Source organism: Python bivittatus, unplaced genomic scaffold, assembly GCF_059951505.1.
Source record: "Python bivittatus isolate LINGU-HERP-01145 unplaced genomic scaffold, Pbiv_v1 ctg000020_np1212, whole genome shotgun sequence".
NCBI classification, from domain to species: domain Eukaryota; kingdom Metazoa; phylum Chordata; class Lepidosauria; order Squamata; family Pythonidae; genus Python; species Python bivittatus.
The window spans coordinates 13,568,955-13,671,216 of record NW_028277030.1 but is presented as its reverse complement, the minus strand read 5'-3'; the positions used below and the strand labels follow the sequence as shown (position 1 = coordinate 13,671,216).

At 38.6% G+C, this 102,262-nt stretch overlaps 1 protein-coding gene across 1 annotated transcript; it reads left to right on the top strand.

Annotated features, from left to right (window-relative positions):
- Positions 1–524: 524 nt before the first annotated feature.
- SLX4IP (SLX4 interacting protein) lies at positions 525–93,211 on the top strand. The gene is made up of 9 exons (XM_088134559.1): positions 525–555; positions 11,345–11,417; positions 15,150–15,197; positions 56,496–56,573; positions 57,063–57,186; positions 67,188–67,262; positions 74,044–74,132; positions 87,846–87,943; positions 92,017–93,211. Exons 1-9 carry the CDS (start codon positions 551–553, stop codon positions 92,111–92,113), a joined length of 687 nt encoding a protein of 228 aa, XP_087990685.1. The 5' UTR covers positions 525–550; the 3' UTR covers positions 92,114–93,211.
- The last annotated feature ends 9,051 nt before the right edge of the window (positions 93,212–102,262 follow it).

Here is a 102,262-nt window from a genome sequence, read left to right as displayed (position 1 = left end):
TAGCCTGTATTCGTTATGTATGAATCAGGCCTTCGTATCAAGTTATAATAGGACTGGTTTGTTTTGGCATGTTGTAGGAACACAGCCACGGTTATTCAGAGTTTAACGCAGGAGCGGGCTCTCTTTCTGTAGCCAAGGCATCCTTAGTATTTTTGGGGTGCTAGCTAACAATAAACCCCTCAAGTTTTTCTATTGAAAACAGTATTTTTCAGCATATTAAGTAAGACATTATTTTGAGCCACAACACCCTTGCCTAAGATAGATAGATAGATAACTCTTGCATATTATCTTCTCCTAAGTCATACTTCAGCCCCGACACGCGATTCTACGCAGTTTGAACAGCCATTTTTTTGGTACGTCTGAAAGAACACACAGTACACGCGACCTGCTTTCCCCTGACGTATCAGAAAGATTCGAAGGCTGGAAAATACCGTATAAAGGCTATTGGCTGTCTCCCGTCACGTGATATGGATGAGCCAATCCACGCTTCCGGATGTCTCCTTTTCAAATTTTTTTAAATCACATCTCAAGGTGCGGCGCACGCTTTTGAATGAGGTAAGCCGCGGTTGCAGAGCGGTGTGGACTCTTAAAGCCTCTGCTCGGAGATTTGGGAATCGCCCGCCAATTTAGTATTGGGCTGCTGCTAGGAAGCATCAGGAGAGGCAGAGTTTTTTTTCTGTTGCAACGGAATTTCCTAGTTATTTTGGAAAACTTAATGTGGTAGAAGTAGTAGGGCTGATAGGCGATCATGGAGAAAGCGCGATCTCGCTAGCTGCGTGAGTCTGATCCCTTCTGCTCCTCCGAAAGTAAAACAGAGGAATAAGTTATTGACTACGAAAGCACCTTAAATTTTAAACGTTGTGACTGCTATCTATGCTAAGAAAGAAGGGCGTTGTAAACACTGTTCCATTATTGAAATTGGCTGTATTGTGTATGCGTGTGCGGGCATGCATATATACCTTTTCTTCGTCTTTGTCTTGAAACCTTGTTCTAAAAGCCACTTGGATCTTTTCCTGTTTGAAATCTTGGAAATAATTTTTTTCTGCTTCAGTTCCCACAATGGGCACAGCAAGAGGGCCTTGTTAAAGTGCCATCCATCTGTCCCTGAGCTAGTAGAAATGTATGCTGCCATAAAATTGGCAGCCCCAATTCCTGAGCCCTATCTTGCCACCGTAATGCAGTCATCATGGCAGTAATACTTTTTGGAAAAAAACATCTAATTCTTTGAAAAGAACATTAAGGAAAGAAAAACAGGTCAAGGTGTCTCTCGAGGGATTCAGGCATTAAGTGAGCAGGTGTTTCTGTGGAAATCAGGTGCCTTACAGTCTCGCTCTTGTGGCCCAAACCAGAATGGCTGTGGAGGGGAGCACTGCCACAGGGCAGTTGCCAGAGATTAGAGGAGAGGGGGCATGCCTGCAGCAGGCTAACATGACCAATGGGAGATGGGCAGATTCAACTCTTGCCATCCATGCTGTCATGAAACATGCTGGAACGTATCTTCTGCAAAACTTGTGCTGGGACAAAGAGGAAAGTACCCTTAAGGATGACTTGAAGCTGCCTCCACGGTGGACTGGAAGTGAGACAAAGGCATTAGGAAAACATGGCATTAAAAAAAAATGCTTGTGCTGTGGTTGGAGGACATAAGGAGCTCAGTGTGTCTTATCTCTTCCCATAGCCCCTCAGATGCCCTTTCACATAAGTCTATTGAATCTGTTTACGTTGATATTTTATTCTGCCTGCATGTATTCCATGTTGAAACTTGTTAGCATATCTACTCTCTTTAATTTTCTATTTTTAACCTAATATGTATTAGACGGCAAGAATTCATGGTCAGTTCTACAGTTTGTACCTGGAAGTATCCTGACTGCCTGGATACACTTCACCTTTTGTTTCCTATGATATAATCAATCTGAAACTATTGTGCTTCCAGTAATGGCCATGTGAAGAGTCTGCATTTATGTCCCTTGAATTACGTGTTGGCAATAAACTGAGAATTCTCTTCATACAACTCTATTGACCTATGTTCTGCATTATTGCATTTACTTGGTCCAAATGTTCCTGTATGGTAATTTCACATTCCTCCATTTCTCCAACTATTGCGTTCTAGTTGCCCATTAATAGTACTATTTCCAGTCTTGATGTGGCACTTCACACTTCATCAAGTTGCCATTGAATGGGCAGTGTCTTCCATACTGCATCTGTAATAATTGCAAAATACCTATGTGACACTGATGTTCACTAAATAGCCACTACTTCTAATAGGTACATTCCCATCATGTATTAAGTTAATAATGTTTTTTGAGAATATTCTTTTGTATGGCCTGATCCTGAAAAATATAACTTGTAATCATAAAATGGTCATTCTAAGTCACCTAATTTCCCCTACTCGTAAACCTTACAATTCAGTATGTAAAGTATTGTCAGTTATACTTTGACAATTTTAAGTTTACTTATAGACCTAAGTTTAATTTTAGTTTAGTTTAGAGGCATGCTTGAAATGGAGAATGTGTTTTGTTCTGTGCATGGATCATCTCGGTTGTTCCAAGTTTCAGCCAAGGCAAATTTCAGACTGGTTTTATGAGGTGAGTGGGGCAAAGCTGATATACCTTACTCTTCTGTATTCTCCTCTTTCATGTGGCCTGTGCATCAGTCCAACTATACACCACCTTTCTTACCCATGACTGCACTTGAATTCAAGCATGGCATACTGTCTACTTCCCCCAACTCTTCCCTTGATCTTCGTTTCCTTTTAGTTTGCTTAGCCACCACTGTGTGCTACTGCCAATGGCTTTCCCACTCTCTTACCATCTTCCACCCTGGAATATCTGTGCCTGGCACAGGTGTGCCCTGGGTCTGCTCAGAGCACCTAAACCTGGCTATTTCATGCACATCTTATGTCTTCCCAGTCCAATTCTGTCCTTGTAGTATCATGCCTGAGTCAACCTGTACAATCAATTTGCTTTTAATAGCTACTTTACTAATCTTTTGATAGGGCTTTTATGATTTCTGAGTCATGGAAATTTTAATGGAAATTTTAAGCAGATATTTAAACTTCCCTTGAAATGTTTTGTAAAAAATTAACATAGAAGTTGTGTTCAGGATGGTATATTTGAGCTACTTGTATTCTATTCTACTATTCTCATATGGAAATGAGTGGTAACTTAACCTGGTAACAGATTGCTTTCTAAAAATGCACAAAGAACAGTCAACGAATAAAGTATTTATGGTCATGGAGTTGATTTGTGCAAGGAGGAGAGGGACCAGGTATAAATGCAAGGGACAGAAAGAAATGAAAGATTAGAACACACTCCTGAAATACTAGAGACCTGACTGGTTTCTCGTCCTGAAACCTATCCTCTGTTGCCTAAAACTCAAATCATGGCAGTAAGCTGTGAAAAAGCTTTCATTTGGCAATATTTCAGTGAAATTCTTATGTATGAGTCTAAGACAGGCTAAAACACACAAAATGGTGCACCAAAGAAATGTAAGGCCTGGTTACCTGAATGAAGCATCATTATAAGAGTTGGTCCTGCTTTGAAGATACTGAAGGGGACATGTTAATAACTATTTTTGTGTCATCATATTCTTTGTTTCTTATGGGCTGCCTGTTTTCTTTGGTGAAAACTTTGGGCTTTTTAAGTTAGTACTGGAATTCTCCCGTTTGAACAAAAATACTGTTGCTATTACATTATGGTAGTTTAATACAGTTAACAGATGGATGTTTCTTTTACTATTTATTGATTGAATAGCTTACTTAACTCCTAAACAACTGTAGCGTACTGCTAAACTTTTATCAGTAACTGTACTAAATAATATTAAATGAGCAGTCTCTCTCCCTCCCTCTCTCTCTCATTGCACGATGGGTTTAATTTGCTTAGGTGGATTCACACTCAAAATACAAGATTCTGTCCATGTTTATTATCATCAGTGTCTTTTATTTCAGGGTTGTATCATAGTGTTTCAGCTACACTGTGTATATCAGAAAGAGAGTATATTTCTCATAACCTCAAAAAGAGTCTCCTTAATGTAGAAATATGTGGAGAAAACTTAATAATAAAAAGCAGCAAATAACACCAGGAAGTAATTTCGGGGGGGGGGGGGAATTGCCCAATTTCTTTATGTAACATGTTTCTATGTTGAGAATATATACTTCATCAACACAGTGGTTGTTGAGCCAGACTTAGATTGGACAATACCGTAGAGCAATCTGGCAGAGCAATTGTTGGATAAAGCATATAAGGAAGAAATTGAGAATTGTGCAGATGTTCTAGAGGGGGAAATTGTTATCTTGTGTCTTGATGGGTAGCACATATCCACAGTGTTTCCATCATATGTCCTTATGTATTAACAGAAGAAGGGAGTGGCTTTCTTCCTGAGGAACTGTCTTGTCCCGGTTATATCAGCCTGTCCCACCCATCCAGCAGGAAGGGCATGTTACAGACCCCGTCAGCTAAAGAATTTCAACTGGTGGGGTCTGGGAGGAGAGCCTTTTTTGCCATTGCCCCTGCCCTGTGTAATATCTTGCCCCCTGAGGTGAGATTGGCCCCCACTCTTCTGGCCTTCCAGAAGAGCATTAAGACCTGGCTCTGCCGACTAGCTTGGGGATCCAGTGGGGGTTCACGGTACTGGGGGTGGTTGGTGACTTGAGGATGTCCTCTCCGTCTTGTAACTTTGCTTCTGTAAGTTTTTCACTGTTTTTATGGCTTTTATTTGTGAGCCGCCTAGAGTCACTTACATAGTGAGATGGGGGGTGTATAGATTTGATATATAAATAAATAAATAAATAAAATTGATAAATCAGGAAATGCACTTGTTAAATATGTCCAAGGAGTAGTAGTAAACATTAAATGTCTGGGATGCAGCTTTCTCATTTATAATGCTGCAAGTCTATTCAGGATAATAAACTGAAAAGAAATGATGAAGTCCATAGTATACAGTTGCAGTGTTCATTTAGTGAACTTTCTTGCTGAAAACTTTACTGCTCCACAAAAAAAGACTGATGTTGTAAACATTGCCAAGTACTTTTGCAATAACTACTTTGTAGTAGCTACTCCAAAGGGGGGAAAAAAGGACTTTATTAACTTTCCCACATGAAACACATTTATGGATTCTTGGAGCACTATATCAAGAACTCCAATATCAGTTTATGGAAAAATCATGAAGGTATAGATGGAATTCAATTTACTGGAGATAAAGGGAGACAAGAAACATTTGCTTACTTTCCTCAAGTCTATTCTTGGGGCCATGAATAAAGAGCAGTGAAATAATTATTTCCGATGCTGTTGAAGCTTGGACAGAACTGAGTGTCACCTTGAAAAAAAGAAACAGGCAATGACAGAGTTACATTACAGGTACTAAAAAATGGAGTGAGTCATGCTCATTTTCTTACCACTATTCTTAGGGCTTAATATCAGGTTTAATTCTTAGCTACTGACGTAGCTGGAATTACCTGCTTTTTGATTTTTAAAAATGTTTTAAAACAGTTAATTTAGAAATGCATATTTTACTACATCTATGTTGATTGTTTGTTGTGGAAGGCTGGCCAGAAAAAATAAGATAATGTGATTTTAAATCAAATCCACCTAGCTTTATTCATTGGATACCTGAATGTGTTTCAATAGATATTCCCAAGGTATTTCATATAAATTTATCTGCATGGGCTCACATGCAGGCGTCTATAAATGAACATACATGTGCATATAATTTCAGGGCAGCGTGATGGCTAAGGTGCTGGACTAGGAAGACTCCTCCCTCAGGTATGGTCGCTCACTAGATGACTTTCAGCCAGTCACCTTCTCTGCCCAACCTACCTCCCAGGGTTGATGTAGGGAAAAATAGGAGGGGATGCTAGGTGTGCTGCGTTGAGCTCCTGAAAGATGGCAGGCTATAAAACAAAATTACACATGCAGTGCTAAATACCTCATGTAGCTACTGGTTCAGCTTATGAAGATGCACCCCCTTCTTGATTATTGAAGTACTTTACATCTGTTGAACTGGACTTTTTAAAAAATTGGCAAAAAAAAAATTATCTATTGCCGTGACCAGAAAATCTTAGTATCTTGGGGCACTTTGGTCAGGAGCGTTCCAGCCTATCTTGAAGGGTGTCAGGAGAGTCAATGCAAATGGTGGCTTTGATGTCTTCCATTAAGCTGTCAATGGGAGGGGATATTTGTGACTGTTTAGAGGCAAGCTACAAGTAGCTGGCTAAACTTCCATTTTGTGAAAGAGGATCTTTTGGAAAAAGTCTCACTTAAAGCTGTGCAGTATTGTATCTGAGAGACCAAACCCTAAATTTGAAAAGATCTTTTGCCCACTCTTCCAATTTTACTTTATTTATTTCAGCCTCAGTCCGACATGTAGAGTATGAGAAAAATTCTTCTCATCTTGCTGGAAATTAACACGGTTACAAGAAGCTAATGGATGCAAAGCAGATTTTGCACTCCAAATTCATGCAGAATATTATTTAAGGAAATCTGCAAATGGAGAAGAAATCAGGAAAGAATAAAAACAAAATATGCGCTCAAAAAGGGAGAGGAAGAGACTCCTTCATCGGAATTGGAGAACAATTATTTTACAGAAGAAATTCAGTTTGCTAAAATCTTTGCAGGAATAATTCAGTCAAACACTAGAGGTTGCTGTTGTGTTACGAGGACAACTAAAATGGGAAGGTTTTCTTATATAGTAATTAGAGGTCAAACTATACAACACTGAAAAGGGGAGGCTGGATACAGATAATCAAATCTCAGATTAATAAACTGAGGAATGCAAAAATGTCACATTCTTATAGGTAGCCTCTTTGCTATCCTTTTCCCATGAAACAGACCAAGAAGGATCCATTCCATAAGGACTGGAACTAACTTTTATTGTTTCTAAACAAAATGGGATTCAGGAGCTTAAACAGTGACTTCATATTCTGGATGGTTTAGAATGTATAACCATGGTTTCCTGGTTTAGAGAAAATGCAGGCCTTGGGTAATTGAAGCAAGCCAAAGGAAGCAGGAAGCACTTCCATGTGCTTACAGAAGATTAGTGCATATCTTGATTTTATTTATTTATTTATTTATTTATTTATTTATTTATCTGTCATATTTATATAGCTGCCTATCTCACAAGCAAGTGACTCTGGGTGGCGTACAACAGAGTTAAAAACAATATATGCATATTAATATAAAAAAGCTCAAAATTGTAAAAAGCACAAAACTAAAACAGAATAAAAAAGATTGGGTGAAGAGTAGGTGTTAATTACACAGGAGCCATCTCAATATTTCTCCAGTCCCTTGGGTCCCCAGGCCTGCTGACACAACCAAGTCTTGAGGGACCTCTGGAAAATTAAAAGGGATGAGGTCAACCTCACTTAGGTGGGAAGGATGTTCCATAAAGCAGGGGCCACAGCAGAGAAGGCCCACTGCCTAGGACCCACCAAATGAAGCTCCCTAGCTGACATGACCCACAGTGTGCCCTCTCTGCTGGATCTGGTGGGATGGATAGATGTAATCAGGGAGAGGCGGTCCCTCAAATAACCTGGTCCCATGCCATATAGGGCTTTAAAGGTTAAAACCAGCACCTTGAATTGGACTTGGAAACAGATTGGTAACGTGTATTGTGCTAGAGATGTATATACAGTGGGGCAAAAAAATATTTAGTCAGCCACCAATTGTGTAAGTTCTCCCACTTAAAAAGATGAGAGAGGCCTGTAATTTTCATTATAGGTATACCTCAACTATGAGAGACAAATGGGAAAAAAAATCCAGAAAATCACATTGTCTGATTTTTAAAGAATTTATTTGCAAATCATGGTGGAAAATAAGTATTTGGTCAATATCAAAAGTTCATCTCAATACTTTGTTATATATCCTTTGTTGGCAATGACAGAGGTCAAACGTTTTCTGTAAGTCTTCACAAGGTTTTCACACACTGTTGCTGGTATTTTGGCCCATTCCTCCATGCAGATCTCCTCTAGAGCAGTGATGTTTTGGGGCTGTCGCTGGGCAACACGGACTTTCAACTCCCTCCAAAGGTTTTCCATGGGGTTGAGATCTGGAGACTGGCTAGGCCACTCCAGGACCTTGAAATGCTCCTTACGAAGCCACTCCTTCGTTGCCCGGGCGGTGTGTTTGGGATCATTGTCATGCTGAAAGACCCAGCCACGTTTCATCTTCAATGCCCTTGCTGATGGAAGGAGGTGTTCACTCAAAATCTCACGATACATGGCCCCATTCATTCTTTCCTTTACACGGATCAGTCGTCCTGGTCCCTTTGCAGAAAAACAGCCCCAAAGCATGATGTTTCCACCCCCATGCTTCACAGTAGGTATGGTGTTCTCTGGATGCAACTCAGCATTCTCTCTCCTCCAAACACGACAAGTTGAGTTTAGACCAAAACGTTCTACTTTGGTTTCATCTGACCATATGACATTCTCCCAATCCTCTTCTGGATCATCCAAATGCTCTCTAGCAAACTTCAGACGGGTCCAGACATGTACTGGCTTAAGCAGGGGGACACGTCTGGCACTGCAGGATTTGAGTCCCTGGCAGCATAGTGTGTTACTGATGGTAGCCTTTGTTACTTTGGTCCCAGCTCTCTGCAGGTCATTCACTAGGTCCCCCCGTGTGGTTCTGGGATTTTTGCTCACCGTTCTTGTGATCATTTTGACCCCACGGGGTGAGATCTTGCATGGAGCCCCAGATCGAGGGAGATTATCAGTGGTCTTGTATGTCTTCCATTTTCTAATTATTGCTCCCACAGTTGATTTCTTCACACCAAGCTGCTTGCCTATTGCAGATTCAGTCTTCCTAGCCTGGTGCAGGTCTACAATTTTGTTTCTGGTGTCCTTCAACAGCTCTTTGGTCTTGGCCATAGTGGAGTTTGGAGTGTGACTGTTTGAGGTTGTGGACAGGTGTCTTTTATACTGATAACAAGGTCAAACAGGTGCCATTACTACAGGTAACGAGTGGAGGACAGAGGAGCCTCTTAAAGAAGTAGTTACAGGTCTGTGAGAGCCAGACATCTTGCTTGTTTATAGGTGACCAAATACTTATTTTCCACCATGATTTGCAAATAAATTCTTTAAAAATCAGACAATGTGATTTTCTGGATTTTTTTTCTCATTTTGTCTCTCATAGTTGAGGTATACCTATGATGAAAATTACAGGCCTCTCTCATCTTTTTAAGTGGGAGAACTTGCACAACTGGTGGCTGACTAAATACTTTTTTGCCCCACTGTAACTGCCCATGCTGCTGCATTCTGCACCAGCTGAAGCTTCCAGATAATCTTCAAGGGGAGCCCCATGGAGAACGCATTACAGTAGTCCAACCGGGAGGTTACTAGGACATGAGTGACTGTGAGTAGAGCCCCCCGATCTAGGAACGGGTGCAACTGACACACAATATGAAGTTGTTAAAGTGAAAGTTTGGTCAATGGAATGTAGCCAACTTTAATCCCACCAAATGCTACTTTTTGTGTGCCCTTTGTTATATTTAATTATTCATCCAATGATAATGTTATGTACATTGTAGAGATGCCACTAAGGATGAGCTTGCCCATTGACTTGTGTTCTACACAGAGTTTCTGTTAAAAAGAAAGTATAGGAGAAAAGAAGTGATTTACAAATAAGTAATAAGTAGAATCGGTAATAAAATGTGAAGTGTGAAGTGCTCCTGTTTAAGCTGTACTCTTCCGAGATATATTATTTCCTCTGTCCCTAATTTTTCTTTTCTTTTTGACTTAAATTGTATTTTCTTTTTTTATTTTCCACCTATAAAAATCCTTTATATTTCCTTAACGCCAGGAATTCTTCAGACCTGGGATCCCTGTTTCACTTATGTAAGGAACCACACTTGGAAAATAAATTTGCTGTTTATAGCGTATTTAATATATAAACATATCTGGAGGGCACCAGATGAATGCTGATGAGTCACGTTATCTCAAATGTATCCGAACAATTCAACTTGAAAACCTGACAATGATCTGTCCAATTCAACCTATATGTTGTTTTATAGCTGTCAGATGGAAAATTATATTGTGTCTTGAAGTATGGATGCAATGTTTTTCCTGTCCCTAAATAAAGATAAAAATTCTACATGTGGGGAAAATAGTCTGGATCTCAGTGAGGTGGTCAACCTTTATCTGCACTGTAGAGCTGAATGCTTGCACATGTGAATTCTTAGGAACTGAATGCTTCTCTGTGAAGAGAAAATGAGTGCATGTATAGAAAACAAGCATCCAGGAGAAAAGGTTATTGCGGCCTCACCTTTTCTAGTTTTCTATATGCAGAGGTTTGCATTATTTAATTTATTTTGGTCTAGGTTTTTATCTACCCAAAGCCCTCCTGCGTTAATCCTACTCAGACAAACCACTTGTGCTGATCTGCTCCTGACCTTGAGCCTGTCCTCACAGCATCGTTGTGTGCCGCGGGAACATCTATTTTGTATGGTATGTCTGTTGGTGCCTAGGTTGAGGGTTGGTCATTGTGACTCTGTTCGTGGGTTAGGAGAATGAATTAGTACTTTGCTGGAGCTTAGCTCTTTTGACATAGTACAGAAAATTAAGCCCTTAGGTGACAGCGTTCTGCCTGGTTCTCCTTAACGGTTGAAGGCAGAAGGAGGAAGAAATTTGTGCCATATTACTTTATGTCTGTAATTCAAAGGAATTCCTGCTGTCTCTTGGGCAAAAGGGCTTAACTGCCAGTGTGGTATAAAATTCATAATTCTGCTAACACTGGGATCTTCGTCATGGCATCCAGGGTACCAATGTACCTGGAGAAACCCTTTCTTGGTGCCCACCAGACTCCCTGCCCAATCTGACTTTTTGCATTAAATTAAGAAGCTAGTTTGTTTCCTATCAGAGCAAAATGTCAGCCTCCTTTATTTCCAAGAATGTTTCTGGACCCGAAATGAGCCCTATAAACTTTTGTAGAAAAGGAAAAGGAGGGGTTGCTGCATTCAGTATCCTCAGGAAAAGAAAGAGAAGCAGGGATCATCCTTCAATATTTCAGGATAGCAGTTAACATTCTGTAAATTAGTGCTTTGTAACTGCTTTATATCCCCTAAGATAGCCATTGCATGAATGGGCAAGTCCCCAGTAGCTTTTTGTGAGGGTTACATCTCCTAGCCTAAAAATTGGAGGCCTCTGTAATAAGTTTTTGCTGTAGCAAAAAGCAAAGTGATGTTGCATGACCTCATGAAGTTTGATTTAGGTAATTTTTCCCATTTTCTGTGACAAAGTATTCCTGAATACTGGTTGGCAAGAAATTCTCAAGTATTCAGGCATCTTAATTCTCCAGCTTGGCAATTAACAATCTTGTGCTTTTTCTTTTAACAGTTCCTTTTTTTTTTTTTTTTAAAGTGACTTCTACAGGGTCATCCAGCTGCTGTTAGAATCTGAACTGAAAAGTCTCCAGTTTTTGTCCTGCTGGCAGGTAAGAATTGAAGGAGGAAATGTTTAATTCTGCTAGACAAACTGACAAACGCCATACGTGCTGGTAAATATGGTTGTGCAGAAACCGCCATTAGGTCAAAATGAGAAAGACACATACACAACAAGACTTAGAATGAAGAAATAATTTGAAGAACCTATATAAGGTACAGGGTGAAGTAAAAACTGATAAATGTTCCAGAAGGTTGTAGTACGCAGGTGTAATGGAATGCAGGAATGCATTAAGGTTTACCAAACTCTTTGTTTGGTGTGCGTTCCTACTTTGGAGTGGCCCCTGCTTAGCTGACCACAATAAACTCCTCTTTTTGGAAACTGCCTGGCTTGGAGTGCTTTCTTCGGAGGAATCCGAACCAAAGTTTTCATGCCACAGAATGTTTTCATGTACTTTGTGGATCTATAACCAGATTTGTGATACTTATTGACATACTTATGTACAGGTAGTCCTCACTTAATGACCATTTATTTAGTGACCATTTGTTTAGTGACTGTTCGAAGTTACGGCAGAGCTAAAAACTTACGACAGGTCCTCATGCTTATGACTGTCTCAGTGTGCCCTGTGGTCACGTGATCGTGATCTGGGTGGTTGGCAACCAGTTTGGGCTTACGACAGTTGCAGTATCACATAATTGCCATTTGCGACCTTCCCAGCCGGCTTCTGGCAAGCAAAATCAATGGGGAAACAACATAATCCACTTAACAACCGTTGTGATTTGCTTAACGACCACTGCAAAAATGTTGTAAAATCAGGTGCGATCATGTGATGCCTCACTTAATGACCACCCCATTTAACAATGAATTTTCCGGTTCCTATTGTGGTTGTTAAGTGAGGACTATCTGTACATTTAGTTCTTCATAACATTTGAAACATGTTAAGAGAAGACAGTGTTGCAAAAGATTTCTGAATCCTGTCTGTTGCCTCTGCAGTTCATTCCCCCTACGCCCTGCGATCTTTGTCCTTGGTCAGAAAACATGGCATAGTAAATTATGACTTGGTTCGATTACCACTGAAAATGACTCATGGCTGGAAGAATAGAGTCCAGAATTTGCTCTCCTACAAAGTAAGAGGTGTATAGGAGAATTAGGCCTGTGATTCAGACAGCTTTAGGAATAAATCTTCTGTTTGAAAGCACTTTAAGCACAGGTACCCTTTGCTTTAAAATAGGTTATGATTTAAAGTTCCACAGTCATGTTTTAAATTATGAACCTGCTGTTCCTGCTCTTTGATCCAAATCTTTGTATCAGATCTTAGTAATCATTTTATAGTCCTAGATTTAGCTCTTGCTCCTGGAGGCCTACATGCAATTGCTTCAAAGTCTATCTAGACCTGTGAATAATTCTGCCTAAATCTTTGGTAGGACACCATTTATAAAGGTGTTCTTTGCATGGTCATTCCATTTCAGGTTGTACCTTTCCATTGTGCAGGGGAAAAAAATTCAAACATATTTGTGTGTATGTACACAGACCCAGAGTGTTAGTTTCTATAGGGGGAGGTGTCCTTTTTTTTTTTTTTTTTTAAGTCTAAATTCTGCCACAGTAGTTCGTCACTGTTGGGTCCCCTTTTGGCTCTTTCCTTTGCTCTTTATTCCAGAGTTTATCTCCACAAGCTTTTATCCTGTCCTGTTTGGTTTTGAATTCTGGAAACATTTGCTTTTAATTACACAGTCCTCACCCTTCCGTCAGACAGTTAAGCAATGAATGCAAAGATAAGTAATAAAGAATCTGCTGTATTTTTCCCAGGAATTGAGGAATGTAGAAAGCATTTTGGTTTCTCTGATGAATGGCCTGTGTGTGTGTGTGTGTGTGTGTGTGTGTGTGTGTGTGTTTTCCTCCCCTGGTCTTAAGCATGATTCTGGGCAGTGTCTGGGGACCTCCAAGGAAAGATAAAAAAATTATGCAGTAGATGGTACAGGATAGAGTATTTGAATCTAGCATTGGTTTCTCTGTCAGCAGGGGGAAAAGGGCCTCACTGTAATACTGTGCATTAAAATAAAGACTTCCTTGAGTCAAATTTGACTCCTGCTAATTGCCTTGATACGTCCATGTAATTCTCTTGGCAGTAATATGGAGGAAATGGACTATTGCCTTTTTCTCAGATGTTTTTTCAACATTTTGGTCTAGCCCGGGCAGGTGAGTTAAGCGGACAGGGGAGAACTGTAACAGTCACATGACACCTATATTGTGGGTGTTGCGTTGCTTGAAGAGAAGGTGGCATTAGGTGTGTCAGATGTACCTGTAAGTTCTATGAGGTAGTCCAGACAAGAAGCACAACCAGGAGTACTAGCTCTATCTTAATTGCAAGGTTACATTAAGAGAATCTTGCAAGTCTAAAAGTCTTTCTCCCTTCCTCTCCTTTTACTCTCTAGAAAACTAGGGAGAGTCCCTTCTGAAATGTTTCCCCTGTTCTTACTCTTTCTGTGGGCTGAGACATCTTTTACATGCCGGTTATCCAATCTGCAGCTCTCCCTCCTGTCTTCCAAGGTCATTCCCACATACCATTACAGGACTTCACTATCAAGTCAGCTGCTGGTCCCTCCTCCATCCATTTCGAGGGAGGGTCCAAAGATGGAAGCATGTCTAAAGTGTTAAACTGTTCTCATGATCCTCAGTCCTTACTGTGAATAGGAGAGTACCCAAATAGAAGTTGGTACCAATCTGAAACTCCCTGCCTTTTTCCCTCCTACAATTTGAGCTTCTTGGCTTCAGTATACACTTGACAATCATAGAATCAAACAGATGGAATGGTAGATTTAAATCATAAATAATCAAACAACATAAATCATAAATAATCATAAAAATAATAAAAATAAAAAAGCATGAATAATCTAACAATAGTAAACCAGTCTTGAAACGTTGCAAACTGTAACATTATTTGCAATGCTCTCTTTTAAACAGAAGTTTTGATCAGAAGTGTTCTTTAGGTATAGGTAGTAATATTTTTCTTTGTTTAATTCTTTCTTAAATAGAACAGTGTACTAGGATATAGCAAAACACTTTCCTTAAATGGATTGTAATATAGAAACATCAATACTTTAATTATACCTTGTAAATATAATAGTTAAAAAGTGTGCATTTCTCTAATTCCAAACTTTCAACTATTTGTAATAGTTTATCTTTAATATATCTCATTATATATAATCTGTTCTTGACTTAGTTTATATTGGCACTGATATAGCCTTTTTAACAGACGGTTTATGATGGTGAGGCAAATAGGACCCAACTAGGAAGGTTATGACAATAAATATGCACTCTCAGTAGAAAAATCTTACACCTTTGTCTTACTATATATTTCTTTTAGGAAGACCTAAGTAACACGTAGGATCTTTGGATGAAATTGCCATTGCTGACAGTTTTGGATCTAGACATCTGAAGTTGCCATGTTTGGGAAATACTACTGTGGTGTTTCTCCCCTTGTCCTAATAAGTAATTATATGTCTATTTGACAGCAAATGCTAAAGATGTGCTATTTTCTATACCAATAATTGCAAAAAATGAATTGATCTGGGGAAATGTTTTAAAACCCCAAGCAAACTAGTTAAACATATTACATCTATTCTGTGCCTATCTGTAGTTCTGTTGTAAGCTACAAAGTGAAGAGAAACCAAATGATATATATTCATAAGCATGCTTCTCACATTTGAGCATTATGGTATGTGGGGTTCAGTGTCCTTAATTATCACAGGTTTCCTAAAGTGATACTTCTTTTATTTATCTTAAGATTTCATCAGCAGAGGCTACCATGACTTTGGACAAATTGGTTATCAAGGTAAGCTGATTATTGATGTAGACAGAAAACCAATGCATGAGAACTTCCTGTTGGATTTTATGGGAATAAATCTTGTTGCTTTAACAGGAGATTTTTTTGCTTACATTGAAATGCACTTCTGTCTGATTCTAATATGTATCCCTTTGGTGTCAGGTTAGCATAACAAATGACAGTCCAGCCCGCTAATTATATGGCTATCTAAGATGGAGTGGGTATGTATAAATTCAAGGAAAGGCTTATGACTGAAACTTATCATAAAAACAAACTATGTTTGTGACCAGCCAAAGAATAAAATTTATCGTGCTGACTGTTCAGTCAGCTATTGGTAAAATATATTAATGGACTGGATCCAAACAACCATGAGTGGAGATATGATAGGCAGTAAAACTGTTCTGCAAACTATTCTACAAAGACTTCGTGCTGAGTGCTGAAATAATCTCAACCTATTCTCAATTTTAAATGGATAAGAAGCTTATTTTTATTTGATAAAACAAATGGTAGAGGCCTTGAGGTTTGACAAAAAAATCATGTAGTGTTATAAATGATTGTTTCTATAACAGTTTATATACTTCTGCTTCTTTCTCGTGTTTAGATAGGAAAGAAAAAATCCTTTGATTCCAATGTCACTCTTTTTTTTTTTTTTTTGCATTGTTCTTGCTGAAAATATAAAAGAAGTCTTGCATGTACGGGTAGTGCTCGGTTAGCAACCACTTGTTCAGCAACCGTTCGAAGTTATGATGGGGCTGAACAAGTGATACTTACAACTGTAAGTATCCAGCTGTCCCAGCACCCCCACGGTCACGTGATCACAATCTGGGTACCTGGCAACCAGCTCGCACTTACAACGGTTGCAGCATCATGTGGTCGCCATTTGTGACTTTCCCTCCTGGCTTCCCACAAGCAAAGTCAGTGGGGAAGCCAGAAGGGAAGGTCGCAAGTCACTCTAGTTATTTGCTCACACTTCTGTGGCTTTTTTCCCCTGAAGAGCCTGGCTACGCAGGAGGGTAAGCAGGTGGCTACTCGCAGCACCCCCCTGCTTACGGCAGCCACCTGCTTACTCTCTCATACCCTCACATCCTGGCTCTGCAGCACTTGCACTGTACTGGCCACCCGCGCATTCTCCTGCACCCTCCTTCACCTGGCAATGGCCACTTACCTGCCCGCTGGCGAGCTGCCTAGGATTTGCAACTTCCTGCCAGCTTCTCCATTGGCTTTGGTTGTTGGAAGTTGGCAGGAAGTTGCAAGGAAGTCCTCGCTTAACGACCTGTGATCCTTGCTTAACAACGGCAATGAAGAGTGCCGTGATTGCCATTGCTGAGTGGATCAGTCATGTGATGTTGTGCTTTATGACTGCATTGCTTAGCGACAGAAATTCTTGTCCCAATTGCTGTCGTAACCTGAGGACTACCTGTATTGATTCAGAGATGTCCATAGAAGCCTGAGGTTTTGTCAGAATGACTAAAAGTGCATTGTCACATCATGATACAAGCTCCACCATTTACACTGAGTACGCGCAACAGTGTGACACATGTGCAGAAGAGTGCTTTTTAACATTTGACCTCCTCTTGCTCACCCTGTGGAGGCTCAAGAGTTGAACATGCCTTTCAGCATGTGAAAGGCATTTTTGCTTGTAGCTGAATGTTTTGTCATTTTCAAGTAATGTTTTTGCAAGCAAAAATATCCTGTGAAAAGATAGTAATTAAGTTTAGGTATTTGAATAAAATCTCTGTGCTCCTTGTGCAGTTTTCCCATGTCAGCTGTGTAAATCTTTCAGAGAACACTTGATTTTTATTGTCTTGGGAGTAATTGCACAATGGGTGGTCAATTTGTATTACTTTACTAAAGGCTGTATGCAATTCTTCATGTTTCCTTTTGCAGCTTTTAAAGAGAGAGCAGATATTATTATCTTAACCCTTTTGTTGGACTTTCAGAGTTAAATATTAAACTTCATATTTATGCTGTTCAGACATACTGTAGCCCTGATGCTCGAAGAAGCATGCAACTGACTTTGAGTATTAATACTTTCTGCCATTATGTGACTTTACTAAATGTTAAGTAAGTCCTGAGGGCATCCAGCCCCATTGTGCTTACAGTATTAAGAAGGCAAGTACTTGGGAGCACTGAGTTTCCTATGAGTATGGTGCTTTTCATTTACCCCTTGCTGACTACAGCTTACCTTTTCCTCACAACTGATATTGGTATTATAAGATTATTGTAGTATGGAAATTCTTGGATTTTGAACTTCCAAAGTGGTTTATTTCAGAATAGTTCCACTGTGTTTAGTGGAGTAGCTGTAGTTAGTGGCTTGAAGCATTTAACTTAAATATTACATGCAATTAAGTCATTGGAAGATAGGGGGTGGAGCAATTCAATCGGCATTTATATTTCCTCACTTGAATGCATTTAAAACTTTTGCAATGATGACAGGTACTCCCAAAAATGTAGTCATGTTTATCACAGGAGCAAGATAACAAATGCTTGGCTGTGAGACCAATAATTTATTATTACATGAATTTTTTAGATGATAATCTAGTTCCAGGTCCCAGACTGATGAAGATTCAGGAGGCTGAAGCAACTGGAAGCTTATCACTCAGAAGATCCGCCTCTTTGCTGCTTCACAGGGAGGCTATAGAAAGAAAATCAGAAAGTTTCCACCTTGATGTACTTGGGGATATATTGGTTCTAAATGGAAAATTGTTCAATTGCTGGTAATTGAACAATTGCTGGTAATCCCATCTCAATACATCTTGCTAAAGAAAACTCTGTAAGAGTTGTGCTTGGAAAAAAAATAACTTTTTGGTTTTAGGCAGCTCCCAAAGAATTTTCAGAACTTCACGTATACAGTACATTCTTAAACTCTTAACCTCTAGCAATTTCCATCCCCTTCTGTACTTTTGAATCCGCAACACCGAATAACTTCTTCCCAGCTCACTGAAAATGGTGTCATATGCCACTAACTGTAATTTAAACTATGAGATGAGCTTATCCACATTAAATGATAATTAACAATTGCTCCTCAAGACTTTTTCTCCATGGTTAACAAGTGTCTCTGGGTCACTAGTTAGAATGAGTAAAGCCTTGCCTGCATGGTACTGAAACTGTGGGCTTTTACCAGCACTCTCAATAGAAAGGTATGACAGTCTAGTCATCTTCTGTCAACATTCAGTATTATTCATCGGCTGCTACCTTAATTTCCACCAAGGACCACATCTGGTCGGGGTAGACAGCTGTTGCTATTTTAGATCCCCAGCAGAGCAGAGCTAATTTTATGACAGAGCTCCAAACCATGTTGTGGCCTGCAGACCACTGACTCATACACAATAAGGCCAACTCATGTGATGAGAGGAATGGTGTAAGAAGGAATGTTAGACTGATGAATGGAGTCCTGATTTCTTAGGAGGCTTGTGACTACCCATTCTGTACTGAGAGTCCAGAAGTTGTTACAGTTGTTGATTAGCAAGCTTGTGTGGACTTGTAGTACAGTGTAGAAATTCAGACATTGATAGACTTAACATCTCAATTTATTTAGGCAGTTTTACTGCAGGATAGTTTAAGCAGAACAGTGACTTCCAAAGGCAGGTTTATTTAGTATACCCTCAGTATGGCTTCCACAAAATGTGATTTATTTAAAAATACAGATAATATAATTCTGCTTTTTATTTAATGAAAACATATCCATAAACATTTTACAGAGAATCATAGTTTCATCATTTGGTATCTCTGAATACCTCCATCCTTACTGATATGGATTCCATATATTGTGCTAAAATTCTGTGTTTATTTGAAAACAACCCCTTTTAATCAGAATGGGATTTATGTATGTATACACATGCATGGAGTTGCCCTATGATTCACTAGATTATACAAAACAGAGTGTCAGTTTTTCTTCTGTTCGCCCATGGAGAAAAGTCAACATTTTCTAGATATGCATGGTCTGGCTGTGGTTCCACTTCCCTCCCTCCCAATGAAGTCATGTTTGGTTGAATCTTGATATTTCACTTTCAAAACTTTTTATGAAGGATTTCTTCTTTGAATACTTTAGAATTGCCAAAATAGTTGAGGGAATGTGGGTATATCAAATAGGTTTCAAATTATAAATCAGTGCTAGTTTGATTGATAATATGCTTGATTTCAAACTGAAATTCAGATTTTGTTTTCTGTGCAAATCATGGATTCTGCTCCGTAATATATTATCTAACATGTTTTCACTCAGAACTGTTTGTAAGGCTCTGGAAAATTCGTCTATTTACGTCTCAGCGGTTTCAAATGTATATTAGGAAGAGAAGATCATCTACGGTCTTAATAGCTTTGCTTCACTAGAGCACATGTATCTTATTAGAAGGTCCCAGAGGATTTCAAAACACTTTCCTGATGCTGTAATGCAATATTTTCTGTAGAGGGAGTAGTTGATCTACATTTGAGCTATAATCTCCAAACCTCGGGTTGAAAATTAATACTACATTCAACAAGGAAAGTTTTACTTTTTTTCTCTCTCTGAAAGGCTGAATTCAAGCATTTCAGTGGCTCCTTGGATGGAATGCGATGCAAAGAGAAGGATGGTACAAAGTAGGCAACATGTAGTGGTTACGGTGATGGATTTGGGGCAGGGAGACCCAGATTGCTAGCCTACCCTCAGCCATCTTGGACCAGTCACTCTCTCTCAGCCCAATCTACTTTACAGGATGGTTGTTGTGAAGAAAGAGAGGAGGAGGGAGTGCCATGCATCCCAGCTTAAGCTCCTGAAGAAAAATTGGGATAGAAATCTAATAACTAAATAAACCCTGTTCAGTTGAATATGAGCCCTCTGAAATGAAGAAATGTATGTTCAAAGGTGAGACTGGTATTATTACCCATGCTGGTCCTTTGTTGTACAGTGGTACCTCTAGTTACAAACTTAATCCGTTCCATGACTCTGGTTGCAACTCGAGTTGGTCTCAAGTCGAGGTAAAGTTTCCCATAAGGTTCAATGTAAATACGGTTAATCCGTTCTGCCCTCCGAATTTGGTCGCACCATGAGGCAAATTTCCCCATAAGGTTCAATGTAAATACGGCTAATCCGCCCTCCGAATTTGGTCGCACCCCGAGGTAAATTTCCCCCATAAGGTTCAATGTAAATATGGCTAAACAGTTCTGAAACATATGCATTTTATTTTTAAACCTCAAAAACCTTCCAAACACCACAAAAACCTTCCAGACGCCACAAAACACACCATAAGCCTCACCGAACGTCTCCTTGCTACCACGATCTCGCCCACAGGAAGCCGCGACTGCGTGGCAGCAGGGAAAATGGTGCGAATCCGGTTCGTAAGTAGAGGCAGAGTTTGCAAGTAGAGGTAAATTTTTGGGGCCGGAGCTGGTCGTATCTTGAAAAATTCGTAAGGAGGGGCGTTCGTAAGTAGAGGTACCACTGTACTACTAAAATGCTGTAAATATAGATTAGCCCTGATTGGGAATGCCTAAAAGAGTAATGTTCTATTTTAGAAAACATACATGTTAACATCTATCAACGGTTTTTAAAAAAACAACAGTGTTGGAATAATATAGATTGAAGCTGCAATCTTGTATGTGCTTATTCCAGAATAAGCACTGTTGAATCCAGTGGGACTCTTCTGGGTTCATTAGATTGGCCTGGGGCTCCCATAGCAAGATGGGGAATGTAAAATAGACATTTTAATCTGGAATAGCCCTGGCCTCTTTTTTTTTTCCCCCTGGAGAAACAATTTTGTTTATTTCAGGGGATCACTAAATTTCATTTTAAAGCTGCATAGACCTCTTATGATGACTTGTTCTTAGCCTCATCAGTAAATGACCTTACAGTTGTGTGTGAGTCTTTGAGGTTGTTCAGCTAGGGTCTTTGGGGCCCCCTGTTAAAGATCATGTCATTTCCTCTGCCTCCCCCTCCCTTCAGTTTCTCCTCTGGTAGGTGTCCCCACCTGCTTAAGTCTTTGTGCTGTTGTCAAAAGAGGGCTGTGTGCAGCTGATGAGGCTTTCCTGCTCTCTGCTGCCCCCTTGAGGAAATGACACTGGCAGTCTCCCTTCCCGCCCCCTTCCACCCTAATAAACAAACTCTTGCTTAAGCGGAGAAGGCGCTCTTGCGATCTCTGATGAAAATGATAGCAGTAATTAAAATCTGAAATATTAAATGCTCTCCCACAAAAACAAGTTTTTGAGTTCTCTGCACTTCCTTAAGGCATTCTCTTGAAGGCTTTAAAGTCGACTCCTAATAAAACTCGGATCATTTCCCCATTTCCCACTTGTTCCCCTGAGAAATTCTTCCCTTGCCAGGCAGTGTGTTTTTTCTGTCTTTTGGAGTCCTATCAGTGAGCTTGGCCCTCTGTTAAGCCAGGATGCATGCAAACTGTAGAAGATTATAGCCTGGCTCCTTTAAAATACCAAGCTAAGTGCATCCTTTTCCTGTTGTCCTATTATATTTTCCTTTCTCCTTTCAAGTTTGATTGTATTAGTTTTTCTGTCATATGTATTTTGATCACTTAGCTGCCAAAATCCAGTTTTGTCTTTCTGGCGGGTAACTTGAGCTGATATCTAACATGCTTAAAACTCCTTACAGTTAATGATTTTTTCAGGTTTGTCTGATTTGAACTGGGCCTTCTGAATTGTGAAGAAAATAGCTTTTTCTAACATGTGTACATTAGTTTGGGGGCAGTTGGGAGATTTCCAGAATTTTGAAAGACATATTGTCTCTTTCATAACTGGTTAGTGAAGGCACTTATTTACCTGAAGGGAACTGGTCAGGTTGCTTCAGGTTGCTCTTCAGCTCATTTTTTTCTCTTTTCTGGACAGATCAGCCCTCTTTAAAACAAGGGAACCACCTTTTTTACATTCTGAGATGTATGGGGGTTGGTGCTTGACTTTGTAGCATGCTAGTGTCTGTCTGTCTGTCTACCTACCCACCCACCCAACCAGTTATTAGTTTATTAAAATAAATAGTCACCTGGGCAAGGGAGACTGCTGGACACTGTGGAAATGTCTTTGAGGCCCCTGCTGCCAAAAGGCATCGGGTTACATATCTTGCTTTAGTTTAGTTTGGCTTCCCTTTAATCCTTGAGGGGAGAGATTCCCAGGATCCAAAGATTTAAAGCCGCCTATGAAATTTGGTTGCTTTTTCCAGTTTGTAACTTGTAACTGTTCATGGGAGGATGGACAAGATGGCTAAAGGGTCACTTCCACTGAGAAATACAGCTGAGATTAAACAAGTCTCCCTGTAAACAGTCCCCATATATCTGGTTCATGGCTGCTAATCTAAAATCTTTAGGCCTTGGTTAAATTATGCTATTGGCAAGCCTGCTTTGAAAAATTTGACTCTAGGCCTCCAAGTGCTCTTTTTTTCTCTCAAGAAGAAGAAAAAGGGAATGACCCCCATGAAGTCTTCCCCCATCAGTGACAGCAGTTGAAAGTCTCTATGCTAGATGGTGATCCCCTAGAGAAGAATAGCAGAAGAGATGGACTCATCTTCTGTATGGTTGAGGAACACTTTAAGTGTCATCTTGCTGTGTAAGAACTATGTTTGTGTAGATGGCTCTTATGTGGCTGAGGTAAATGTTTAAAAATGTCTGACCATATGAATATGGACCAATTGCTTATATCCTGGCTATCAAATCAGTACTCTGTTAGGAAGTGAGTGTATTGAGTGTGTGTGTGTGTGTGTGTGTGTGAGGGAGACTGATTTTTTGGAAGCAGCCTTTGGTGAAGGTGTTTTATCAAGGTTTTATTTAAGCCCCCAAAGTACTGGATTATGTCTGTATTGAAATAGGGAGCTGGAAAAAGAAAATCTTGTGCTAAAGCAGATTTATTCTCTTTAAAAAGAATTGGGTTAATAAAATGGCAGCCATTGGAGAAAAATCATTCAGGAGTCAGGCGGTGCCTAAATCATCATCATCATCAAACAACATCTGCCTGTCCCAGGTCCTTGAGAAGGACTCAATAGATGGGTAAAAATGCCAAATCCAGTCTAAACATTTGGCTGACTATGCGACCAACAATAATAATAATTCATGTTTGTTTTATGTAATAATAGCTATATGAAAAAATGTCTTCTTTCATTAAATGATGTTTTAAAAATAGCTTATAGTTAAAATAAATCTTGCATTGAATACATCAGAAGGAAGTCACACTAGCCCAACTTTCATATGAAGCTGAGCTACATCATAGTTTAGAGTCATAAGCATAAATCCTTCACGTGTCTATTTTCCCCAACTTTCCATCTCTGCATGCCTGTGAGAAGCAAATGAGAAGATTTTGCTTTCATTTTCAACAAACTGTGGCTTGTCATTATTTTTTAATTAGGGCCAACTCTGGTTAATGTTGCCTGTGCATTATTTTAAAGAAGCATAAGAAATGGGAAAGTACTGGAACTGGAAAGCTGTAATCTATTGAAATTCGTGTGGCTTGCTATTAATATTATTAAGGTCATAAAATAACTTTTGTGTATTTGGAAATTTTGTCCCTTTCATTTTATATTGTATAAAGATCTAAACTAATAACCTTGGGTTGTTTTGAAAAACCATAGTTAACCCAAAGTTTATCCCAGTTCAAACCTTTAGTTAGCTGAAAATGCAAGTGATTTCTTTGTAGCTGTATCACTTCATGAAAGTCATGAAAGAAATTGACACTAATGGGAGAAAATCACACCCAGCTTGCAGTTTCTTCATGTGGACTTCCTTTCTGTTATTAATATTTTCTCCTGACTGATTTCCTACATACATGGGTTAGCTACATTAATTCATTTGTGTAGAGAGGAAGTGGATTTGGTTTTACTTCTGTAAGAATCATGATGTTCTTTCACATCATTAACAAAAATTCTTAGGCGAAACATGACTGTGCAAAAAGATTTTCAGGCTTCATTTCCACATTTGATGTTGTCTTATATAGCAAGCATTGTGATTCATGACTTATGGGGAAGCCTCTTTGTAATGCTGAGTAATGATCAGCTGACTCTTAACAGTCATGAGTTCATTCTATATTTTACTTCATTATTATTAGTTTAACTAAAGCCATCAGAGGTCTAATTCAGTCTTTCCCAACCTGGGGACTTTGAGATGTATTGAACTACAACTTGCAGTGTTCCATTGTGGGTAGGAATTCCAGGAGCTGTGGTCCTGCACAGTTCGAAGGCCCTGGGCTGGGGAAGGAAAGCCTGTTATGCAATCGCTGTTGTATAAGCCACTTCATTGTGATAGATTACTCAGCTGCACTTGCCTATTAAAAATAAATTAAGGAACTGAAAATCTATCTGAAAGGAAGGCGTAGCACATGTACTCTGGAAATGTCTTTGGAGTTTGTTCGGCTGAATGCTTCTGCTGCAAATGGTATAATTCCTGATGCTGCATGAAATCAAATAAAGCCACCTAGATGGTTTATGGATACGTTTGACGCCTTCTGTATATTTGTTGGCATGCCACATGAACTGTAAATGGAAATGAAACTTGCCTTCTTTCTTTTGCAGAGTGTTCTAGGTTTCTGTGAAACTTGCCAGACCTCTGTGTCTAGCTGTCACTTCTCAAGACGTGTTTTTTCTTTTTCAGTTATTGAGAAGTAGCCCTCCCCCAAACGTTCCTGATTATCGAAATAGTTCTTGCCTGGTACAACATGAGTCTCACTGATCAGACTGAAGTTCCTGAAGATGAGCTCGTCCTTGTGCATCTTTTATTTAGAGAGCTCAGAGCTTAGAAAACTCCATTAAGTTCAGCAGGACTTTCTCTCAGTGTTCCCTGCAGAGGGCCCTCATCAGTTAGTACTGTATTCTTTGTAGGACACCCACTTGTTAGCCTAGTTTTCTGTTTCTAATCCAGCGGATGGCACTCTCTTTTGAACGCAAGACATCATGGCCAGGTGTTCACCCCAAACACCAGTCAGATCTTGCAAAGTCTTGTGTCATATTGCTGTAGTCTTGTGAGATTTCTGTAACGTCATAAAAGTTCTCTTAAAATTTCACCTTTGTTGCACAAGTTTGTCAAGATTCGTGCTTTGATTTAACTTTTTTTTTTTAGGATATGGGAATATATTTGGGGGTCTGGTAAATTCTCTGACCCCCTACAGTATCATGTTGCTAAGCTTTATTCTAAGCTTGTTTCATAAAACAGATTGCTATTATGAGTTAAAATTTATCACTAAGTTCAATCAAGCGTATATAGAAGTGTCTGTCTTACCTAATAGGTGATGTTTAGAGTCATGATACCTGTTTATTGAACAGATTTCACTGGTCTGTGGTCACATATTTATTTAATTATTTGAGCCTAGATAGCATCACTGAAGCAATGAGCATGAAACTGAGCAAACTCAGGAAGGCAGTGAAGGACAGGAGGGCCTGGTGCGATATGGTTCATGGGGTCACGAAGAGTCGGACAAGACTTAACGACTGAACAACAACTTCCCATGCCATTCCAATAGCTTGACTGTTCCATAATTATTCCATTTAATTATGAATGGGCTTGTATAGCAAACAACCTACCCCTTTAAGTTGCATCACAGAGACATTCAGTAGCCAAAAGAGGAAAGATGAACAGTTGTCATAGGTGCAAGGAGACAAAGGGTGGCTTCAAGCAAAGAGGTACAGTGTTTACTTCATTAAATCTTCATAAATCGGGAAGGGACTAGCAGAAAAACACTAAGTGGAATGTAAGTAAGGTGGGTGCTCTGATCTGTCCACCGTAGGAACTAGTGCCTGTGTGAATCAAGCTGCTGCTAGCTAATACCAACTTGAATAGCTTGTCATATTTGAGTTCTCTGGGGAGACGCACATATCATACAGATCTTTACAGTTTCTTTGCTTATTTATTTAATACATTTATATGGTCACTCATCTCATATACACAACTCTGGGCAGCTAACAATTAAAAGTGAAATAAAAACAGAATAAAAACTAGCAAAATTTAAAAAGCAAGAATAAATAGCATAAAATAGCAGCTGAGAATACTCATAACATCCCACAGTTAAATTAACTATGAAACGGGTTCACCCATACGTATTATCAGGGCCCCAGGCTAGATAGCAAAGCCAGGTTTTTAATGTCTTGCAAAAGGTCAGCAGGGTTGGGGCAATTTACAATAATCAAAATTTACAATTTCCAATTACAAAAATCTTTACAATTTCCTCGTTATTCAATACAACTATAAATGCAAGAGGAAAGACCTGCAGGAGAAGAAAGTGCAGTTAAAATATTTTGTTCCTGTTTTTTTTTTTTTTAAACTTTCACTTCCCGAATTAAATGCCAAATACTTCTGATCTTTAAACAGGCTAACTTTTTTTACAGTAGTGGGATCATTCATTCAGTGGTACTTCACTCTGCCAATTGCACAATTGGGGGGAGGAGACCTGACTGTTCCCTCCCTCTGCAGCCTCTGCTCCATCTCCCAACTTTTAGAGCAGATTTGGGCAGGGAACACACAGGAGATGTGAAGGAGGGTCTAGAAAGATGATTTATTTTTGAAAAATGGGAAATTTCAATTAATTCAAAATGGAGGTCCGAGAATCATGATTGAGGGAGCCAGCTCTTCCTTAGCTATACTGGTTTCCAATCTGTTTCCTGATCCAATTCAATGTTGGTAATTATTTCAAATGCCCAGAATTTTCTTTTGAGAGCTAAACGAATGATCTGAAGGGCTATACTGCATATTCCCAGGAGGCCCAGTTGAAACCAACAGTGGGCAGGAGCTGAATGAAAAGCGAGTGGGGCCCCTCTTTTTTCTGGCACCACATTTTTCTAATCATGTCCCTTCTTTTTTCCTCTCTTTCTGCTTCACCCTGACTTTCTCTTTTCCTGTGGATCTCACCCAGCAGGCTGCCAGAGATCTGACCTGATTTCTTGCCAATCATTTTTGTAATTAGGTTGAGGGCTACATGCAATCATTAGGGAATGGATCGCCCATCCCTTTCCTAAATAGGTTAGGATCAGAGGATCTCAGAGTACGTCTTCATCCAGGCTGCTTGTTGTGAGCCTGAGATTAATTGGACAAGTGGCAGCCAGAGAGATGCTTCTGTCAGCTGTGGTGTCGTCTGTCTTGGGTTCTTCCCAGGGAGGCTTGCCCAAAGCTGACATTGTTATGTCTGGGCCACCAGGCAAAGTTAGTCGAGCAGTTTGATGACATTCCTAATTTTTTCAACGTATTTTTACATGGATTACTTTTGGCAAAGTTTATTTTACAGATGTTACCTTTTTTGCTGCTGCTGCTACTGCATAGGCTCTAATTACATTTGCAAAGGGAATCTGTCCTTTTGTCAATAAAGTTATACATTCTGTCTGCAGTGTGGACTTGCTATGTAGCATTTTATTGAGTAGTTAAGTTTACACAAAGTTGTAGTAGGCAGTAGTAGCAAAACAGAGAAACTGGGTGTTCTGGATATCATAATCTAAGATTTCTGGACATTTGGGAATGGTTCTGCTGAATGGTTCTGTTTTTATTCAGCAAGCAAGCCGCTGCAATTTATTATTATTATGGTTGGTCACACAGTCAACCAGATGTTTAGACTGGATTTGGCATTTTTATCTATCTGTTGAGTCCTTCCCAAGGACCTGGGATAAGCAGATGTTGTTTGATGATGTTTAATGTATCGTCGCAGGATGTAAACTGTTCCAAGTAAAACGGCTTTTTGCAATTGACTGATGGTGATTTTGTCAGTGCTGATGGTCTTCAAGTGGTGCTCCAGATGTTTTGGGATTGCACCCAAGGCATCTATTACTGTTGGTACTATCTTTGCTTTCTTTTGCCACAGTCGTTCTACTTCTATTTGCAGGTCTTTATATTTTGTGATTTTTTCCAGTTCTTCCTTTCTTTTTATTACTACTACTACTACTACTACTACTACTATATACAGGCTTAGAAGTCTGTTCCCTTTAGCCCACAGAAGAACTCCATAAAAAGCATGGGGGACTCTAGTTTCTGTTGCTATAGCAACGGGAATTTTATGCTAGTTAATTTGAATACAGTGAGACAGTGTGTGTACATATAGTGTGTATGGTATACAAAAATGCACACACATACTCGAGAGAGTTTTCTTACAGGCTTTTCCACATAAGAAACATGTTCACCCTTTATTCTTCCCTGTATTGAATTATTTAACAATTAGCTGTATCTTAATGATGACTTTGGAAATACTGTTTCATACTGCAACATGAAACCTTTTAATATTCAAGGATTTTTAATGGGATTTCTTGTGACAAATGGCTTGCTAAGTGGGATAAAATAAATCATTCCTTTAAAAAACATTAATCTTCATGCCTGTGTACAAAAATGGATCTTGCTTCTATGTAAGGTGGAAGCATTTTCAGAAGAAGAGTTTGTATAGAATGGTGGCTTTCAGTTGTAGAAAGGCCTCTGAGCAAAGTGGACATCCCAGTTTCAAAGATCCCTTCTATTCCTGGCATTCTGCTCAACACCACCCATGTAGACTAGAGTACCATCTGGAATAGTATGGGAAATGGCGACAGCTGCAGGGAAGGACAGGAAGTTGTAACTAGGTTTAGTAGCCAAGCTTTGCTGTCTAGCAGCTATTTGGAAAGGCCTAATGGTCACAGTTTCAGTGGGCCTTCCTTTAATCAAGTGTGTTTAGGATTGCATTTTTAAATGGATGTTTACCACAATTATGTAGTTAATAAATACATTCCTTTCAAGTAAGCACCTTTTGGGCCAGCACAGTGACAGCGTCTAATTTCTACGAACTGGATAATTAAAAAAAAAAATCAGTATGGTTTTCAGGGTGGCAGAAGAATGTTGCATTTTTACCTTGGTTCTCCATGGGATGCAGTGAAATGCAGTAGATTTTGGAACGATCTATGATCCCCTGTTCTTGAACAATGTAAATGTATGCAGGATCTCTTCCAAAGTCATCTTATGTTAGCTGGTTTGATTTGTAGTGATGAAATGTACCAGAAACCTTGCATTTTGCAACATATCCATGCTAGGTTTATGTCTGAGTACGTGTGTGTGTGTGTGTGTGTGTGTGTACTTAAGTATATATAGCCAAACTGAATACATATTTTCCTGTTTGTTCTTGCTCCATCTTGCTGGGTGGCAAAAAGTCTGGGAAAGTAAATGGGAAGAGGGCCCAAAATGAAAGAGCTAAGAGACTGGAGGCCCCCTTTTTAGAAAGGGAGGGAATGGAGTGTGTGTGACTATAGTGCACAGAATGAACTGGGGAGGAAAAACAGATTAGGCAGGATGTTTGTGGGTGGGAGGGTAGCATTGTTCTCCATATCACAATTTGAGAAAATAACCAAATTTCCCAACAGTTTTCCATTGAGTATAGTATTTGACTTTAATATATACAAACAGGGTTATATGTTTGCTTGGGTGCTGGACATTCTTGTCCTTTGAAAATCAGATAAGAGTTAACCACAGAATTTTGGTTATTCTTCCATTCTGGCAGACTGAATTAGTTTCTCTTAAAGGAACAAAGAAAAGAAGAAAAAGGCATAATATCACAGGGATCTAATTCTAGGGTAATTTAACATGCTTTCCTCAGTCAAGTGTTGTTAACAATCTATATCATGGCGATTTTCTTAGATGCCATCTGTAAATGACATACTTATTTGAAAAGTACCCAAAACGTTTACAGAAATCTGCTCTTAGGCCAGGGGACAGATTTAAAATCTTCCAGTAACATATATTTATTCAACAATATCTTTGTACGAATGCAGATGCTTGTTTTCAGGCATAAATATCTCAAATAAATATTTAGTCTTTGGGGTGCTTTGAGGTTACAGGAAAAGTTTGAACAGTGTCTGTAACCAGAAGGACTGGGCAAGCCTTCACTGGTATTGCAGAGGGTTCCTTGGGAATACATTTCTTACATTTGCTGTTTCCCAGGCTTACTCAAAATGATACTTTCTTTGAAAAACAGAGTTTGAAAAGGGACACATTTTATTTATTAATGAATTACTGCAGAATGATTCCAATAGAAAAGAATATATGTAGCTCAGGGTTGAACTGTGGTGCCCTTGGTGCTCTCTGAGCTTGGTTATTTGATTGCAGACGTTTCATTACCTGACTAGGTAACATCATCAGTGCTAGTGAGGGTGGGGTTTGCTCCCTGTTTATATATAGTAGCTTGCTCTGCCAGTGTTGGTGGGGATGTGGTTTTTCTCCTTGGTAGTTCCTTGATTAGGGTATTGTTTTCAGCTTGAAAGAAGTAGACTGCCTATACAACACCTTCCAACAAAATGGATACCTACACAACTTTATCAAAAAGTGCCTGACTACTCAACCCACTACAGCACAACCAACACAACCTATGAAAAGGATAACACTGCCATACATCAAAAAATCTCAGAAACAATCAACAGCGTCTCCATAGCACACAAACCATCTGAAGTCCTCCAAAACTTTTTAAGTAAACCAAAAACCCAGTAGCCCAGGAAGAAAAAACAGGAGTCATTTACAACATACACGTTAAGGACTGTAACAGCCACTATGTAGGACAGACAGGCAGGAGACTGGCAGAGTGCATCCATGAACACCAACTAGCAATCAGAAGACATGATGAAAACTCGTTAATCTCACAAGACATGGATAGATTCGACCATAGTTTCAACTCAGAATCTGAGCATCCTAGACCAAACTAAATCCAAAAATGCTAGGGAATTCCTGGAAGCTTGGGATTCAGACAAACCAAATCAGCCATCAGTAGACACATAGAGATAAACCACATTTACACACCATTCAAAAGAGACAATAAAAAAGCCAAGAAGGAAACAAAAAGACCAGAACACATCCTCTCCAGCAGCCAATACCCAAATAATCAGGGATTAACACCAAACAAACAACCAAGCAGAAAACAATGCCCTAATCAAAGAACTACGAAGGAGAAAAACCACATCCCCACCAACACTGGCAGAGCAAGCTACTATATATAAACAGGGAGCAAACCCCACCCTCACTAGCACTGATGATGTTACCTAGTCGGGTAATGAAACGTCTGCAATCAAACAACCAAGCTCAGAGAACACCGAGGACTCTGCAGAATGATTAGCAAAGAAAGTGTATCATATGCACAGGATGCTTAATTTGAAGACTTGAAGGATCATGACTACAATGGCTTGCTGGTGAATATGGCTTTTATTCCGTTGAGCATTTAAAAACACATTTCTACTGAAAGCCAACATTCAAAGCTGGGGGTAAATTGGAAAAATAGATCATATTTCTGTTTTACTCAATGATTGCAAAAAGGAGTTTCAATTTCTTTTTGAACTAGCCCATTTTACTATTTTTTTATGGCAATGTAATTGCCTTAAGCTCCAGCAGCACAATTCACATCAGCTAATTTTGTCCTAGAAAGTAGCTGCCATTATCCACTTGATATGTGTCTCCATCCCACTTAAAAGTCTCAGCAATTTTTTTTTTTGTCTCCCACAATCTAGCTAGAGTTCAAAGATCCTCAGAGAAAGTTCTTTTCTAGCATTTGTTACTTAGTGATTGGTTCTATAATGGTGATAATTGTTTCATGTAGCATAAGTTCTATCTCTTACTTGCTTTTTGTGGACAACAGAAGAGCATCTTAGCTTGACTTCTGTCATCATTAAATCATCCAACTGTTTGTTAGATTTCCTGTCTGTTCTAGCCTCATTTATCTTCGATTGAATCATTTTTATTCACCAACTCTCTGCGTGTGTGTTTAGAACATGCATTAAATCGTATCTTGAGAATTTTTATAATCAAATTGTGGCCTCACTTGTAAGTAAAATGATTTCCATGCTGCTTCTCTTATTCTTGAGGTTATGCTGCAAAGTAGACCACACGCCAATAGCCAAGTCTCTAGCCACTTAAGCATGTAAACAGTCTGGCTTCTTACGAAGTGGAAAAAATTCTTGTGCAGTGTTTTTAATATGATCAGCATGTTAAAGTCCTGTGTGCAACTATGTCAGCTTTGTTTGGCGTAATCTTCACTTTTGTAGCCTCCCCATAATGTGGAACTAAATTGTTTACTTGTGCAGATTTTATGTAGCAATTAGTTTCTGGGGTGACTTAAGTATATTCATATTTTTCTATCAACTGCGTTTTAAGCAGAGGAAGCTGCACACTTTTGGAATTGATGTTACTAGAGGCATATGTTGCAAGGATCCATTTTATGAACAGTTGTAACTCTCTTTCCTCATTGTCATAAGGCAATTGGCAAATTTAAATTGTCTTTTGACTTCATTTTGGTTTTGTCTGTTTCTGGTTGTCATCTTCTCCTCATCTTCCTTATGTTGGGAATGCCTTCTTAGAATTCTACTTTTCATTCTAGATATGCACAGCCACATTTTCATTTGAGTCAAACAGATGAGCTTCAGTATATGCTTTCTACAAAGTCTTGTTGCTACTAGTTTGATACTACATTTGTTCTTCTGGTTTTCTTTTTGAGCCCAAATGACATTTCATACCATGCTGTAAATACTGGAAAGCATCTAGCTGACCACTCTTGGGAATTGATTGCTGTGACAATGCGGACCCTATTTCTGGAGTGCCCTTCTTATGTCTATAGTTGCACATCAGGAGCACACGTAAACAGGCCACAAGGTGAAAGGTGCTTGGGTTTTGTATTTATTCTCCAACTTCTTTGGTCATTCCTAATGGTTACAACTGTTGTCAGTTGGAATGAGAATGGTCAGTGGCCAAAGATTATGGGAATTGTAGGCCAAAACATAAGAAAGGGATCCTATTGGACAAATAATCTCATTAAGATAATTTTCCTGCTTCCTACAACCTAGGAAAGAGATGGGCTTCACTTAGTACAGTGGTACCTCTGGTCACGAACTTAATTCGTTCCGTGACTCTGGTCGCGACCCAAATCAAATTTTCCCATAAGGTTCAATGTAAATACGGTTAATCCATTCTGACCCCTACGAGTTTGGTCGCCAACCGATTTTGGTCGCGTCCCGAATCGAATTTTCCCATAAGGTTCAATGTAAATACAGTTAATCCGTTCTGAACCATATGTATTTTTTTTAAAACCATAAAAATATGAAACAAAGTACAGTACAGTACAGTATGAAGAGAGAGAACACTGACCTTGCTTGAGGTGACTTCTGGCGTGGAGGACAGGAAGGCGGGTGGGGAGGTGGTTATTGTTTGGAGGGAGAGTCCCCCTCCCTACAGGAAGCCACGACCATGTGTCACAGCGGGGAAAATGGCCGCAGATCCTGTTCATCACCCGATGCGGAGTTTGCGAACGGAAGCAAAATTTTGCGAACAGTGCTGTTCGTGACCCGAATTGTTTTTTTTTTTTATAAATTTTTTATTTTTTACAACAAACACAAACAAACAATAACATAAAAAGCATAAAAAAAAACCATCTTCCATTTTAAACCGTGTGTCAGCCAGTTACCAATCATTTGTGCCATCCTTTCATAATCTTCACTCATCATTTATATAAAATCTCATGTCATCTATCTAACACATATTTATATATTTATCAATTATCAATTATTATTCATTTATTACTAGTCTATAACACCAGCTTTCATAATAGGATTTATATCATTTTTATCCATTGATTATATATATATATATATATATGGTAATTTATATCAGTTTGTCAAGTTTCTATTATATAATTTGCTGATCTATTACATTACTATATCTTTTCATCCAACCATTGATAAAACAAATCCCATATCATATAGAATTGTTTATCTTCTTGCTCTCTAATTTCAAATGTTAATTTACTCATCTCTGCACATTCCATAATTTTCTTAATGACTTCCTCCTGCATAGGTACTTTTTCATTTTTCCAATTTTTAGCAAATACAATTCTAGCCGCTGTCAGAACATTTACAATCAAATATTTCAGTTCTTTACTATATGTTTCAGGTATAATTCCTAATAGGAATATCTCTGGTTTAAAGTCTATATGTTGTTTTATCATTTTTTCCAACCATGTGTGGATTTTAATCCAATATCTTTTAGCTTCCGGGCATGTCCACCACATATGGTAATATGTACCGGGCTTCTGATGACACTTCCAACATTTATCAGACTTGTTCTTGTACATTCTCGCAATCCTTGCTGGAGGTAAATGCCACCTATAAGACATCTTATACAGATTTTCTTTATATGCAGTTGACATTGTCATTTTATAGTTTTGAGACCATAATTTTTGCCACTTCTCTAAATCAATTCCGTATCCAAAATTTTTCCCCCATGCGTGACCCGAATTGTTCATGAACAGAAGCGTTTGTGACCCGAGGTACCACTGTATCTTCGTTTTGCACTACACCTTTAAATGTCCAGCTAGGTGGCAGCATGATCTCTTAGCTGATTTCAGAAAGCTAAGCAGGGTCAGGCATAGTTAATAGGAGTATGCAATGCTTAGACGGAATTTGGAAGAAGGGTTTCAAAATGCATGGGAGGATGTACACAGCAACTTGTCAAAGCAGCTTTGTCTGTTTCTAGCATGGTGTGGCTACAGGGGAAGAAGCCTGCAGCCGCCGCTGTGCAATCTGGAAAAAGAAGCTGTTTTAATGAATTGCAGAAGTGCTGCCTGCATTCACATACTCCTGGGTTCCAAAGTATCTCTTCTGATTCAAATATGAACCCTTACAATTAGTACTGGATGGGAGACCATCAAAAAAGCCCACTTATTTCTTTCTATTTTGAATTTTAAAAAATCAGCTTCTTGTTTTGAATTTAAAAAGATAATTAACTGAGGTCTACTTTTTGTATCAGGCAATTTTTTTAAGGTAAGCTAATAATGATTTAAAAAAATAGTGATTAAAAAAGAGATGCAGGACATTAACTCTATCAAGTTATTTCAGTAATCAAGATAGCATGCAGATAGATAGATTAAAGCAAGCTTTTATTTCCAGATAAGTCTATTTGAAAAAATGGTGTTTTCATATTTCTCTGCGACTGAGAATATGTTCTGCTGACATGATAGTGTAAGTTCAGTGTTAGAAAATCAGCATGATACATGGTGAACAAAAAGGTTCAAGGCAGTTAAATATGAATGCAAAAAGGTATAGGATTATATTAAACAGAAAATTAAAAGTTAAATAAATTGTCAGTGTTAAGATGTCATATCCCTATTGGACAGTATGCAAATAGAGGAATATGAGATGGGAGAAGAATCTTCTCTTGAATTTGGGGGATTTTCCTTCTGAAGTCCAAGCAGCTGAATGTGATGTTAATATACAATTAAGTGCTGAGCAATAATTCTGTTTTTTCTTACTGCTTTCCATGCTGTAAGAATGGGCTTCTGACAGTGGGAATATTGGAAGAGATTAATCAAAGCAGAAGGACACTTGGGACCAAGCTTGATGTAGACCAGAGCTGGATTTCAGCAAGTAGGAGGAAGAAAAGTAATCTCTAAAAGTTAATGTGCCAGCAATTATTCACTGATTGTATAAACCTGGGTTTCTATTTTTTCCAATGAATTCTAGGCTTGCTAGAGAGATTTTTTTAAAAAAAGAATTGACAGCAGAATATCATTGCTTTTGTTGACATTTTAAAACAGGATGAGAAGATTGTTCTTTACTGAAAGCCCGTGTTCTCTACTTAAAACACACATACTTTATAGAAAGACAGGAAGGAAAATTCCTGCTGTTGGGAAGGCTCATTGATCCAGCCAAGGCTTCCTTATTTACTTATTTGCTGGATTTATAACCCACCTTTTGTAGAGGAGCTCTAGGTGATAGGTAAACTGCTCCGTCCTCCTGTGTTTCCCCATAACAACCTTGTGACTGAGGGAAGAATAGAACCTGGGTCTCTGAACTCCTCTGTACCACTACATTATGCTGGCTTTCACTCTTCCTTGATTACCAAAGAGAGGGGGGTGATTTCCAGCAGTGCCTTTTCCCTGGAGTCCTACCTTTCATAGTTTTCCGAATAGTGACCCCACACTCCGAAACCGTCTTGGGAGTGTATGGCACTTTTATTTCCCAAGTTTCAGTAAAATGCCAATAAGAAGACTTGAGATGAGATTTCTGATGAATAGCAGATGTAGTTTGATCAAGACACAGCTGGGTGACCCCAATCAACACATTAACAAGAGATGTTGATGGAACCACACCTCACAAAACAAACATCAGAGGCTTTATAGACATTTAAATCTGTAATCAGATAGTACATCCCCTCATACCCATACAAGGGATTTTTGGGACGGTCTGAGCAAGTGAAAGGTGGTTCTTAGGAAGGTAAACTTAACTGTAACTTTTTCTTCTGGTTACCAAGGGAATGGCATACAAGATTCTTCTTATCTCTCTCTAGAATGCAGGGCCTCACAACTGTTGCAAAAAGCTTGGTACAACAAACAGCTTGTACTTGGCTAATTGCTTATTCAAAGACAATCGGGCATTCAGCAAAGAAATAAGGGGGGAAGAAACCAGTGCTCTTTACAAAACAAAAGCAAGTTAACCCTTTAGAAATAAAATAAAGTGCACTGTTACAGGTATGGTTATACATTATGTGAAGCATATATATATATATAAAATTGTGTATATATAGATTATAAAATTGTGTATCAAAATAATGCCCTTCAGGAGCAACAGTATTGGGGTGTGTGAGAGAAAGTTTAAAATTTCTCTCGTTTTGTTGATGGGGGTCTCTTCCTAGAGCAAGGAAACTTTTATCAGCTGAGGAGACACCAGTTGGATACCACCCAACTCCTGAAGTATTTAAAATTTCATTTCTTTCTTTCATGCTTTCTCTTTTGAGATTTACTAAAAACATGGGCTTCCGGGTGAAAACATGGCAGACTAGCACGTCTCCGTGAAACAGTGGGGATGACGCAGAGACAAAGGCCGACAGCCGGGCAATATACCTGAGCTGTGTTCTATGTTCTATGGTTTTTATATTTTTAAAGCTGCACTGGGGTGGCATTTAATTTCGTTGTACAAGTAGTATAATGACAATAAAGATTTCTATTCTATTCTATTCTATTCTATTCTATTCTATTCTATTCTATTCTATTCTATTCTATTCTATTCTATTCTAACGGAGCTTCTCCAGACAAAGAGAAGCCCTGAGATCACCCACATGAGCTCCAGGGGGGCAGCTCCCCACGAGGAAGCCCATAGGGTCTGGAGAGACTCTGCCGGCCACCTGTGAGTAGAGTGCCGGGAGCTGCAGGAGAAGACTTCGCACAAAACTCTGTAAAGGACACCGGGTCTGCCAGTTCTAATTTCTAAACCACATTTAAATGGAGCAAATTTAAAGTATAAAGAAATCTTTAGAGCAGCAGGGCACCTAATGCTACCTGGGTGAGGGTACCTTCAATCTGGGAAAGACTAAAGTAAAAAGGAAGGAACCTGTTACAAAGGTTTGAAAAGAATTAAATGCAAAAAGCTTATCAGGATTTTGGAGTAAGAAAGTTAAAAAACGGACTAAAGGGACAGTTAAATTTGGAATATTGCCTCATTTAAAGTATTTTTTTGAATTAAATAAAGAGATAATATATAGCTCCGTGGGAAAGAAGAATGTTTAAATTTGTTAAGGGAGCTGATTGGCTGATTGGGTTAAATAAGGAGATAAGTAGGAAAAAAAAGGGAAACAAAGTTCTGAGAGGACCATGTGATTACAGAAGTACGGATTGCTGAAAGGGACTAAAGTGTTACGGGAGGAAAAAATCCTCTCTTTTATTTAATTTTTGTTTTTTACTCACCTTTTATGGATTACAAATTTGAAATAAAGAAAAAAATGGTTATTACTAAACGGAGTGAAAATATAAAAGGGAGGATTGTTGGACCACTCCAGAAGAATGGATTTGTTTATGATGATAAATTCATAGAAGAGGATACTATTTCATCAGCCAGCAAGACTATTATATGTGTATAAAATGGAGACATATTGTACCCACAATGGAAGATAAAATAACAAGTACTTTTGCAGAATACTGAACCTTTTATGGACTTTTTGCTGAAAATGGAAAGAGCTAAAATGGTGATTTTTAGACTGGATGATTGGAAAAGTGTTGGATAAGGGGACAAAAGGATTATGGTTTATGTTTAAGAGGGAGGAGGGATAATAATTTTGATTGTAACTGCTGTAATGAAGGTCGGAAGTCACTTCTTTAATTATCTCTTTTTTCTTTCTTTTCCTTTTACTGTATTGTTTCCTGCACTTTTTCTTTTCTTATGCTTTTCTTCTTTCCTTCTTTTATATATATTTTTTATTTTTCTTTTATTCAAGTAAAATTTCTCAATAAAAATTATTTTTAAAAAAAGAGATGTACTAAAACAGTATTAAGGTGATTACTTCAGGATATTTAATATGGCAGATTTAGAAAAGGGGGTAACATGGAAGCAATGATTCTTGGAAGGACTGCTCCTCAAAACAGTCTGCATGACTTGACTAGAATATTCTTGCTGTGGTTGTAGTTGAAAATGTAGTATTTTACTCTGTAACTTTAGCTGCATAATGATAAATGTTTACTGGTTAGATTTATATCTCACTTTTCTTTCAGGAGCTCAGGGCAGTGTAGATACCACCCTCTCTCTTCCTATATTTCCCCACAACAACCGCCCTATATGACATTTTTTTTTTTTTTGTCTGCGCTCAGTCATTGCTGACCCTGCAGTGACTGCTTGGACGAGTCCTTGCAGTTTTCAAGGCAACTGTTTTCGGAAGTGGTTAGCCAGAGCCTCCTTCCTAGGGCAGAGCCCAGCTGGCGAGCGCAGGAGGCGGGGTTTCCGTTGCTTCGCGCCCTTTTTCGGGCGCGCGCGGTTTTTCGCGCTTACCGGCAACTGCTCCCAACTCCTTTTGCAAGGCACCGCCAGCATTTTTCCTCCCACCGGAGTGAGAGTACCCATTTATCTACTCACGTGAGTTTTCGAACTGTTGGGTTGACAGGAACTGGGGAGGAAACAGGAGCTCACCCTGTTTAACGCGAAGGCTGGACTCGAACCGCCGAAGCGTCAGCCATTTCTGGCCGGCAACTTTCAGCGTCATTAAGCCGCTGCGCCACCGCGTCCCCATATGACATATGCATGATGGAAAAACTGAAATAGTCATCCTTTTAATGACATGTATATTTAACTGAGCAAACTCAGGGAGGCAGTGAAGGACAGGAAGGCCTGGCGCGATATGGTTCATGGGGTCACGAAGAGTCGGACACGACTTAACGACTGAACAACAACAACAACAACATATTTGGCATAATTCTTACATTATTCTTTGCTATTCTAAAGCATGACAAGTAAATTTCATTTTCTGAAATGCAGGTTTCCTATTTGCTTTCCTTTCCTACCATTATTTCCTTACAATATCCTTTCCAGGTCTGGGCGTCCTCCAGATGTGTGGACTTCAGTTCTCAGAATTTTCCAACTGACATGACAGCTCCTACAGGTCCTATGAGTGGAAACCAACCCCCTAGATTGTGACAAGGTTAGGGAAGATTGCTTTACAATATGCAAAGCCTCACAGTGGTTCATGGAGAATAGAAATACTAAATGATGTAATCAGTCCAGTGTGGTGAATCTGTCATTATTTTATTTTTATTTATTTTTATTTATTTAATTTGTCCCTGCCCATCTCCCCACAATGGGGGACTCTGGGCGGCTTACAACATACTAAAAAACATGAATACAGTTAAAAGTTATAAAACCAAACATTAAAAAGATAAGAAAGCTAAGAAATCCAAGAGGCCACTGGGGCCACAGCATACCACTAAGGGGCCAGCCAACCCCAATTCTGATTTCTTCCCTCCCTGCCCCAGGCCAGATAGCAGAGCCATGTCTTTAAGTCCCTCCGAAAGGCCTGGAGTGAGGGGGCCTGCCTCACCTCCGGGGGCAAGATGTTCCAAAGGGCAGGGGCCACAGCAGAGAAGGCCCGCCTTCTGGACCCCGCTAATCGGAGTTCTTTTATCGCGGGGATCCGAAGCATGCCCTCTCTGTGAGATCGGGTGGGACGGGTAGAGATCGTGGAGGCGAGGCGGTCCTTCAGGTAGCCTGGCCCCATGCCACATCTCATTACCACCTTTGTACAATTGGTATCTTTGTTATTATCAATACCTGAGCCTTCATGCAACTTATTTAGTCACCAGAGCCAGTACAATGGTGATAGACTTTAATTCAGAGGTGTTCTGGGCTGTGGGAAAGCATTTCCTCTTGGATAAAGCAGCCTTAGTGAACTTCTGATTTCCCCAGTCACTAAAACAAGAATAAACAAGAATATATGTAGCCCCCCTCACATTCTCCAGCATTCCCCAGAATCATGCAGCTGAAATTCAGTGGCAAAATGCCAACTTTGGGTGATATTTTGGAGGGAGATATTTTGGAGCAAAATAAAGACTTAAAAGAGAGCTGAAACTTCCCCTAGGCTTAAAGCACATAGATTTCCTTAAACAAAACCAAACCAGGGTTCCTGTCGAATGCAAAACCAGGACAAACTATATTGTCATCTACAATGGTTTTACCCATATTTCCACTGTGACTCTTGGGGTAGCGGGTGGGGAACCTTCCAAGATATAAATTGTCTCTGGCTGAAAAAGTTTACAGAAAATAACTTGAAATTCCAGTGAATAACTTGATCCTGAGCAGCAGCTTTGGGGAAGCAAAGCAATGGGCTGGAGGGACGGTGGGTGTCTGGAAAACCTCATTGCTCAGGCAGAGTTCTACTTCTGTATGTCTGGATCCAACCTATTTCATTTATTATAGGATGGGACAGCTTGGGAAAGGTCTGCATAGTTTCTGTTTAGTTGAAGACCAGGGATGTGGATAAGACCATGTAACGCTTGAATGATAGAAGGGTTTAAACAGAAAACTCGGGAGAAGTGATCTTCTAATTCCTCTGTATTTTGCATTGGAAGAAGCTTTCTGTTCCATGAATTTTTGCAAAGATTTTCCGTGTTTCACTGGTGTAGCTTTGGTTGGATGTATTTATGTCACAAAGGAAATCTGATTTTTCATGAATAAATTAGTTCATGAAAAGTGAAAGGAGGCATTGTGCAGGTTTGTTTGTTTTTTGTTATTTAACTGAAAACTGATAATCATCATTTGAATCAATGTAATATTTCTCAGATCTTTGTGTGCCTTACTCTTCCTAATTACTGCCCATTACCACAGCTGCTTAATGTTATAATCATTAACTGTGGGAAATACTTTCCATCTAGTAACACAATCCAGTAGAAATTAAAAATAAGGCTTTGAAGTATTAAACTTGTAAGGGCAAGTTTGGAAATGCATTTCTCTATACTTGCTCTGGCAGTATGTTTGGAAATAGTAGCTTTTGGTCAGTAATATTACTATAAATGGAAAATGTGAATTCTTGAAAACAGTTTGTGGAACAGAAATTTGGGAAAATTCAGTGTGGTATTTTTGGAATAGAGCAGGTTAAAGGTATAAATGGCTTGGACCATAGCAGATTCACTGCTGTTCCAATATCCCACCTTCTTCCATCATAGATTGTACCATGCAGCTTTTTCTGCATGGATTCTGAAGATACTTCTTATGAAGTACACTGTACTTCTTTGTTAATATGAAACATGTGGGTGTTGCATCATTTATAAAGGGCATCTATCTATGTCAATTGCATCACTTCCTCTGTATGCATAGGTGTCTAATCACTAGTTCATCCAGCTGTGTTGTCTACAGCAGGGGTCAGGAACAGAGTGTGTACAGGTGCCAGGCCTCCATCATATATCTGCACCAGATCCACCTCTCTCTCTCTCTCTTGCACACACACATACACACACACACACATTTATTTGAAAGAAAAAAGTTGGGTTTTTTTGAAGAAAATTTGATAAGTGGTCTTATGGAGAGATTGTAGAAATATCACGAGAGTTTGCAGTATTAAGAGATTCTGTTTTGTTGAGTGGGTTGCCAATCCCTAGTCTAACACTGATAGATGCTGGGTCTCCAGAGTTTCAGTTTCTCAACCTTAATCAAAGATGCCAGAGATTCTCTAATTTTTTCCATGTGAAGTGTATATTCTGTCTCTGAACAAAGTACCTCCCTTTAAAACTATACGTTCATGTATGTGGAGGTGTTTGCTGTTCTTGTACATTTGAAAGAAATGTGCTATAATTCATAAATGTACATACCCTTAGATTCTGATGTTATGAATATGAACTTGGAATTGGCATCCAGATACGAAATACCTTTCAGTGAAATAAGTGAATCCTGATTGTAATAGAGGTGATTTGGAATTTGAAGATCCTTATATGTATTCACTAGCTTCTAATTTCTCTTCAATTGGCTATGGCCCATACCATTAAATTTTATATATTCTTGAATTAAACTTATTATTTAGATTTATTTCAGTGTGGTTTGGGCTTAATTCTATGATCGTAATTGACTTGATCATTTAGATAAAAACCTTAGGCTGAAAGTATAGAAAGGAGAATGGAGCCTTTAAATTCACATACGTTCTTCATAAGGTCTTCTGATAAGATTGATCATACTGAATTGGACTTCCAGGATAAGAATCACAGGTTACTGTCCTCTAGGGATTTTTGACTACCATGGACTAACATGGTTTTCCTCCTACAATGTTTTCCATTAGTATCTGTATGCATGTATGTTTAGAGAGTGGATGATATTTGAAGACTCTTGCTTGTGTTTCATGAACTGTGGTGTTGATATCTACTGTGTTGTCCAATGTTGGCCTGAAAAGCCTGACAGAGAGCAAGGATGGTGCAGAGGTTAAAGTGTTGGACTGCTACCAGTGAGGCCCAGGTTCAAGTCAAGCCTCAGCCTTGGAAACTCACTGGCGATTTTGGGCCAGTACCTTCTTTTCCACCCAACCCATTTTATAGGGTTGTCAGGGAAAATGGGAGGAGAGAGTACTTTATATGCTACCTTGAGCAACCTGAATGAAAGGAGGAATAGAAATCTAATAAATAAATGAAACATGTAAAGTCAGTTTAGGGTGGCAGAGCTAAAATTATTGAATTGGTTTATGGGATAAAGTGAAGCCCAGTCTTAACAAGACAGAAATATTGATGAAATTGTCTGGATGTGAATAAGCAGGCAAGCCCTCACCCACATTTACTAATCTGTCTAGGCTCCAAAGTGTCAGCTACAAACCTAGAGAGACTGAATATACAAAATTCTTAAACAAGATCTTCCCAAATGTGATAAGTCCCTGCTTGTATAACATTTCCCCCAACTGCTCTATATTCAGGTGAGTTATTGGGAGTTGGGAATAATGGTGGTGGTGATGCTGCTGCTGCTGCTGATCATCATCATCATCATCATCCTTTGTCTTTGAAAAGGTAGAACTCCAAGGAAAAAGCAGCAAGAAGTCGCTGGATGAAAGGCTGGAACTCCATTTGGCCTCATGTTTAAGCTTGGAATTTCCAGATTAATTTCTTGTTTCAGATAATTTACATTCTGTGTATATGCTCAGTTCTTTTGCAATTTATACCAAATGACTTTATATCAGAGGACTTTCTACTAGGACCAAATCAATATAATATTGTTCTGTACAGTTTTTCGTAGCTTTAAATCTCTATCTGTGATTTGGAACAACTCTGTAATGTTACCTTCTCCAGTAATTGTGTTTTGCATGGGACTACCTAAAGTTAAAAAGGAAATTTTACATTTTCTTTTTTCAGGCAATAATGTTAAATTACAATATTTACTCCTGATTTCACTCTCCAAAGTTGGGAGGGGTACTGTTTTCCTTAGCCATGGAAGTCAAAGCTACGAGGGCCAGAAGGTGGTGCTATAGAATCTACTTCATCGTTTCTTCTTGACTCTCAAGAAACGCTGAAGGAAAGTCCTATCTCATGCATCCATGTCAAGGGAGAAGATGCCAGGTGAAGGCATCTGTGATAGGCAATGGCAGCAGTAACATCAAGGCAGGAAGGCAGGCCAGACTATTGGAAAATGAGAGAACTTCTGGGAGAGGAGAGTTGAGATTTCCCACCTTTCACCATATGGGCTTAGACCTGTCTCCATGCAGGAAATTAACCTATTCTGGGGTGAGTTTTATTTCCTCCTAAAAAAACAACTTTGCAGGTAGGGATACTTGGTAGACTTAGCCTTTCCATCCTTTCTACTTAGTAGTCCTCTTTCCCCTTCTATTTTTTAGGTTGTTATGTTTCATTTTTTATTTTTAATTTACAGTATGCAGTTGTAAACTGCTAAGTATCCTCTAAATGAAGTACCCCACTGAATGATGGGACATCATTTTTTATAAGCTAAATAAATACAGGTAGTCCTCAACATACAACCACAATTGGGACTGGAACTTCGATTGCTCAGCAATGTGGTCGTTAAGTGAGTCATGCCTGATTTTATGACCTTTTTTGCCATGGTCGTTAAGCGAATCACATAGTTAAGTGAATCCAGCTTTCCACATTGACTTTGCTTGTCAGACGTCCCCTGGGAACAGTCGCAAATGGCAATCACATGACAGCGGGATGCTGTAACCATCATAAATACATGCCAGTTGCCAAACACCTGAATTTTGATCACATGGCCGTGGGGATGCTGTGATGGTCGTAAGTGTGAGGACTGGTCCATAAGTCACTTTTTTCAGCATAACTTTGAACGGTCATTAAACAAATGGTCGTAAGTTGAGGACTACTTGTAACTTTATTTCCTATTCTTTCTCAAATATAAATTCTTATGAATTCTACTTTGTATGCCTTGATGGCAGTATGTATAGCAGGTATGATAAACTAAAAAAAAAAAAAAGACTTCAGCAAGAGAGAATGTGAATCAAATCCATAAATTCAAATACTATAATGTTACAAGTTCATGCCTGGTAATCAACACATCTTTTAATGTGCTGAAACATTCTGGCACAGGGATTTAACATCTGCAGATGTTTTTGTGCTTGGAATATGGTGTGCATATGACTTAATGAGTTGATTGCTGCGGTAGGTAACATCTTAAAATAATGGGAAAAGTAAGAAGTAATAAGGCAAATAGGATGCTCTCCTCCCTTCTTTCAATCCAGTTGGGAAGTTTTCTTTTCTTTTCTTTTTTTAATGGATTCATGGCAAGTTCTGAAAAGCTGCTTCCAGTTGGACAATCCCTTAGTGGCACAGCTGAAAAGTAAACTTCTCCTCCTTCCCAGCTTTCTGCATTTACCAGATTGTGTGCATAAAGATGCCTCAGGACATTAACTCTTTCCACACTCATCTGAGAAATACGAATATCTCCTGTTACTCTTCCATTCAGTGTTACATTGCCTGAATGTAGGTTTGAAAGCTTTTCTTAGGCTGTGTGTGACTGAGCTGAGTTCTTAAGTCAATAATGCACGTCAGAAGTGACAACCTGAGAAACTCTTTGGTCAAATGAATTATTTTATTTTATTAAGAATTCATTGTGCTGTGCTGTATCACTAAAATAGTTCATTGCTGAATTCTTGTGCTTTATAACTAATTTATCTTTAAGAATGTTTAAATCTCTCATTTGCAGCATGGAGGCTCTTAAGATGGATATGTGTATGTTTGTGTGTGTATGTGTACGTGTACGTGTATATATACACATACAGTACATATACATACGATATATGTGTATACACATACACATTCATATGCATACACACACACACACACACACACACACATATATATGCCACTCTTGCATTTCATTGTTTATAGTGAGTCTGTGAAACTTGGTTAAAGTAAGTTTGATAGTTTTCCTTTGGACTATGAATTTGTATGTGGGTGACCTGTTTTGTGTTTGTAAAGAAGAATGACAGCATGTGAAAAGTGTTTGATAGACAGTTGAACAAAGGAAAGACTATCTGTTCCTCAGCTACTCTTGTGCAGCATAAAGATGGATTTTTGAGGTGGTTGTTGAGAGAGGTATGTGGTCATTGGACATGATTATTTGTCTTTTGCCTGATGGAATGAAGTTTCAGAAGAGTATCTGGGGCCTTTCTCAAACAGTGCATTGTTAGTTTAGATGTGAAAAACAAGCTGCTTCCTAAGTAATGATGAGTATGTTTTAAGAGCTTTTCTACGTTTGTACATTGCAATTATATAAACTGTTTAGGCAGGCTATCCTTTATTGTTATTTTGTTTATCAGTTTAAATAAGATAAGTATATGATGTAAGGTTTTTAATTTAACTATTTGGGTTGCAATTCATTGTATACTAATCTGGAGTAAGTCACAGAAGTACATTATGGCTTACTTCTTGAGCTGTCAGTTATGTACCTAGTAGCATGATGGGACCACCTTCCTGCAAAGTTGTCCCTGCAGAGTAGTACTGAACATTGTTACAGAAACTTGTAGCATTCATGTAATAAATACCAGTTTTGAGTTAGGTAAATCCAACATTGACAGGATAATAATATGGATGTTTACGTATAACTCATCTCTGCTGCGTCTGTGGGACATGGCCTTCTACCATCCCTGGTTTAGGCAATGTTTCTCTTCCATCTTCTTATGATAATTCTCTTCTATTACTTTACCAGATGTATAACACAATTTTTTAATTTGTTCGTTGTATTTTAAACAAATAATTAGGCTTCTCAAGCAACTGAGCAGATTTAGTGATTCACTGTAGTGAAGCAACAGTTGACAAAGAGAAGATCTCTTTCTGGTTGCTGCAAGTTATTTTTACTTGCCACAGGCAACCGCCCTGTTTCTTTTGGTCTCCGGGAACCTCAGCAACTAGGAAGCTGTCAGGTATATAATGCATTTCCAGTTCAAGATGCTATCACCAGATGTATCTTAGTTATGTTTGGAGAAAGCTTTGCATTTCATCAGTTTTTGGCATGAAGAAGAAGGAAAGAGTGCTCTGCCAGCAACAGACAGACTGAAAATTCCCAACAATTAAACTAGTGAGATGATTCTTAGTTATGAAACATAGCAATTCACAGTCTGAAGACATTGCTGGCTTTGTTGTGAATAATGAATAACTGAAATTGGGGAAGAGGTACAATAACACAGTGGGGCAACAATGTAGGGTGTGTAATTCCAATTCTTCATTTATAGCAAGACTGATGACATCATATACACTGCCAGGGCTAGAGACGTAATATCTGTGGACATTCTGAAGCCATGCTGGAAAGAAAAACTCTTTTCCTCCTGCAGAAAATATGGAATTTAGGGGAGGAATTGAAATATATGCAGTATACATTTTCCTAAGAACCTTTTACCAACCTCAGGTCAATTTGCTACTTTAAGAACAAAAGTATGTATCATGTATACCTTGATTTATTCATAACATTATCATACTTAGTATAGTTATTAAATGTGAAAGTATAATTTAGCAACTAATTATGAATGGAAATGACTTTAGTTTTTAAAATGCTATTACTGTTAAGTTGTAGAACCCTTAAAAATCTGTGATTTTAAAATTTTTATCAAATCGACAGGTTGAAAAAAATAAAGTTGAGCCTATCAGCATGATAATAAGACTTATGTGTCTTAGACAGTTTTAAAAAAAGCCGTGGAAGCAAGGAAAAGCAAGAACACATCTTGCGTAAAAGTTCTGTCTTTATATGTTGTTGATTCAATCGATTTTCCATGTTATCACCTCTATCTGCAGTTTCTGTTTCTGAGACTGGGACATAATTTTTGTCCTGATAAACCTCTGATTCTGAGGAATTTCTGAGGAACTCTAGAGCTCTGATACAGTAGATAAAAGTGTTCTGTCATAAGCTGTTAAGAAACTAATATGGGAAGAAAGAATACCACTTTTATTTTATTGCAAGGTATTTTCATTATTTTAGGGGGACGCGGTGGCGCAGGGGCTTAATGACGCCGAAAGTTGCCAGCCAGAAATGGTCGACGCTTCGGCGGTTCGAGTCCAGCCTTCGCGTTAAACAGGGTGAGCTCCTGTTTCCTCCCCAGTTCCTGTCAACCCAACAGTTCGAAAACTTACGTGAGTAGATAAATGGGGACTCTCACTCCGGTGGGAGGAAAAATGCTGGCGGCGCCTTGCAAAAAAGGAGTTGGGAGCAGTTGCTGGTAAGCGCGAAAAACCGTGCGCGCCCAAAAAGGGTGCGAAGCAACGGAAACCCCGCCTCCTGCGCTCGCCAGCTGGGCTCTGCCCTAGGAAGGAGGCTCTGGCAAACCACTTCCGAAAACAGTTGCCTTGAAAACTGCAAGGACTCGTCCAAGCAGTCACTGCAGGGTCAGCAATGACTGAGCGCAGACAAAAAAAAAAAAAATTCATTATTTAAAAAAAAATTTCATTAAAAAAAACCCTTTCATTTTGTCAGAGAGAGGAAGGTCTGGAGGAAGACATGTGTGTGTGTGTGTGGGGGGGGAATCCTCTCCCCTACCTACACTGATCTTTCTCATTTCTAGTAGGGGAAAATTTGTTTCAGTACAGGGGGAATTCAAAGACCAAAGAGGCCTGGGATTCCTTTATCAGGAGAAAGAAAAAAGGATAAGGACTTTCCCAAGATCACACAGAGAATTTTGTAGCTAATCAGAGATGTGAACCCCTCTCACCTATGTACTATAGATACACAGATCCATCTGTAATGTATGCATGCAAGCCCAGATGCACCCACACCAACAGAGGTATGTGTTTATACACCAACGGAGCTTTTGCATTTGGGGCTTTTCCTTAATAGGGTTGTGGGGGTGGTCTCCATGAATTCCTGCACCTCCCATTTTCCTGCTGAGCTACTGGGTGGATTATGTTTTATGAACTTTCCCAGTCTTTGCGAGAGCCAAGGCAGTTGGCCAGGCGTTTCCTTGCATTGGTATGAAAAGCCTCCCAGCGAAAGTCATGCTGCCTTGTGGGGCAGTCAGGGCAGGTGCCAGTCCTCTTGTGCTGCTTGGCATTCAGCCGGATGCATTTGAAAAGGAGTCTCTCCAGTTCCTTGGCCGCAAAGGGGATTCCCTCCCTGCACCAAGCAGAGGATTGAAAAATAGTTGTACATCAAGTCTCAATGAAAAAAGTGGATTTTCCCCCAGGACACAACAGTGTGGAAGCAGCAGTTCTGCAACCTTGCTGTCTGTTGGTGGTCTTGTGGTATAATTAGCTCTGCAGTCATGAGGTTTAAAATGTATTATTAAAAAATAAAACAAGTACTAAACGTCCTTAATAAAGACTGAGAAGTCTTATAAAAGTATCCTTTCAGTTACCTGTTGTACAATAATGACAGAGAGCAGTAGGGCTTCGAAGATTGATTTCTGCAGTTTTTTCAGTTTTCATTATGTTTTAGGAATTAACTGGCAATTTTTTACTTCTACATATATGCTTAACTTGTATTTTTCTTTCTGTTAATATCTAACCAGACTGAAGAGGGTAAAACAGCTGGTTGCTAAGGTAACTAAAATTCCCCTTATGTGGGAATTTGTGGCCAGGCATCATGAGAGCAGAACTTTAGAAGGAAAAGCTGGATGTAGTCTATTGATTTTTTTACTGGAAACTCTCCAAAAGAGACCCCATTAATATAATGATTTTTTTTATTGGAAACTCTCCAAAAGAGACCCCATTAAAACAACTAAATTGGTTTCTTTAGGAAATAGCCAAAGTAAACCTTTCAAAGAAGTAAGCTTGCTTTTGACCAGTGTGAAAATCTCCAGATAAACAAAATATTCAGTTTGTTGTACAGTTATTGCCTATATTGAAATGTGTGTGGAGGTGAGTATTACTGTGTACTGAGCACACAGCTATCTCTGGTTAAAATGCTCATGTCACCAATAGGGTTTTTTCTTCCTTCCCAAATATTATCAGGATCTTGGGTGGTGAATTAAAAGTTAATTTCCACTCCCTGCATGCTGAGGTAACGATGAAAACTATCTCTAATCTTATATTAAGTTGATACTGAAAGGAAGTGGAGGAGATAAGAGTAGAACCTGAAAGAGGGAAATTCTTCAAAACTTATTATTTCCAGTCAAACTTATCTGTAGGCCTCATACATGCATTTTTAGAAAGCAAGAAATTTGGCTTTAGTGACATGGTGTGGGCTGCTTGTCACAAAATCGTAGCTTTAAGGGCTGTGAGTGGATCTCTGGAAGTTGTCTCCTCTAGCACTCTGCCAGCGTGGGTTTCCTTATGACAGCTTCTCTGACAGATGGCCATCCAATCTCTGTTTAAACACTTCCAGCAAAAAAAACAAAAAACCCAACCAAGGCAATCTGTTTCATTGCTGAACACCTCTTACCATTAAGAATTTCTTCCTGATGTCCTACCGGAATCTACTTCCTTGTAATTTAAACCTGTTTATTGTTCTGTCTTCTGAAACAGCTAAATAATTCTGCCCCATCTTCTACACTGCAATCCTTCAGTTATTTGAAGACTTCACCTTGCTAAACATACCCAACGCCTCCAACCTTTCTTTTCCCAACCTCTTATTTTGATTGCTGTCCTCTGGATATGCTCCAAGCTGTCGATGTCCTTCCTAAAATTCAGTCCCCAGAATTGGATTTAGTATTTTGGCTGCAGTTTGACTAGCACAGAATAAAGGAACAATTATTTCTTTTGAGGCCTGAATCCTGATATAGCCTCTGTTTGCTATTCCCCCTATCTTTGTGTCATCTGCAGATTTGACAATCCTATTTTCTAACCCCTCATCCAAGTGATTTATAAATATGTTGAACAGCAGAGTGCCTATAACGGAGCCCTGCAGTGCACCACTCGACACTTCTCTCCAGCTTCACATGGAGCCATTGATATATACTTGTTGGATACAGTTGTTCAACTAGCTCTGTATTCATCTCGTTATAACATAATCATGCCCACATTTTGTCATCTTCTCTGCTAGAATTGAATGGGTGACTTTACCGAATGCTTTGCTGAAGTTGCAAGTCTTTTACATCCCTCCTGGTCAATTAAACTGGTCATTCAATCAAAACAGGAGATCAGGTTGGTTGGCCATGATTTAATTTTGAGAAATATGTGGTCACTTCATCCCAACTTTCTCAGTTCTTTTACCTCTTCGGTTCCCTTTTGGTTGAGATCAGATCTGGAAAAGCTGGTCTTCTTTTCTTCAGCCTTCTGGAATTTGAAATGGTCAACAGGATCACTCTGGAAATTTTGGACCTTATAGTCTTGGCCATGTTGTTTTTCCAACAGATGTCTAAGTAATTAAAATCACCTATTGTTTCTGTCTCCCCTCCCTGAAAGTTTTGTAATCTGTCCCAGATGGGCATTCTCCAAATTTTCTTCCTGGCCTGGCAGTCTATAACGCAGTTCCATGATAATATATTTGTTTTTCCCCTTCTTTGTATTCTTACCCAAATACTCTTGACTGGACTCTCATGCTCAAATTGCTGGATCTCAATATATGTATGCATTTCCTTCATATATAAAGGTACTTTTCCTTCCCTTTTATCTGGCTGGCTTTTTAAAAATAAAAAAATCAGTCACAGTTTGTCATTGGAAAAAAAGAATGTGTAGTACAGACTACTGTAGGTACCTTTTGACAGGTGCCAGTGCAATCTCAGTCCTAGCCTAGCCTTGTTGGCCCAAGTCACAGTTTAGTTTACATTGGCCTAGATTAGTTATTGATCCTTGCTATATGCATAGTGTAGAATTAATTAATTAGATTCATTTAAGAATACTTACTTGAAAACTAGAAATACTGTATCATTGTCAGGAATGCATTTCTACAAATGAGTCATTGTGACATCAGATTTCTAGGTTTCTGTGTTAATAGAAATAATTCACTGAAAGAATAGAATGCTTTGATGTGTTTATCAAAAGCCTGCTTTCTGCTTTCTTCCAGCGAATTAACAGATGGCTGCAGGACCTCTCTTCTTCTTCTTCTTCTTTTGATCTGAGATAAAGTATTCATGAAAAGTTGATGGCAACTCATTGCCTCAACTGATAGCATTAAATATTCTGAGATCATTTCAAAATGTACTTCATTATAGCATGTGCCTTGAGAAAAACCCTAGCATATTCTGTCTGATAAGTGCAGGAAAATGTATTCCAGTTCAGAACCACAAACCCCTTTCTAACTCCATCCCATCTTTCCATTTCTTCCTCACAGACAGGATTCTGTGCCCAGGGAGCATGCTGAATCCTCATTGGCTTGAACCAGTCCAGTAATGTGTTTCTTCTTCTAAATCTGTTTTGCCAACTTCCTTCATGATTCTTCTCGCCAATATGCTCTGCCAGTTTAGAACTATCTTTTGAAGAACTGAGGTCAATAAGAGCAGGTAGGGGCAGGTAGGGTCTTTCACAGTAATATCAGATCTGATCTGAAATCTCATGTGCCAAATTGATGAGAGAAGAACAGAACAGAACATTACTGGGCAGAAGGGAGGTAAAATGCAGATTCAATGGGTTGTTTATTTAATTATGAATTAATAAACTGCTTCAGTCAAGGCGACTATAAATGGTGTAGGGAAGCAACAACCATAGCCAGTGCAATATAGGAATTATGTAATAGGAGAAACACAATATATTATTACGGTAAACAAATGCCATTAATATTATAAAATGTAGGCTGACCAATGCTTTGTTATTTATTAAGAAAAACCATTTCACCATTACATAGATTTGGAGAAGATTTAGGGATTTTTAAAAAATGTATATTTTTATTTTATAAGCTAAGCAAGCTTAATAGTCAAGGCATTGAAATGCTTCTTTGAATACTCTCATTACTTTTTACATTTGAAGTATTTAAACATTTGAAGTATTTAAACTGTTCTTCGGTTATTAGTTCTACTAATGGCTGCTAAATTTATATTTTTTTGTTCTCAAATGATCTGACTCTGGGCTTTCTTATATATAATATTCATTTATGAATCTTGGTCCTTCCAGAGAGAATCCAGCATAATTTATACTTTTGTCCTTGACTTTTATTATCATTACAAATGTTGTTTCAAATGAAATTGTCATCCTCGTATTTGAAAAGAAATGAAGTATTTGAAGGAACCAAATCTAGTCTTGGAAACAGGACTTTCCTGTCATTATCTTGAGTTGTTGTATTTTTGTATATGTCCTTGAAAAGTGAGGCATGTTTAATATATCAGGATTAGGCTTCTTTGCAGTTCTCTATCTACTTGTAGAAGTTTGATGCACTTTCCCAATAACCAGAGAAGTGCCTTCCAGTCAGAGAGTCTCATTATCTGACACTCAAAGTCTTTTCATTGTTGCAGTCATCCCCATACAGTTTCCTTGCTACCAATACAGTGGTACCTCTAGTTACGAACTTAATCCGTTCCGTGACTCTGGTTGCAACTCGAGTTGGTCTCAAGTCGAGGTAAAGTTTCCCATAAGGTTCAATGTAAATACGATTAATCCGTTCCGCCCTCCGAATTTGGTCGCACCACGAGGCAAATTTCCCCATAAGGTTCAATGTAAATACGGCTAAACAGTTCTGAAACATATGCATTTTATTTTTAAACCTCAAAAACCTTCCAAACGCCACAAAAACCTTCCAAACGCCACAAAACACACCACAAGCCTCACCGAACGTCTCCTTGCTACCGCGATCTCGCCCACAGGAAGCCGCAACTGCGTGGCAGCAGGGAAAATGGCCGCGAATCCGGTTCGTAAGTAGAGGTGGAGTTCACATGTCGAGGTAAATTTTTGGGGCCGGAGCTGGTCATATCTTGAAAAATTCGTAAGGAGGGGCGTTCATAACTAGAGGTACCACTGTATAGAAGGGGTTTGCCATTGAATTCATTTGGGTTTCATTTTCAGTTTTAATGGGTTATCTTTTTCACATCCATAGAGTCCCAACTGCCCTCATACTTGTAATCTTACCACCAAGGGTAACCCTACCAGATATTGTTGCTCACGCTGGTGGTGTTCTCAGGCGTATTGGAGCTATAGAATCCTCCCACTATATCAACATGTGAAATGAACAAAAAGTGTATTTTTCTAACTTCTGGACAGTTTTTTAGGCATGTAGTCTGATACGGTATTACTTAGTTCTTTTAACTGATATGTCTTAGATACACTATGCTTACGAATATGGAATCTAGTACTTCACAAAACTAGACACATTATGCTGTGTCTAATATGCTTGTGAATTAAGTGTCTAGTACTGTATCAGGTTTGAGGCATAAGGCAAGCATGCTGTTTTGCACTGATCTAATTCCTGTGGGAGAATTTAGTTTGGTTGAGCATAAGCCATTATATTCTGAACTCTTTATGTTTCCCGTAGCCTTTGGCAGGATTATACATAGCTTCTTGGTCTTATTATTTCTCTTTTTCATTTTATATTTGTTAAAGTTCTGTATTGATGTCCATAACACTATTAGATCATTTTGTTAAATAAAGAAGTTCCATAGTCATAAAGGATACCCATTACACCTTGCAATGTTAATAACCCTTGTCCATCCTTGGACTCCAGATCCTTATAGTCTTCCCAGTTTGCTTAGTTTAGCATAGTTAAACACATTCAAATTCACTCTCCATAAGTCCCAGTAAGCATAGCCAATAGCCATGCTGGCTATAGGAGCTGAAATCCAGCCCTTGGAGAGCACTGAGAAACCTGATTTGGAAGGTGACATAATTTGACATAACTAGAGGAAACATGTCCATTACCCTTGTTTTGTAGGAGGTTTTTAAAAAAAAAATATGATAGGGGTTAAAATATAAAGCAGGTAAGCTGAGCAGTACCTAAGAATTGTTTTGAATTCAGTCAAGTTATAAGGATGAGAAAAATATCCTGTTTACTGCTGACTGATCATTGCAGTCTTAAAATAATAAAACATGTACTAGAGCAAAACAGTTTGGGAGACTGAATAAATGCAAGGTTGGCCATCTCATCTATTACAGGAATAATTATTAAAACCTGGCTTTTATTTTTATTACAGTGGTATATTAATGTAATATTTCTTAGATTTATTTAAACTGTGAAGAGTATAGATATGTGTGACAAACTGCAAATAAATAGTATATACAGTATAAAAGGCTTGTCATCCAAGTTTTGTACTTTCTTTCCATTACTGAATTTATGGGTCATACATACATTTTCCTGAGAAATCATAGGTTGCAAAAAAGTCAAATTGCATCCATTATCATTGTGAAATCAACTGAGTATGTTTTGACACCTGTCTTTAGGAGATTTCCCACTTGTGTCATTTTGAACTATAATAGCAATCCCTGTCAATTCACAATTCCTTGAACTTTTGAACTAGTATTATCTTACTCACTCATCAGAATAAAAAATCTTCCAATAGCAAACACCACTAAGTTACTGAAATGAAACTTTTTGCCAAGAACCTGACCTTAGCCTTAAACCTTATAAGTGGAATAGTGGTCTGTACTTTGAAATCAGAAAGGAAATGTCTTTTTGATGCTCCCTCATGGATAAAAACTTTCAGTTGAAGCACAGTCAACCTACCAAAATCCGTATGCTTATGAAACTTTGGAGATGGGGAATTTCTTTCATGGCGAGTTACTCCAACCAACTCACTGTGCAGAGACAGTTGACACAGGACTTGATTTAAAGTTGTTGCACCAACTTTGGGACCTCAAGATTAGTTTAACTCATATGAATTAATCAGAAGTAAATAAATGCTATTACTTCTGATGGAAATAAGATATGGGCTGTGGCAGTTGATGGGGAATGGTCACAGTTAAATATGAGGCCATGAGCAATGACTGAGGCAAGAGAGATCAAGTGGCCTTACACTGTTGGAGACTCAGGAAAGTAATGGAGGCACGAGGTCTGCAAAGACTATTACAGAGAATAGCTGCCAGTTGGGCTCATATGAATCAGTGTGCCTAGCCCACATCTTGGCAGTCAACAGGTATAAAGCTACCACCACAGAATGCCAACCTGCAACGTTTTTAATGTCCTCTTTTCATTCTGTTACTGTTCAGTGATGGCCAAAATTTACTAGCAAACTGCCTCATGAGCCCTTGCTGAAAGTGAATGCTCGTACTGCTTTAGAAACCTTTAGAACAACTGATTTTTGTTACAATGCGATCTACAAATCTCTGTTTTGAATATTGTTCCAAATACAAATAATCAGATGAATGAATCACTTGTATCTTATAAGTTGATAAAAGGCAAACCCAATCTATTTTAACGGAATGAAATAGCTTCGTAGGACAGCTTACAATGCTGGATGAAAGTTTTTTAACAGAAAAAAATTATTAGTACACTAACTGTTTGTTTATTTATTGTTGCATTTACATCCCATCTTTTTGAATTTGCAAATATTCAAGCTAGCTTACAATAATAAATACAAAATATAAAACTTAAGAATAATCCCTGTGCCATTAAAATGAAAAAATAATTAAATGCACTTTCATTAAATAAATATGGCATTAATTAGGCTAATTATTTTATTGCTGAAGTTTATTCAAGACATTTACTATACTGATGATGACTTGAGCTCAGATTTTTAAGAAATATGGTTCTGTTGACATCTGAGTGGGCAGATGTGCTAATAGTATATCCTAGGGTATTGTCAATTATATATAAAACCTGTGAAAAATAGGGACTATAATATCTAGGCTTGTTGATAGTGTATAATTTAATTGTCAATTTCTTTTTATTTCTCTGACATCTCCAAATATTATCCCAAGTGTGGAAACTTTGCAGTCTTGGTAGATTTCCATATTGCGCCGCAGGACCGTATGTGGTTTTCTGATCATCAGAGAGAGGTAAAGCCTAATCATTCCTACTTTCAAAAACACATAAAGAAATAGAAGTTCATGATTTTATAGATCAACTTCAACTGTATGACTGTAGAACTAATTTTTATTGTTGCAAGGAAGAAGCATATACTTGTTTATTTTCTTTATTTCTACTTCTCCCTTCCCCCTGATCTGTGTATGTTACAGTGGCCCTTAGCACAGAGAGGTGGAAAAAGAAAATTTGATCTTTAAATTTGGTCTATGGCAAAACAAGGGTATCTTATTTAGAAAACAAATTATATTCTCTTTCCATTTAAAAAAACATTACTAAGCAACTTATTTGTCAATAATAATATACTTTAAAGATAAAATAAACTCCATTGATTTTTGGTGTAGGATTGCAATGGTTTTTAAGTTGCAAACCGTAAGTTTTCTAAGAGTATATTATTATATGCAATAAATAGAAAAATCATTCACTTTATATTTAAACTCACCTTAAGACAAATTATCTCCCAGGAAGTCTGCCTTCTGCTGAAAGATGCAGTTGAATCAAGAGTAAAACAGTACTTGAGAGCACGTAAATTGCATGGCCGGTGCAAGCCAACAGAATATGGAAAAGCTAATCCTCTGTCTTTAAGAGGTAGGAGCTGTTTATTAAAAGTAAATAAATCATCATTTTTATTTACAGTGGCATTTACTTAATCTGTTGATTACTGCTGCATGGTTTTCTATCAAACAGGCACATTGTATATTGTGGAAGTAACCTAATTCAATAAGAAACGTTCGTGCTTCTAATATGTGGATGATGATTTAATCATAGAATCAGGTTTCTTATTAACTCAGATTCTTACTCATAGTTCAAGATTTTAAAAAAGCACATACAGACTGAATGGACACCTTAGCTGCCTAAAAAAGGAAATGAGAAATAAATGATCTCTGATCAGTTGGTAACCATTAATAACTTAATTGGTTTATGGATGGCAGAAGACCAGATCCCAAATAGTTAGCCTTTGCCTCATATACTCCTTGTCTCAAACTATAAACTTCCTGAGGACTCAGAGGACTCCAGAACACATGAAAGCTGTAGCCAGAAAAGGTTATTAAAGCATTTGGCTGCCTAAACAATACAAGAGCGAGCGATAGAATGTATGGGCAGGTGAATTTAACCCATAAAGTGCCAGTGGCCTACTATTAACCAGTATCTTTGATTGGATTCCAGTTATTCCTGCTTATGGAGCTCATACCTTCCAAATTAGTTCTTCCCCAGCTGCTGGGTTATTGTGTCTGAATAGACCACTGCCTGTTCCCATGTGGACTTGCCTAATCTTTAAATTCAGCTGTCCCTAGGAAAGAAAGTTTGGCTGGCAAACATGGAAGGCAGAGCCTTTTTGGTCATAGCCTTCCATCTGTGGAACTGTCATTCAGAAGAGATATAGTTTGTATTTTTAGCTGCCCCCTAAATACATATTTCAGTTCCAGCTGCTTTTAGCTGAACGGTTGTTTTCATTGTCTGCAGCAGTTCTGCCTTTAAAAACAGCTAACTAAAATTTGGATGCACTTTTATTTGTTTTCTCCTTTGCATTACAAAAACACATTCGTATTGACACTTTTCAAAGTGACTTGTTTATATCTTCTATGCTGCCGTGAGAGAAGATTGTATTCCGAATACAATAACTCTCCTAAAGAAATAAAAATACCACACAGAATAAAATGAGATCAGAGAATATTTTGGTTTGATCACATGGGCGGAAAAAGTCCATGCTGAGTTTCTGTAGTTAGAATAGAGATGGAAATTTGAGAGAACAGACAAGCTACCACTTGCTCCTCCTTTGTACCACCTATCCTGGATGAAAGAAAGATGTAAATCTTTTTCCCCAATCCAGATGCTAGAAAGATGTGCTAAAGCAACGTGTTGTTTATATTCAGGGAAAGAGAGCTGAGCAGCTGTGAGCAAGCTGTGTCTTTCTGCTCAGATGTTGGGAAGTAACACAGTGAAAATATACTGGCAATACAAACACGTACGCTATTCAGAATATAAGTCCCAGTTAGATCAGTATTAACTGACAAGCATGTTATAAAAGACTGCATCCTGTGAGTTTGTGTGTGTGTGTGAGGATAGAGTTTTACTTGCAGGTACTTGCAGTTATTGTTATATTATTTAACCTAGTTGAAAACAAGACTTCAAGGTTGTACGGAGCAGTTAAAAGTTAACCATATATTTTAATCTTTGCATATTAATCTTTCTCCTGTGTTGTGGTCAGATATAATCTGTGAAAGGAAGCTCCTCTGGATTTCTCACTAGGGCATTAAAACTCCCTAGGCCTTTAAAGTGAAGCAAGTCTGAACATTTTCTAGCATCAGGACTTAAAAAGCAAAAGAAATGGCCCATCATGGTAATAGGGAAGGATTTTTTTAATTAAAAATAATTACAAAAGTGGCGACATTGGAAGTATAATTTCCTTACTTTTAAACTTTTGATTTGATGTTTAATAACACAAAGTGCTCCCTTTTCCCTAAATAAAATTTAACTGCAAACAGTAGAATAAGGTTTCTATCAGCCCCACTAAGTAGAACAGACCAGGAAATCAACTCCATAGGATGACTAAAACTACTTTTACAGAGATTGACTATAACAGAATCTTGCAAGTCTGATTGTGCTGCCCATCCTCCCCTTTCTTATACTTCAGTGAATTAGGGAGGCATCTCCCTGAACCATTTCCGAATGTAATCTTCTTGTGGACTTAAAAAAAAAATGCTTCAGCATCTTTTGCTTAGGCAGCAGAGCCTGCGTATCTCTGTCAGGGTTATCTTCCTTAATGCTGTATAGTTTCATTTTAGATTTCTGGAGGCTACCTAGTAACTTGTTTGTTAAAATTATGCTTGAGGATCTTTTGTAAGACAGGAAAGCCTTGAAAAAATGGGAATTTTTTTCTAACTAGTGGATTTCATACTAATATTAATTCAATTTATATGGCTGCCTAGTGATTCTGGATGGCTAACAACAGATAAAAAAAACAATAACCACAAAATAAAATATCTAACCAAGATAAACACTAAGCAGTGCCAGTTAACATAATCATCTCATGGGCTGTAACTGACAATCCAACCCCATGCCTGAGCAGACAACCTCATCATCAGATCCTTGTGAAAGACCAACAGGGTCAGGGCCAATCTAATCTCTGTGGGGATGATGTCCTAAAGAACAAGCACCATGACAGAAAGGACTAGTTTCATGTGTCCAGCAAGTCAGCATTCCTTAATTGATGGGACCTACAGCATAACTCTCCTGCTGGATCTGATGGGTTGGATAAAAGTGACTGGGAAGATATGGCCCCACAAATTATTCAGCCCTATGCCATGAAGGGCTTCATAGACAGCTGTGCTCAGATTCTTTTGATTGTGTGTAAGGATCCATCCCCTTTCATAGATCATTATCTTGTAATGGACGAAGGACTTGTGCATCCTACTGATGCTGAGTAATCTCAGTGCATTGGGCGTATACTGTTCTTAGAAGGGACGTCCAAGACAGGCAGTGTCAGGCTTGTGTGGTAGTTCAGGCAAGAAGCATACCCAGAAGTACTAGCTCTAACTTTATTATAAGGTTACATTAACAGAATCTTGTAAGCCTGAAAGTACATTTCTCCCCCTCACCTTTACAGTCCAAAAAACTAGGGAATGTCACCTCTGAGACATTTGCCATGTCTATGTTCCTTCTGAGGATGCAGCTGCTGCTTGTCTGACCATTGTCTAGTCTGCTGCTCTTCCTCCTGTCTCCCAGGGTCATTCCCACATTCCTCTACAGGTAGGTTATAGATGAGGGATCAGTCTAAATTGGATCTACAAAAAAGGAAACAACAACTTCTTCCAGTATTCTTCTAAGAAAACTAAGTGAATATTCACAACCAGGACAGTAGAAACATGATACTGAAAGATGGCAGCCTAGATTGGAAGCTAGAAGAATTGCTAAAGGCAGGTACAAGTAGCACTGGAGCTTACAATGTGGCTAGAGTGAACAAAAGAGTGTCCACTTGCTGATGCAGAAGCAAAAGCAAAACTTGATGCTGCAAAGATATCTATGTAATTAATGCATGGAATGTCAGAACCATAAACCAAGATATACTTAATGTTATCAGAACATAAATGTCCAGACTGAAATTGATATTCTGGGAATCAGTGAACTGCAGTGGAGTGAAATTCACATCAGAGGAGTATCAGATTGTATAGTGGACAAGAAAATCACAGAAGGAATGGAGTGGCAATAATTTTTAATAAAATGGTATCAAAGTCAGGCCTGGAACATGACCCCCAAAATGAAAGAATTATTTCACTTTGAATCCAAGGCAAGCAATCAGTATTATGAAAATCCAAGTCTGTGTTCCAACAACAGATGTGGAGGAAGCAGAGGTTGACCAGTTCTGCGGTGATTTATAATACCTTGTAAATGCAACCCCCAACAAGACATCTTACCAGTTATGGGAGACTAGAATGCTGCAGTTGGAAATAAATAATGGGATAATGTGGATAAAATGAAGCAGGAGACAGATAGTTTTACTAAGAAAGGTCATTGATTGTAACACATTCTTCCAACAACCTAAAAGATGATTCTACAAATGGATATCACCTGAAAGAACAACAGCAAAGTCAACTAGACCATATCCTGAAAGCAAAGATGGAGAAGGTCTGTTTGGTAATAAAAGAAAGATAGGCTTCTGACTGCAGCTTACAAACTCCTTGCAAAATTACAACTAAAGAACATGAATAGAATCATCAAACCAACCTGATACGATTTCAGCAATATTCCATGTGATTATGCAGTCAAGAAAAGAATAGATTTAATGGATTAGACTTGATAAAGTGCTTCAAGAACTCTGACACCGTTAAAGAGGAAGTCATCAAAAATATCCAAAAATGTAAAAAGCAAAAGAAAGTGAAATGGCTGTCTGCTGATATGTTTAAATAGCCAAAGAAAAGGGGAAAACAAAAAGTAATATAGACAGAAGAAAATTTGCCCAACTAAATCCTGACTTCCAGAGAAGAACAAGCAGGAGTCATATCTAAATAAGCAATGCAAAGGAACTGAGATAACAGGCAGATGGGAAGGACACCAGATTTGTTTTAGAAGACTACAGAAATCAGGGGAAACCTGTATTCAACCATAAAACAATAGAACAATAGAAGAGAAAGATAGTAAAGGTCTATGTTTATTGGAGAAAGAAGAGATGGTCAACAGTTCACCCCAGGAAAGTGAAGAAAGGGCTGCTCTAACATTTCTCTGAGGCTTAGCCTTTGCCTCTTCTGCCTGCCCTCAGGGCCCACAGAGTTCGGAGGGAGTGGCTGCCTCTGCCAAATTGCTTCATGCTATTAGCAGTGTCTTCATATTAAGAAGGATATTAGTGCTCTATAATAATAATTTCATAGGGATAAAATGTCTAAATATTTTACAACTTAATAATTTTAAACTCAGCTGACTGAATTTACTGGTGAATGCCATGCCCTGAAGCTTCTCTGTTTCTTCTTATTCTCCCTAAACCTGTTCTTGTTTAATAGATTTTTGTTATCTGTGTTTCTCTCTCTATGTTTCCAGTTAAAGATGAACTGATGATGGGCAACACATGGGAGGAGGAATCCTCTGATAAAGTTGGCTTAAGAGTTTCTGTAATCAAGGGTTCCCCAACCTGGTGTCCTCCAGATATCCTGTACTACAACTCGCATACTTAATAAGGTCATTGACCTTGCTGGCTGGGGATGATGAGGGCACCAGATTGAGGAACACTTGTCTGAGCTATCCTACAGGCAATGTTTACCATTCAGAAGCTATTCTTCATGATAATAAACTTCACTCTCTTTTTGTTATATATGGCACAATTCTAAATGGGATTCTTTGAGTGTTTGGTAAGTTCTGGAATTTTTACAAGGGCTAGCAGACTAAATTTAGATGAAAGCTCTTTTCTGTAGCTTCAAGCTTGGTGTTGAAATATTGAGTGAAAAAAAGATAATTAGGGGATTAAATGTAATTTAAAGCATGAAAATGTAGACTATTGACTAGCAACACTAAAATATTAATGCTTGTGTGGCCTATATATTTTATGGTTTAAAGAGTGAGAGAGATTAGACAGTCACATAAATCACTGAGTTCTTTCAATATATTTTCTTTAAAAAAAACTTTTATTGAGAGCTTTTCAATCCCTGCAGCACATAAAAAGAATAAATTTCAAATAATAATGGAGCAAAGAATAGAGTGTGCAGAATCTGAAATAGCTGGATTGTAAGGAGGAAAAGGTTCATTGTTTTGGAAAAGATCATGGAAAGAAATAATGATCTGAAACGGGAGTGTCAGGTACAAAAACATTTTGAGATCACTATGGGCCTCCTTAGGCCTGCCTTGTGGTTTTGGAGAAGACTTTGCTGAACTCAAAACAGAATGATTCAGGTGCCAGATTTTGCTGGGAAGTGAACACCTGCCAGGCTACTCCAGATAACTCAGCAGCTGAAAGGCATTTTCCCAGGCTCCCAGGTGAATGGTCTTTAATAGCTGTGGGAGACAGCTTTCTGTTGTTATACGCTATACCACAGACTCTTACTGGCAATCTCACAGATGATCGAGTCATCCTGATATTACTTCAGCAAACATGTGTTGCTAGGAAGCTTTAGGGAGAAGGTTGCTCATCAGGGTGGGCAGACTTCAGAAACTGCTTTAAACAATTAGGACTTAAGAGGGCCACCAGCTAGAGCTGGTGAGATGCACATTTAGTACTGAATTTCTGGTCCAGGAATTTATTAAGTGCCAGAACTGAATGGAGTTTTGGTACAAAAACTGTTGCTGACTATTTGCCTCTATCCCTTGACTGGAATCCGAAGCATTCAGAAATCTTTTTTAAAATTATTTAATTTTATTTGAACATTGGATGATCAAACATTGGAAATTTTAAAAACCCAAGAACTACACAGATAATTTTTTTAAAAATCCTTGAGTGATCATCCAGCAATCAACCAGTAGAATTAGAACTACTTTTCTATCCATCCATCCATACTATCTTTTTCATAGTAAAACAGTACCACTTACAACCTTAATCTGAATCACATTATAATGGTTATGCCCTATTTTTAAAAAGCTCTTGTTGACTTTAAATTTTTAATAAAAAGTTGCTATTGAATGCCTATCTTTTTGAGCCTAATTTTCTTAATTTTGATAAAATACCATAGTTTAAAATGGTGAAGGAGGTTTCATAGGTGGCTGCTGCTGCTTTTGTGGTAATTCTGCATTACCAACTTTGGTCTGATAAAAGCTAATGTGGAGTAGGGGAAGTTGTTGAAGGGTTGCACTTGGATGGGGGAAATCCCAGTTCCAGTCCCTGTTTGACCATGGAGATGATTGCGGGCCAGTTACTCTGATCTTAGTCTACCTCAGAATGATGACTGCGTGGATAAAATTGTGCCACCTAAAGCACCTGGGAAAAAAATAGGATATGCATGCAGTAATAAAAATAAGAATAAATTGGCAAGTCATGGTTGCATTTCTAAAGTCTTGAGGATCTCTCAATATTAAGTTCTTTGTTGTAATTTGAACTGTTGTGGCAGGCAAGGTTGAATCAACATTATGGATTAAGCAACTCTGGTGGGACCCTTATTATTCCAGTTCCAGCACTGAAATTTTACATAGATTTTGCATATGTGTATGTATACAGTTTAAGGAAACAAATTACACTTTGTTAAGCCAAGGCTCACTTTTTCATTGAAACGATTGATGATTGAATGTAGTAGTTTATGCTGCAATAAATCAGATGTCCAAAGACACTTGATTTTATTTGCTGTTAATACAGGTAGTCCTTGTTTATCAACTGCCTCAGTTAATGATTGTTCGCAGTTACGACAATGATGAAAAAGTAACTTTGTAATTAGTCCTTGCATTTATGATCTTTGCAGGTCTGTTTACAAAGGAATGCTGAAGTAAGATCATAAAATCATGATGTTGCAACCGATGGACCACCTCGGTTAACAACAAAGTGGCTGGTCCCAATTGTGGTTGCTAAACAAGGACTACTTGTTCAGCTCTTCCTCTAGAACTGGAATTTTTGTCATTGTCAATCTGTCTTTGGGTCTTTCCAGTTACAGCACAAAACACACTAAAGACATAAAGTGAGGCTGTTGATCAGCACTGTCTAATTTTCTAATTTAACCACAGGGATGTGATCAGGCTGATGAAGGCCTTTGTCTGCAGTTGTCATTCCTGAGGCTTTTTTCCAAATGAAATTTATATCATCTGAATGAATTCCAACTCTCATTCCATCACCAACTCCAGGGAATAGATTATCTACTTTCCTCTCAAGTCCACATATTAATATGAGGAGTTGGTTTTAGTAGAAGCTATCCACATTTCTGTGGGTATTTTTAACCCTTCTAAAATAACAATGGAATCTTCAATCTTTCACATGATTTCACTAAAAATGTTTTCAGTGACAGAAATTTACATGATCCTCTGAGCTATGCCAATCACAACAGAAGATATGTAAAAAATAATATCACATAGGGTTAGGGAAAATATATTTATTTATGATTTAAACCTATGAGATCATTACTATGCTTCTTTTGGGCACATAGCTGTGTATATCACAAACTACATTTTCATATTAATGGAGTCATTCCTTCCATAATATGAATGACCAGGAACACTTTAGTTCAAATGTGCTTGGGAAAAGCCATTGCAATTATATTTCAAAATTTGGGGACGTACAAATGTTTGCTTGTTCTTCTTCCTGCAAATATTATACTACTCCTGTGGAAGAAGACCTATAAGTCTTTATGGGTGGAGATTTTCTTTCATTCCAGTTAAGAAACTAAACTGATTTTTCTTCCCCCTCCACGTTTTTTCCCTTTGCATTTAATCATCTTACCTGATGAAGGACTATTGGAAATTCAAAACTTCCAGCTCTTTTTTAAACTTTCCACTGGCCTCATGAAGGTATTAACTTTATGAACCTGGTTTGTAATGATGTGGCCTTTATGATCTTGGCTTTTTCTGTCAGTTGTGCTGTTCCATAATTTGAAATATGCAGGAGCACAGCATACCAGAGCTGATAGCCAGGAAAACAATAGGCATAAAATCAAAGGTTTTCTGGAGACAGAGTTTTGTTAGGCAAGTAACTTAAATAGTAATGTAATGGGAATTATCTGAGTCAGGAGAAGGAGGGAAATTACTGTTTGGTATTGACATGAGAAGAAAGGAATTGCCATGAGAATTGGAAAGCTGTGTTGGGGAGAAAGTTAGTGAGAATTCTCCTTTCATCCTTCATATTTGTCCAAACCAGGGCATGGATGCATCGATATTTAAGAGACATTTTTCAGCTCCAGTAAGACTTTACCAGATCTAGCCTTCTGGGACTGGATTTGTAGAACAGAGCAAAGCTACAGTTCCAAGTCAGGCTGTGTTTGATTATTATAGCAAGGCCATGGAGTTAAGGTTTCTTTTAGAATAAAGGATTCAGAAATTCCATAGCCATGTATGGAGTCTATAAACAGTATTTTGATCATTTCAGGATTCCAGTAGGAAATCTTAAAGTGCATTTCATCCTAGCTTGATTCTTTCCAGACTAGCTGGACTTGTCCAAAGAAAATGTGGCCTTTTCAAAAGAGTGGCGGAAGAGTGCTTTTCACAGGAAAACAATGGAATTAAATGCTGAAGAGCGTAGCATATCTTTAATTGAATTATTCCTGGCACTTATGTGCATCAAATCTTAAGATTCCTCTAGGCAGAACATCAGAAGGGCAAAAAAATGTTGATCATTGCATTTCTATTATTTCAGTGCGATACAGAATAAAGTGCAGTGTCACCTTTCAACGGCGTAATGTGATCAAGTATTTTAAAAACTGACTTTTTTGCAGAGATGGCCCAGGTGCTTTGGTATGGCTTATAAAAAGAAGCAAATTAATAACTGCATAATAGTAATTTTAGACGCTCATGAAAAACATAAAAATACACCAAAGAAACATGACATTTTATTCATAGATTTAACTGTTGGTTAAAAAAAAAAATCATTAATATAGAGGCAGCCATGGGAAGGCATTCTTTTTTGCAATATTTGTCTGAACTGAATTCTCAAAGGGGCTGATTTTTTTTTTAAATGGCAACAATGAGCATGTTTGGAAATGGTTTAACACAATTTTATATTACTGTGTTTTCATGGAAATGGCCTCCAAAGTTTTTGTCCCATCCCCCTTTTTCCTTTTAAAGAATGTGTTAACTCCATGTATTTTAAGTTTATCTAAAAGAGGATTCATATACAAATTATTTTTGACAGGAAATGGTTTGCTACATTGCTTAGAGATGGATTGCACCAAGAATTGTACACTTGTGAAATGCGAAAGAATGGCATTTGGCAGGGCTGGGGTTGAGTCGTGTCAGACATGGATGAAAGAATGTAGTTTATAACTGGTTCTCAAGCCTGGGTTGGAACGTTTAAACATACAATTTAATTTGGATTTTGTGGCTAGAGTTAAGGTAAGTAGGCACATAGCTGTCATATTTTTAAAAATATACTTAGTGAATTTTAATTGTCTGTGTTTTTGTATATGGATTTTAATCCAGATACATACTTGATAAACCTGTGTTGCTTGTATGAAAACTGCCCTGCTCTTATGTTGCAGCGGACGAGTTTCACGTTTCAGCTTATTTCGTCAAAAGATGGGCTAATCTGCGATGTATTGGACAACAGTACAGTGGTAAGCTAGCTATGCCTTCCTTCCTATTTTGGAGAAGCAAGATGAAAGCTACAGTTTGTGTACACTTGAACCAATGGGATTCTTCAACAAACTATATGTGATGCAGAAAGATTTCTTTTCCTCTCTTTCCCCTGCTTGAATCTATAACTGCTGACGATTTCCTGGATGGCATAGCTAGATGGAACTGGATGTGAGAGTGTTTACATGTTTTGTCTCTTACAAACAAGTTGAAAGGTACTTACACTGCCAGTTTTTCCTGGCAGCAGAGTTGAAAGGAAGCATCTTCTAGCTTTTGCTACCAGTTTTTCGACTTACAGCCACCAGGAAGGTACATCCTCTAACCTATGACAAACGGGGAGACCAGCCTGATCCATCCATAGTTCAGGAACAGGACAACCAAGAGAGTTGTTTCTCTTTGTATCAGAAAGAACAATGAGGTTCACCTCAGTTCTCCTAACTGGCCACAGACTTCCAGGTTGAAACACTTCATCTCTCAAGCAGGCACTTTAGATCATGTCAGCTGACTTGACAATCATTTATTCTAATCACAGATATAGTACTCCAAATAAATATTTCATGTTGTATGGATGTGTATGCTGGTTGGTGGATGGGCTTTTTGGTGGACAGCAGTAAGTATGTCGCCCATATGTTTATGTTCTGTATCAGAGGTGATAGATTCTGGTTGCTGGATAGATTCTTTGCAGCTCTTTGATGTGTACTGAGGACCTGATCCCAAGAGATGGTCTACACTCGAAGAAAAATATTTGCTTCCATTTTCTGAATAAGCAAAATGTTTGATTGGGAAGTTTGATTACTTTCTTGATTGGGGCAAATGTTTGTGTTGTGATTTTGCTGCGGCTGTTTTGTTGCATGCTATTTACTAACTAATTAGTTTTTGAAAGAGTAATTAGCCAGGGCAACAATTGCTAGACTCAGCATTTTATTGAGTCTCTGAATTCTGAATCAGTAGAGGTTGCCCTGTGAATCAGGCATATTGTCACAGGGTGGTACAAATATCTGCCAGAGCCAGCTTTTGTTCATCCTGCTTTTAAGTGATGTCATTGAACATGATCTCTTTTCATGTTTTTGCAACCCGAGGAACTCTAGAAGAGTATGACATCAAATCTTAAGCTGCCAAAAATAACAAAACACTTGGAGCAGTTAATCATTTGGCTGAAAACTTGCTTGAATCCCATTAAATATTGTAATGTTACAATATTTGCAAACATTTGTTAAGTATATTGGGCATGTAAATTTCTACTTTGATAGTACCTTAAATCAGGCCTATTCTGCACCATTGCCTTTAATCTTATTGTTTAGGGATGAGAATATCTTGGGAATCATATACTCCATATTTTTGTTTCATTTGAGTTGCCATTCTATGCATCCTGCCATCATCTGCCTTAACTGTTCCCTTTAGGGCCTACCCTTAAGCAAATAGTGGAGACCATTTTTATGTATGTGGCTTTTCTTTAAAGTGGATTTAAATTCTTCTGCTGTTTTAAATCTTGCTGTAATCTGTGGTGGTTTTACAGTGAGATTTTATCATGTGTTGTTTTTATAATAATTTTATTAAAGTTTACAGTTACAAAGTTAAAAAAACTAGTACAAACTTAAAAAGTATAAAAGAGTGAAAAGATAGAAAGTGCAGAAAAAAATAGAAAAGAAAGAAAAAAATAAGAATGTAGTAAAGAAAAAGAAAAGAAATATATAAAGAAATTACTTCCCCCTTCATCACAACAAGTACAAACAATTTCAGTAACTTACCACCTTCTCTGAAAATACAACAAAATATCTCTTCTTCCCATATTTCATCTCTTATCTGTAAACAAATTCTTAAAGCCTCGCCATTTGGTCCTGGTCAGCAAAAGTCCATTAAGGGTTACCAGAAATAACAACATACAGTGGTACCTCGGGTTAGGAACGCCTCTGTTAACAAACTTTTCGGGTTACGACCAACTCCGGCCGCAAAAATTTACCTCGGTTTGCGAACTCCGCCTCAGGATACGAACAGGATACGCAGCCATTTTCCCTCCTGTGACACATGGTCCGCGGCCATTTTCCGCCCCTGACACGTGGTCCGCGGCCATTTTTCCGCCCCTGACATGTGGTCCGCGGCCATTTTTCCGCCCCGACATGTGGTCCGCGGCCATTTTTCCGCCCCGACACGTGGTCCGCGGCCATTTTTCCGCCCCTGACATGTGGTCCGCGGCCATTTTCCACCCCTGACACGTGGTCCGCGGCCATTTTCCACCCCTGACACGTGGTCCGCGGCCATTTTTCCGCCCCTGACATGTGGTCTGTGGCCATTTTTCCGCCCCTGACGCGTGGTCGTAGGGAGGGGGACTCTCCCTCCAAGCAATAGCAATAATTACCGTGGCGTTGCCCTTGTCAGCCAGCAGGATGATGATGTTGGGGTCCGAATTGAGGGTTTCTATGGCATTTCTCTCTTTCATTCGGACCCCAACATCATCATCCTGCCAGCTGACAAGGGCAACGCCACGGTAATTATGAAAACAGATGAATACAAAGACAAAGTTAGAGAACTACTAGACCCCACCACATACAGAAAACTAAAACGAGATCTGACCAGCAAAATCATGAAACAAACCAATACCCTGACAAGGAGCTCCTCCCTTCATCCCAACGTACTTCAACGCATATGCAAGACAGAAGCCCTTACACCCAGACTATATGGACTCCCCAAAATCCACAAAGACTCGATGCCACTCAGACCCATCGTAAGCTCCATTGGCTCCCCAACATATGAATTATCCAAACATCTGGCCACCCTTCTACAGATCTACGTTGGACAGACTCCAGCCCACATCAGAGACTCAGGACATTTCATCAACAAAATCAGCACCCTGAAACTCAACTCCACGGACAAACTGGTCAGCTTTGACGTGGTCTCCCTGTTCACCAAGGTACCAGTGAGGGACACCCTGGCACTCATCAAACAGATCTTCCCAGAAGACATCACAGCTTTATTTCAGCACTGCCTAACAACCAGTTACTTCCTATGGGATAATGAGTACTACGAACAGATGGACGGTGTCGCCATGGGAAGCCCCCTGAGCCCAGTCGTAGCAAATTTCTACATGGAACATTTTGAAAAACGGGCTTTAGAAACCGCACCCGTTACCCCAACAGTCTGGTTCTGATTTGTGGATGACACCTTCGCAATTTGGAGTCAGGATGAAGAAGACCTAGAGAAGTTCCTGAACCACCTAAACAGCGTCCACCCCAATATACAATTCACCATGGAAAAAGAAGTGGACGGCCAACTTCCATTTCTAGACACGTTGGTCATACGCAAACCAGACCTCAAATTAGGACACAAAGTCTACAGAAAACCCACCCACACAGACCGGTACCTACACAAAAACTCCAACCACCACCCACGTCAGAAAAGAGGCATTATCAAAACCCTCATGGATTGTGCCAATCGGATCTGTGAAACCCAATTCCTAAACTCTGAACTTAACCACCTTAATTGGGTCCTACAAGCAAATGGCTACTCCAAGAATGAAATAAAAAGAGCCATCAAACCAAGAAAACAACATGCGACTGAAGAAGAAAAACAGCCACCCACCAACAAAGTATTTCTGCCCTACATCAAAGGGGTCACAGACTGCATGGGAAAACTGATGGAAAAACACAATTTCCAAACAATCTTCAGACCCACCAGAAAAGTACAAGAAGTGCTAAAATCAGCAAAAGACAAAAGGGATCCCCTCACCGCCGCAGGAGTATACCGCATACCATGCAGTTGCGGGCAAGTATACATCGGGACCACAAAATGCAGCATCCATACCAGGATAAAAGAACATTGCAGACTACAGCAACCAGAAAAATCTGCAGTAGCTGAACATGCTCTCAAGCACACTGGACACAAAATCCTATTTGAAAACACAGAGATACTGGACAACACCAACAGCCACTATACCAGGCTATACCGGGAAGCCATTGAGATTCACAAACACCAGCATAGTTTCAATAAAAAAGAGGAGAGTCTAAAAATCAACAAAACCTGGCTACCAATCCTGAAAAATACAGCCTGCAAAAGGTCAACGAACTCAGTTCAACCACCAGGACGTGTGAACAGTTCACACAATGAACTTGCTAATCACCCCCAGCAGCCCCTCGTTAACAATTAAATAGAAGAAAAAACCCTGCCTAATCCCCAGGAAGATACACACAGATTCTGACACCAAAACAAGCAGCCACTCAGTAACCCAACCCCCCCAATCTCCCCTCCCCCCCCCCCGATCTCTATAAATACCCACAAAAGGGTCACATCACCCTGGGCACAGAGAGAACTGCTCCTGTCTGTGCTCCTACACTCTGAAGATGCCGGTCACAGGTGCTGGCGAAACGTTAGGAAACAAAACTTCCAGAACACAGCCACACAGCTCGGAAGACCCACACCAGCCATCGTATGCCGGCCATGAAAGCCTTCGACAATACAATACTCCAGAACTTGATTTTTTTTCACTTTCTCTTTGTCTCTTCTCAGAAAATATGTCTCTTCTGTAAATCCAAAATAAGAAAGTTATCCAAGTCACTCTTCTGGTTTGTTATTTGTATATCCTTTTAATTATTGAGACTTCAGCCGGTTTCATTTGTATATCCAATGTAACGTCTTTTCCCATATTCTTGTAACCTGGCATTTTTAAATCCACATTCAAATCAGTCTCAGTCTTGTCCAGTAACACTTGTTCCTCTTCTATAAACTCTTTTAAAACCAGTTTGTCTGTGATAGCAGACATTCTTAAGATTAACTTCTGAGTCCATTGTTCACAAATATTCTACAGTTCATCCAAATTTAAAGTATTTTGCTCAATTCTGTATTAGTGAGTCGAATTTGAGTGTTTTCCTTTAATTATAATCTTTAATTCTTTCTGGTTCCCTCTAGCGTCCAACCTTCAGTCCCATCTTAACATGTTTTTTTCCCATAAACAGCAGCATTTTCCCACTGGAAGTTTTCTTATAATCAATTTCAAAATCATTTAAATTCCTCTGGTCCCTTAATCCGTTTATAACTTTCTAAAATCAAGATTCTAATCACGCTTTTGCTGTTTATTCCCTCTCCCAATTTTTTTTTTAATCCTTAATCTTATACTTAACATTTCTTTCTCCAAGGATTGAAAGAGACTCATTCAGTGAATGTTGTAAAACATGTTGATCTGAAAGTTCTTAGTAGCTGAAAAGCAATTAAAAGGCAATTCCAAAAGTGATTAAGAAATGAGGCTTGGCTGAGTTTTTTGTCCATATAGGCTACATTATGACTGTGAGTTTAGATGGAATCCCTTGACTCTCAGCCACTCCACTCATAAGCTGACCATCAAAACCTCAGTTCCTGCAGTCTACTCGCAAGGAGCAGCTGTCAGGAGTGCATGTGGGCAATCTCACAATCTCTCCTTTTTCTGGAGAGATTTCAGCAGCCAGAACTTGCCTTCTGGTCACTGATCTCTGCTGCAGCACTGTCCCCACTCCTTTGAGGATGTCCAGTTTGCCATGTCCTCACCAGAAGTTTATTTTATCATGTTTTGAATTATACTAGTATAAGAAGCGATTTTTTTTTCAAAATCCAGAATAATAATACAATGATCTCATTAGTTGGCCTACTACCATTTTGTATAAGTCACAAGGGAAACCTCTACAAGCTTCAGTATAGGATTTCAGAATACAGATTTCACCTTTGGTATTTTTTGTCATGATTGTGGCTGGGGGAAGCCTTGGAGCTAACTACTTTTTGTGTTGTTGTTAATATTATTAAGAGTGGGCATTTATTACAGTCATACTATCGCTTGCATTTAGTTTGCTCATTAAAGTCTAGTTCTAATGACGTATGTTAAAGTATAGTTTACAATTCCCATCTGCCCCAATCTTTGCATACTGAAAGACCCACCATGCCTAACACTTAAATCCTCTCCTGTATAGTATTGTTGGTACACCACCCAGGGCCACTAACAGTGAAAATCAATAAATACCACAAAGGAATAAAAATAAATAAAATTAAACATAGGCAGATTACATACATACATACATACATACATACATACATACATACATGCGTATCTGTTCAATTGTGTCTGATTCTCGGAGACTGCCTGGAAAAGTCCCTGCAGTTTTCTTGGCAAGGTTTTTCAAGAAGTGGTTTGCCATTGCTTCCTTCACAGGGTTGAGAGGAAGTGACTGGCCCAAGGTCACCCAGCTGGTTTTGTGCCTAGGTGGGACCAGAACTCACAGTCTCCCAGTTTCTAGCCTGATGCCTTAACCACTACACCAAGATGTCTTTCAACCTTATATTTACCATAAAAATAAAATTATAGGAATATATGAGATCGTGGGATCAGTCACTTGGCTTCTTTTTTTGTACCTGGCCCTGCCATCATAGGAGTAGGTGGGATGGTTGCTATCAACGATCAAACCTGCAGAAAGATTGACAGAAAAAACTATTTTTAAAATATCTGGAAAAAAATCCATGTAGGATAGCACTGGAATAGGGGAAAAACAGCTAAGTTCTTTTGCATATTCCAGTGGCAAAATCTTGGGGCCTCCCCCCCCCCCCAAAAAAATTTAGTTCTTGACTTTAGTAACTTTCGCTTGTCAAAGAAAAGTAAGAAAAGAGAGTATGGAAGTCAATTGACAAAAAAAAGGGGGGGGTAGCGTGTTTAAAAACCTAAAGGATCAGGTGATATAGAAAGTGGTTCTGAAATTGTCATTATGTTAAAAAGCATCCAAAGATGTAAATTTTTTTTCCTTACTTATACAGAATTGCGTGTATTTCCGGATCGTTTTGTGATTTATGTCTCAAGACTTGAACCCAATCCATCTTCTTGGGTCAGTGAAAGTGTGGCACTGGTATGTATGAAAAATATTAGCAAATAGCGTATTTTACAGCATCCTGGTTAGAAACGTGGGTGGTTTCATATTAGCTTTTGCCATTCATGGGTTCTTGGCATGTGGTTGGGATGGAAAATTTTACATAAATACTTGGGCCAAGAGATTTAAAAGTTGGATACAAAAAATTGAACTCTGAATTCACAAGCTTCGCACCCAAAGAAGAAAGAAAATGAGAGTTTCTGGCAAGTAGTTGTTAATGGAATCAAATTTTTCCTTAAAGGTGCAGAATGACGAGCACCATACAGAGGTATTTTGAGTGTGGATTATGTAAATGAATAGCGGAAGCTGTTGACATCCATATAAAATTAAATATTTTTCATCTGTTTTTACTCAAATTTATATGGAAGCATTAATTGGGAACATTCTTCTGCTGTATTTCATTTTTAATATTATTATGATTAGATTTGCTAGGGTTGGACACATGAGTTAGACCGCAACTGTCCCACTCTTAAAGATACTAACAGTGCAATAATTAGTCTATATACTATCTGACATCTCTTTTAATAAATCAAACTCTGGATTCATTAAATAGTCACTTGGCCTGTTGTCACATAGTAACTGTTGGCACTTTAACCAAACATAGTGGAAATTGAGGATATTTCAGATCTAGTTTTATTTGTGTTATTAAAACTCAAGAGTGGCAGCCATTTTAGAGCCCTTAGGAGGAAAAAATGATTTCTTGTCATTTTCTTGGCAACAACACAGATGTGATTTGCCATTGTCTTCCACCAAGGTGTTGCTTCAAGCTTTCCAATCCAACTTTTACTCCTGGGATTTCCCAGTAGTCTCTCCTCCAAGCAATAGCCAAGCCCATTTCTGTGTAGCTTTTTTCAAGATCAGCCAAGGTCAATAGAAGTTGCCAATTTAGGAATAATTAATCTCAGAAAACAGCTTTGCGTTGATGCTGTAATTCCTATGCTTTTCTCCATGGAATCTGAAGACTGGGCTGTGCTGCCATATCCACATGGATTAATAGAGGAGCTCATTAAATTAGAACGTCATAGACCACAAGATTTATAAGTATTGAAAGGGCATTTGGGCACTTCCTAGGAGTGCCTTCAGATTCCCTGTTGCCCAGTGATTGGCTTAATTTCAGGGCGCTCAAAAGTATCAGGATCATATTCATAGGTCTTCTAGATCTGTTTGAGCTGTAGGCTGATCAATGAAACAGAAGCTTAGCTTTGTTGGAGAGTATGAGGACGTTCTTCTGTTTACCTCTTGAAGGCTGTGGCTGAAGAAACAGCATACAACTTGTTCCTTTCTCTTTGCTTGTGTCTGATTTTCTGCCCACCATGAGGACTATAGCTCTCACTTTTTACCTTTTTCTGACACTGAAGATCAAAAAAAAAAAAAGTGCAAAAGCTGGTCTTCTGCTCAATATTAAAAGCCAAAACCCCCAAAACAAAGATTATGTCAAGAGGTAGTGCCAGCCCAATGCAAGCAGACTGAGAAGTAGTTGAAGTAGCAAAGATTTTATCTTCATAGGCTAAAACTTCCCAGGGATAATGACCATGGACATGAAATACATGTCTGTTAATTGGGAGAAAGACATGACAAATCTGTCCAAAACATTAAGAGCAGAAACATCATGTTGACAACAAAGGTGTTGTCAGGGCTTTGGTTTTCCCATTTATAACTTCTGGCTATGAAAGCTGAGTCATCAGAAAGGCAGGCTGAACAAAACAGAAGGATGTCTTTGAATTGTAATGCTAGGGAAAATTGTTGAGAATATCCTGGACCACAAGAACAAATGATTCAATACTTGATGAAAGTAAACCAGACTTTTCACTGGAAGCACTAATAATGAAGCTAAAGCTTAGGTATTTTGGACATACATTGTGAAGGAAATAGTCATTGGAGGAGACCATGATGCTTGGAAAAATCAAAGGCAAGCAAAGAAGAGGTCAACAGAAGACAAGGTGGCTAGATAGGATCACTGAAGATACAAGCACAAGCTGTAAGAAATGCTTGTATCTACCAAAGAAGTGATTACTGGCAGAAAATCTTGACAAACCATTGGTTCACCGTTGAAGCAGTTAAATGACTGAACAACACTGAACCCAATCTGTTTGCTTAGAGGTTTGAAGTAAAAAGATGGTTTTTTTATTTTACATTTTAGAATTTGTTTCTTCAGTGTAGTATTCATGGCGTACTTTTTTGCAACATGTTATTGTTAATAACTCTGCTGACTATGTGATATTCTAGAAGAATCTGAGAATATCACTTTTCCTTTGAATGAATATACTAACTAGAATGCTTTTTGAGGAAGCATACAGATATGGAAAAAACACAGCGTTCAGAAGCCTTGAATCTTTTCTGCCCCAACAAAAATTTTGGTTATCAGCTACCACTGTACCTAGTTACCTATCAGTTAGCCATTGTGCATTGGTACAAGCCACAGTATTTCCTTTGTAGAGCATAGCTTATGTATTCTTTATATTTGAAATATATTTGCTTTTTTCCACCCTTAAATTGACAGCTTTAAAAAAATCACTGACAACACAGTTTTAGTAAAGCTATTTGAGCCGCCCAGAGTCACCACTGGGGGAGATGGCGGCATACAAATTTAATAAAAATAATAATAAAATAAATATCTGGATTTCTTTTAGAAAAATCTTTTCAAGTGCTGTCATTGAAAGTTGATAGGACCACCTATATCACTGAAGATACTGTGGTCTAGGCTTTTTTTTTAAAAGGAAACTGGCTTAATCTCAGGTAAAGATGATATCTTATGTTATCAACCGGTATTTTAGAATTACTGAGTCAAGGTCAGTGTAGAGCAAGCAAAGACAAGAAAGAAAGAACAACAGCCTAGGAAATGCTGCATTTATAGGAAGAAATGTCTTTTTTATAGGGGATATGAAGATTACAGCTGGCATGCTTGGTAAAGCAAGTAGCCAGTGATAAAGACAGCAGGGAATATATTGTATGGTAGTTGAGAGAAGATGGCATAATCCATAGCTAGGTAATACTTTTAGTAGAAACCAACAAAAATACTGTACAAAAGTATTTAAGCATTTTGAGTTCTTCAAAAGATGTAGTGGAACACATTATTGATCAAGTGAACATGGGGTGCTAACTGGAGTTTGCTTGGGGGGTTAGGTAAGGATTTTAAGAGGAATTTCCTAGCAAATTTTCCCTCTAAGTCAAGTGTTTGTACTTGGCTAACAGAATTCCCAAACAGAAATAAAAATCCTCCTACTGATGGTATCCTAAGAAACAAGAGTGAACACGATTGGACAGGAATCTTCAGTTGTGACCTGCAATGCTTTTCCACAAGATCTTGGCTTATGTCTGTAATTTGTAACATGAAAGTTTGAAGAAAGAATCAAAGAATAGAGCAGTGAATGGCCATATAAGGTGATGGGAAAGAACAATTTCTCAGTTCAAATTTTTTTAGCAGAAACTAGTGGAAGTAACTGCATAAGAAGGACAGTCAGATGGAAGAACAAGCTCAGTGGATGAGAATAACAGTTGAAAGCAAGACACATAGTTGATATTCTACACTACTGGAACTCAGAACATTTTGGGCCCTTGCAGTTGAATCAGATTAGCATTCAGCAAAAATAAGAGAGATACTATAGAATGGAAGACAGACTGATGATCTAACAGGTACAGAGGATGCAACTGTGCCCTCTAAGAAGGCAAAGAGAAGAGTCATGGTAGTTGATGATTCAGCTACTAACAGTATAAAATAAATTTATAATAAATATAAAGGATTCAACAAGTCCATTGAGAATGATCTCTTCCTTATATATGTGGGGACAAATGATAATTTAAAGAACAGCTACAACCATATCACCACCTATTTTGAACATCTTAGAAGAAAGTTCAAGCTTCTTTAGCTTTGTTCAAATAAAAGGGATTTTTGGAAATTATCTTTAAGAAATCTTGGAGAACTAGTGAAGTGCCAGGTGATTGGAGGAGAACAAATGTTTTCCTGTTTTCCAAAAGGAAAAAAAAGGACAATTCAGCAAGCTACAGACTCAGTCTGAGAGAGATACCTAGATAGATTTTAGAGCAGATGCTAAAGAAATCAAATTGTAAGGACTTTGATAAAAATGTGGCAGTTACTAGAAGTTAGCATAGATCTATCAGGAATGAATCTTGCCACGCTAATCTTATCTCATTTTTTTTTAATTAGGCAACTTAATAGATTATGGAAATGCCATAGGAATAATATGTCTTGATTTCAGCAAATCATTTCACAAAATATAACATGCTGATTAACAAGTTAATTCATTATGGGCTTGATGGCATAATGAAGTAAGTGCATGAAGTAGGTGCTTGATGGCATAACTTGTACTCAAAAATTGTTTATGAATGATTCCTCATCAAATTAGAGAAAGGATTAATTCTGAGTCCGTTGCCCTTCAGTATTTTTATTAATAATTTTGGATGCAGGGATGAAGAGAATACTGTACTTACCAAATTGGCAGATAACACAAAATTGGTGGGATCTCTTAATATTCAAGACAGAAAAATAACTCGAAATCCAACATATTTCAAACAGTAATAGTCCTCAGAGGTGCTAGAAATGCAAAGAATAAAAAAAATTAAAATATTTGTACAAGATTAACTCCTAAAATATATAAACAAAACTGGAGATGCTCAATGTATTAAAAACTAGCACTTATGACAGCCTTATTATTTCTAAGACCAGAGAGAGATTGGAAGTTATCTATTTTTCATATCTTTTTTTTCTTTAGTTTACCTCACTTTTTCTTTTCCTTTTCTTTATATTTTGTATTTCAAATTTTCCTTTTCATTTCTAACTTTTAAATATGTATCTTTAAAATCTCAATAAAATATTATATAAAAAAAAAACTGGAGATGCTCATAGTTTTTGCAACCAAGCAGTGGAAGGACAAGCGAATTATTTATCATTTTTGGATCCCAATGCATTCTCTTAATAATTAAATACTAAGGAACACAAATAAGAAACAGTATTACCTCATAAAAATAGCAACAAAACAAACCTTCAAACCCTGAAAAAAGAACAACTCCCCAAAGGCTCATTATCAAAGCATAAATAAGTAGCTCAGAACTAAGACACTGCTGACAAAAGAGACAACTCTCAATTACATAATTATTATCAAATTTTAAAGTCTGAATAAGTTTATTGAGATTTATTTATTTATCCATCCATCCATCCATCCATCCATCCATCCATCCATCCATCCATCCCCGCCCATCTCCCCCCAATGGGGACTCTGGGCAGCTCACAACATATATAATATATATGTCTTGTTAAAATCCAAGTAATCTTTTGAATGGCAATCTGTGCCAAATAGAGCTCACAGGGATTGGGTAGCACACAGGCAAAGAGGCAGTGGGGGGAAGAACACTTAGCGCAGTGTGTGAACCCCAGCCAATATGACTTTGTAACAAACCATAGTTTAAAAAAGACTGACTTCCTACAGTTTGTGAAGTATACTGACATTTCAGTGCATATACATTTGCTGCTTATGCTGCCATAGAAAGCATTTGAGAGGAGAAACAGTAGGAAGAACGCTTCATGATTTCTTTACCAGGTGCCTGCTCTCCAACTTTATGAAACTGTAGGAGAAAAATTGGAGGAAATTAGCTGGTGGTGGGTTGAGAATTAGCAGGTTGAGGAAATCTTGAATGTTTTTCTCTCGTTTACCAGTTCTCCTCTGCAAATGCTCTGACATATTAATGTTGCAATGCAAATAGAGAGCTGCGTTGTATATAATTGTTTTGCCCTGTGCTGGTATTTATTTGAGAGTTGCAGCTCATGAGAGTTGTTTCATGAGCCAAAAAGAAGCTTTGAGTATAGGAATTTCATGCTGATTTCGCCTTGTAGTTCCTTAAAACAAACACTTTAAAAACATTTTTAAATTACTAAATCAGATATAAGGGTTTCTCTTCATGTTTACTTAATCATGCCTTGTGTGCTTGCAAGAAGACTTCTAGACCCATAAGAAAGTGATTATGTGTTGATCTGGGGGAGGGGGGCATGTCATCAAAATAAAATTGCCCTTTTTTTAAAGAGATCTTTATTCCTTTTGGTGTTATCAATAAGTAAGATATTTTTTCTCTGAAAGTATTCATTCTGAATTCACTGTTTATAGTTATGTGACTTCAGAAGCAATCAGTTGCAAATCATGCTTCAATTAACATCTTCCCTTAAGAGGAATATTATCAAATGTGCATTGCAGGTTTTTTTTCAGTGTAATTGCAGTATTTGTTTGCATATAAGCTTCTATTTCTGTAGCAGAATAACAAATTATTGTATTTAATAAAATTGAAGTTCTTAAATTAATAGCTAATCACTGAACTAAGGAACCAGCTTCATTTGAAAAACTGAAAAATGATTTAACTTCTTTAGTGTGGCTTTTGCACATTGAAAGATACATTATTTGCTTAACTTGCATGGCATTTTTTAAAAAATATCTACAGGTAGTCCTTATTTACTGACTGCAATTGGGACTGGCAACTCCATCGCTAAGTGTCATAGTCATAAAGTGAAAAACCACATGACTGTGCCTGACTTATGATGTCAATTCTGGCTGCGGTCATGAAATGAATCAGCCACAGTCGTGAAGTGTGATGTCACATGACCACAACTTGTGACTTCCTGCTGGCTTCCCCCTTGACTTTGTTTGTCTGAAGCTGGCTGTGAAGGTCGCAAATGGCAATCATGTGACCACAGGACACTGCGACTGTCATAAATGTGCATCAATTGCCAAGTGCCTGAATCACAATCATGTGACTGCAAGGACATGGCGACGGCTGCAAGTTCAAACACTGGTTTAAATCTTTTACAGTGCCATTGTAACTTTGAGTGGTCACTGAACAAGCAGTTGGTAAGCAAGGACTACCTATAGTTATTTATGTGTTAAGTCATCCTTGAGTCAAGCTTGTCTGATGGATATGGACATGGCATGGTGGTGAACTGGCAACAGAATTTAAATGGTTTGCCATTGCCATCTGCTGGGATTTGTTTTGATTTCACTGCCTGGTCTACAGCCTACCCTAAAAATAAAGAGTACGAATAAATAGTTAATTTTCTAAGTGGAGAAAGAAAGAAGTGAAGTCCCTCAAGGATCTGTACTGGCACTGCTCCTCTATAACATAGATTAACATAAATGTAAGCAATGAGTTGGCTAGGTTTGTGGATAATAGTCTATTCAGGGTGGTAAATATCATAAGTGATTGTGAAAAGCTCCAGAAGGATCTCTTTAAACTGGGTGAATGGTCAACTAAATGGACCAAATGTATTTCAGTTTAAGTATGAAGTGATGTATGTTAGGACAAAAAAATTCACTGATGAATTTGAGCTGCCTGTAATTAAGATCTTGGGATCAAAATGGATAGTGCAATGAAGATGTTGACTCAGTGTGGAGTAGCTGTAAAAAAAGGCAAATTCTGTACTAGGAATCATTAGGAAAGGATTTTAAAATAAAATTGCCTATCCTTGTACAAATCTATCATACGTTTCCATCTGGAATACTGTGTATAGTTTTGGTTGACATATTTGAAAAAGGATACGATAAAGCTGAAAAAGTGCAAAGAGGCACAAAAATTGGGGCCCAAATGCCATCCTTACAAGAAAAGGCTAGAACTTTTGGGACTCTTTACCATAGACAAAGAGGCGCGATATGATCACAGTATATATAATCATGCAAGGCATGAAGAAAGGCTTTCAAACTACTAGGCCAGGAATCATCCAATGGAGATGATTAGGAGATTTAGGAACAGACAACCTACATTATCTTTTAAACAATAAGATAACGGTACTACTTAAGATTTTTGAGAGCTACAAAAAAGATACATTAACATGCCTAAACCACCAAATAGCAAGTATATTCGGTTAAAACATTTGTATTCCAGTGTGGACTGAATACTTTGAGGGCCTCAGCCTCTTACATGTCTGAGTATATTAGAAAATGTCTTTTTAGAGGCTTACTAAATATTCACTTATATTGACACCTGACAAGCAAAGATAAATACTGAAGATAAATATTGATAAGAATATTTATGGAACAAAGAATTGCAGTATTCAATTTTAACAAGTTAATGGTCTCAAGTTTAAAAAATGTTGAATATGTCTCTTATGATCTTAAGAAAAGATTTATTCATTAAAAAAAAATCATTTTCAACTTTACCAGCACTACAGTGGATGTTCAAAATGGCTAGGTTATCTACCTTTTAATGTAGTAATAAATATGAATGCACATTAATACTTGGGATTTGGACACGTTCTCTTTTTGTTCAGTATTGGTTAAATACGTTTAATATTGTCAAAACGGTTTTGCAAGGGAGTTAAGATTTAAGGATATTGATGTGTTGTTGAATTATAGTCCTAGAATTCAGAATTTATCTGTTTGGGAAGAACAGTCTCACCTGGATTTGCTGCAAAAAAAAAAAAAGATTATATGTGTTCCTGGAAAGATGCTAGTAAATTAGATGCCAAAGATTTAAAGAAATGTGTGTTCTTGGGCTTTTTACTTATAGTCTAGTCTTTCCATCATGTTCTATTAACTTGATGGAAGGACTAGACTATAATTCTTCTATGGGTTTTTAGGTCTTGCTATTTTATGTTTTGTTTTTTGTGTTTTTCGCCCCAGCAATAAAATCAATACAGTACTTGTTAATTCAGTGTATAACTAACCTGTGATAGTAAGATGATATAACAGCACTAACATGGAGGTCTTTAATAGGAGATTGGATAATTCATGGAGGACAGGACTTGAAGGTTTAATGTTATCTGTGATTTGGGAGCCTCCAAAATCAGTTGCAGGGAAACAGCAGCAGGAAAGTAGTATGTCTTCATCTCCTACTCATGAGCACCCAAGAGGCATCTGATTGGCCACTGTGAAAAAACGGTGGATTAAGATGGACATTGACTTGATCTAGGAGGCATGTTCTTATGTTTGGTACATTAAAAATTAATTATATTTTCTTCTTAAAACCAGTTGCTTGATTTTCTTTACATTTTTCTTATTTGGATATTAAAGTAGCTTTCTGTGTGGTATTCCACTATCTTCCAAATCAGTATCAAGCCATACAGTAGACAATGGTTGCCTTATAACAAGCCACAATAATGTCAGAACGATAATATATATGCCATTACATCATTATATAATGGCATGTGTTTATCATTCTGACAGCATAATCACATCACATAAATGATGTGATTATGTAATTGTATCCTGATATCTGATGCAAATACATAAGATGTGTCATTTGTGTGATGCCACAGCACACAAGCTATTATTCCCCCTCCTTCATGGACACTTATGGTTTAGATCAATCCTGTAGGTTTCCAGATAACATTTGTCTTATGCTTTCTACTTCTTTATCAAGGTCTAATTCCTCCATCTTTTAATCTCTGTGGTATTTTTAAGCCCTAAAGTTCTTTGTGTATGTTTTGTTCCAGTGAAAGGTTTTTACAGCATATGCAGAAAGAGCAATGAAGCTCCATCAACCATTATGGAAGCAGACACATGCTTGTATAAAGGGCTCTGTTTTATTCTGCTCCCCAGTATGGCATGCTAACCTCCAAACCATCAGAAGAAGTTTGGACATAGGTGTGGGAGACAAGCATAGATATATGCTGTTCAACTGCAAATGGACACAGCAGGACAAGAATCCATTATTCAGTTATTGAATACCTGAGATCATAGCCTAAAAAAGCTCAAGCCCAACCCCCCATGGAAGCCCTTCTTAGGATTTCAAACTTTATTTTAAAATAAGTATCCACCAACATATAGCCCTCTTCCTGCCTGCCAATAAAGCTGTCTGGTGTCCATTCCAATGCACAGAAAACAAAGCTCAGTCTGCTGGAAAGGGAGTTGCATGAGTTTGAAGTCTGATAGCACTGAGATCTGAAACAAATCTTTTTTTTTTTTTCAGCATAGCTGTAGCATTTCAGCAAAAACTTCCAAGCAATGTCAAGAGGTGAATTCAAAGTTCTGAAAGCAAGAAGAGGTTTTTCTGCCTCTTGAGACTGGTCAGATGGCCCTCTTCTTTGAAGGCCATGTGAACCTCTAGATTACATGCTTGTGTTGGGAATACAGTGTAGTGCAAGCAGAGGAACCAAGGGGTGCCATTTGTCATCAGTAAAGTGATCAACACTTTCCAGCCAGCATCTGTGACATTTATGCTATTGCTTTCTATGGACTACTTCAAATTGAGGAAAACAGTCTGAAAACTGGAGGAAGGTGAATATCTTTGCCATGAGTTGGGGAGATGCTGCATTTTAAATGCTAGGCAAACTTCATTTATTTGAAACCACAGTTTATTTGAGAAACAACTATATTCCTTGAGTTATAAACTAATTTTCTGGAAATACCCTTCCTTTCTTGACTGGCCACAGTATCTCTTATCTTATGGTAAGATAGAAGAACTGAACAGGGAAATGTCTAGAATATAATTATGGAATTTCTCCCCTGCTTTTCTGTTCAACAGTCAGACAGTGCCTCTGAGGCCCAAATCAGCCAAATGGTCTAGAAAGCTATCTTGGTCACTGAGAAATCTGGAACTATTAGAATCACATGTTCCCAATCTAGCTTTCTGCATAGGTCATCTACTAAATTGACTAAAGCAGTTTTGGTAGCATATCCCACATGAAATCTTGATTGAATTGGGTCCAGAAAATCCACACCCAGTACAGGCAATTTGATATTTAGAGCTGTGAGGAAGTATCTGGATAGACATAATATTACCAAATGATCTCTCTTTAATTTGTTTCAGCTCAGTTATCCTTTTCCAAAGAATTGTACTTTGGATGGTGATGGCTGTGGATGTTTTAAACCTAAGACCTTTTCATGGAGGGATCTATCCAGCAGAAGTATTATCTTACAGCAGAGAGTTCCAGGAGTGAATCCCATGCTACGTGGAGAATGCCAGTCAGTTTTTATTTAGTGCATTGAGGAAAAGTAGAAAAAAAACTGCATTTATTTGCCTCAGTCATGTGATGCACCATTTTTTAAACCCACTATCTCCTCCTTTACAACCTCACCCTGCCCAGCCATTAATTTTCTGCTTTTCTGGATTTTTCTCTACCATGTTAACTTGGTTCATGTGTTGATTATCTCTGTAGGCCTTTTTCATGTTTGTGTGTACTCTGTGTGTGTGTGTGTGTGTGAATTTAGCTAACTGAAAGAACTTGAGTTTACTGAACAGGATAAGAACTAATGTAATATTTTCTTTCTTTTCTGCAAGCCATGTAATTCCCATAGGAAACAGGCAACTATATTCTCAAAACAAGTTCCCTTACTTCGAATCCATTCCCCTCTGCCTCCCTGATCTCTGCATTCATTAATTATGAAAATATCATTGTTAATACTATAATGGATATTATATTCATTCTGTTTAATTGTTGTCTTTCTCTATTTTGGACATTTTATTTTTCAGGCAATTTATATCCCTTTTAAAAAATGAGACGCTCTTTAGTTCCCACAGTGTCATTCAAAGAATGACTCATATTCCTTATATTAATTGTTCAGTTCTCAAAATATAGCACATGCTGGGTGTGGCTGCAAGGGGAAAATCTACTGTACTTATAGGGCATGTTGGGAAGTGTTTCACATAGACATGATTTTTTTCTTTTTCTTTTGCAAAACATTAACCCTTTTTTGCCATTTTTGAAAATGGGGCACTATTTTTCAGCAAGACTGCAATAGGTCTTTCTTAACACAGCCAGAGTTTCAGCCACAAACAACTACTGTCAAAGCAGATGGAGCTGCAGGTGAAATTATAAGCATCATCCTGTGTCCTTCAAGGGTTTTACTCATGTTACTAGAATCGTAGGAGAGACGCAGGAAATACCCTAACAGAATTTTCCTTGTGAGAGGAGCCTTCTCTAAACCTTGAATAGGACAACAGAGGAAGATAGATATGTCAGACTTTTCCTGGAGGCTGAATTTAAGATCAAAATAAATGCTGAGGCTTTTCTTTGCAGAAGCAAAATCAAAATTATACTTTTCTTTTTTAAGTGGGAAAACATCTTGAGAGAAGGAGCAGTTTGGTTCGTGACAATGGATTAGATGAAAAAGATTAAACGTCGTCCCCTGCCTCTACAATTGTGATCAAACTGAGAGCTCAAAATTGCATTAAAATCATAATACGGTACAAAACTACCATGTGGCATTCAGATGTTTTCCCCATGTTATGATTAGTTTAATCATTGCAGGGATAACATCCAGCCGTATAAAACACTTATCTCCTGCAGTTTTAAGTGGTACAACTCAGATACAGGTTAACCGTCTTGGTGACAGCCACACCATAAGTTTCAAAAGTGTTTGCCATGTGGCGCAGCTGAGGTTTGGTGAAAAACAGTAAGACCACTCTCACACTTCTATCTCCAGATGTGCAGACTGAATTCTGTCGTTATTCAGATTTGAGGAACTGATTTTCATCCACGTAAGAACTGTTGAATATGCCTTTGGTGTGATAACTTCAAACACAAGACATTTGTTGCAGCAGTCGCTACAGATGCTATACTTGCTTTTGTGTTGAGTTCCTTCTGAATGCCTTCAGTTGGTTGTATTATGGTATTGATTTGCTCCCTGCCTCCCCCATAGTGCCAGCATGACAAATAACATCAGGCTGAGAGAATGATCTTGGAGTGATCAGAGATGATGGGTGGCCAGGGTAGAATAATGCCAGTCTAATGCCAGAATAGTAGAGCGCTTAAATAGGAACCAGAAGGTAAGGTGATGCATTAATGGCATCTTCTCTTTCTTGTCCTGAATGAAATGCAACAAGCACTGATATTTATGTCCATGTGTACTTCAGATACACAGACAGATTTACCTGGCTCACACAGCATTCTAAGACATGGTATGATTAGGCTTATGACGAGGTTTAAAACCAAAACCATGGATTAATTTGTAGTTAAAATGGAGTCCCTTAACCCTCATGGATTATACTCATGATTTGGTTTTAGTTTGTGTGCCTTAACCATGGTGTGAGCACCACTGAAATCTCATCTCGGGCAATTACTGTCCGTAAGTGAGGAGTGAATATCAGCCCCATGGAGTTGGTCATTTTTTGTTCCCCAGATGTGTGTGTACCAGATGTACAGTATGTGTGGGGTGTGGTGGTTCATGATGTTTTCGCAGCCATAGTAATATCTGGGGTATTGGCAGATAGGAATGCAAGTGGCAAACTTCTGCTGGCATAAGAATACTGACGCAGCACCGGTGGGTGCATCTTTCCAATGTTTTCACTTAGCAGTCTTGATACGAATCTGAGGATAACATAGTTTTACAGTATTCCGTAGACAATAATGGGAATCTTAAGAGAATCATCTACCGCACCATCCAATTCTTCAGTAATAATTGATGAAGTATGCTGCTGACTATTTTATAAACTTCTGATTATATGTCATAATTTGAGCCATGTAGACACCAAGCATTTCCCAACAGTTTCTTAGTATGACTCTGGAGTCAAGTTTATGGACCATGCTTATTTGTGGTTCAGCTTAATAGCTTAAAAATGTGCAGCCAAAGAGTATTGCTAGTGATGCAGAAAGTGTTTCACAGAAGCAAGCATGTTTCTCCTCAGATCTGCTTGTTTGCATCTGAACCTATAATGAAGAACACCAGCATAGTGTAACATTTGGATGAAGTAAAATAAAATAATGAATTTATACTTCAAAAACTGGTATTGGGGTTTTCGTTTTTGTTTTTTGGTTAGGAGGAAAAACTGTTCACCAAGGTGTCTGAATATTTTCAAGATAGAAAATGCCAGAGTTCCCTGACTCAACAGGAAAAACAAGATACTCTGAAAAAATTGTAAGTGCTCTTCCCACACACCCCACAGCATGCACTTTTTATTTGACCAAGATGTGAATACAGAATTTAATACTGTCAAAGCAGCTGTCTCCTTCTCCCGTGTTCACTCCACAAGTATGCGGGGGTAAAGTTAACATTGCATAAAATCAAACAGTCTAAAAATAAAGGTTCACTGGAACCTGCAGCAAAAAGAAATTATAATGGAAGTGAGGGAGAGAATTGGTCTCAGAAAAAAGTAACACATACTTTGGTATTCCCAATGATGCTAATTTGCTTTTTAGAAAGATGAACCTAATTTTGTTGGGTAAAAGATAGATCTAACAAAAACAATTGTTTTAAGAAAAAGGGGACTGGGATCTAATTGGTCCAGCTCCCCTTTTTTTTCAATACCTGCTGGAGGGATAGCTTGTAACCTTGTCTGAAACAATTGTTCTGAGTACTAAAGGTGAATTACTTTCATATTAAGTGCTGATTCCACCGCTGCCACCCCCATGGCCAAATTTCTCTTTCTACACGGTCACTAAATTGTAAGTAGGAGACAAGAGGGGATATCAGATATTTTTTAAAAAATCTTACTACTATATTTTGTAGATTTCAACAGGTTGTATTTCCTTCCAAAGAACTGATTTGATTGAATGTTGACTTCATAAAAATCAATATTTTCCAAGATGTAAGAAAATTGGCACTCTTCTTCTGTAATGGAAGATTTACTCTCTAGGCCCAGCTAGATGGTAGCGCTTGTCCAAAATTGTCCGATCCCAAAAACTTAAGCAGTCTCAGACCTAGTCAGTATTTGGATGGGAGACCACCAGAAAATGCCAGGGCTATAGATTAGTCTGAGAAATTTAAATAAATCTCTGTGCTATAACAATATTTATTATTTTTAGACTTCAAAGTAGAAAAACCACTAATCATATGCAGAAAGGTAACACATCCAAATACACAAGTTTGAATTTGGTGAGGAGGGAGGTAGAAACTTGTTCTTCCTATGGAAGCATTTTTGCTGTTGGCAGTCTGATTGTCTTTATCCTGCCAGCTTTCTAACGTTTAGGCTATTGGGATAGTCTTCCTTATCCTAACCTTCCTGTGCTGGTGGATTCCATCAGCCACGCTGATACAGCTAGGCCACCGGTGGCTCAGGATTCCATGTCCATCCTGGGCTTGTCTCTTTAATTATCTAATGCTATATTATGGACCTATCTAGACATTTAAGATATTGAGGAGAAACTCTATAGGTGGCTATACCATTCAAGGCCCATCTGTCACGTAGGCAGAAGGGGACTTTCTCCTATACCACTTGTAAACTGAGGAATGCATTCCTCCAGGAGTTCCGCTTAGCCCCTGGGCTTTCTGTTGTTAGAACAAGGGGTAAGGCACACCTTGACAACAGAGCTTTTGAAACATTTTAATGATTTGAGGTGTTACAGCAGCTCTGTTTTTGAGTAAGTCTTAATTACTTTGTTTTTAATATACAATTTTCTAGTTTTGATTTTAGAGTGTTGTAAGCTATCTTGATTATCCTGGTTAGATGGAAAGTTTGGATGTAAATCAAATGAATAATAAAAGCAGTAGTAATAATTATATAGAATAAAATGGGGTCCTTTTATCGTTTGGAAATAGATGAGAGTCTTTTCGGCTGAAGAAAAGACTGCACAGTCCTTCTATTTCAGTATATCTTGGTTGAAAATAAGGCTTTTTGCAGCTGGAGCAATGTTAGCCTTGGAGCTGGAGTCTTGCTCTAGCTTAGAAATAACCAATTTATTATGACATAAGCTTTCATTGATTAGAAATTTTCTGTGATAAATTCTTTAATCTTTGAGGTTTTTCAAGACTTCTGTGTTGATCTTTGCAGCAAAAAACATTAAACTGATTTAAACTTCAGCTCTAATTATGGACTTCACACAAAGACCTTTATTTCATTTCTGGGAAAGCTAATCTCACAATTCAAGATCCAGAGCATTGTTCGTTTGGCTCTGCCTGCGGTTAACACTTAGGCTGCTTAAAGTTTAGTTGTGTGGAACAGATGGTGCTATTTAACTTCATATTGCTTGAGATGTTTCTTTTTCTACTGCTGCTCCCTGAACAAACACCCAGCTTCTCAACTTTCTCATTTTCTAAACTTTGCATCATTGGATATTATCACAGTTTCTTATGGGTCCTTCTGGTGTATATAAAAGGGAGTCTGAGTGAACAAATCACACCAAAATGGGATACTTGTTTCATTCATTCAAGTTATCCAATATGCAATGAGCCACTGTGAAAAGGTATACCCCTTAGATTCAGTAACTGATCACACAGCCTATAATCAGTCTCTTATATGGCTGTGGGAAATTTGGCCCATTCCGCCATGGCAAAAGGCTTCAACTTAATAGCACTTTAGGAAGTTTCTAACATATTGACAGCCATTTAGCCCCCAAAGTTCCACTTTTGACTCATCTGTCCGTAGAATATTCCTACAGAAGTCTGGAGAGTTATCCAGGTGGTTTTTAACAAATTTGAGATGAGCATCAATGTTCTTTGTAGGAGCAATCAATGGCTTCTTTTTCTTCCATGAATTCCATTTTTATCCATCACTTTTCTGATGGTAGAGTCATGATGATTGAAGCTACCTAAGGCCAGAGAGTTCTGCAGATCTATCAGTGTTCTTCTGGGATTTGTTGTGACCTTGTAGACAACTTAATCCTGCACTCTTGCAGGGTTTTTGACCCAATGACCACTCTTGGGAAGATTCACTATTGTGCCTAATCTTCTCCACCTCAAGACTTTGTTTCTAACTGTGGAACAGTGGAGACCCAGAGTTTTAAAAATAGCTTTTCAATCTTTTCCAAACTCTTAGGCATTAATGGCTTTTTATAGAGGTCTTCAGAAATTTCTTTTGGACAGGGCATGATGTGCCTGTAGAATCTGTGCCGAGAACTTCACAGGCATAAGGAGAACCAGGCTTTGTGAGATTTATGTAGGGTGAGACTGCCCCAGATAAGGAGATGGCTTATAGCCTAAGCAAGTATCCACTCCAAGGAGCTACTGCAGGTGGTCCTGTGGTATGACAATAATTTTATTGTGTATTTAGTCTCTGTTAGGCTTGTAGTTGAAAGATGCATGTTAAACTTGTAAATAAATACAGTAGAGTCTCGTTTAACCGACCTTCGCTTATCTGACATTCCGTCTTATCTGATGCCCCTAAAAAAAACACAACAACACGCATAAATCGGCAACAAGAAAAGTGTGCCACTTGTTTGCAAGCATGAGTGTACTCTTTCTTGTTGCTCCTGATGGTGTGGTGCCACAACGCAAAAATCGATTGCAACAGGCGCAGCGGATCGGTTTTGTTTTTTTGTTTTTGTTTTTTTTACCGCACTCAGTCGTTACTGAGTATTATCCGACATTTTCGCTTATCCAACGTTCTGCTGGCCCGTTTATGTCGGATAAGCGAGACTCTACTGTACATACATCTCTAATATAAAATCAAGTTATTATAATATGTGTATCTTTTATAGTTTGACATATGCTGTGAGAATGGAATGCTAAATACCCTAGAGCAGTGTTTCTTAACCTTCGCAAGTTTAAGATGGGTGGACTTCAACTCCCAGAAGTAAAGATGGCTGGGGAATTCTGGGAGTTGAAGTCCACACATCTTAAACTTGCCAAGATTGAGAAACACTTCCCTAGAGTATCAAGGTGTTGAAAAAAGCATCCACCCCACTAAACTGAAAGCAAGTTTCCTCTTGTGAACATTTGCACATCTTGCTTTGCTGGAAGCCATCACCTCTTTCTAAGGGAAGCATTTCAAGATGACATACATTGTGGGTTGTAACATCTGCATGAAATATCAATCTGTCCTGTGGATTTAAATTTTTACTCCTACAGAGCTCATTGTTTTACTAAATATCACTTCCCTCAGTACAGATGGATACCTCTTAATCGGATGAATAATGGACAAGAGTCGCCAGGATCATTTTAACATTTCCAGTAGTGGAGATGCTCCAAATGTCTAGAAACAAAGAAGTGAAGGTGTATTAAGACATCTGCATTATGAAAGTAAAATGGTTTTTACTGTTATTTTTATTATTTAGAGTGAAGAGGGCAACACCAGCTAATGAAAGGGAACCTCAGCCCAGCAAGGACACCATGAAAGTATATCTTGGCTCCCCGGGCTCAGACAGGGAGTAGGAAGAATGCATTTTCGATGCTCAGCCTGAAGGAAAATGTAGGCGTAAAGCACAACCAAAAGATTGCATAAATACAGCTGAGCGCAGTTTGGGACTTCCTGTTTCAGAATGGGCAATGATGCGAACTGGAGACAGCCAAGCGATGCTAACAGCCAGCAAAAACTTCATTTGTGGAGTGGTTAGACCTGACTTCTCTGCAGGAACCCTCAGTGGTGCTATGAGTCAGCACGGCCACATCCAAACCGAAGTCAAAGGGTGACTGAAAGAGCTGAAATAGCGCGCTGAGCATACAGGAGGAAGAGAGACGTCTCCAAGGCAGGATCACCCGGTTGCCAGATGCAGAGCCCTACTGGTGGTTCAGAGCCCTCTTCTGGAGAAGTCCCCACCTAATCCCACATCGTTTTCCAAATGAGGCTTGGCAGGATTCACGTCTGATGGAGAATTGCTTACTTAAAGAAAAACCTCCCCCTGAGACTGGTTTTATGAGAAGTGCTACAGCCATCGTGCAGACAGACCCAATCCAACCACAGTCACCAAATAATCCTTAATGTTTCACTCCCAAAATATGCCAAGCCAGGAGAGAAAAGGTTTGAGAGGGAGGCAGAGAGATTCAAAAACAGGGCTGAAGGGAAAAAGATGAAATCCAAAAGATAAGGCACAGAAAATCAGTCCCTTCCTCGTGCTACTTTATCCCTTAACTTATGTCCTGTGTAATGAACTGATAGTCTTTGCTCAAGTTGTGAAAGTAATTCCTGAACCAATTAAGAACAGAAAATAGTCTGAGATTTTAGTGACCCTGAAATAAACAGGATTCAGGTTCCATTGCACTCTGCAATAGCTCCATAGCACGCACCCCTTGAATCCTTATGTTGTGAGGAATCATTCTGAGTTCTCTTTTCTTGGCATATGATTGGCTGACTTGAAGTTTCCCCATCACATATCAGAAATCTGTTATATGGTCCTTTGTCTGCCTAGCTGTTTATAATCCTGTTTTCATTGAATATTATAATGGGAAATAAATGTGTTTTTGCACATCTTTTTCTTTGGTGTCTTGTCTGATAAATCACTTTCCATGTTGAGAACTTCTTTTGAAGAAATGGCGTATGCGTAGGTAAATAAATCTTCACAATGTGCAAAATGGAAAAAGAATGTGAGTCAAAGAGTAAAGAATCAAACCACATTTGTGCCTCAAATCCACATAAATGGCCTTTTTGCTAGCTATCCATTTGAGGTTATCAGCTTTGCTGTTCCATTGACTCATTTTTCCTGTTGCAATGAATGTTGATGAGGAAATTAAACTGCATCAGAATTGCTTCAAGCAGGCTTAGCACCTTAATAGCCACGAAGCTAATTGTCTAGGACAATTAATTCTAGCAATAATATCCTTGCTTTGTTTGTTACACATGCACATTTCTTTTTACTCTTCCTTAAAGAAGCATAGGAGAACATTGTCTCCTGATATAATCTCACAACAGCCCTGTACAGTAGGCCAGACAGAAAGAAAACAAATGCCCCAAGATAAGTGAATTTTAGAGGTAGTGGAATTTTAGATCCAGATATTCACTGTCCTCTTCAGTACTGCAAACACACCACCACCCAGTGAATATCAAAATATCCCTTAAAAAAAAAAAAATCACTATACTTGTTTCAGTACAATAATTTAATATTGTTTAAGGTTTGTTGTATAGACTGTTACAAATGCAATCCTGTGATACTGAAGATCTTATTTATTTTGCATTTAGGTTAAAACAGTATTGATACTATTTTAAGTAAATAAACATCACTGTAGATCCCTCCCGACCTGTTTTAAAATTCCTTTTGTCCCATTAAGAGATTCTCTATGCAGTTGTCAAGATTCATTTACTGGTTTTATTTTATGAGCCTTAGCATGTTTGAGCAAGCAAAACTGAAATACTTCAGCATTAGTTTCTTAAATAGTTCAAACCCTTTCCATTTACACAAGGAAAACAGTACTTACAGAAGTACTTCCTTATAGAAGGAAAATGATCTCTCTTTCATATACATTACTAATCCAAATATATGATCAAGGATATAGTTGAATCTACTTTCTGGCAAAAATCTATTCAAGCTTCACTTTCATTGATCAAATGAAAGACGTATGTGCATTATAAAGCTTAAGAAAGTAATGAATCAGTAAAATAAATGATTGATTTAAAATGTACTGATACATGTTGATAAGTTATTTTAAAATAAATTAGGCTAAAACAGAAATTCAGAAACAGCACTCAGGTCCTTATTAGCTTTCAGAAAGGTTCAGCAATACTACAACGGCAGCATACAAATGAATTATCTGTCTCTTCTGTCCAAAATTGGAACACGGGTGGCATAATCTAGCAAGATTTATGACCATTGTGAAAGAAAGTGTTAGTGGGATAATACAGTATTTAAAGTTTGCAAGATCCCACCAGTTTAATACAGTAGTCTACTTTTATGGGTCTGGTTTTGTTACCTTAGCCATCAAATACAGATGCTTCATCCAATTATCCTTCCATAAATGCTACCCCTCCTTTACAACTAAACTCTGAATTTATCAAAACTCTTTTTCTTTGTTCTTTTTTAAATCCTGTAGTTCTCCTTATCTCCATGGTACCAATTCATGTCCTTGACTCTTATCACCAGTTTTATTGGAGGTTTAAAAAAATGGTAAGAAACAAAACTTGTTATTGATTCTGACTATAGCAAGTTTCATTGTAGTGGAGTAATAGTCCTTTATTCAAAAATATTGACGTGAGATTAAAGAAATTATAAGCATTTTAGATATGACTGTCAAAAATAATGAAGACCACAAAAGCCACTTGGTGCTCTCTCTTCATCTTGCCAAGTATTTGTGTAATCTCACCTGGCAAGTAAATGCAGTTAGAGAAACCCACATTTTGGCCCTTTACTGAGGAACAGCATGGGAATACTTGGGTTTCTTCCAAGGCCTTAACATCATGCCTTTCCCAAAACATAGCAGCTCTTCCGAGCATTATTGGGTTGGGAAACAGATCCTGGCTTGCTGGGCCACCATTTTTCAAAATGATATCAAGGAAGTCAAAGGTTTAGGGATCTCATACAAGGAGAGAATGACAATAGACGGTTTTCCATAGCATTAGGGCAAGTCTAGGTACGTAGAGGTTGTAGTACAGCAGGTGGGTTTGCATAGCTAAGTATGTTGGAATACAGAGCAGTTAAATGGATGAGATCAGCTTTGGATGGGGAAAAGAGAGCTGTGAACGTACTTAGTAGGGGGAAAAAAACACCCAGTCTAGAAACCTCAACATAGATGAGTGGACATGCATGGGTAACCATTATGGAATGCTCCATTGTGGTGGTCCAGATGTTTCTACAAGACAAGGGTCTGACAGAGAACTAAAGTTTTATTTTGTTGCAGGTCAGTGCCTTCTGAACTTCAGTTTGGCACTAAAAACCCTTAGGCTTCCAGTGCAAGCATAATCTCTGTGCTTGCAGGCAATTGTGATTCCAAACTGATTCTGGCTTAGTCTTGGCAAATTGAGAGTAGCAGCATGTGTGTGAAGAAAAACACTAAGAACATTTTCTGCAGCAGTTTGCCATTCTTTTATACATCAAGAACTATTAATGGATAGATATCAGAACAATAGTATAATATTGTTTCTGGAACATCTTGAGGAGTCCAGATCTAGAATTAAATAGTTTGAAAGAACTGCCAAGCTCAAAGACTCCTGCAAGAATAAGCAGCTGACGAGTACAGAAGCTTTCATATCCCTTCACCCCATTTTCTAGTAGTGGGGTTGCCATATTGCTCCCATTCATTTTATTGTGGCTGGTTGAAGAGGTTCCCTGGGCAATAACACTGACTTAGCTGTAATTTATTTTATTACAAACATTTGTAGGCTACCTGATTTGCCAGACCGTTGATATCTAAACTATTATTAATTATAAACGACAGTTTTTGAACTGTTCCATAATCAGAGAAGTTGAGGGTGGCACCATTGCCGGAGAAAATGCCTGAACCGTAATCTCATTTATTTCAATCAATAACATGGATTAGAATCCCTTTTTCCTCCCTTTAAATGCTCTTTGGAAAGACTTTCCCAATCTTGGCAGACACCCAATTTGAGTGACTTGCTGTGGAGTCTGTAGTGGGGGGTTTCTTTGCTCTGAGTCCAGAGAAAACTTTGCTCCTGGTTATGCTGGTGAACCCGTCTGCGTACGGAGACGCCATTTCAAAATTTAGTGTGGAAAGAAAAACATCTCAAAGTGTTAGGGGTGGGGAAAATCTTTGCAGAATATTACTGGGCTGCTCTTGGCAAAATCAGTCAACAGTGTGGGAGAAGAAAACTTGCTGGAACACAAGAACATCAGAAGAGTCTTGCTGGGTCAGGTCAGAGGTCCCACTAGATCAACATTCTGCGCCCACAGTGGTGAAAGGAATGCCAGTAGGAGGACCTAGCTATATGATCAATACAGGCCATCAGCCTCTTTCCTTTTCTCTTTTTTTTAAAAACCAACAGAATTTATGAATTTAACACATCTGCTTTGTATTTAAAAACCATGTCATTGTTTCCAAAAACTGTCCCTCTTGTAAGATGATGTGGTTTCTCCAAAATATATGGAGAATATATTTTGTCCATAGTCTTCATTCATTTGCACGTTATGGGCCTGAGCATGTGCAGAGTTCCATCCAGGAGCTGGCTAAAAATTGGAGGAGCTCCTCTCTCGCCCACTACAGCTAGGAATTTTCACAAAAGAAAGAATTCACAAAGGATGAGCTTCATGTCTTAAAATTGTGTTACCATAAAATGTTCTGTCTTCTCGGTTTTTATACATAGTTTGCATTTTTAAATCCATTACCGTGAGGCGCCTCTGACCCAAGATAGCTCCTTTTCCCATTAGCACTGCTGTTATAGCAGCAAGTTCCACCCTCTGAAGGAAGGTTCTGTAGTTATTGTCTAAATCAGTGTTTCTCAACTTTGGCAACTTTAAGATGAGTGGACTTCTGGGAGTTGAAGTCCACTCACCTTAAAGTTGCCAAGGTTGAGAAACATTGGTCTAAATTATCCAGAGGGCTTCATGCTTTCCTGGGGAGGAAGATATCAAAGTCGTGGATTAGCAAATTTGAGTCCCCAGCAATCTCCTGCTCCATGCCAGCTTTGTCATCAAACAGCATCACAGTGAATCAGGAGGCAGCTATTGTGTTCTCAAATCAGACCAAACTGTTTGCATCAGACATGGAAATTATAAACTTTATTCAGGAGAACTTATCTTTCATTTGGACATAAGACCCTCATTCTTGGCACTTGCCTCTTGCTTGCACTCAACTCTTGCCTAGTCTGTGTATGTTTTCTGCAGAATGCTTCTGCTGAGCTAATGAGTGCTTCAAGGCCATAGGAATGGTGTGTACTAAACAAATGCCCGTTCTTGTCATGGAAGAAAACTGTGCTGTGCTAGATGTACATTTCCTTAGCTGAAAGGATCAGTAGTGCCACGAGTGGGGCTGAGCACTGAGAAGTGGGCCTGTTCTTCCAGCAGGGGGGTATTCCTTGGCTGTCACAGCAGCCATGGCACAGGGCCTGGTTATCTAAGGGGCCATCTGTGTTCTGTAGTTTCTGCTTGTCCCATACGATTGGGCAAAGTTGGCATGCTCCAGGTCCTCTCTGTTAAGCACTGTCATCTGATGAGACCTAGGAAGTGCGCCTTCTACATTGTAGTGCCTGCTCTCTGGAACAAGATTCTCCCTGAGATTCATCCAGCTCCTACCCTGCATCTTTAAAATTGCCCTGAAAGCATGGCTCTTCCTCCAGGCCTTGGGCTAGACTGAGTGGAGGATCCTGTACAGTGTACCGGACTGTTTTTAGAATGGATGTTTCTTCTTCCAGACGTCTGTGTTTTTTTAAAATTTGTTTTATTTTTTAGTCATGATGTTATTACTGTATACCATCCAAGTCATTATGGAATGGGGCAATCTTACAAATTTAATAAACAAACTATGTTAGACAACAGCAGAGTAAGTATGGGCCAGGATCTGACTCCTTATGAGATTCATGGTAAGGCTGCAGGCCCCTTGTGCACCTGTGAGGCTTTGGTGTGGTTCCCAGAATCCTCTGACATTGGCCACCACATTCAGTGGCCCATTTATCACCACACTCCAGTGCCTAACTGCTAGGAAACACTCTAATTATCTAAAAATATCAGGGTTAAATAAAGGAGAAAAAATGGAGAAATGGGGGGGAAAGTATTCTTAAAATATCATGAATTAATTTTATATGCAGTAAAACCTCAGGAATATTTGGGCATTGATGCTTATTTTTTATATCACCCCTTTATTTTTTAGTACCCCTAATAATGTCAAAGTTTGTTGGTGTGTGCACATGGGTGCATGGCTTTACCTATTGCCAGTTTAGAGCAATTGTAAGAGAAAAAGCTTGGGTCGTAGTGACATAGAATAGATAGATGTACATACAAGAATATAGGAGGAAGATATATGTAGAAGATATACAAGAATGCATTCACCCATCTGCTAAGGATGTTGTTCTCTTTTCTGGACCTTTTGGGAGTATCCAAGAACAATTTTCTTTTTCTTTTTAATTTCTCTGTGTGTGTGTCTTCAACCTTGCCATCTTCTTCCATCCATACCCACTTTCGGAGTGCAGCCCTGAATGGAACAATAGATTGCAAACTTCTTTGACTTGGATGGTTTGGTTTACTGCTCTGGTTCTGCATGCTGAGATAAGCCTCCCAAGCTAAACTAATCACATGGACATGGTCTCCCAGGATCCTCTATCCCTTCCTCTGGGCTTCATCAGCCTGAGCTAAACATTATGGCTCATCAACGGTAGGATCATCCTTTCATGCCTTGGTGAAAGTTCATTTCTTTCAGTCTCTGCTTGGGAAAGTCTCAAAACTAAGATTGTTTCAAATTTGTTATGATCACAACTGACCCTTGCTTGCCCTTGGTATGGAAAGGAAAGCCCACTAAATGAAATGAGCAAGTATATGAACTTCCTCCCAGGGATGAGAACATCACGAAATAAGGGTGAGTCTTGGATTTTTAGATTACTGGTATTAAAAGAGCCTTTTTGAAAAAACAAAACAAAACCCACCAAGAATGAAATATAGCTTGCTTCAGTTTACAAAGGAAAGCTGCCAGAATTTCTTAAAAATGCCCAAGTTTAAGTAAGCTGATCTGGCGGTCACATACTTGACTTGCTCTTTACTCCTAATCCTCAATCTGTGCACATGAATTGTGGTTCATCAGGGAGGAGGGTGAAGCTACCAGATCTGAACAGCAGAAATCCAGATGACCACAAGATGGCAGCCAAGAGAGGTTCTATATCTGCCATCTAGTGGTTCATCTGGATTTTTGCAGCACAGATATGGTATGCGAGAGGAGAAGGATACAATCTGCTTACTCTCAAAGGCAGCTTTTCATGTTCTTTTGTTCAAGGGCCAGAGTTGAGCCCAAACACAGGTTTCGATCTCCCCTATTAAATTCCAAAATATACCCCTGAGATCTATTTGGCTTGTAATACAGAAGCATGGCCTCTGATTATCATTTTGTGGATGGGGGTGGGCAACTGGGTTAATAAGAAAGATTGTCTTACATGAACATTTGAACAGTGCCCCTGTTATTTTTAGGATTTAATTCAAGATGTCTGGGCCTCACATGCTTGAAAACTATTTCTTGGTCCTTAGGTTTCTCATAAGTGTTCCAATGCGCTGGGCTGTTCTTGAAGTATCACCATGTGTGTTCCAAGTTAGAACACCAAGCACAGCTGGAGAGATTTGCTCATTGGCTGCCTCTTGAATGTTGTCAAGAATGTTGGGTAATATGTCTCATTATAGAGAGTTCCTAGCTGCTTTGCCATTACAATCATCCAGTGCTGTTGGGTTGGCTCAGCACCTCAGTGAAGTCTGGAAATAAAGCAGGCATGACATTTGGCTTAAATGTGAATCATGCCCACTGAAGTAGGTGAGCTTTGGTTTGGAAGCCTTGGGTGTAAATTTCACAAGAACTACTCGGATGGAAAAGAAACTGGTTAGTTAAGTAATTTTAGAAAGAATTTTCCCAGCTTTTGGATGAATCATTATCCAAAGTACAAACATGTATTATTTTATCTACGGCCTCCTCTTACTTTAAAACAAAAACAAAGCAAAACAAAACCATTTCTGAATGTCTCTTTCATTCTATAAGCTGTAAATTGGCGAGAGACAACATTTGATTGATTGATTGATTGATTGATTGATTGATTGATTGAAACATACATTGATTGAAACGCCTCTTCAATTGAACCAGTGCTGAGCAGCTTGCAAAGTGAGATAAAAAAGCAATAGCGAGCATCAAAATAGTACAAATAGAATATAATCCATTTTCCTTGCCTCACTTCTCAAGAAAAACACTCTGTAATAACAACACCATGCTATTCCAAAGGCCTTTGGCACAGCTACATCTTCACTATCTTCCTAAAAGCTGACAGCAGAGAGGCCAGTCTCACTTCCAAGGGTAGATAACTCCACAAGAGGGCCCCTTATAGAGACTGCCCATAATTGAGCTCCCACTTGCTGGATTTCTTGGTCAGTGGGGATTTCAACATCGCCTACCTGTTAGCACATATTGTGTAGGCAGATTTTATCTGAAGCAGATAAAGTATCTTGGTCTTAAAGATACCAAGTCCCAGGCTATATAGGTAATAGCCAGGCCCTTGAACTGCGCCTGAAAAAAAACTGGTAGCCAGTGCAGCTCCTGTAATACAGATGTTACGTGACAATAACTGGGCTGACCCAGTAGTAAACAGGCAGCCATATTCTCTAATAGTTGGTCTTCAAGGGCAGCTACATGTTGAGTGCATTGCAGTAGACAAAGTAATGCATGATTGTGGTCAGCCCCTTCCCCCTACCCTTATTCCAAGGAAGGTTACAACAGGCACGCCAGCCAAAGTTGGGCAAAAGCCTTCTTTCCCCCTGTTCTTCAATCAGGACCCATAAGTCTAGGACTACTGTCAAGCCCCTAACAGCCACTCACCACCATGGAGGGTAGATTCTAACACAGCCTTATCCAGATTTATTGAAAAGAAAAAATGGGTGAAGTTACAAGATCTTGGAAACTGGCTATGTGTACCTTAGTACCCCATTTATCAATAAATTAGCTAAGGTGGGGATTCTCCAGTTCTTTTGCTGACCAGCTGTTAAAACTATAGGGAGGTAGCTTTTCACATCTCTAATACAGGAGGAATATGTAGATGTTCCAACCCTGTCATGTTTTGCAAACCACTGTCCTCTTTCCAGTGCTCTAAGAAGTGAATTACAGCTACCTCTAGACTGTGGGCTGCTCATTCAGAGAACGCACAACTCCATCAAGAGCCAGGTTGGAACCACTATGGATTCACTCATTCCATCTTGTTTGGATTGTGCCTGAGCCTTGAGCCTATTGTATCCTGTCCAGCTCCTAAAAGCTTCCAAGCACCAGAATAAGACTTCTACATGTCAGCCCCACTAGGTAGACCAGACCAGAATATCAACTCCACAGGAAGACTAGAATTATACTTCAGTAAGATAGCTATATTAACAGAATCTTGCAAGCCTGATTGTGCTTTGCCTCCCTTCCCTCTTATATCTGGGGATATAAGGTTGGTTGAATCAGGGAGGAGCCTGTTGCTTCCAGATACTATCCTGCTTCTTAGACCTTAAAGAGTATTTCAGCCCTCTTTGCTTATGCCGTGATTCTTGCATATTTCTGTCAGGCTCATCTCCCTTGCTCTCTAAACTATCACATCTCCTATTTGGTCCAGAGAGAAGATATAAAGCTCATCACATGTTGATGAAACCTCATGCTGTTCTGGTGGAAGATTCCCCCCCCCCCCGGTGCCTTCATTTAGATGTTAAACAAATGGGGGAGAGGGCCAAGATCCAAGGTACTCCATACTGGACTGCCTCAGCACTTGATTGCTCCTCATAGCCATAACCCCATGACCATCACTTGAAATTGCCCACTGAGGAAGGAGCAGAATCATTGTTAAATGGGGCCCCCAACCTGCAAGTCTTGCAGGTGATCCAGAAGGATGCCATAGTCATTGGTATCAAAGGTCACTGAGAAATCCAGAAGGACAAAGAAGGTCATGGACCCCATCCAAGTCCCACCAAAAGATGTCCATGAGAGAAACCAATGTGG

Bases quoted from the DNA above. Each gene is read 5' to 3' on its own strand.
- SLX4IP (XM_088134559.1), top strand. The intron at 11,418-15,149 runs GTAAGAATTGAA...ATTTATCTTAAG, and splicing joins AGTTTTTGTCCTGCTGGCAG to ATTTCATCAGCAGAGGCTAC. The intron at 57,187-67,187 runs GTAGGAGCTGTT...CTTATGTTGCAG, and splicing joins TAATCCTCTGTCTTTAAGAG to CGGACGAGTTTCACGTTTCA.